The 144,179-nt window shown below is 43.1% G+C and overlaps 7 protein-coding genes and 1 non-coding gene across 11 annotated transcripts in view; 5 read left to right on the top strand and 3 right to left on the bottom strand.

The window, feature by feature from the left end:
* ildr1b (immunoglobulin-like domain containing receptor 1b) overlaps positions 1–2,315 on the top strand; it is a 10,312-nt gene extending 7,997 nt beyond the window's left edge. The window contains exon 8 of the mRNA XM_064944021.1: positions 1–2,315. This exon is cut by the window's left edge and continues 2,710 nt beyond it. The gene's annotated coding sequence lies outside the window, so the exon portion shown is untranslated.
* Positions 2,316–3,928: 1,613 nt separating this feature from the next.
* On the top strand, positions 3,929–34,389 carry LOC135518999 (NADP-dependent malic enzyme-like). Its single transcript, XM_064944020.1, has 15 exons — positions 3,929–4,068; positions 4,674–4,894; positions 23,939–24,069; positions 24,488–24,637; positions 26,010–26,085; positions 26,227–26,388; positions 26,763–26,866; positions 26,967–27,076; positions 27,542–27,639; positions 27,853–27,966; positions 28,654–28,759; positions 29,770–29,912; positions 30,069–30,242; positions 31,077–31,175; positions 31,357–34,389. Exons 2-15 carry the CDS (start codon positions 4,679–4,681, stop codon positions 31,516–31,518), a joined length of 1,845 nt encoding a protein of 614 aa, XP_064800092.1. The 5' UTR covers positions 3,929–4,068; positions 4,674–4,678; the 3' UTR covers positions 31,519–34,389.
* Positions 34,390–43,273: 8,884 nt separating this feature from the next.
* On the bottom strand, positions 43,274–57,600 carry LOC135518998 (NXPE family member 3-like). The gene is made up of 6 exons (XM_064944019.1): positions 57,356–57,600; positions 56,312–56,491; positions 49,269–50,050; positions 49,049–49,119; positions 45,388–45,609; positions 43,274–45,284 (listed from the first exon to the last, which is right to left on the bottom strand). Exons 2-6 carry the CDS (start codon positions 56,459–56,461, stop codon positions 44,734–44,736), a joined length of 1,776 nt encoding a protein of 591 aa, XP_064800091.1. The 5' UTR covers positions 56,462–56,491; positions 57,356–57,600; the 3' UTR covers positions 43,274–44,733.
* Positions 57,601–60,843: 3,243 nt separating this feature from the next.
* LOC135518993 (centrosomal protein of 97 kDa-like) lies at positions 60,844–67,913 on the bottom strand. Of its 2 annotated transcripts, none has more exons than XM_064944014.1 (11): positions 67,842–67,913; positions 66,679–66,821; positions 66,314–66,472; positions 66,121–66,222; positions 65,887–66,000; positions 65,556–65,722; positions 64,925–65,089; positions 64,454–64,623; positions 63,625–64,333; positions 62,497–62,572; positions 60,844–62,169 (listed from the first exon to the last, which is right to left on the bottom strand). In XM_064944014.1, exons 1-11 carry the CDS (start codon positions 67,897–67,899, stop codon positions 61,651–61,653), a joined length of 2,382 nt encoding a protein of 793 aa, XP_064800086.1. In that variant the 5' UTR covers positions 67,900–67,913; the 3' UTR covers positions 60,844–61,650. The 2 variants fall into 2 exon arrangements, with proteins under 2 accessions (XP_064800086.1, XP_064800087.1); XM_064944015.1 differs by lacking the exon at positions 67,842–67,913 and adding an exon at positions 67,460–67,618.
* A 148-nt stretch (positions 67,914–68,061) lies between these two features.
* LOC135518996 (large ribosomal subunit protein eL24) lies at positions 68,062–70,860 on the top strand. Its single transcript, XM_064944017.1, has 6 exons — positions 68,062–68,149; positions 68,276–68,351; positions 68,675–68,785; positions 69,303–69,439; positions 69,796–69,859; positions 70,733–70,860. Exons 1-6 carry the CDS (start codon positions 68,145–68,147, stop codon positions 70,811–70,813), a joined length of 474 nt encoding a protein of 157 aa, XP_064800089.1. The 5' UTR covers positions 68,062–68,144; the 3' UTR covers positions 70,814–70,860.
* On the top strand, positions 68,881–69,060 carry LOC135521436 (small nucleolar RNA SNORA23). Its single transcript, XR_010452571.1, has one exon. It is a non-coding gene; the product is annotated as a small nucleolar RNA SNORA23 (small nucleolar RNA).
* Positions 70,861–74,635: 3,775 nt separating the features above from the next.
* LOC135518997 (mitochondrial pyruvate carrier 2-like) lies at positions 74,636–80,533 on the bottom strand. The gene is made up of 5 exons (XM_064944018.1): positions 80,129–80,533; positions 76,301–76,341; positions 75,644–75,728; positions 75,421–75,532; positions 74,636–75,148 (listed from the first exon to the last, which is right to left on the bottom strand). Exons 1-5 carry the CDS (start codon positions 80,220–80,222, stop codon positions 75,091–75,093), a joined length of 390 nt encoding a protein of 129 aa, XP_064800090.1. The 5' UTR covers positions 80,223–80,533; the 3' UTR covers positions 74,636–75,090.
* Positions 80,534–81,017: 484 nt separating this feature from the next.
* LOC135518991 (DDB1- and CUL4-associated factor 6-like) lies at positions 81,018–141,890 on the top strand. 3 transcript variants are annotated; one of them, XM_064944011.1, is made up of 20 exons: positions 81,018–81,700; positions 99,800–99,861; positions 107,023–107,115; positions 108,254–108,439; positions 108,615–108,728; positions 109,172–109,307; positions 110,713–110,924; positions 113,805–113,898; positions 120,031–120,153; positions 120,364–120,687; positions 122,519–122,686; positions 130,973–131,032; positions 132,733–132,952; positions 133,267–133,463; positions 133,650–134,031; positions 134,983–135,121; positions 137,675–137,831; positions 138,135–138,223; positions 138,989–139,094; positions 139,664–141,890. In XM_064944011.1, the coding sequence occupies exons 1-20, from the start codon at positions 81,613–81,615 to the stop codon at positions 139,720–139,722; spliced, it is 3,009 nt and encodes a 1,002-aa protein (XP_064800083.1). In that variant the 5' UTR covers positions 81,018–81,612; the 3' UTR covers positions 139,723–141,890. The 3 variants fall into 3 exon arrangements, with proteins under 3 accessions (XP_064800083.1, XP_064800084.1, XP_064800085.1); XM_064944012.1 differs by lacking the exon at positions 122,519–122,686 and having other exon boundaries at positions 81,020–81,700; XM_064944013.1 differs by lacking the exons at positions 122,519–122,686; positions 130,973–131,032 and having other exon boundaries at positions 81,022–81,700.
* Positions 141,891–144,179: the final 2,289 nt, after the last annotated feature.

The following is a 144,179-nucleotide window of genomic DNA, read 5'->3' as shown; positions in this document are numbered from 1 at the left end:
AGATGATGAACACCATCCCAACCATGAAGCACAGGTGTGGCAGCATCATGTTGTGGGGGTGCTTTACTGCAGGAGGGACTGGTGCTCTTCACGAAATAGATGGCATCATGAAGGCAGGAAGATTATGGGGCTATAATGAAGCAATATCTCAAGACATCAGTCAGGAAGTTCAAGCTTGGTCGCAAATGGGTCTTCCAAATGGACAATGTCCCCAAGCATACTTCCAAAGTTGTGGCAAAATGGCTTAAAGACAACAAAGTCAAGGTATTGGAGTGGCCGTCACAAAGCCCTAACCTCAATCCTATAGAAACTTTGTGGGCAGAACTGAAAAGATGTGTGCGTGCAAGGAGGCCTACAAACCTGACTCAGTTACACCAGCTCTGTCAGGAGGAATGGGCCAAAATTCACCCAACTTATTGTGGGAAGCTTGTGGAAGGCTACCTGAAACATTTGACCCAAGTTAAACAATTCAAAGGCAATGCTACCAAATACTAATTGAGTGTATGTAAACTTCTGACCCACTGGGAATGTGATGAAAGAAATAAAAGCTTAAATAAATAAATCTCTACTATTATTCTGAAATTTCACATTATTAAAATAAAGTGGTGATCCTAACTGACCTATAACAGAGAATTTTGACTTGGATTAAATGTCAGGAATTGTGAAAATCTGAGTTTAAATGTATTTGGCTGATGTGTATGTAAAACTTCCGACTTCCAACTGTAAGTCTAAAATATATTGATGAGCTGTGACAGGACGGCTAAATTGTAATAGATTTTTTATTTGAACCTTTATTTAACTAGGCAAGTTATTTAAGAACATATTTTTTTTTACAATGACAGCCTAGGAACAGTGGGTTAAGTGTCTTGTTCAGGGGCAGAACAACAGATTTTTACCTTTGTCAGCTCGGGATTAAGGTCTATCAACCTTTCGGTTACTGGCCCAATACTAACCGCAAGGCCACCTGCCACCCCTAGTAAAGAGTAGATAGTAAAGGATACAGTATATACATATGAGATGAGCAATGTGATATATGTAAACATTCTTAGTGGCGTTATTAAAATGACTTGTGTTCCATTTTATTAACGTGGCCAATGATATCAAGTCTGTTGGGAGGCAGCTGCCTCACTGCTAGTGGTGGCTGTTTGAAAAACAGCTTTCTCAAGGCCATCAGATTGTTAATCTCTGTCCCAGCTTTGATGCATCTGTACTGAACTCGCCTTCTGGATGGAAGCAGGGTGAACATGTAGCGGCTCGGGTGGTTATTGACCGTGATGATCTTTTTGCCTTCCTGTGACATCGGGTGTTGTAGGTGTCCTGGAGGGCAGATAGTTTGCCCCTGGTGATGTGTTGTGTAGACCGACCGTACCACCCTCTGGAGAGCCCTGAGGATGTGGGCGGTGCAGTTGCCGTACCAGGCGGTGATGCAGCCCGAAAGGATGCTCTCGATTGTGCATCTAAAAGTTAGTGAGGGTTTTCGAGGACAAGCCACATTTATTTCATCCTCCTGAGTTTGAAGAGGCGCTGTTGCGTCTTCTTCACCACACTGTCTGTGTGCGTGGACCGTTTCAGTTTCAGTTTGTCGGTGATATGTTCACTGAAAAAAAACATAACTTTCCACCTTCTCAACTGCTGTTGTATGTCCCCTCTGAGGTTGCCCTTATCTTGATCTAGTTTCTGACCTAAGAGGCTCACTGTCTTTTCTGATCTTGTCCAGGAGGGGGTGTATTTGAGATGGGAGTATCTATAATTGACAATTGATATTGCCATTGGATGAGGTATTGTTTTGGTCCTAAGTGGTACCAAGAACGAGATAAGAACTTTGTTTAGGAGAACAAACTGAATGATAGTTTATAGCTAATGCTATCTAGCTATGGGATACTCCTCTTTCAAGTAAAAGGTTCTTTGTGAACTGTTTCTAAGATCTGTGTTTCGTCATGTGAGTTGAGATGGGTGTGTCTTGGCTATAAATTACACTAAGAACTGTTTTGTAAGCACTCTCAGAGAATTCATTTATAGACACTGAATTGATCTGAGAGTCACAGGGCTATGGTGAAGCTCATATGTAATTAAAGATGGACTTTATAATATACTCTGACTTGTGTGTGTGTGTGGTTTGCTCTCTCAATGTTTAATAATACAGGAAATTACCACGACAATGTATGAATAAAATATCACCATTTAATTCTTGAAATATATAATTTATAAATGCCTCATGAGCTTAGTTCAACCTTCATACTCTATGAGAACCCAGAATATGCTCTTGTTTTTCTCCTATGTTTGTAAACATTGTATACCCTCATAAAATGGTGAAACAATTTTGATATCATGGATGGTCAGTCCTTGCTGCATCCATACTGTAGCTCTGTGTATTAATCTGAGACTGGTTACATTTCTCCAGGCCCATCCCTTAGTTTTTTACCAAAACAGAGGCGGGGGCAACTGTTTTGTTCTTGTTTCATCTGTTGATTTGCCCTTTAAATGGCTGTATATTATCAAGATATCAAAGTTCCAACAAAGAGGTAAACGGGTCTATAGCAAATGCAGCAATGGCATACATTTTTTCACATGTAAATAGCACTTTTCAGTAGTGCTCAAAGCATGCCATTCCATGAGCGCAGCATTTATTTTTCAACTCAAATCAATGAGCCCAATCAGTCCTCAATGACAACAAAATCATAAACAACAGAGTAGGGCTGAGTAGTTTTGGGGTTATTCTCAGGTAAAACAATTTGACTAATCTATACCATATTTTTGTCTTCTAATGCCTCTTAAGGGGAAAGTCCTATTCTTGAAGATCTTAGGGGTATAACTTTTATTGGAATGACTGGCATTCTGATTGACTTTGGTTTTTAATGTAAAGATATAATTTAATTGTATTATTATATGTAGTAGAAAGCGATGGGTTAGAAGAAGCCTACATAACCAACCCATAAAGTAAAACTGAATGTCCATATATGGCCAGCTATGTCAACTTGATTTATCCTGCAATAGATGTGGTTCAATTGGTAACAAACGTTTTTGTCTTCTAATGCCTTTTAAGGGGAAAGTAATCTAAAAGTAACAATGTAATCATATTACATTACTGAGTTTGAGTAATCCAAAAGTTACATAACTAATTACAATTTTGGACCTGTAACTGTAAAGGATTACATTTAGAAAGTAACCTTCCCAACCCTTCTTGAGACATGATGTACATCAAATGCTAGTAGAGTTATTATATTTGCCCAGCAAATTCATTCTTTGTTCAGTACTTCTCTGTAGGGTGGTGCACTCCTTGGAACGTCTGCACTAATTCTCAATGTCTCTGGGTGTAACATAATTCTAAATCCGGAGGTTGTTGTTGTAAGCAACAACATCTGGCTGGTGACTCAGCATTGCAGACTGAACCAGAAACTCCCTAGTTGGGCAACAAAGTACCATTTATAAATGGGAAATATATTTTTGTCTAAGGGGGATAAAAAAATAACTTAACAGAGATGGATTTGACTGTCTTCTGTCAGTTATTCTCAACATCTGTTTTTCACTTGCACTGCAGCGGTCTGTATGACCATAATTATGACGGTAATATGTAGTGTGTTTTCACATCTATTTCACTTTTGTTTTATCTATTTCACTTGCTTTGGCAATGTAAACATACGCTTCCCATGCCAATAAATTGAATTGAATAAATAGCATCGGACATGATCAAATACACTACTCCTACGCCAGTACTCTATTTAAAAAGGAAGGGCTACAACTATGGCAATGGTAAATAAAGTACACAGAAGGGAGGAGCGTGGAGTGGGGGGGTGGAAGGGAGGGTCTAAAATATTTTTGTGGGGCTACGATCTTCCATGAGCAACATTTTGCTTAACACGATTGGTCGGCGGTGACGAAATGGGCGGTTCTACGGTCTCTGGTGAACGTGTCAACGTCAAATAAGCCTGTATCAGCTGTTTGGACCATTCTACTCACATCCACTGATAAAAACGTCAGCGACGAAGAGAGACGGTCTGCTACCTCAACCCGAAAAGGATTGAGATTTTTTCAGATTGGAACTCGAGTGCAGCGTCAAGCCGTATTCAGGTAGCGAGCGACGCAGTTTGTTTTGTAAATAAATCAATTTCTGTGTGCGATGTGCTGTTGTCTATATTTGGAGATTTAGCTATAACGTTACATTGCTCAACTATAGTAGGTCTACTTGGAACATAAACCTGCCCATTACAGGATACTGGTAAACACTGCATTTACAATGCCAGCATCGTCGTGGCACCTGCTGTTTGTGTTTAATTAAATATTTTGCCTCACCTAGCCATAAAGTGATATATTCAAGGCCTAACGTCGTTAACTATATGTGGAGGGCAACCATGCTGAACTTGATTAGGCTATGCATGTTGCATGCATGGAATTCTAGGTCGTCTGTCTTGTGATTTAGGACAACCATCAACCGCTATGTAACCATGGCAGCTCTTGACATGGACTTGAACTCACCGTTGCTGAGTACAGGCATCTCAACATTTCTACTGCTTCATCTCCTGTTCCTCTTATAGCATATTAGCTCAAAAGTATTGTGGAGCTCCTGCACCTAAATATAAACAATACCGGCACCCAAAATGAGTACCGGCACTTATACAGTCAAGCACTGTATGTAACCGGTGTCACAGCCACTCTTCCTCCCTCTCTCTTCACAGGAAATATGAATTCCCTACCGGGAAGGAGTGTGTCACTATGCAGAATCACCACAGTGGGCGCTATGAGGGTCCTCGTGGGTGCACCAGGTCACCCTGTCACGATGGCCCGTGCGACTTGCCTTGAGGCCGTCAGAGTGTGTCACTCGGTCTCGAGCTGCAAGGGCAGCGTCAACACCAAGAAGCGCGGTTATGACATTACCAGAAACCCACACCTGAACAAGGTAAAGCCCTGGATCAAGGTCCCCCAACTAGGGGCCTTGATTTTATTTGCCCCCCCCCCCCAAGTTTTCTGAGCAAAAAAAAATTCATATTTATTTTCATAAAATTATTGGACATAAGACTGTAAAAACACCAGCAGATCAGCTCCAAGTGGTTTTAATTTTGAAAATCTGTTCCAAAGTATTCCCACACATCACAGAGAGATATACACTGAGTGTACAAAACATTAAAGTGGAACTGACAGCATTTTAATTACTTTGCAGATATGAAACAAACAGACAATAATATCAGTAAAAAAATATCAAATTCCCAGTTTTATGCTACAAAATCAATTTCATCAGAGGTTTTAAAAATATGTTTCACCCAACATTCCATGACATACAGTAAGGAATTGTTGGAAAAATACAGTGCATTTGGATAGTATTCAGACCCCTTGACTTTAAAAAATGTTGTTACGTTACAGCCTTATTCTAAAATGTATTAAATTGTTTTTTCCCCTCATCAATATACACACAATACCCCATAATGACAAAGCAAAAACAGGTTTTTAGAAATGTTTGCAAATGTATTAAAAATAAATAACTAAAATATCCCATTTACATAAGTAAGTGTTCAGACTCTTTACTCAGTACTTTGTTGAAGCACCCTTGGCAGCGACTACAGCCTTAAGTCTTCTTGGGTATGATGCTACAAGCTTGGCACATCTGTATTTGGGGAGTTTCTCCCCTTCTTCTCTGCAGATCCTCTCAAGATCTGTCAGGTTGGATGGGGAGCGTCGCTGCACAGCTATTTTCAGGTCTCTCCAGAGATGTTAGATCTGGTTCAAGTCCAGGCTCTGGCTGGGCAACTCAAGGACATTCAGCTACTTGTCCCGAAGCCACTCCAGCGTCTTCTTGGCTGTGTGCTTAGGGTCGTTGACCTGTTGGAAGGTGAACCTTCGCCCCCAGTCTGAGGTCCTGAGCGCTCTGGAGCAGGTTTTCATCAATGATCTCTCTGCACTTTGTTTCGTTCATCTTTCCCTCAATCCTGACTAGTCTCCCAGTCACTGCCACTAAAAAACATCCCAACAGCGTGATGCTGCCACCACCATGCTTCACCGTAAGGATGGAGGCAGGTTTCCTCCAGACGTGACGCATGGCATTCAGGCCAAAAGGTTCATTCTTGCTTTCATCAGACCAGAAAATCTTGTTTCTCATGGTCTGAGAGTCCTTTCGGTAAACTCCAAGCAGGCTGTCATGTGCCTTTTACTGAGGAGTGGGTTCTGTGTAGCCACTCTAACATAAAGGCCGGATTTTGTCATTTTACCTTTATTTAACCAGGTAGGCCAGTTGAGAACATCTTTATTTAACCAGGTAGGCCAGTTGGGAACAAGTTCTCATTTACAACTGCGACCTGGCCAAGATAAAGCAAAGCGACACAAACAACAACACAGAGTTACACATGGAATAAACAAGCAATCACTACCCTGGGGCATTGGAATATTTTTTAGACCAGAGGAAAGAGTGCCTCCTACTGGCCCTCCAACACCACTTCCAGCAGCATCTGGTCTCCCATCCAGGGACCAACCCTGCTTAGCTTCAGAAGCAAGCCAGCAGTGGGATACAGGGTGATATGCATCAGGCATACCAAATACATTTTATTGACAACGAAGAGATAAAAAAAATAGTATATTTCACCTTTATTTAACCAGGTAGGCAAGTTGAGAACAAGTTCTCATTTACAATTGTGACCTGGCCAGGATAAAGCAAAGCAGTTCGACACGTACAACGACACAGAGTTACACATGGAGTAAAACAAACATACAGTCAATAATACAGTATAAACAAGTCTATATACGATGTGAGCAAATGAGGTGAGATAAGGGAGGTAAAGGCAAAAAAAGGCCATGGTGGCAAAGTAAATACAATATAGCATGTAAAACACTGGAAAGGTAGATTTGCAATGGAAGAATGTGCAAAGTAGAAATAAAAATAATGGGGTGCAAAGGAGCAAAATAAATAAATTGTAGAGTGCATACCCTGGCTAATTAACCTGTTCTAAGGGCAAGGGGCATGCAACTCAAAATTCGGAAGGTGTTCTTAATGTCTTGTACACTCTCAGTGTATGTAATCCAATACAAATGTAAGCAAGGTTTGAAAACGATTATGTTTTGCTCAAATATTCTATCTGTTTGCAGTCTACAAATGTTTTCTGATTATGTTCAGGCCTCCTGACAATCACTCAAGAAAAATATTGTCCCGCGTCTGAATCTCATTGATGATTCCTGCCCCTAGAACACCACAGACAGTGTAGTGCCATCAGATGAAAATTCACCGCTCTCATTCAGGACATTGAGATTATTCTATAGGCTCGGGCTGGGTGATATACTGGTATTGATGCAGGGACCTGGTTTGGGTTATTACTTTACCTTCTATACCGGTATTTGAATGTTTGGTTTGTTAAATGTGATGAACCATGTGTTATGTCAATTTTTATTGTTTACTTCGCTACTTGAGTCATCTCTCTCCGCTTTCTCTCTGCCACTTTCCACACAGACCTAGCCACGCCCCCTGTCACTCAAAGAGCGCATTTGATGTTCTCCACCACGAGACACTTGCATTCAGTCTGCATGGTCAATGCAGCACATGCAACATTGTTGATGAAAACAATATTGTTTTCACTTTGCTTCTTAATATAAATCCACTAGCGTTCTATAATGACACTATTAGTTTGTGTTTCATACATCAGCAAACAGCTAGTTTGTATTTTCTTAGCAAGTTGCCCTAAATCTTGTGAGATGCTAACTGTTAGTTGCTAATGCTAATAGCTAGCAAGCAAGCTAAAAATGTACTAAGTAAGAGCAAAAGTAGATGGCTGATACAGCCTGATAATACCAATGATTGTGTAGCCCTAAATCAGCATGTTGTTTGTGCAACAGTATGTTCTAAATCAAATAGGAATATGCAAAGCAAGCATTTGTTAGCTACATGAAGTAATTTATAGGGTCCCCTAGGAAACGCTTATCAACACTTCAGTTCCTATCCTGTCACAATAACTTCTCCCTGGCATTTTAATTTGTTGTCTTCTCAAACAACAGTCTTAAAAGTGCCCACTATATTCTATCTATATAATTAGAATAGTCATTCTATTTCCATGATTCCAACAGTTTTGCTCTAATTTGCAAATTAAATCGCAAATGCAACGTTTGGTTAAATAAGTCCTAGATTATTTGCCCATATCGTGCAGCCATATGTGGCAGTGTGGAAATTATCTCAATTGAGCTTAAGTAAAAATACTTTCACGTACTGCTTAAGTTGTTTTTTGGGTATCTTTACTATTTTTGACCATTTTTACATTTACTTCACTACATTCCTAAAGAAAATACTGTACTTTTTACTCCATACATTTTCCCTGACACCTAAAAGTACTTGTTACACATTGAATGCTTAGGAGGACAGGGAAAAAGGTCCAATTCACACACTTGTCAACAGAACAAGTACTGCCTCTGATCTGGAAGACTCACTAAACACAAATGCTTTGTTTGTAAATTATGTCTGAGTGTTGGAGTGTGCCCCTGGCTATCTGTAAATACAAAAAAAAAAACTAGAAAATGGTGCCATTTGGGTTGCTTAAAATATTTTTTTCTTTGACTTTTGATACTTAAGTATATTTAAAACCAAATCCTTTTAGACATTTACTCAAGTAGTATTTCACTGGGTGACTCACTTTTACTTGAGCAATTTTCAATTAACGTAGCTTAACTTTTTTTTTTTTTTTTTTCAAGTATGACAATTGGGTATTTTTTCCACCACTGCAATTGAGTGCAGGAAATGTGGAAATGATACAAGTGCTGAAATTTGTTTTGGTTGAAGTTGAATTGAACAGTATAAAACAATCAGAATGGAGAAAGACCCATTGACATGACTGAGAATGTATGTGTTGCCACCCTAGGATCATTCACCAATAAAGCAAATGTAGAACTTTTATTATTCAAAAACTAAAAATACTGTCATACCGTCCTATTAAAAAAAACAATACTGTGATATAATATTTTGACCATATCGCCCAGCCCTAGTGTAGGCTGCCTTATAATGAGTAAAGATGTGCTATGCACCACACAGATTATCTTCTAAGGCTGCTCAAGTGTCACTAAACAGTGTTTGTGGCAAATATTTATGCGCAAAATGTCAAATGTGCGTCAGAGAGGGTACAGTAGTGAGTATGTTTACATGCAGACTAATAATTAGATGTTAAACTGATTATGGCAATAGGCAGATTATTCAATAGTCATATAAACACCATACTCTGCTTATCTTAATCGGCCAAAGGTCCAAATCAAAGTAAACATACAACGATTAAAACACCTGGTTTTCTGAGCAATCTTTAGAATGATTAGTACATGTAAACATCTTAATCAGAGTTCCAGGGGTGTATTTGATCTGCCCATGTGCTAGCACCAGTAGAGCGATCCTCCCTCTTTTGCGCGAGTGAAGTTTGTTCCGAACATCTGAATGTATGCGCCTTGGAAATAGTTTTCATATTCAAACTTTGTCCGAACTCAGAATCAAATATGCTTCCCAAAAAAACACATGTTTGCTGTGGTCGAACGTTTATTTTGATTGGTGTTTTTCTGCATTTTTAGAGTGCCATCAGGTGGCCTGATTTCAGATGTGTCCATTTAAACAGGATGATAAAATAAATCATTCTTCTTGCAAAGCATGTAAACGTTTTAATCAAACTATTATATTAATCTGACTATCCATGTAGCCACAATCAGTATTTGTATATGTTAACCTGTTTCCAGACCATTAAACACACATGCTGTTGAGAGGTCATGGGGTTGGTGCCATCATGGATTTGTAGATTGTAAACATCAACCAGGTTTTCTATGTGCTGCTGTACCATTACAGTATGTTACACTCAATGTAATGTACAATACTGGAATGTGAATAATATGGTTTCACTTGAAATCTTTAGTGCACGTCAGAGAACATTCCACTATTCAGGGAACATACTCATTAGGAAATAATAATAATGAATGCCAACAAATGCAATAGGGTTTCTCGCAGCTTCCCTGTTTAAAGCCCAAATACCTAAAGAATGGCAAACTGAATGAATAAAAAGCACCCTAAGGAAAAGCTTAAAAGATGCACCAAAGACCTAACACACAACCAGTCCAGAAACACACCGCAGTCATTTTGTTACGTAAGACATTGGTTTCAACATGCAAATAAAAATCCCTTGAGAGTTCCCATTAATCAGTTCCCATATATAAGTGCTTTGGGTTAGGGGGTGTGTCTATGGTTGTCTGGTGTGGGAAGTCATAGTAATTAGGTTATTCAATTATTGCATCTGTGCTCCGAGTGTCCACCTCTCTTTTTCTAGTCATAGTAACAGACATGAAGGGGGATGGCAACTAGATTTAGTCGCTGGCCGATTCTTTTGGGAGCTGATGGTTGGGTGGGCCGGAACATAATTATAATAATTTAGAACACTGCAAATTGACCACAACTAAGCCTAAAAAGAGAATGTATTTAAATTATCAATTTTATACCTTGATTACATTGATACATATATTTATATATGTACAGTTGAAGTTGGAAGTTTACATACACTCAGGTTGGAGTCATTTCAACTTGTTTTTCAACCACTCCACACATTTCTTGTTAATAAACTATAGTTTTGGCAAGTCGGTTAGGACATATACTTTGTGCATGACACAATACATTTTTCCAACAATTTTTTACAGACAGATTATTTCACTGTATCACAATTCCAGTGGGTCAGAAGATTACATACACTAAGTTGACTATGCCTTTTAAAGAGCTTAGAAAATTCCAGAAAATGATGTCATGGCTTTAGAAGCATCTGATAGGCTAATTTACATCATTTAAGTCATTGGAGGTGTACCCATGGATGTGTTTCAAGACCTACCTTCAAACTCAGTGCCTCTTTGCTTGACATCATGGGAAAATCAAAAGAAATCAGCCAAGACCTCAGAACAAAAGTTGTAGACCTCCACAGGCCTGGTTCGTCCTTGGGAGAAATTTCCAAACGCCTGAAGGTACCATGTTCACCTGTACAAACAATAGTATGCAAGTATAAACACAATGGGACCACGCAGGCGTCATACCGCTCAGGAAGGAGACATGTTCTGTCTCCTAGAGATGAATGTACTTTGGTACGAAAGAGCAAAATCAATCCCAGAACAACAGCAAAGGACCTTGTGATGATGCTGGAGGAAACGGGTACAAAAGTATCTACATCCACAGTAAAACGAGTCCTTTATCAACATAACCTGAAAGGCCGCTCAGCAAGGAAGAATCCACTGCTCCAATTTTCGAGTGGCCATCACAAAAGTGGCCATCACAAAGCCCTGACCTCAATCCCATAGAAAATGTGTGGGCAGAACTGAAAAAGCGTGTGCGAGCAAGGACGCCTACAAACCCGACTCAGTTACACCAGCTCTATCAGGAGGAATGGTCCAAAATTCACCCAACTTATTGTGGGAAGCTTGTAGAAGGCTACCCAAAACATTTAACCCAAGTTAAACAATTTAAAGGCAATGCTACCAAATACTAATTGAGTGTATGTAAACTTCTGTTAGTTAAGGAAATAAAAGCTGCAATAAATCATTCTCTACTATTATTCTGACATTTCACATTTTTAAAATAAAGTGGTGATCCTAACTGACCTAAGACAGGGAATTTTTACTTGAATTAAATGTCAGGAATTTTGAAAAACTGAGTTGAAATGTATTTGGCGAAAGGTGTATGTAAACTTCCCGACTTCAACTGTATATATATTTTTTGGGGGGGAGATTGGGCTGAATTCCTGGCTATTTTCCGGGGTTGAGGGGGCAAAACAAAACTTGTGCGCTTGTTGCCGACCCCTAACAAAGGTTGAAGAATGAAATGCAAATATGTTTCTGATTCTGATCATGTTTGCCCTTGCAGATGTAAGTTCAAATGAGCCCTGGGTTCTGTATAGTCTCTCTCTCCATAGCCTCTCTATAGTCTCTCTACAGTCGTGGCCAAAAGTTTTGAGAATGACACATTAATTTTCACAAAGTCTGCTGCCTCAGTTTGTATGATGGCAATTTGCATATTCTCCAGAATGTTATGTGATCAGATAAATAGCAATTAATTGCAAAGTCCCTCTGCCATGCAAATGAACTGAATCCCCAAAAAACATTTCCACTGCATTTCAGCCCTGCCACAAAAGGACCAGCTGACATCATATGTGAGTGTTGACAAGGACAATGCTGGAGATCACTCTGTCATGCTGATTGAGTTCGAATAACAGACTGGAAGCTTCAAAAGGAGGGTGGTGCTTGGAATCATTGTTCTTCCTCTTTCAGCCATGGTTACCTGCTAGGAAACACGTGCTGTCATAATTGCTTTTGCACAAAAAGGGCTTCACAGGCAAGGATATTGCTGCCAGTAAGATTGCACCTAAATCAACCATTTATCGGATCATCAAGAACTTCAAGGGGAGCGGTTCAATTGTTGTGATGAAGGCTTCAGGGCACCCAAGAAAGTCCAGCAAGCGCCAGGACCGCCAGTACAGAGCTTGCTCAGGAATGGCAGCAGGCAGGTGTGAGTGCATCTGCACGCACAGTGAGGCGAAGACATTTGGAGGATGGCCTGGTGTCAAGACGGGCAGCCAAGAAGCCACTTCTCTCCAGGAAAAGCATCAGGGACAGTCTGATATTCTGCAAAAAGTACAGGGATTGGAATGTTGAGGACTGGGGTAAAGTCATTTTCTCTGATGAATCCCCTTTCTGATTGTTTGGGGCATCCGGAAAAAAGCTTGTCTGGAGAAGACAAGTTGAGCGCTACCATCAGTCCTGTGCCATGGCAACAGTGAAGCATCCTGAGACCATTCCTGTGTGGGGTTGCTTCTCAGCCAAGGGAGTGGTCTCACTCACAATTTTGCCTAAGAACACAGCTATGAATAAAGAATTGGGAAGGTTGACCAACACATCCTCAGAACAGCTTCTAATCCAGACCATCCAGGACCAGTTTGAGGCAGGGTGTCAAACAATGCCTTTTCCAGCATGATGGAACGGCACCTTGCCATGATGTTGGTTGAGAACGACAGGGTTGTCCAGGATCACGCCAAGGTTCTTAGCGCTCTGACAATGGAGTTGTCAACCGTGATGGCGTCATGGAACGGGCAGTCCTTCCCCGGGAGGAAAAGCAGCTCCGATTCAGCTTTTGGGTCCATCATCCACACTGATATGTCTGCCAGACATGCAGAGATGCTTCCCACCTGGTCAAAAGCATATAGAACTTGTGGTAAATGTCCTCAGGTTATGACAGAGCCAAGTGACTTGGTGGACAAACAAAAGAGCCCACACCAGTGGTGAGAGCTGACAAACTCCAAGATTGATCGCCACGCCAGAATGGCGACTGTCAGGTAGGACAGGATGTGGCCCAGAAGTTAATTGACATCATGAGGGTGGAGGGAGGATTGCATGGTCTTGAAAATCGAAGGCAGCCGACAGGTGCAAATATGACTCAGAGGATCAACTTCATGTAGTTGATCAAGAAGTACTCCATAGTCTTGAAATCTGATTTGACAAAAGGTATTCTAAAGACACAGAAGCAGCAAACATTGTGGAAATTTTGGATAAAAGTGTACTGGTCTGTAGTTGTTGACATCGGAGGGATCGAGTGTAGGTTTTTTCAGAATGCAACTCTCTGTAGCCTCTCTATAAGACGGAAGGGACTCTGTAGCTTCTCATATGAGCTCTCTGAGAAGGTCTCCGGAAATGGTCTGGAGAAGAGAGGAGGGGATCTATAGTCTCTATATTTCCTCTCTGTGAGCAGAACCAGCGGTGCCTCTTAGCAAACGGCTGTCTATCACCTGGTCCAAATTGGATCATCTGACACACACACAGGAGGGAGGAAGGTTGAGTTAGGGTAATCACAACTGGTAAAGTCTTTTAAGAGACAAGGAGGAAAATTAAATAAATGCTTAAAGTTACATTGTTTGGAGCTCTCTGTAGCTGCAATGGTCTCAGTCCGGATGTTAAAGTCACTTCCATTTAATCAAAGAATGCAGAAAGTAATTGATAGTTCTATAACTGAACTAAGGATGATAGGATGGAAGAGGAGAGAGTAGCGGGAGAGAGAGCACGGCGCGATACATCCGAGTAGGGGCATGTGGGAAGTCCGGGGATTTACAAGGTTATTGGTGGGGAGTTGCAATGAGGTTAGTGGAAGAACAGCATCTAAAAGATGAACAGGAATTGTCCTTTGTTAAAGAGGGTGATTCTGCAAAGAAGGAGGCTTTCAAAGGTAGAGGAAAAACCCCAAACACCTGGTGGCCTTTTTATAGTATGTTTTGAACAGGGAACCAGGCATTTTAATTGTTAAGCTTGAAAGGGCTGGTAACTGTACAGCATGGAATTCAAAGGAGGCGATAGACAGATGGGTTTTTAGTATGATTTTGACCACTTGGGAGAGATGAGGATCCCGGTGCCACCACCCCGCTGACCAGAAGCTCTCGGGTGTGCTCTGGAGGTCACGTGGGCGACTGAAAGTGCAGTAGGAGTGCGGTTGCTGGTCATCCATGTTTCCTTAAGGGAAGTTTAGGGACTTTAAATGTTTAAATTAAATGTTTTCCTCATCAATTCAGATCCATTTTATTTATGGGACCACCAGATGTCACCAAGTGCTATACAGAACCGCCTAAAACAGAAAGGGATAGATAGACACATAGTTGACAGGCTACAGAAGAGGCTAGCTAATGCAAAGGAGATTGGAATGACAAGTGGACTAGGAATGTTCAGAAAGTTAAGCTTACGTAGCAAGAATCTTATTGACTAAAATGATTTAAATGATACAGTACTGCTGGAGTAGGCTAGCTGTTAGTGGCTGTGATGTTGACACTACACTAATCAAGTCGTTCCGTTTGAGTGTAATAGTTTTTGCTGCTATTTAGCTGGCTAGCTAGCAGGTTATTGCGTTAATTTAAAAAAGAACGACAATAGCTGGCTTAGGCAAGTCAATTGTCTTAGAACAAATTCTTATTTACAATGACGGCAAACAAATAGGAACAGTGTACTGTAATAGTTTCTACAGTGCCTTGTTCAGCTGTCTAGCTACGTTAAAAGAACGATTTTTGGCCAGCTAACCTTGAAAATCAGCTCTAGACTGCACAATTGTCTTAGATACAAAGACTTTATTAGCTGGCTAGCTACGATCAAACAAATCAAACCGTTGTACTGTAATGAAGTGAAATGAAAATGTGATACTACCTGTGGAGCGAGCTATGGAATGTTGACCGGGTAGTTGAAGTTCAATTCGGTAGAGGTTGGCTAGCTGTTGGCTAGCTAGCTAGCAGCATCTCCTACGTTAAGGACGACAAATAGCTGGCTAGCTAACCTCGGTAAATTAAGATAATCACTCTAAGTCTACACACTCTAAACTACACAATTATCTTGGATACAAGACAGCGAAGACCACTAGGTAGCTAGCTGACACTACGCAGAGTCAAAATACAGCTTGAATAAAGAAGGTGCCAACACAGAGAGCAACTTCTCTCAACCATCCAGGACAGTTTGGGTCAAACAATGGCATGATGGAGCACCTGCCATAAGGCAAAAGTGATAACTAGGGCTCATGTCAAAACATCGATATTTTGGGTCCAGGCAGAAACTTCCCAGACCTTAAAAGCATATAGAACTTGTGGTCAGTCCTCAAGTGACGGGTGACAAACAAAAACCCACAAATTCTGACAAACTCCAAGCATTGATTATGCAAGAATGGGCTGTCATCAGTCAGGATGTGGCCCAGAAGTTAATTGACATCATGCCAGGGGAGATTGCATAGGTCTTGAAAAAGAAGGGCCAACACTGCAAATATTGACTCTTTGTATCAACTTCATGTAATTGTCAATAAAAGCCTTTGACACTTTTGAAATGCTTGTAATTATACTTCAGTACTCCATAGTAACATCTGACAAAAATATCTAAAGACACAGAAGCAGCAAACATTGTGGAAATTATATTAGTGTCTTTTTTTTCTCGTTATTTTTACGACTGTATAGCCTCTCCCTCTCAGTAGCCTCTCTATATCCTTTCTGTAGGCTGTCTATATCCTACTATATCCTCTCTGTAGCGAGAGCCTCTGTAGAACTATATCCTCTCTGTAGCCTCTCTATATCCTCTGTAGCCTCTCTATATCCTATAGGCTCTCTATATCCTCTCTTAGCCTCTCTATATCCTCATCTGTAGCCTCTCTATATCCTCCTGTAGAACTCTGATATCCTCTGTAGCCTCTCTATATCCTCTGATCCTATATCCTCTGTAGCCTCTCTATATCCATAGGACTATATCAGCCTCTCTATATCCTCCTGTGTTCTGCCTGTATCCCATATCCTCTCTGTAGCCTCTCTATATCGAGCCTTCGTAATAGGGTCTATATCCTCTCTGAGCCTCTCTATATCCTGGTAGCCTCTCTGTAGCCTCTCATATCCTCTCTGTAGCCTCCCATCCTCTCTGTAGCATTCTATATCCTCGCTCTATATCCTCTCTGTAGCCTCTCTATATCCTCTCTGTAGCCTGACATCCTCTCTGTAGCATATCCTCTCTGTGATGAGGCTCTCTATATCCTCTCTGTAGCCTCTCTATATCCTCTGTAGCCTCTCTATATCCTCTGTAGCATAGGCTGTCTATATCCTCTCTGTAGCCTCTCTATATCCTCTCTGTAGGCTGTCTATATCCTTCTGTAGCCTCTCTATATCCTCTCTAGGCTCTCTATATCCTCTCTATAGGCTCATATCCTGGTAGGCTCTCTATATCCTCTCTGTAGCCTCTCTATATCCTCTGTAGTTTCTCCACGCATCGCGCTCTGTAGCCTCAAATATCCTTTCTGGTAATCCTCTCTGAAGCCTCTCTATATCCTCTGTAGGCGTATCCCTTATGGCTATATCCTCTCTGTAGCCTCTCTATATCCTGGTGTGATCACAAATCCTCTCTATAGGCTCTCTATATCCTCTCTATAAAATTTATTTATATCCTCTCTGTAGCCTCTCTATATCCTCTGTAGCATCCTCTCTAGGCTGATATCCTCTCAAATCCTGCTGTAGCCTCTCTATAAACCTCTCTGTACCCCAAACAGCAAGCAATGCAGGTGTAGAATATCCTCTCTGTAGCCTAGGAAAATCCTCCCTGTAGAAAAGCCAAAATCCTAGGAAGAAATCCTAGTAGGCTCTCTAATCCAGGCTCTCTATATCCTCTCTGTGGCCAGTCCTATCCTCTGGCTGTGCCGGGTGTCTATATCCTCTCTGAGCCTTATAACAGAACATGGCCAAGATGTTCAAATGTTCATAAATGACCAGCATGGTCGCCTCTCTATATAATAATAAGGCAGAACAGTATCCTCTCTGTAAAGCCTCTCTGTAGCTGGCCTCTCTGTATCAGCAGCACGGCTGTCTATATCCAGGTGGACTGGGGACAGCAAGGAGTCATCATGTCAAGTAGTCCTGGGGCATGGTCCTAGGCCTTAGGGGTAGCTGGTCAGCTGTTTCCTTAAGGGGTTTAAATTAAATGTTTTCCTCATCAATCAATCCATTTTATTTATGAGCCAATGTCACCAAGTGCCAGGTGGACTGGGGACCCCAAACAGCAAGGAGTCATCATGTCAGGTAGTCCTGGGGCATGGTCACTAGGGCTCAGGTCAGCACCTTAGAGAAAGAAGGAATTATTAATAATTAAAAAAAAACAACTAGAGAACGCAAGTCAGTTAGATTCACAATGACAGGAACAGTGGGTTAACTGGACAGGAGCAGAATTACAGATTTTTACCAGATATAACAAAACTGACCCCAGCCCAAAGACTCATAAACTACTGCAGCATAAATACTGAGTTCGAGAGATAGCAGAGAAACAGCAGGTCTGGGACAAGGTAGCACGTCCAGTGAACAGGACAGGGTTCCATAACTGCAGGCAAACAGGATACTGGAGACCCCACCCAATTTGCCAAAGCACAGCCCCTGACACCACTGGAGGATATCTTCAACCACCAACTTACCATCCTAGACAAAGACTGACAATAGCCCAGATATAACAGATCTCCTAGCCCACGGCACAAACTATTGCAGCACTATTGTACTTCCGGGCCGACAGAGATGGCGCCAACCCAGAAACAGGATGACCACATCAGTGAATCAACCCAGGTCATCTTAGGTGACGCATACCCTCCAGGGACGGCATATAAGAGAGCCCCAGCAAGCCAGTGACTCAGCCCCTGTAACGGGTTAGAGGCGGATCCTGGGCCTTTCAACCAGGACAACAGAATGGATCCCAGCCGGAAAAAAACCGGCCAGGCAGGAAAGCAAGGGTGGTATTCTGTTGCTCCAGAGCCTTTCCCCACTTCACCTTCCCACTCCTGGGCCAGACTACACTCAAAATCATATGACCCACTGAAGAGATGAGTCTTCAGTAAAGACTCACTGGAAGGTTGAGACCGGTGCAGCCAGCGGGTCTCTGACATGGGACAGAAACAAACACCTTCCATAAAAATGGAGCTCTATAGGAAAGCCCTAGAAACATATAGGAACTCAAATCCTTCTGTCCACCTGATTTAGAATTCCTCACAATCAAATGTAGACTGCATTATCTACCAAGAGAATTCTCTTCAATTATAATCACAGCCGTATATATTCCCCCCCAAGCAGACACATCGATGGCTCTGAACGAACTTTATTTGACTCTTTGCAAACTGGAATCCATACATCCTGAGGCTGCATTCATTGTAGCTGGGGATTTTAACAAGGCTAATCTGGAAACAAGACTCCCTAAAATGTATCAGCATATCGATTGCGCCACCAGGGCTGGCAAAACCTTGGATCACTGTTATTCTAACTTCCGCGACGCATATAAGGCCCTGCCCCGCCCCTCTTTCGGGAAAGCTGACCACGACTCCATTTTGCTGATCCCTGCCTACAGGCAGAAACTGAAACAAGAAGCCCCAACGCTGAGGTCTGTCCAACGCTGGTCCGACCAAGCTGATTCCACACTCCAAGACTGCTTCCATCACGTGAACTGGGACATGTTTCGTATTGCGTCAGGCAACAACATTGACGAATACGCTGATATGGTGTGCGAGTTCATTAGAACGTGCGTTGAAGATGTCGTTCCCATAGCAACGATTAAAACATTCCCGAACCAGAAACCGTGGATTGATGGCAGCATTCGCGTGAAACTGAAAGCGCGAACCACTGCTTTTAATCAGGGCAAGGTGACTGGTAATATGACCGATTACAAACAGTGCAGCTATTCCCTCCGTAAGGCTATCAAACAAGCTAAGCGTCAGTATAGAGACAAAGTAGAATCTCAATTAAACGGCTCAGAAACAAGAGGTATGTGGCAGGGTCTACAGTCAATCACGGACTATAAGACGAAATCCAGCACAGTCACGGACCAGGATGACTTGCTCCCAGGCAGACTAAATAACTTTTTTGCCCGCTCTGAGGACAATACAGTGCCACTGACACGGCCTGCAACGGAAACATGCGGTCTCTCCTTCACTGCAGCCGAGGTGAGTAAAACATTTAAACGTGTTAACCCTCGCAAGGCTGCAGGCCCAGACGGCATCCCCAGCCGCGCCCTCAGAGCATGCGCAGACCAGCTGGCTGGTGTGTTTATGGACATATTCAATCAATCCCTATACCAGTCTGCTGTTCCCACATACTTCAAGAGGGCCACAGTTGTTCCTGTTCCCAAGAGAGCTAAGGTAACTGAGCTAAACGACTACCGCCCCGTAGCACTCACTTCCGTCATCATGAAGTGCTTTGAGAGACTAGTCAAGGACCATATCACCTCCACCCTACCTGACACCCTAGACCCACTCCAATTTGCTTACCGCCCAAATAGGTCCACAGACGACGCAATCTCAACCACACTGCACACTGCCCTAACCCATCTGGACAAGAGGAATACCTATGTGAGAATGCTGTTCATCGACTACAGCTCGGCATTTAACACCATAGTACCCTCCAAGCTCGTCATCAAGCTTGAGACCCTGGGTCTCGACCCTGCCCTGTGCAACTGGGTACTGGACTTCCTGACGGGCCGCCCCCAGGTGGTGAGGGTAGGCAACAACATCTCCACCCCGCTGATCCTCAACACTGGGGCCCCACAAGGGTGCGTTCTGAGCCCTCCCCTGTACTCCCTGTTCACCCACGACTGCGCGGCAACGCACGTCTCCAACTCAATCATCAAGTTTGCGGACGACACAACAGTGGTAGGCTTGATTACCAACAACGACGAGACGGCCTACAGGGAGGAGGTGAGGGCCCTCGGAGTGTGTTGTCAGGACAATAACCTCACACTCAACGTCAACAAAACTAAGGAGATGATTGTGGACTTCAGGAAACAGCAGAGGGAACACCCCCCTATCCACATCGATGGAACAGTAGTGGAGAGGGTAGTAAGTTTTACGTTCCTCGGCATACACATCACAGACAAACTGAATTGGTCCACTCACACAGACAGCATCGTGAAGAAGGCGCAGCAGCGCCTCTTCAACCTCAGGAGGCTGAAGAAATTCGGCTTGTCACCAAAAGCACTCACAAACTTCTACAGATGCACAATCGAGAGCATCCTGGCGGGCTGTATCACCGCCTGGTACGGCAACTGCTCCGACCACAACCGTAAGTCTCTCCAGAGTGTAGTGAGGTCTGCACAACGTATCACCGGGGGCGAACTACCTGCCCTCCAGGACACCTACACCACCCGATGTTACAGGAAGGCCATAAATATCATCAAGGACAACACCCACCCGAGCCACTGCCTGTTCACCCTGCTATCATCCAGAAGGCGAGGTCATTACAGGTGCATCAAAGCTGGGACCGAGAGACTGAAAAACAGCTTCTATCTCAAGGCCATCAGACTGTTAAACAGCAACCACTAACATTGAGTGGCTGCTGCCAACACACTGACTCAACTCCAGCCACTTCAATAATGGGAATTGATGGGAAGGATGTAAAATATATCACTATCCACTTTAAACAATGCTACCTAATATAATGTTTACATACCCTACATTATTCATCTCATATGTATACGTATATACTGTACTCTATATCATCTACTGTATCCTTATGTAATACATGTATCACTAGCCACTTTAACTATGCCACTTTGTTTACATACTCATCTCATATGTATATACTCTACTCGATACCATCTACTGTATCTTGTCTGTATCTTGAGTGATGCTGCTCTGCACCATCACTCATTCATATCTTTATGTACATATTCTTTATCCCCTTACACTGTGTATAAGAAATTAGTTTTGGAATTGTTAGTTAGATTACTTGTTGGTTATTACTGCATTGTCGGAACTGGAAGCTCAAGCATTTCTTACACTCGCATTAACACCTGCTAACCATGTATACTGGAGGCTGAAATAGGAGGGGTCTGGAGACACTGTGGCCCCATCCGACAATACCCCCAGACAGGGCCAACTAATCAGGATATAACCCCACCCACTTTCCCAAAGCACAGCCCCCACACCACTGGAGGGATATCCACAGTCCAACTTACTACCCTGAGAGAAGGCTGAGTATAGCCCATGAAGATCTCCCCCATGGCAAGAACCTGAGGGTTCAATCTACACACAATAGCCCATGATGACAAAGCGAAAACAGAAATACCTTATTTACATAAGTATTCAGACCCTTTGCTATGAGACTTGAAATTGAGCTCAGGTGCATCCTGTTTCCATTGATTATCCTTGATGTTTCTACAACTTGATTGGAATCCACCTGTGGTAAATTCAATTGATTGGACATGATTTGGAAAGGCACACACCTGTCTATATAAGGTCACACAGTTGACAGTGCATGTCAGAGCAAAAACCAAGCGATGAGGTCGAAGGAATTGTCTGTAGAGCTTGGAGACAGGATTGTGTTGAGTCACAGATCTGGGGAAGGGCACCAAAAAAACTCTGCCACATTGAAGGTCCTGAAGAACACAGTGGCCTCCATCATTCTTAAATGTAAGAAGTTTGGAACCACCAAGACTCTTCCTAGAGCTTACCACCCGGCCAAACTGAGCAATCGGGGGAGAAGAGTCTTGGTCAGGGAGGTGACCAAGAATCCAATGGTCACTTTGACAGAGCTCCAGAGTTCTTCTATGGAGATGGACAAACTTTCAAGAAGAACATCCATCTTTACAACACTCCACCAATCAGGCCTTTATGGTAGAGTGGCCAGATGGATACCACTCCTCAGTAAAAGGCACATGACAGCCCACTTGGAGTTTGCCAAAAGGCACCTAAAAGAGTCTCAGACAACTAGAAACAATCTCTGATCTGATGAAATCAAGATAGAACTCTTCATCCTGAATGCCAAGCGTCACGTCTGGAGGAAACCTGGCACCATCCCTACGGTGAAGCATGGTGGTGGCAACATCATGCTGTGTGGATGTTTTTCAATGGCAGGGACTGGGAGACTAGGCAGGATCGAGGAAAAGATGAACGGAGCAAATTACAGAGAGATTCTTGATGAAAACCTGCTCCAGATTGTCAGGACCTCGGACTGGGGCGTAGGTTCGCCTTCCAACAGGACAACAACCCTAAGCACACAGCCAAGACAAAGCAGGAGTGGCTTCGAGACAAGTCTCTGAAAGTCCTTGAGTGGCCCAGCCAGAGCCTGGATTTGAACCAGATTGAATATCTCTGGTGAGACCTGAAAGAGCTGTGCAGTGATGCTCAAAAACCAACCTGACGGAGGATCTGCAGAGAAGAATGGAAGAAACTCCCCAAATACAGGTGTGCCAAGCTTATAGAGTCATACCCATGAAGACTCAAGGCTGTTATCGCTGCCAAAGGTGCTTCAACAAAGTACTGAGCAAAGGGTCTAAATACTTATGTTAATGTGATATTTCTTAATTTTATTTTTATACATTTGTCAAAATTTCTTAACAATTTTTGGCTTTGTCATTATGGGATAGTGTGTGTAGATTGAGGGGGGGGGAAAACAATGTAATCACTTTTAGAATAAGGCTGTAACAAAATGTGGAAAAATTCAATGGTCTGAATACTTTCTTGAATGCAATGTATAAGTATACGAATAATGTATTTCCATTTAGTATTTTTTTTTGTGTGTTAGTTGTATGTGTTGTTGAAATAATTATATTTGTACTTGAATTTAGTTTGTGTGAAGCTCAGTTGTAGAATAATGATCATTAATCTTATCAAACTCGCGCTTCATATCAACTCTAACGCAGTCCCATTCACCTTTCAACATATTGAATGATTTGACGGTCACACCATCAAACAGTTCTTAGGTTCCTTAAACAATGCGCTCAAGTTCAGTTCAAATTCCCCACTCGTATCACACTGAAATGAGGAAGTGGATTAGGTTCCATTTGAAGGTTAACATCTCATAGTTGGAGAGTGTCACTGTGATTGACACATTAATAGGTGTTTATTATTAATGGAAACCAAACCACAGGTGCAAGTGTCACATTACACTATCACAACTTTACATAGTGACACTGGTATGTTTACTGTAGCAAGTTGGTGAACAGTTTTTATTTTGTGATTTGTTTCCATGACGGGCCTCTCTGGCTTTCAGAATAGTTCTTTCCATTGAAGAAAGAAGAGGTAGAGCCAGTGTGTGAGAAAGAGGAAAGAAGATATTCGAAGAGGGTTCACGGGGGAGGGAATTCAGGCTCCTATCCCATTGGACAGAATAAATAGATGACCTCCACTCCCCCAAATGCTGAAACACACCCCTCCAGAATGACATGACAAAGTAGAGTGGCACTAACCACAACCAGATCCCAAAGTCACGACCCAATCAGCCCGCTGAGAAACCATAAGAATTTCCCTTCATGTAATAGGCCTAATAAAGGAATGCTACAGACATGATCAGAACCACAACATAGCTAAAGCACCACAGCTTCTTTATCGAAGGACAATAATTGTCAACACCTGATAGCTGGGTGTTTATGTGAGCAACAGCTAGCTCAACCAATGCTACAACATTGGCGAGATCAATCCTAATGTTGGATATGTGGTCCTCCACCCCCCCCCCCCCCGTAGGGCATGGCCTTCACCCTGCAGGAGCGCCTGCAGCTGGGCATCCACGGCCTGCTGCCCCCAGTCTTCCTCTCCCAGGACGTCCAGGTGCTCCGCATCATGAGGAGCTACGAGGGCCGCAACCCCCTCGACAAGTGAGCACACACACACACACAGATACAAATAATACACTTGCATATACAACACACAATGGCTAAAAGTGCACATTCAGACAGAAATACAGAAACTCTCCTCCCCCTCATTATCATTAATCACTATCATCACTAGCACTATCATCACTATCACTAAAATAGCAACGCTATCAACTCTATCATCACTATCACCACTATTACTATTATCACTATTACCACTATCATATTCATCACTATTACTATAATCACTATCATCACTATTACTATCATCACTATCACGCTCATCACTATCACTTTCAGCTCTGTTTCACCTTGTCCTACATTTCCTGTTGCGCTCTCGCTCTGTCTATTTCTCTCTCTCCCTATCACTCTCTATTTCTCTCTCCCTATCACTATTTCTCTCTCTGTCTCTCTCTCTCAGGTACATCTTGCTGATGACTTTGCAGGACAGGAATGAGAAGTTGTTTTACCGCCTGCTGACGTCTGACGTAGAGGAGTTCATGCCTATCGTCTATACGCCTACAGTAGGGCTGGCCTGCCAACAGTACGGACTGGCCTTCAGGAGACCACGGTAGACATGACCCACTGACACACACGTACAGACACACACACACGTACAGACACACACAGAGAGAGACAGGGCATTGTTGTGTGATAATAGTAGCTCAGTAGTTCTGAAGTGTTAGCATGTACAGTTGAAGTCAGAAGTTTACATACACTTAGGTTGGAGTCAGTAAAACTTGTTTTTCAACCACTCTACAAATTTCTTGTTAACAAACTATAGTTTTGGCAAGTCGGTTAGGACATCTACTTTGTGCATGACACAAGTAATTTTTCCAACAATTGTTTACAGACAGATTATTCCAGTTAAAATTCACTGTATCACAATTCCAGTGGGTCAGAAGTTTACATACACTAAGTTGACTGTGGCTTTTAACAGCTTGGAAAATTCCAGAAAATTATGTTATGGCTTTAGAAGCTTCTGATAGGCTCATTTACATCATTTGAGTCAATTGGAGGTGTACCTGTGGATGTATTTCAAGGCCTACCTTCAAACTCAGTGCCTCTTTGCTTGACATCATGGGAAAATCAAGAAAAACAATTGTAGATCTCCACAAGTCTGGTTCATCCTTGGAATCAATTTCCAAATGACTGAAGGTACCACGTTCATCTGTACAAACAATACTATGCAAGTATGAACACCATGGGACCACGAAGCCGCCGAAGAACACCATCACCACCATGAAACACGGGGGTGGCAGCATCGTGTTGTGGGGTGCTTTGCTGCAGGAGGGACTGATGCACTTCACAAAATAGATGGCATCATGAGGCAGGAAAATGATGTGGATATATTGAAGCTACATCTCAAGACATCAGTCAGGAAGTTAAAGCTTGGTCGCAAATGGGTCTTCCAAATGGACAATGACCCCAAGCATATTTCCAAAGTTGTGGCAAAATGGCTTAAGGACAACAAAGTTGAGGTATTGGAGTGGCCTTCACAAAGCCCTGACCTCAATCCCACAGAAAATATGTGGGCAGAACTGAAAAGGTGTGTGCAAGCAAGGAGGCCTAGAAACCTGACTAAGTTACACCAGCTCTGTCAAGGGGATTGGTCCAAAATCCAGCAAATTTATTGTGGGAAGCTTGTGGAAGGCTACCCGAAACGTTTGACCCAAGTTAAACAATTTAAAGGCAATGCTACCAAATACTAATTGAGTGTATGTAAACTTCTAACCCACTGGGAATGTTAGTTAAGGAAATAAAAGCTGAAATAAATCATTCTCTCTACTATTATTCTGACATTTCACATTCTTAAAATAAAGTGGCGGTCCTCACTGATCTAAAACAGGGACTTTTTACTTGGATTAATTGCCAGGAAAACTGAGTTTAAATGTATTTGGCGACGATGTATGTAAACTTCGGACTTAAACTGTATCCCACAGAGGTCTCTTCATCACCATCCACGATAAAGGTCACATCGCCACCATGCTCAACTCCTGGCCTGAGGAGAACATCAAGGTGAGGAGTACCACACACACACAAGCTTTGCTTTACTGCATGGTACAGGATGTAGACATGAGGGTGTAAACATCATAAGGCTCTTAGCTGGAGACTAGAAGTTTCACCAGGTGAACCAAACCGTGTTTGTGTATTCCACAGGCCATTGTGGTGACGGACGGCGAGCGTATCCTGGGTCTGGGTGACCTGGGAAGTTACGGCATGGGCATCCCCGTGGGCAAACTGGCCCTGTACACAGCCTGCGGAGGAGTGCCACCCCAACAGTGTTTGCCAGTGCTGCTGGACGTGGGCACCGACAACCAGGTACTTCAACTGGGACACTCCATGAGGAAACACCCAGGCCTGATAGGCCTTCTTTGGCTAATATCATGGTCCTTATCATTTGACCCAGCCATATAGAAAAGGCAGTATCTTACCTTGTGAACTAAATGTGTCACTAGAAGTTGTTTGGAATTCAGGGCTCCGCTATCACTTAGTTACTTCCCTTACTTCCCTAAAGGTCGTCATTTATTGAGATTACTGATATATAGAGATATATTGAGGCAGCTCTGCAGAGTGGTCACTAGCTTGCACAGCCACACCACAAAGTCCTAAAATCTGATTTGAAACCGAACCTTAACCCAAACCCTGCTCCTTGTCGTAGAGTGTGAAGGTGATGATGTTTAATCTTTGATCAGGCGCTCCTGGAAGACCCCCTGTACATCGGTCTAAAGCACAAGAGGGTCAGAGGAAAGGAGTACGATGATCTCATCGATGAGTTCATGCAGGCAGTTACTGACAAGTGGGTAATGTGTGTGTGTGGCGTGTGTGTGTGTGTGTGTGTGTGTGTGTGGCTGTGTAATTTGACTATCTGACCAACCGTTCACTACTCTGCGCTGCAGGTACGGGATGAACTGTCTGATCCAGTTTGAGGATTTTGCCAACTCCAACGCCTTCCGCCTCCTCAACAAGTACCGCAACCACTACTGCACCTTCAATGATGACATCCAAGGTAATCGCTCTCTCCCTCACTCTTTGGCCCTATCCAAAATCTACTCCTACCCGCTAGACCGGGGTGGGCAATCATTTTTACTCAAGGGCCATATCAGGATTTCAACATTTCCTGACCGATTTGTTCGTCAAAAGCAATTTGCGGGCCAGATTGAGGGCAGTAATTTGAAAACGTAAAAGTCCATTATAATTTCGACATACTTTCTGTTTAGTTTCAGACGTGCAAGAGTGACCTGGAGTGTTTTTAACCCAAAATAATAAATACATCTTAAATAAATAAAAAATGTTAAACCTTCCCGAGACAGGTATTGGGATTTGTAGGCTGTGTGGCTCACTGATGACCTCCTGATGACGCATGATATAATGTTTTGTTTTGTTGAAAGATAGATGTGCAAAACTATTCCGATCACAACTTTTACAACCCATCCCTGGTGTTTATCACCCTCTCTAACTCGCTCTCTCCCAGGGACAGCCTCAGTAGCAGTAGCTGGAGTATTGGCTGCTCTGAAGATCACCAAGAACAAACTGTCAGACCACACCTTTGTGTTCCAGGGAGCAGGGGAGGTAAGAGGACAAACGTGCTGATCTGTGTTAATTATAAACTCTTTGTCCAAGACTTATTAACGTTTGGAAACCTCACTCTCTTGACTCAAGCCTTGTAAGGTAACAAAAGCATGCATATGAAATGGCTTTATAATCATCATGTTGTATGCCAATGATTGGTTCGATTGGTTGGCAGCACGATGCATCATGGGACGATGTGTCTTTTTTGACCAGGCTGCACTGGGCATCGCCCACCTGCTGATCATGGCCATGGCGAAGGAGGGAGTGTCCGGCACAGACGCCGCAAAAAAGATCTGGATGGTCGACTCCAGGGGCCTCATCGTCAAGGTAACTGCAATACCATAATATCATAGCTAATCAATGTTCCCTCAAAACATTTTCGGCACTGAGCAAATTTCAGTTCTGCTGAGCGCAAACTTGAACATTGGTCAAATTCTGTGCAACTTCCAGCACGTGCATACTGTGTACCAGCTTTAAGTTACAGTTTCAGACAGTGGTAAAGTAGGCTACTGTGGCTATTTGATCATAATGTAGGCTTACCAGAGGGGCCTATTATTCAGACTACAGTAGCAGCCAATGTGTGGTGTTCAATGTAGGCTTACATTCCATGAGACTTTTGAAAACGAAACACGCAGGGCAAAACATTAACCTGTTTATCCACTTGTCCTTCAGATAAGGAGGTGACTGAAAATGTTGTTTGATGCTAAATAAAATGCATTGTTATTCCCATACCATTATTACAGAGCTTAGAGGGAACATTGCTCCTAATACACTTGAATATCTTCAAAACACTGAGCTGATAAGCATTCTCCTGAGCTGTCCATATAGATATGTAGGATGCAACATCCTAGAGTTTCAGATAGAAATGTCATATGTAGAACAGTCATGCTGCACTGTCATGTAGAATAGGGAAGGTCAGTCATTTGTATCAGCAACATTCACAACATTGCTCCCTCCTGAACAGGATCCAGTAGTATGTCAGATTTACTGATGTCATCATTATGCGACCCACAGGGCAGAGGAAACCTGAACCATGAGAAGGAGGAGTTTGCCCATGACCACGCCCACATCAAGACTCTGGAGGAGGTGGTGCACACCATCAAGCCCACTGCCATCATCGGTCAGTCCCCATGATCACCTACTGGCTCAGCTGGACGCACCTGTGTATCTAGGGCTCACCTGGGTTATGTACTAGGGCCTAAATGAGAACATTTTTTTAGTGCCACCTTTGTCTCAGAAAATGTCTCCCAATTTCGTGCCCACAGAACACGTCTCTGGTTTCTCTTGACCTTACTTTTTTTTGTAGATGGTATTTTATTAGAATGCCCATTAGCTGTTGCGAAAGCAGCAGCTACTCTTCCTGGGGTCCACACAAAACATGACATAATACAGAACAGTAATAGACAAGAACAGCTCAAGGACAAAACTACATAGATTTCTTTGTAAAGGCACACACCCTACATATAATAATGCATACACACAAACTATCTAGGTCAAATAGGGGAGGGGCCTTGTGCCGCGAGGTGTTGTTTTATCTGTTTTTTGAAACCAGGTTTACTGTTTATTTGAGCAATATGAGATAGAATGGAGTTCCATGCAATAATGGCTCTATATAAGACTGTAAGCTTTCTTGAATTTGTTCGGGATTTGGGGACTGTGAAAAGACCCCTGGTGGCATGTCTGGTGGGGTAAGTGTGTGTGTCAGAGTTGTGTGAAAGTTGACTATGCAAACAATTTGGAATTTTCAACACATTGTCTATTTTTTTTAAGAAGAAGTGATGCAGTCAGTCTCTCCTCAACTCTTAGCCAAGAGAGTCTGGCAGCATAGTATTACACAACATGTTCTTCATAATGCCGCTAAGCTCAGAAGCTGAATTGAAACGAACAGATAATCAACATTGCAGAGCATCTCAGGATCATATGTATGTTTTGTTCTAATTTTTATTTAACCTTTATTTAACTAGTTAAGTCAGTTAAGAACAAATTCTTATTTACAATGACGGCCTACCAAAAGGCAAAAGGCCTCCTGCGGGGATGGGGGCTAGGATAAAGAAAGAACATTGGTGGCAAATCTGATGGCCGAATGGTAAAGAACAGTACTTGTAATCAGTGCTCGTTTCCTATATGCAGGAGTGGCAGCCATCGCAGGGGCGTTTAATGAAAACATTATCAAGGACATGGCGTCCTTCAACGAGAGGCCCATCATCTTCGCCCTGAGTAACCCCACCAGCAAGGCAGAGTGCACCGCCGAGCACTGCTACCAACTCACCGAGGTACTTTAAAACTCTGAACTCTGACCCTAACCTAGAGAATAGAGATTCACTCTCTGTTCCCTTGTTTGAGTGCCGCTGAATGTACGCTTACTAAATATTGTTGTTGTCATAGAAATAGAATGACCTGAAATGGAATGAACGCTCTCTGTCTCACAGGGGCGGGGCATCTTTGCGAGTGGCAGCCCTTTTAGTAAAGTGACCCTGGCTGATGGGCGCTCCTTCATCCCCGGCCAGGGGAACAACGCCTACGTGTTCCCTGGCGTGGCGCTTGGCGTCATCGCCTGCGGGGTACGCCAAATCTCTGACGACATCTTCCTCACCACAGCGGAGGTAACTGTTTATTTTATTTTGACATTTTCAACAAAAGACAAACTTCTGTAAAACATTTAAACGAAATACAAATCAAGTTCCCGAAAGAGGAAGAGACTTGATCAAGAGAAATACACACACACACACACACACTTTTTTCAAATTATTTTAATGTCACATCTTTTTTTATATATATATATATATATATATATATTTTTTTTTAATTAATTTTTTTTTTTTTACCCCTTTTTCTCCCCAATTTCGTGGTATCCAATTGTTGTAGTAGCTACTATCTTGTCTCATCGCTACAACTCCCGTACGGGCTCGGGAGAGACGAAGGTTGAAAGTCATGCGTCCTCCGATACACAACCCAACCAGCCGTACTGCTTCTTAACACAGCGCGCATCCAACCCGGAAGCCAGCCGCACCAATGTGTCGGAGGAAACACCGTGCACCTGGCAACCTTGGCTAGCGCGCACTGTGCCCGGCCCGCCACAGGAGTCGCTGGTGCGCGATGAGACAAGGACATCCCTACCGCCCAAGCCCTCCCTAACCCGGACAACGCTAGGCCAATTGTGCGTCGCCCCACGGACCTCCCGGTCGCAGCCGGTTACGACAGAGCCTGGGCGCGAACCCAGGGACTCTGATGGCACAGCTGGCGCTGCAGTACAGCGCCCTTAACCACTGCGCCACCCAGGAGGCCTAATGTCACATCTTAATTTCTATTTTCCATTCTCTTCTCTTTCTGTCACCCATAATCCCCTTTCTCGCCTCACTTTTCTTCTCTTGCCCAAATCCTTCCCTCCTCATTTATTCACTACTTTTTTTCATTTTCTGTTTCTCTCTCTTACTCAGGCGATAGCTGACATGGTAACAGAGGAGCACCTAGCCGAAGGGAGACTCTACCCTCCCCTCAACAGCATCAGAGAGGTGTCCTTTAAGATTGCTGTCAAGGTTGGAGACTGACACCTCCCCACAAACCATTATCAATACCAGAATTATATTCCCAGTTCCCACCTCCACGCCGATTTGTTACTGCAGAGAAAGACACTTTCTCCATATCAATACATCAGCGCTCTAACTCATTTCCCTTTCTCTCTCCCAATCTCTCTACCAATCTTTATCAATCCCTCAGGTGGTGGACTATGCGTACAGACACAACATCGCCTCCCTGTACCCGGAGCCCAAGGACAAGGAGGCGTTTGTGCTCTCCCACGTCTACAGCCCAGACTACGACTCCTTCATACAGGACACCTACAACTGGCCCCAGGACGCCATGAAAGTCCAGAACATGTGAACTCCATCTCCCGTCAGCCACCTCTATCTCTGTTGTTCGATCCCTGTCAGTACAGCAGAAGGGAGCCACATATAAGAAAACGCGCCACCGTCTCTTCTCTCCAGCACTCGCATATTTTCAACAATTATCACTCAACCCCGTTCTGAAGTTAGGTCATCAATACGAGACACTCCTTTGCCCCTAGACACTCCCCAGTGCCCATAGAAATGTACGTCGTAGTTGGAGATGACCAATGCTTAGCCAGCACAGAGATCCTTTGAGGGGTAGTTTTGAAGGTTCATTATTTTGAAGCCTCCTTTGTCTTTTGTAATTTTTTTGTTTGTCATATCGACAACAGTGTATCCATACAGTCATACTGCCAGGTTATAGTGCCACATCATTTCATGTATAAATTGAGGCAACCCTCAAACTGTTTTATACATTCTATTTCTATGTTCCTATATTCTAATCTGGAGACAGACTATTGACATCACCACAACACCATGTTATTCTATCTGTGTCCTGTGTCACCAAGGCCTTAATAACACACTCTATTGAGCTTTATAGGCCTGGTCCAGTCTGTGTGGTCTAGCTTCAATAACTAACACGCTAAACTCTAAAATAAATTCCATAGAAGTATTACAAAAGGCTAGGTCTCTCAGGCATCTATTGTAGGGTACATCTCAGGAGTCTTATCTGGCTTTCTTCCCTTGACTCCTTTACTTCACCTTTATGGCATCTGCAAAAGTGGACATTTGAAAGCAAATTCCCATTAGGCATTCACCATATCGCCTTCACCTGTCCATTGTTTTTGAATCAGTCAGGCAGGATAAAAGGAGATGGGGGACGAGGACTCCAGTTTTAGACTATTAAGATGGGTCCCTTCTCCGGACATGAACGCACAAACCCTGATAGTGCCTGCCTCTGTTTGACCTTCTGACCTCACAATGTTATATCCTGCAGAGTCTTGTCTTTGGTTGGAGGATTCTATCAGATATTAGTAAGGAATGATATGTACAAGCCAGTTCACACTGTTCAGTACCTCCTCATTCATTTTCAAGCGTAACTCCATTATATTTTTAAGTGGCATCTTGCTACCTGTCGTCACTGCATACTCTAGGCTACACTCCTGCCAAAGACTGGGTTAGGACAGGGCGAGATAGACAATCTATAGCACTTCAAGCCTTGTAAGGTAACACAAGCATGCATATGAAATGGCTTGATCATCTTGTCGCATGGCAGCGATTGGTTAGATTGCTTGGCAGCAGGATGCATCATGGGACTGTCTTTTTTACCCAGGTTGCACTGGGCGTAACCCACTTGCTGATAATGGCCATGGCACCACGAATGCAGCAAATACCAAAAAAATATAAGGTTATAAGGGATATTTTATTTTAAAAAATATATAAATTAGGACTTTTAATTTATTTTCAAAAACACTCCCTGTTCATCTTATATTTTTCCTCTAGACTTTGTCACTGATGGCCTGTTGATACGCAGGAGAGGATTAACAAGGTGCATAGCTACATGGTTTTAGCCCCGATGTCACTACCAGTAGGAACTGACTTCAGGTCTGTGAGGTGCATAATGTTTATGTGCAGAGAGGAATCTTTGGCAAGCACAGTGATTAGATATATGATTGCCTCTTTAAGTATGTTTTTTTATATATAATGGAGGGGTTGCTTATTTGAGTGTTGTTTTGTATAAAGCTTTGCCTGTTTTGGGTTTAGATGTTTTTGCCAAAGGTAATAACAGAAACGGGGTGAATCGTATCTTTCCTTTTCCCCCAGAGAATATAATGCTCTGCTTAGGAGTGATGCACTACGAAAGGAATTATATTTCAGTTTTTTAAGGAAAGACTAAATGTTTTTGAAGGGAATAAAATTCACTTTTAGGTGAATATTGTAAACAAAACTACTGTTTTATTGATGATTTAACACTGATTTTGCTTGTGTGTGTTGTGTGTGTGTTGATGTCTACTAGTATGTGCGGGTTAACTCATAACCCGCAGGTTTAGGGTCATGAAATATTGTGGATGAAGGGCAGGGGGTGGGTGGTAGGCAGGTTGAGTAGAGGGAAAACAATACTTTAAATCCAATCCATATATCATTTTTGTGCAATTTAGTGAACAAAAATATAAAGGTGTTGGGGTAGGTTCCTTGTTCCTTGTCAATCATTGGCTTATTGGTGAAATCAGCAATCAGACTATCTTTGAGTAAATCAATCAAACCTTTATTAATGCAATTGCAGACAGAAGTTGACAAGGGAAACACAGCACGCATGTTTCAGAGTAAGAATAAAAAAGGTAAAAGTTGCTTTAATATGCTTGCGGTCAACCCATAGTGATGTAACTGCCTACATTAACACCTACTACTCATGAGACCAAGCCCATGCATATACAGTTATACAAACTTGCAGGAGAGAATAATAGTTCCAGTGTTTTCTAAGGGCTCAGCAGTAATTTTCCATTCCCGTGTGGCTTACAGTGGTGTGTCTGTCTTGTCTCTTATCTATTTATTCCCCTGCAGGGGTCTGTGTCTATGTATCTCTTTTAGCTTTGAGGCACTTTCTCACAGACACCCTGTTTTGACCGCTATGGCTCACACATCTGCTCAGAACGTTTCTATAAGAGGCAGAGACCAGAAAAGAACTGTGGAACAGTATTAAACCTTATAATGCATATATTGCTAATCTGTGGTTCAGGACCCTATAAATGTAGTAGGGGAGGGTCTTATAGCCCTTCTATTAATACAACATAAGCATAATTATTATAATACATCAATCATTTGGTGCAGCCCCTCTCATGACCCCAAGGTGACCCCCATCAAAGGCAATATGTAAAGTGTTGGTCCCATGTTTCTTTAGCTGAAATAAAGGATCCTTGAAATGTTCCGTATGTACAAAAAGCTTATTTCTCTACATTTTTGTGCACATGTTTGTTTACATCCCTTTTAGTGAGCATTTCTCCTTTGCCAAGATAATCCATCCACCTGACAGGTGTGGCATGTCAATAAGTTGATTAAACAACATGGTCATTACACAGGTGCACCTTGTGCTGGGGATAATAAAAGGCCTATCTAAAATATGCAGTTTTGTCACATAACACAATGCCACAGATGTCTCAAGTTTTGAGGGAGCGTGAATACTTTCTGAAGGCACTATATGTACATCACTTAGGCTGTTTACACAGACAGCCCAATTCTGATTTTTTTTTTGCCACTAATTGGTCTTTTGACTAATTAGGTCAGATATTTGGCATAAAACTGGGCAAAAGATCAGAATGTGGCTGTCTGTGTTAACACAGAATAGAGTTTTTCCTAATCGGGTCACGTGAGCACCTGTCCACAGCTATAGTTGGGGGCAGGATCTCCAGTTCTGTGAGGCAGATTCAACTGACTTTGGCTGGCTGGATGGTCTGGCGGGTGTTGGGACACCAATAATTCTGTGTATTTGTGGCAAAAAGGTGGAGGAGTTATAATGCATTATGAAATACGGTACAACAGTGACTGCAGAATATAGATTAGCAAAGCCTTTTACTAAAGTACACTGAACAAAAATATAAACGCAATATGCAACAATTTCAAAGATTTTACTGAGTTACAGTTCATATAAGGAAATCAGTCAATTGAAATAAATTCATTAGGCCCTAATTTATGGATTTCACGACTGAGAATACAGATATGCATCTGTTTGTCACAGATACCTAAACCAAAAAAAGTAGGGGCGTGGATCAGAAAACCAGTCAGTATCTGGTGTAACCACCATGTGCCTCATGCAGCGCGACACATCTCCCTTCGCATAGAGTTGATCAGGCTGTTGATTGTAGCCTGTGGAGTGTTGTCCCACTCCTCTTCAATGGCTAAGCCAAGTTGCTGGATCTTGGCCGGAACTGTAACACGCTGTCGTACATGTCGATCCAGAGCATCCCAAACATGCTCAATGGGTGAGATGCCTGGTGAGTATGAAGGCCATGGAAGAACTGGGACATTTTCACCTTCAAGGAATACAAATCCTTGCGATATGGGGCTGTGAATTATCATGCTAAAACATGAGGTGATAGAGGTGGATGAATGGCACGACAATGGGTCACAGGATCTTGTCACGGTATCACTGTGCAATCAAATTGCCATCGATAAAATGCAATTGTATTCGTTGTCCGTAGCTTATGCCTGCCCAGACCATAACCCCACCACCACCATAAGGCACTCTGTTCACAACGTTGATATCAGCAAACTGCTCACCCACATGGCGCCATACACACTGTCTGCCATCTGCCCTGTACAGTTGACACCGGGATATATTCAAGAAGGGCATACTTTTCCAGCATGACCATCAAAGGTGAGGATTTGCCCACTGAAGTCGCTTATGATGTCGAACTGCAGTCAGGTCAAGACCCTGGTGAGGACGACGAGCACGCAGATGAGCTTCCCTGGGACGGTTTCTGACAGTTTGTGCAGAAATTCTTTGGTTGTGCAAACCCACAGTTTCATCAGCTGTCTGAGTGGCTGGTCTCAGACAATCCTGCAGGTGTAGAATCCAGATGAGGAGGTCCTGGGCTGGCTTGGTTACACGTGGTCTGCGCTTGTGAGGCCGGTTGGACGTACTGTCAAATTCCTAAAACAACTTTGTAGGCAGCTTATGGTAGAGAAATTAACATAAAATTCTCTGGCAACAGCTCTGGTGGACATTCCTGCAGTCAGCATGCCAGTTGCATGCTCCCTCAAAACTTGTCCCCAGCACAAGGTGCACCTGGGCAATGATCATGGTGTTTAATCAGTTTCTTGATATGCCACACCTGTCAGGTGGGTGGATTATCTTGGCAGAGGAGAAAGGCTCACTAACAGGTATGTAAACAAACATATGCACAAAATTTGATAGAAATATGCTTTTTGTGCATATTTCTGGGATCATTTATTTCAGCTGATGAAACATGGGACCAACACTTTGCGTTTATATTTTTGTTCATTATACAGTACCAGTCTAAATTTACAGTACCAGATTTACTGGTGCCATTCCAGGATTTTTCTTTATTTTTACAAAGTTGTTCAACACTGTAATCAAGGCAAAGGGTGGCTCATTTGAATAATCTTTATTTTGATTTGTTTAACACATTTTTGCTTACAACATGATTCCATATGTTATTTCATAGTTTCGATCTCTTCACTATTATTCTACAGTGTAGAAAATAGTCCAAATAAAGAAAAAAACGTTGAATGAGTAGGTGTGACCAAACTTTTGACTGGTACTGTATATAATACCAAAACAAATACTGTATCTACAAAGTTGTTATGCAAAAAATCAATCGCTTCAGTAACTGGTTGAAACCATTTCACAGTCCTGATTGCGGTCCCTACCGGCTTGCTCAACTCTCCTGTGCTGTCTCTGTACAGGAGCTGAGGCTGGGGGGGGGGATCTCCCATCTCCTCTGCCCCATGCTCTCATGTTCTCCTGTGGGGTTGCTAGGTAACAGGAGTGCCTGTTCTGCCTTGTGTCTCTGCAGGCTGGATATGCTGGTGGTCACCAGAGATTTACTGGTGCCAACCACACACAGATGGACACAGATCAGGACATACACATACACACACTGTTTGTATTCAATACTTTGAAAACCTTACCATACATGAGCGTTTATATTATTGCAAGAGATGTCAGAACCTATTGAGAAATGTTGTTCATCTCGACCGACCTAATATCATGACACACTCATTAGGTGATTACAGCAGTGGCGACCGTCATTCAGGGCAGGTGAGAGCCCCACCTGTTTTGAGCCCCACCTGTTTAACAAAAACAGAAATATGATATTGAATTAATAAAGATGCTTATGGTCTCTTTTTTGCTTTAAGGCAGCTCCAAAATGCAGGTGTTTCAGTCTTGCTCAGTGCCTTCTGTTGTGGTGGGGCAGCCAGCGGAAAATACAGAGCGTAGGGGTTGGTAATCTTCTCTAGTTGCGCCGTGATTGGCTCAGTAATATAGGGAGAGCTAGGAAAGTTCAAGCCCCCTTGGGTGCTGCCATAGATTTACATTAGAAGTGCTCATCCAAGAACACTCAAAGTCATAGGTCACAGATAGAATGATGTCAAATCACGTTATATCTACCATAGCTTTGATTGTACTGTTTTTTTTCACACACTCAAAAAATTTGAGGTTCAACAAGGGTTCTTCTAAGATCCTCAAAGTTCTTTGAAGAACCTTCGGGTATTTGGCACTGGAAGATGCCCCCAAAAGGTGCTTCTAATAACCCCATAGAGGGTAGGGTTCATCAAGGAACCTCCTTAGTTATTCAGGGTTCTTGCAGGAACCTAACTTTGGATTTGAATTTGAAAAAACAGCAGGTGCAGGAACTTAACGGAACATTTTAAAGATCTCCTCCATTTAAGGTAAGGTTTCTCCCTTGTATGATCTAAATGGATATTGTTTTATGATAATACCTTTTATCTTTTCATATTTGTGCAAATGGCTGTGTTGTTTGGCACTTTCTCCCTTTTAAAATTCTTTATAAAACAAAACAATTTACACAATTCAATGGATGTGAATCAACAAAGATATAAGAAGAATATGTTGAAGGCTATAGCTTCATTGGGCGCAGATGACTGAACTGCCCACTTATTTGTGTTTGTCTGTGTTTGCAGGTATACTGACGAGGAGGCACACAAAGGTATGTACAATTGGTATTGGTTTGTTGCATAATGTTATGCAGATCACATGTAGGCTATAATCAAATTTGTATTAATGGTATCTCTAAAACCTTATGAACCAAGAAAAAAAATAAACGTCCCTTTTTCAGGACCCTGTTTTTCAAAGATAATTCGTAAAAATCAAAATAACTTCACAGATCTTCATTGTAAAGGGTTTAAACACTGTTCCCCATGCTTGTTCAATGAACCATAATTAATGAACATGCACCTGTGGAACGGTCGTTAAGACACTAACAGCTTACAGACAGTAGGCAATTAAGGTCACAGTTATGAAAACTGAGGACACTAAAGATGCCTTTCTACTGATTCTGAAAAACACCAAAAGAAAGATGCCCAGGATCCCTGCTCATCTGCGTGAACATGCTTTAGGCATGCTGCAAGGGGGCATGAATGAGGACTGCAGATGTGGCCAGGGCAATAAATTGCAATGTCCATACTGTGAGACGCCTAAGACAACTCTACAGGGAGACAGGACGGACAGTAGACCACGTGTAACAACACCTGCACAGGATCGGTACATCCAAACATCACACCTGCGGTACAGGATGGCAACAACAACTGCCCGAGTTACACCAGGAAATGCACAATCCCTCCATCAGTGCTCAGGGTCCATGCTCATCTGCCTTAGGCATGCTGCAAGGGGGCATGAGGACTGCAGATGTGGCAATAGGCTGAGAGAGGCTGGACCGAGGGCTTGTAGGCCTGTTGTAAGGCAGGTCCTCAACAGACATCCCCTGCAACAACGTCGCCTATGGGCACAAACCCACCGTCGCTGGTCGGATTCACGTTTATTGTCGAAGGAATGAGCGTTACATCGAGGCCTGTACTCTGGAGTGGGATCAATTTGGAGGTGGAGGTTCATCATGGTCTGTCACAGCATCATCGGACTGAGCTTGTTGTCATTTTAGGCAATCTCAATGCTGTGCGTTACAGGGAAGACATCCCCCTCCCACATGTGGTACCCTTCCTGCAGGCTCATCCTGACATGACCCTCCAGCATGACAATGCCACCAGCCATACTGCTCGTTCTGTGCGTGATTTCCTGCAAGACAGGAATGTCAGTGTTTTGCCATGGCCAGCAAAAAGCCTGGATCTCAATCCCATTGAGCACATCCGGGACCTGTTGGATCGGAGGGTGAGGGCTAGGGCCATTCCCCCAGAAATGTCCGGGAACTTACTGACTGTTACTTTTGATTTTGACCCCCCCCTTTGTTCAGGGACACATTATTTATTTTCTGTTAGTCACATGTCTGTGGAACTTGTTCAGTTTATGTCTGTTGTTGAATCTTGTTATGTTCATGCAAATATTTACACATGTTAAGTTTGCTGAAAATAAACACAGTTGACAGTGAGAGGATTTTTCTGTTTTTGCTGAGTTTAGGACTCAATCACAGCAGCCATCTTCCTCCTCCCTGACCTCTTCAATGAAGATCCCAGAGATCTCTACATTTATGGACAAGGTATGGGTATGAAAACCATTGTCAAAGTTGAACAGTTCTTTCATTCACATTTACCACAAAAACCAAGGTTTGAAGACTGTTGTGTGCACGTTTTGTTAACCATCTGTATATTTATTATTTTGTATTCAGACTTCAGCCTCCCTACACCGCAGATGAATATAACTGGAAACCTGTTCGATCACCATGTAGTGTAAAATCCTTCTGGCTATGGATACGAAGGATATCAACACATTAACACGCCAGAGGATATACTGATTGAACTTGGAGCCTTGCTGGGAGTTTACCTCATATTTAGATTGTAGAATTGCCCTAAAATCATAATAAACATTGACAACTAAAATATTGTGTTATTCTTGTTATTGTTATGCTGATTAATAATAATAGTGGGGGTGGGGGGTTAAAAAACAAACCCCAAAAGGTTATTTGAGGAACCATTAAAGGGGGTTCTTTGAAGAACACTTATAGGCGTCATCCGGGTTTAGGGGAGGGTCGGATGGCTTTTCCTTGTCGCGTTGCGCTCTAACGACTCCTTGTGGCGGGCCAGGCCCCTGCAAGCTGACCTCAGTCGCCAGCTGTAAGGTGTTTCATCCGACACATTGGTGAGGCTGGCTTCTGGGTTAAGCTGGCTTCTGGGTTATGCGAGCAGAGTGTCAAGAAGCAGTACGGCTTGGCAGGGTCGTGTTTCGGAGGACGCATGGCTCTTGACCTTCCTCTCCCGAGTCCGTAGGGGAGTTGCAGCGATGGGACAAGACTGTAACATATCAACTGTATATCACAAAAAAGGGGTAAAAATGTCAAAATAAAAGTGAGCACAGCACAACCGTGTGTCCAAAAATGTCTTGTTTGCTGCTGCATAAATTATGTAACATGCCAGGGAGATATGTATACTGTAGCTAAGAAAGTAATACTAAGTGTATGTTGTGTAGAAAGCTGTTAGTAGCCCATGTGCCTGTTAAGGGATTTTTACGAATAATGACTAAATTATGTATACATTTCAATCAGAACTATGACTAAACTAAATACTACTATGTTACTATCTGGATGTATGAATCTTATTATAATCATAATACTGAATGTAATGTGTGTAGTTTTCGTACAGAATTAGGACTGTCTGTTCCTTGTTAGAAACTAATGGAGCTATTGTCAGACTGGCTGGATTGCTGTGTTCCTTACAGGGCATCCTGTCTCTACACAGGGAGAGGCGAGACCTTGGGGTAGTAGTAGATTGTCCACCACCTGTGAAATAAATGTGGGAAGGCTTGTGAACTATACTGGCATTGTATCGGAGTGGAGGAAGGACAGAATAAAACCTATAACGTCATTTTTAGTATATAACCTCTTGTAAATTGTACCATGATCAGTACTCTCGAGAATAAACGCTATTGATTGATTTTGAGACTGGTCTCTGTCCATTTTATGCAAATAAGTATCTTATAAATTCTTAGAAATGGGCAGAGTGTTTTAATTAGTTGATGAACATATATGAATCTAATTCCTTTAACAGTGCCTCACCCTAATAATGTGGTACCTTTCCCCCTCATAACTTAGGCTACTATTCTGAATTGGTGGTGCACATGTAGCCTATAGCCTGTTTTAGAGAAATGTAACCATTGAATATTGTAAGAGCTTTCATTTTCTGCTTATATGCCCTCTTTGTTTTTCCTGCGGTTCTGACTTATTGTATAGGGAGAATAGTCAAAAAATGGCCCATATTCTGAATTCCGGTCGCTGTACATTTCAAAAGTGTGAACCAATGTTTTTTTGACTACGTCCGTTTTAGCTCGCTCAATAATGTCTTAAACGAAATGACTGATTGCCTCTTATCCGCTCATCATTCCCTTATGCCATAGTTAGTACATCTCAATTGTCAGGAGAAACCACATTTGTTTAAGCAAGTCAGCCATATCAGCTATGTGTAAGGGACATTTTGGTTAAACATCTTTAAAATGTTTGTATAATGAAAGATCTTTCTAAGACTGTATGGTTTCTGGCATTCCAAAAAGTTAATGCGTGTCTGTGTGCGACCACACATCATCTGTGCAGACAGCAAAAAGTGCATGCTTGCTCCACTTCAAGGAACTGTTGATCTACTTCAGAGAAATGGCGTTTAGGATAGTTCCTGTTGTTTAGCACCTCACTAGAGGACGAGAATAGAGCAGCTGTTGCTACAGAACAAGACAACTAATTTCACAGTTAGTCTGTACCCTTTACCCCAATTTCGTCTCGTTCTCCACACACGTACACATACCAAGATCTCATGTTTTGCATCTGTTTGCATAAGAAAACTTGATTATATAACGCTTCCGTACTCTTGTGTCATCGAGCCCTCGACCTTCCACCTCAGAGTGGAGGGTCGACCAGCTTCATTATTGCAATTCTTATTAATAACGTGTGATTGTTTGAGGATTTAACAGTCTCTCCTTATTGTTTAGCATTTCCACTACATGTTTTTTTTTTTTAAAGGCAGTAAATTAGTCTGAATGAACTGTTTCACTGCCAGACAAGGCTCCGCTGACAACCAGGTGTAGCGTGATAAGGATTCAGTCCATGGTGCTGAAAAGAAAGCTCTGATGTTGTGACAGCTTTATCTAGGCCCCAACGATTTGTGTGCACTGTTTGTCACAGTTAAAGTGCAATTAATGTATTGTTTAGTGGCTTTGCTGGCACGCATCTAAAACTTAAATATATATATAAGATTTACATGCTAAATTCCCCACTGGATTACAGGATTGCTGTTATGATCTTTGACCGTAAAAATGTGTTTTCCCTTCGGGAAGGACATCTGCCGCTCGTTAATTGATGACACCTATGACCAAATGTTCTCGTCTGAAGTAGAGAGAGGGCACCAATGAGCAATTCATTAGATTAAATTAAGTTACATCTCTCTCCTCTGTTTGCTTACACTATTACCCCAACATTGCATTTTGTTTATTAAATCGGTCCTCACCATTTTCCGAGAGAATGGAGAGAGTTGTGAAAGCGTTCATCTTTGCTTCAGACCTGACTCAGGAGGGCATCAGTCATGTTGAAATTTAGCTAATTCTTTTCCACAACAAAATGGTAGCACACATGCTATATTACTTTACTTTATCCCATGATGAATGAATGACAGGTACATGCTTCAATTCATCAGATGTACCTTAGAATTATGTATTGTGTTTTCATGGATGATGCCATAATGATTGTTTAGGATTCAAACCAATTAATCAAACAGCCACACAATCCATCACCACGCAGCTGCAGGTAACATGCGCAGGGTACACGAGCAAGCGGTGCACACATACTTTAACTAAAAAGAGAGTTTTGAGCTTGTATCTTGTATATGAAGTATCCAATATTTGATAACAACGGCAGAAGTACAGTATGTGTCAAGTAGACATTTGCCTATATTTCCTGACTATCGAACAATTGCGATGGATTACTTGCTAAAGCTAGCTAAAGCTTAGCTAACTCCAGATGGAAGTGAAAGCTTTGGCTAACATCAAGCCAGCTAACTATCTGGATATAAGAACATTTGTTAATGTAGGGGGGGGGGGGGCAGGAACGCAAGTACTTGTTCAACGAAGACTGATCTTAAGTTCTTCTCATGGACTAGCTAGCTCGTCAGACCTTATATCTTCCTTCATAAATAAATCACCAATCACTTTATTGCAATTGTTCAATGGGAGATATATTTGAATTGTGGCAAGTTAACACTGTTATGGTAACTGGTAGAAAGTGAGGTAACACTTGGCAATAGCGAAGCTTGGCGAACGGTAACATGTTAAAGCATTCCAGCTGTGGTGTATGGCATAGGCAATAATACTGCTGTAACCGTTAGCTACAAAATGGCATCACTTTGAGACTCCCGAACAAGAGTCTTAAAAGGGTAAACAGTTACATGACAAAAGTTATTCCTAGATTTAAATAATATCACATGTTGATGTAAACTGTTGCAGAAGTACTTGAAAAATAACACTGGATAAGAAGAATAAAGCCAGTCCTGAAGGAAGGTTGTCTGCTGGTTGATGACCTAGCCGTTTCCATCAGAATCTGATTCAGGCCTGTAAACTTCTTAATGGATGACAAAAACCAGCAGACAAAGTCCTCAAGGGTTACGTTTTTGAACATCCTTGGACATGGAATACATAGGAAAGCATATGATTTGGTACAGAACTGAATTAACAAATATTAATCTGTTCGGTTGTAGGCTAAATTGTGGCGACATGCCTTGGGGCATTTCCTAGAGGCCCACACTAAACCAAACGGATTTATTTGACATGACAGAGCTGGATTCACATTGAGGTTTGTAGCCATAAACCCATTGTTTGGTATTATTTTCCTCACATTTACTTTTGTCAAAATACCTTCGAAACTTTGCTCCTGTTTCTGTATAACCAAACATATTTGATATTTAGAGAGTGAGAACATCATTAATGCAAGTCTAAAGTACAGGATTTGGCAAATGTGTCATTTTCCATGCATTTGTTACACTGCATTTCCCACTCTCAATCTCCCCTACTGCACTGCAGTAGCCTACATATACTTATTGCACTTTATGGCAGCCGATATTCCATTCAAGTTTTGCAAAAGTGTATTTAACAGAATTAGTTGAAATCTGTAGTTTTTTTTCAAACAATCTGTGGGTCACAATTCAATAACAAGGCTGTTTCCCATAAAACAAACACTGAATGTCAGAAACTATTGCATAAAACCTTTCACACACACATTTCTTAAAATAATCCTTTGAAACAAGAACCCTTTGAACTGTTGGCCATTCAACTTTAAATACAGCAGGTTGGGTCAAAGTCAGTAATCTGTTCATAGTTGACTGATTCAATCAGTCCCGTTGTTTATCTCCCCATCTCTCCTGGTTTATTTGTGACAGTGAGATGGTTGATAAAAACACTAGGTCACTTCACAACAGCGGATCCCATATACAGGAAGCAGGTACACAGCAGATAGGGCTTAGGCTACATCAGGCCATGCTTGCAGTAAACAGGTGAGATTTGTGATTACACTATAAGTAACTGTTGTAAACATAACCACACTCCCCATCTCACACAAATTTGTAATCTTCCATACTCTTTTCCTTTCTCGGGCTAGCTCTTCTCTGGGCATACGTAAGAGAGGATAGTGTCAATCATGTTCTTGACAATGACTGGAGGCGGGTGGAGAGCATGGGGGAGGTGGTGAGCAAGGGTCATCTGCCAGGCATCCACCAGCAAGACATCCAGACCCCTGAACATGGCCCTGAGTACAGCGTCCAGCTGTACTGAAAACCAGTCACTATTGTACAGGCTCACCTCTGGGTCCAGGGCTTGGAGGTTAGCTGAACGCACCACTATCAGGGTCCCCGGAGCCCGGTCCAGAAGCCGCACCACCGCCCGTCGAATGTGGCGTAGCCTGCGTATGTAGACCTCTACAGGGAAGGTGCTAAAATGGGCCCAAACGCTGAGGACCACCACGGTATCTGGGCCTCCCGACAGGCCGTCCAGCTCGTTAGCTACATAGCGCATCTCACTGGCAATGACAGTGGAGAAGCGTATTGGAGGACCGTGACAGCGGTATCTCAGCAGGATGTTGTGGGTGCTGTCCACTGCCATGAAAGGCCCCACATTCCTAGGACTGTGAAGGTTGAACTCCTTCAGCTCTGTGATAAAGAGGAAGTTGGACAAAACAGAACAGAGAGTTAGAAAGCACACGAGACAGTGCACAGTGATTGATGTCATTGGACTTTAGCAGACCGCACTCACCTGGGACAAAGGCATTGAGGTACTCAAACCACTGTCTAGCAGTGGAATCTCCATACATGTACACCACCTTGCCCTTCAGACACTGAGTAATGGCAGAAGAGTCGTTAAACTGATGCATTGCGACACCACCCAGCGCTCGCCATGACCCTTGGAAGTAATACCCAGATGGAGTGACCCTGATAGGCTCCGCTCTCACACTGCTGCTCTCCATCTGTGGTTTGTCTGAAAGAGGAGCCAGCATGATGCGCTAGCTAACATAACCTTACAAGTACAGTGCCTTCAAAGTATTCATACCACTAAACTTATTCCACATTTTGTTACGTTACAGCCGGAATTCAAAATGGATTACATTGGGGGGGGGGGTCTCACCCATTTACACGGGCGGCAGGTAGCCCAGTGGTTAGAGCAGGTAGCCCAGTGGTTAGAACAGGTAGCCCAGTGGTTAGAGCGTTGGACTTGTAACCGAAATGTTGCAAGAACCCCGAGCTGACAAGGTAAAAATCTGTTGTTCGGCCACCATTGAAAATAAGAATTTGTTCTTAACTGACTTGCCTAGTTAAATAAAAGGTAAAATAAAAAACACAATACCTAATAACGACAAAGTGAAAACATGTTTTTAGAAGTGCTTGCAGAAACATCTCATATAACATAAGTATTCACACCTTTTGTCAATAAATGTTAGAATCACCTTTGGCAGTGATTATAGCTGTGAGTCTTTCTCGGTAAGTCTCTAAGAGCTTTGCACACCTGGATTGTATAATATTTGCAGATTATTCTTTAAACAATGTGATTGGTTGTTGATCATTGCTAGTCAACCATTTACAGGTCTTGCCATAGATTTCCAAGTAGATTTAAGTCAAAACTGTAACTCGGCCACTTGTGAACATTCATTGTCTTTTTGATAAGCAACTCCAGGGTAGATCTCGCCTTGTTTTAGGTTATTGTCCTACTGAAAGGTGAATTAAGCTCCCAGTGTCTGGTGGAAAGAAGACTGAACCAGGTTTTCCTCTAGGATTTTGCCTGTGTTTAGCTCCATTCAGTTATTTTTTTTAAAATCCTGTAACTCCCCAATTACAAGCATACCCATAACATGAAGCAGCCACCACTATGCTTGAAAATATGAAGAGTGGTAGTCAGTAATTTGTTGTAGTGGATTTGCCCCAAATATAACACCTTTTTATTCAGGACAAAAAGTGTATTGCTTTGCCATGTTTTTTTGCAGTATTACTTTAGTGCCTTGTTGCAAACAGGATGTATGTGCATGCTTCCTTCTTCTCACTCAGTCATCTTCAGTTCTCTCCTGTCACACCCATTAAACTCTGTAACTGTTTTCAATTTACCATTGGCCTCAGGGTGAAATACTCAAGTGGTTTCCTTCCTCTCTGGACAACTGAGTTAGGAAGGACGTCTGTATCTTTGTAGTGACTGGGTGTATTGATATACCATCCAAAGTGTAACCTCTTCAAGGAATACCTAGGATAGGATAAAGTAATCCTTCTCCCCCCCCTTAAATGATTTAGATGCACTATTGTAAAGTGGCTGTTCCACTGGATGTCAGAAGGTGAATTCACAATTTGTAAGTCTCAAAGGGATTTTAAATAATGTAAATGATGTAATTAACACCATGCTCAAAGGGATTTTGAATGTCTGCTTTTTTCCCCCTCCTTTGTTTTTTTAACCCATCTACCAATAGGTGCCCTTCTTTATGCAAGGAATTAGAAAACCTCCCTGGACTTTGTGTTTGAAATTCAGAGTGAGTCCATGTAACGTGTGACTTGTTAAGCACATTTTTACTCCTGAACTTACTTAACAAATGAGTTGAATACTTATTGACTGAAGATATTTCAGCTTTTGATTTATTCATTTATAGACATTTATAAAAAAACGAATTCCACTTCGACATTATAGTCTGCACCCGCACACCCGACTGCCTGCACCCACACGCCCGACTAGCATCACCACCCTGGATGGTTCCGACCTATAATATGTGGACATCTATAAGTACCTAGGTGACTGGCTAGACTGTAAACTCTCCTTCCAGACTCATATCAAACATCTCCAATCTAAAATCAAATCTACAGTCGGCTTTCTATTTCGCAACAAAGCCTCCTTCACTCACGCCGCCAAACTTACACTAGTAAAACGGACTATCCTACCGATCCTCGACTTCGGCGATGTCATCTTCAAAATAGCTTCCAATACTCTACTCAGCAAACTGGATGCAGTTTATCACAGTGCCATCTGTTTTGTTACTAAAGCACCTTATACCACCCACCACTGTGACCTGTATGCTCTAGTCAGCTGGCCCTCGCTACATATTCGTCGCCAGACCCACTGGCTCCAGGTCATCTACAAGTCCATGCTAGGTAAAGCGCCACCTTATCTCAGTTCACTGGTCACGATGGCAACACCCACCCGTAGCACGCGCTCCAGCAAGTGTATCTCACTGATCATCCCTAAAGCCAAAACCTCATTTGGCTGTCTTTCCTTCCAGTTCTCTGCTGTTTGCAACGAATTGCAAAAATAGCTGAAGTTGGAGAATTTTATTTCCCTCACCAACTTCAAACATCTGCTATCTGAACAGCTAACCGATCACTGCAGCAGTACATAGTCCATCGGTAAATAGCCCACCCAATTTACCTACCTCATCCCTATACTGTTTTTATTTATTTACTTTTCTGCTCTTTTGCACACCAGTATCTCTACCTGCACATGACCATCTGATCATTTATCACTCCAGTGTTAATCTGCAAAGTTTTAATTATTTGCCTACCTCCTCATGCCTTTTGCACACAATGTATATAGACAATTTTTTTTCTACTGTGTTATTGACTTGTTTATTGTTTACTCCATGTGTAACTCTGTGTTGTTGTCTGTTCACACTGCAATGCTTTATCTTGGCCAGGTCGCAGTTGTAAATGAGAACTTGTTCTCAACTAGCCTACCTGGTTAAATAAAGGTGAAATAAAAAAATAAAAAAATCATGCGTAGGCCAGTGACAAAAAAAGCTAAATTGTATTCATTTTAAATTCAGGCTGTAACACAACAAAATGTGTGAGAAGTCAAGGGGTGTGAACACTTTCTGAAGGCACTCTTATTGCTTAAGCATACCATGCAATAGCATGCAGATCAAAAACAACAGTGTCCCAAAACATAGCCCTGGGGTACCCCTTGTCTGTCGATAGTCAGCTTGGATAGTCACACAAGGGGTTCCCAGGGCTCTGTGCTGGTGTAGCTCTTTTTCCTCATTTGCATGCACTCACTTGGTATGCTGGCTTTTCATTACACTTTCCAACAAATCCTAAACCTCCCACCTAGCCAACAGATCTGACCCGCTTTCTTACAGCTGCACTAGGATTGGACAGCATTCCTGTGTATATTAAGACACTGCAGAGGCGCAAGATATGGCTCAGAAAATGTACCAAGCAGTCATTCAATCTTCTTGGTGTAACAGTTGGGATAATGGGACAGTTCAGTGTACAATGCATTTCTCATCCCTGGATTGAGCGCCGGCTCCGCAGTGTCTTAACATACACAAGAATGCTGTCCGACCCTAGTGCAGCTGTAAGAAAGCGGGTCAGATCTGCTGGCTACCTCCCACGCTACAAACAAGCACACGGATGCACACTAGCATGCGTGCAGCATCCCCTTGCTGTCTTACCTTTCTTCTCAGGCTGCACAATGACACTGTCAGACCCGGAAGCATGGACACGGACTTTGATGTTTACACCACTGAGGAAAATCAAACAGACTTATTTTGTTAAAAAAAAAATCATACACCCGAAACAAACCTTGTAATGGTACATGTTACTAGCTAAGGCACAACTACTACATAGGTCTAACATACAGTCCTCACATACTCTCATCTACCACTCACTAACCTCTGGAAGAGCAGTGACTCTTTGTTGGTGAGCAGGTGTTTTTGGTATCCTCCTTTGGCGTGGTTGATCCGCGTGTCACAGCTGAGCAGTTTGGGCTTGTAGCAGTACCATGGTTCACCTGTGTGAGGGTCCGTGTAATTGCACAGCGGCTGCCGGGTGGTTGGCAGGCACAGGTTGCACACGGTGGTCTCAGACAGGAATCCAGAGCGGAACAGACTCTTGAAGAAGACACGGTCGGGATGTTCCTCTCGTAACCGACGCAGCACAGCAACTGCCTCACTAGGATGGACCAGTGTCACCTCTACACGTGCAGACCCCTCCCATAGTAAAGGGAACACGGCTGAGTAGAGCCCATTCCGGTGGTCCAGCACCTGTCCTGCAACACCCGCCCCCAACTCTGGGGAATGCAGCCGGGCCAGCAGGAAGTCCCCACCGTGACGCTTGGGACGCCCCTGGAAGTCATGCATATGGACTAGCGCCTCTAGCTGATCCCCCACATGCCACTCTCTCCCGCTCCCTCCTGGCAGGATTGCAAACAGGCTGTGTGCAGGGTCGCTGGTCTGCCGCAGGGGTCTAGGCGTCAGCCGAGGCTGAGGCTCTGGCCACGCGATGGACTCCAGGAGGTAACGCTGCTCCAGAGCCTCCTCGGCTGAGGGCTCCAGGCCCAGGTGGCCACAGTAGCTCCGGTTGTGATCCACAGGAGGATGTTCCTCTGGGGTGAAGGCTGAATGAATGCTGCTCTGGAACTGGTAGAGTGTCGACACTGTTTGGCAGTTGAGCTTCTGCAGAGGAGAAGAGGAAAGGTCACCAAGAGGGAGGGTAGTAATGGAGGATGGTGATTAAAAGACACACCCTCCTCAGAGAGAAACACAGCTGCATGTGAGCTCTCACATTTTTCAACATGTGTTTTTTACAAAAGGATAGATTTCAAGTTAGATAAACTTGGATTTTTCAGCAGGTACATATGCAGGATGCTACCCTCCAAAGCATGGCCTTCGCTCCAGATCAAAACTCCAAACCAATTTTGACCAAAATTAACCAGAGATATTACTGCTTCCAAGTTATTTTTCCAAGCTATACTGAGAGTGCTCTAGCAAACAAACAGCAGAGACCTGAGGACACCATCCAACCTGGAACTGAATGACTAGTGTTTGGTCTGCTATTTTGAAAGCCAAGAAGAAAAAGGATAAATAAAGTACATTACAATTATATATTTTAATGGGACTGAATGCTGAGTCGAGGCTCCCAAGCTTGGACAGACCAGATATAAATTCAATTAGCACTGAGGTGTGAAGTAAAAGGTGTCGAGGCCTTTGGGACCAACAAGTGTCAGGAGTCTTTGAAGCATCCTCTGAAGTCCCCTCCTGCTGGTCAAAGACCAGTCACTGGCATTTTCTACAAGAAATCTGCCTCCAGAAATAAAAGCTTCTCCCAAGTGGGTGTGACACCTACTCCTGTTGCCTGCTGCTTGGGTTCCACCTGGCGATCTGTTCACCGTCTGCCCTGGCCTGTCTCCGTCTGATACAGGTACCCCCACTACACTCACCCCTCTCTCCCGAGCTTTCGCTCGCCACCAGCACTCACGCACTGTTGGTGCAAGTGACTCTGAACTTACAATGGCTAGCCCCAAGTTGTTATATATTGAATATTTTTCTTGTGCACTTTGCCTCATGACTCCTGCATACTTTGTTGACTACAAACTTTCTTTTCCCATCTGTGGGAGAGACTGTTCCCACACTCGGGACTTTGACTCTATTGGTTACACTGACTTTTGGCCTCCCCATCCTATTCTAACCACCTCTCGTCGGCATTGTATTCATGTTACCTGATGAAATTGCTGTACAATATGATCTTTTTGCCATGTGATGCACATTCAGATTAGAGGTTGACCGATTAATAGGGCCGATTTCAAGTTTTCATAACAGTCTGAAATCGGTATGACAGATTTTCACCTTGTCAGCTCGGGGGATTCAATCTTGCAACCTTACAGTTAACGAGTCCATCGCAATAACGACCTGCCTCTCTCTCATTGCACTCCACAAGGAGTCAAGGTAAGGAGTCACAAGGAGTCAAAGTAAGCCAAGGTAAGTTGCTTGCTAGCATTAAACTTATCTTATAAAAAACAATCAATCATAATCACTAGTTAACTACACATGGTTGATGATATTATTAACACATATTACTAGATATTATCTAGCGTGTCCTGCGTGGCATATAATCTGACTGAGCATACAAGCATACAAGTATCTAAGTATCTGACTGAGTGGTGGTAGGCAGAAGCAGGCGTGCAAACATTCATTCAAACAGCACTTTCGTGCGTTTTGCCAGCAGCTCTTTGTTGTGCGTCAAGCATTGCGCTGTTCGTGACTTCAAGCTTATCAACTCCCGAGATGAGGCTCGTGTAACCGAAGTGAAATGGCTAGCTAGTTAGCGCGCACTACTTGTCGTTGTGTTGCTAGTTCGAGCCCAGGGAGGAGCGAGGAGATGGACAGAAGCTATACTGTTACACTGGCAATACTAAAGTGCCTATAAGAACATCCAATAGTCAAAGGTTAATGAAATACAAATGGTATAGGGGGAAATAGTCCTATAATTCCTATAACCTAAAACTTCTTACCTGGGAATATTGAAGACTCATGTTAAAAAAGGAACCACCAGCTTTCATATGTTCTCATGTTCTGAGCAAGGAACTGAAACGTTAGCTTTCTTACATAGCACATAATGCACTTTTACTTTCTTCTCCAACACTTTGTTTTTGCATTATTTAAACCAAATTGAACATGTTTAATTATTTACTTGAGGCTAAATTGATTTAATTGATGTATTATATTAGGTTAAAATAAGTGTTCATTCAGTATTGTTGTAATTGTCATTATTAGAAGTACATTTTTAAATTGGCCGATTAATCGGTATCGGAGTGGAAAAATCATAATCGGTCGACCTCTAATTCAGATGTCATAAATCAACACTGCAGAGCTCTCCCTGTCCTATGCAGTGCTTTGATTGTATTACTGTTGATGATATCTGGAAATGTGCATGTACACCGTGGCCCATCTACTGTTGCTAGGCCCAATTCTGCCTTGTGCTCTATCTGCTTCACTGATTTCTGCTCTCGTAAAAGCCTGGGTTTTATGCACGTTAACACTAGAAGATGATTACCGAAAATGGATCCATTGAAAGTGTGGGTTCACAGCTCCAATCCAGATGTGGTGGTCATTACTGAGACGTGTTTTTTATTTAACCAGGCAAGTCAGTTAAGAACAAATTCTTATTCACAATGACGGCCTAGGAACGGTGGGTTAACTGCCTTGTTTAGGGGCAGAACAACAGATTTTTACCTTGTCAGCTCGGGGATTCGATCTAGCAACCTTTTGGTTACTGGCCCAACACTCTAACTACTAACCAAGGAAGGAAGAGTGTTTTGAATACTGATGTGAACCTTTCTGGTTATAACCTTTTTTGGCAAGACAGATCTTCCAAAGGTGGGGGAGTGGAAATCTTTACCAAGGATCACCTTCAGTGCTCTGTTGTCTCCACCAAGTCTGTCCCCAAACAATGTGATATGCTGGTTTAAAGAATTAAACTTTCAAATAGCTCTTTATTGACTGTTGCTGGGTGCTATCGTCCTCCATCATCACCGGCCTGTACCCTACCTGCCCTAAGCACTCTCCTGGCCCCTTACACTAAGTCTGAATTTGTTCTGCTTGGTAACCTAAACTATGACCTGCTTAAACCACCAGACCAAGTCCTAAAGCAATGGGACTCCCTAAAATCTTTCTCAGATAATTACCAATTCCACAAGGTATGACTCCAAACACAGCTACTCTCCTTGATATTATCCTCACATAATCCTCATAGGTCATTACAGAAAACACCAGACTGCTACCTTAGTGATCACTCTTTTACAGCCTGTGTTCGTAATGGCTGCTCAGTGAAACGACCTGTCGTGATTTGTCATAGACGCTTGTTAAAAAAACTTTCATGACCAAGTCTTCCTTTATGAACTGGCCTCTGTAAAATGGTATAGAATCAATTGTCGAAGACGCTTGAACCTTTTATTTTTTTTATTTTCAGTGGATTGTTAATAAACACGCCCGATAATGAAAATAAGAACGAAAAAGGTTCAGCCCCTGGTTCGACCGTGATTTTGCAGAGTTACTCCACCTCAAGAATTGCATTTGGCGAAAGGCTGGGCACACGCATACTCAGACTGACTGGCTATTGTTCAGGCAAATGAGAAATAAGCTCACTCAGGCTATCCGGAAGGCCAAAGTTAGTTACTTTAAGGAGCGCTTCTCTCTCTCTCTAGGTCTAACCCAGGAAGTTCTGGAAAACAGATAAAGACCTGGAGAATAAACCCTCCTCCTCACAGCTGCCCATGTCCCTTAATGCTGATGATGGGGTTGTTACTGACAAGAAACACATGGCTGAGCTCTTTAAATCACCACTTCGTTAAGTCAGGATTCCTATTTGACTCAGCCATGCCTCCTTGCCCATCCAACATTTCCTCATCTCTCACCCCTTCTAATGCGACAATCCCTGATGCTTCTCCCTCTTTTCCCCTGCCCCGCTACAAAGTTTCTCCCTGCAGGCAGTCACTGAGTCCGAAGTGCAAAAGGAGCTCCTTAAACTTGACCCACAAAAAACATCTGGGTCAGATGGTTTAGACCTTTTCTTCTTTAAGGTTGCTGCCCCCATCATCGCCAAGCCTGTCTCTCCGGTGTCCTCTCCTGTCTCTCGCCAAGCCTGTCTGGAGAGGTTCCCATTGCTTGGAAGGCAGCCACAGTTCATCCTTTATTTAAAAGGGGAGATCAAGCTGATCCTAACTGTTATAGGCCTAATTCTATTATGCCCTGTTATTCAAAAGTGTTGGGAAAACTTGTCAATAATCAACTGACTGGATTCCTTGATGTCTATAATATTCTCTTGGGTATGCAATCTGGTTTCCACTCAGGTTATGGATGTGTCACTGCAACCTTAAAAGGTCCTCAATGATGTCACCATTGCCCTTGATTCAAAGCAATATTGTGCTGCTATTTTTATTGACTTGGCCAAAGCTTTTGATACGGTAGACCATTCCATTCTTGTGGGCCGGCTAAGGAGTGTTGGTGTCTCTGAGGGGTCTTTGGGCTGGTTTGCTAACTACCTCTCTCAAAGAGTGCAGTGTATAAAGTCAGAAAATCTGCTGTCTCAGCCACTGCCTGTCACCAAGGGAGTACCCCAAGGCTCGATCCTAGGTAGAGGTCGACCGATTAATTGGAATGGCCGATTAATTAGGGCCGATTTCAAGTTTTCATAACAATCGGAAATCTGTATTTTTTGACACCGATTTGGCCGATTTTAAATTTTTTGTTTTTTTACAGCTTTATTTAACAAGGCAAGTCAGTTAAGAACACATTCTTATTTTCAATGACGGCCTAGGAACGATGGGTTAACTGCCTTGTCAGCTTGGGGGATTCAGCTAGAATTAAATTTCTTATAAAAAAAATCAATCATAATCACTAGTTAACTACACATGGTTGATGATATTACTAGATATTATCTAGCGTGTCCTGCGTTGCATATAATCGATGCGGTGCTTATCGTTGTTCCAATGTGTACCTAAACCATAAACATCAATGCCTTTCTTAAAATCAATACACAGAAGTATATATTTTTAAACCTGCATATTTAGCTAAAATAAATCCAGGTAAGCAGGCAATATTAACCAGGTGAACTTGTGTCACTTCTCTTGCGTTCATTGCACGCAGAGTCAGGGTATATGCAACAGTTTGGGCTGCCTGGCTCATTGCGAACTAATTTGCCGGAATTTTACGCAATTATGACATAACATTGAAGGTTGTGCAATGTAACAGGAATATTTAGACTGATGGATGCCACCCCTTAGATAAAATACAGAACGGTTCCGTATTTCACTGAAAGAATAAACGTCTTGTTTTGATACAGTCTTATACTCAGCTGTCCCCTCCCTTTTTTAGTGTCCTACAAGCTTTCTCTACCCTTAACCTTGTTCTGAACACCTCAAAAACAAAGATAATGTGGTTTGGTAAGAAAAATGTCCCTCTACCCATAGGTGTCATTACTACCTCTGAGGGTTTAGAGCTTGAGGTGGTCACCTCATACAAGTACTTGGGAGTATGGCTAGATGGTGCACTGTCCTTCTCTCAGCACATATCAAAGTTGCAGGCTAAAGTTAAATCTAGACTTGATTTCCTCGATTGTAATCGCTACTCTTTCACCCCAGCTGCCAAACCAACCCTGATTCAGATGACCATCCTACCCATGCAAGATTATGGAGACATAATTTACAGATCAGAACGGTAAGGGTGCTCGAGCGGCTAGATGTTCTTTACCATTCGGCCATCAGATTTGCCACCAATGCTCCTTATAGGACACATCACTGCACTCTATACTCCTCTGTAAACTGGTCATCTCCCACTGGTTGATGCTTATTTATAAAACACTCTTAGGCCTCACTCCCCCCTATCTGGGATATCTACTGCAGTCCTCATCCTCCACCCGTTTTGCCAGTCACATTCTGTTAAAGGTCCCCAAAGCACACACATCCCTGGGTCGCTCCTCTTTTCAGTTCGCTGCAGCTAGCGACTGGAACGAGCTGCAACAAACACTCAAACTGGACAGTTTTATCTCAATCACTTAATTCAAAGACTCAATTATGGACACGCTTACTGACAGTTGTGGCTGCTTGTGTGATGTATTGTTGTCTCTACCTTCGTGCCCTTTGTGCTGTTGTCTGTGCCCAATAATGTTTGTACCATGTTTTTGTGTTGCTACCATGCTGTGTCGTCATGTTGTTTTGCTACCATGCTGTGTTGTCATGTGTTGCTGCCTTGCTATATTGTTGTCTTAGGTCTCTATTTATGTAGCTGAAAAAACGAACTGAGCCCCTCCGCACTTAGAAATAGGGAAGACAGAGTAGTGGTGATCCTTCAGAATGATTTGTCCAACCCCCACTCCCTCCAATCAAAACGCTTACTAGAGCAACTCCAACAAACATACCTTTCTCCCATTCCCCTCCTCACCTCAAGAGTGTGAATGTTGCGCAACAGGAAGATGATTCCAGACAGGGCCAGAAAAAAGAAGATCGGGGTATATTTGGACAAGTTCTTCCAAACAGTTCCTCCTTTCTGCCTCCCATGATCAGGCCCAGTCTCACGGTCTGATGTCACCATGGCAACGGTGTCATGCCACTACCAGTCCCCCTGATATAAGCAAAGTCAGAAAGGAGTCAGAAGCCAACAGTGGGGAAGTGTTTGCATTTACATTGAGCATGGACCCCTAGGTTAACAATTCAGATTTCCTGTTTTATGAAGCACTTACTTTGACCTCACTTTTCATTATAATCAATCTACAGTCAGAAAGGAAAAGCACTTGCAGAGTCATACATAAATGAAACGTTAGCTCTGGGGTGGAGAATCCAGGTTCATTTGAGGTAATATCTTGCTATTCCAACATTCAGTACACTACTCAAACCTACTCGCCAGCAGTATAGTTCACAATGAACGTTACAGTTACTACTGCTGCAGCAATGTCCAGCCAGTAAATTAATGGTTTGTTCAGGCAATAGAAATATCTGTATCACGAGTGTGCTGCTCTGTTTTAAGATTTGTAATCCACTTATTCTGGAACAGCCAGCCATATGACTGCTAACTATGTCTATACCGGGCAGACCATGCAATGATTTGCCTTTATTAGTCGATGCTACCTGCAGTTGGCTACATACTCTAGCATTGGTACTAACCTACCACCACGGTCCGTGGATCGTTTTTCCCAGACACATTTATCAGTAACAAAAAATAGACAGTGATGTCAACAGATGGAGGGCAGAACGGACTGTCCACTTTAGATGCAGTGTTTGCTCTGCTGCACATAGGTATAGCTGTATAGAGGAACGAATATAAATATATGTTTTTGTTAAACATCAAGCTAACAACTGTAGTATTCTTAGCAGCTAGCGTTAGCCAATACGATTTCTGTGTTGACTCTTCTAGCTAGCCAGCTCGCAAGCTTGCTACTTGTACATGCACATATCGGACGTGAGATAGCGAAATATGGCAAATGCTTACTTAGTTTAAACAGAAAGTTGCGTTGCTCGAGATGATCTCACTGTCACACGATGTGCCTTTGTGCAGCTCTGCCAAACATACCATCTGCTGTGATTGTACCAATCATATTCATGTTCACCACTGCGCGTATCAGCTCATTGTGTCGTTTTACGAATCTGTCAGATTTCCGAACGAGATTCATCCGTTTACATTTTTGAAGAAAGACAACATCGCCTTCCGGAAAGATGCAGTTACCGCAAGCAGTGCTGTAGATATGATAGAACGTCACCGTAATAAGATCATATCAGTACAAAGCCCTCCCCTTTCTGGCTCGGCTTAAAGCACATATACTGGAAATCAAGTGTAGCATGTTATTTTTATACCTTAGTGGTGGAGACCACATGTTTTTTGTTCTGCGAGTTTATTTGGCCCAGCATGCCGCTATTTTGGTTGTTAGAATATACAAATTATGCCGTTGCTTTTATCCATGTAAACTGAACTGTAGATGGGCTGGCCTTCAATTATGTATAATATTACTGACTGCTGATCTGGGTTATACTGTCACCATGGGGCATCAGTGAAAAGGAAGAATTAGTGCTTTCACAGACGGACCCAGAAAGTGATCCCGTATAACGGTCCCGTTATATTTATTTAATTGTCGCACAGAAAAGGCAACGAGGCACATCGGGTGATGGTTTAGGTGGAGTTGGGGTAATATACGTTTGGTGTTTAAGGGGTTTGGAATTGGCCTGAGGAGGGTTGTGGTCTGTGAAAGGGAGATACAAGAAGAAAAGGGACAGATAACATACACACAGTCAAGGAAGAGTCAGGTGACCAAAGATGGAAGGTAAAAAACATGCGTATGTAACAGGGTTATATTGGTGATTCCCCTTGCCACTTTATTGTTAAGCCAATGGGTTTTTGGTTTGAGTTCGTCTTGCCTTCACCTACTCAACATGGCATCTTATTGGTTGGTTTGCGTGGCATGCTTTACGAGGGGGGATGTTCCAGTTAGAATCGTCTCAGTGAACAAGCACCAAACCAGCGGTACGTTGTTGGTTGCAAAGCACTGTACATCAAAAGTGATTTTTATACTCTCAAGTGATGATTTAAATGTACAATTTATATCAAATTGTTTGTAAATGTTATTCGAACATCACACATAAGACGCAGCGGTTTTTGGAGCATATTTGTTGTGCATTTTGTTGTAAAGAATTGCCGCCAGTACTAGCTAGCAACTTACTGTGTCTAGTGACGGGGTGGTTCATATATTTTGTACAGTGCGTGAGTGCAGAGTTGGATGGTGAGATGTGCATTGCATGACGTGCAATTTTGTGCCGTTCCTATCAGGTACATTGTTAAAGATATTATATTGTATATTGTAATTGTATTATTTTGGTAACTAGCCCAGTGAACAAGCACCAAACCAGCGTGCGTGAGTGCAGAGTTGGATGGTGAGATGTGCATTGCATGACGTGCAATTTTGTGTCGTTCCTATCAGAATAAATCTACATGACTGGTGCTACATGTTGGAGTTCCGTGTCGATGACTGATTGTACACAACGCAAGAAGAGTACTGTTACACGTAGACATAGGGCTCGAAATAAATTAAGGTTAAAGTTAGATTAACGCCTCGATCTCACCGAGAGTGATATGCATTTCGGTACACCAAAACTACATTTCCAGTGGAACGCTGCGTTTTGTCTTGCAGCATTGCGTTGCGGAGGCAGTGCGTTCTGTGTGGCGCAAATGTTGGGATTTATCGAACGTATTCGTCAAACTGTATGTGTAGACGGCTTGACAGGAATGGTAGCAGAAGGTGAATGTTGAACCTTTGCTGCACACATGTCCAGATTATGCTACTGTAGGCACCGTACCATTTTGCCCCAAAACAATGTCGGTGTGAATGAGACTTGTTAGGTTTCAGTATAAATGTGACTTAAAAAAATATTCACACCCCTTGACTTTTCACACATTTTGTTGTGTTACAGCCTGAATTTAAAATGGATTAAATTGAGATTTTGTGTCAATGGCCTACACACAATACCCCATAATGTCAAAGTGGAATTGTTTGTAGAAATGTTTACAAAATGAAAAGCTGAAATGTCTTGAGTCAATAAGTATTCCACACCTTTGTTATGGCAAGCCTAAATAAGTTCAGGAGTAAAAATGTGCTTAACAAGTCACATATATTGCATGGACTCATTCTGAGTGAAATAAGTGCTTAACATGATTTTTGAATGACAACCTCATCTCTGTACCCCACACATACAATTATCTGTAAGGTTCCTCAGTTATGCGGTGAATTGCAAACAGATTCAACCACAAAGACCAGGGAGATTTTCCAATGCTTTGCAAAGATGGGCCCGGCGGTATTGGTATGTTGCAGATATTGAATATCCCTTTGAGCATGGTGACGTTATTAATACACTTTGGATGGTGTATCAATTCACCCAGTCACTACAAAGATACAGGCGTCCTTCCTAACTCAGTTGCTGGAGAGGAAGGAATTTCACCATGAGGCCAATAGTGACTTTAAAACAGTTACAAAGTGTAAGGAATATGACAGGAGAAACCTTATGAGGGATCAACAACATTGTAGTTACTCCACAATACTAACCTAAATGACAAAGTGAAAAGAAGGAAGCTTGTAAAGAATAAAAAATACTCCAAAATATGCATCTTGTTTGCAACAAGGCACTAAAGTAATACTGCAAAAAATGTGGCAAAGCAATTCACTTTATGTCCTGAATACAAAGCATTATGTTCGGGGCAAATCCAACACATCACTGAGTACTGCTCTTCAAATTTTCAAGCATGGTGGTGGATGCATCATGTTATGGGTATGCTTGTCATAGGCAAGGACTACAGAGGTTTTCAGGATAAAAATAAATGAAATAGAACCTAGCACAAGCAAAATCTAGAGGGAAACCTGGTTCAGTCAGCTTTCCAACAGACACTGGGAGATTAATTCACCTTTCAGCAGGACAATAACCTAAAGCACAAGGCCAAATATTGCTAACCAAGACAACATTGAATGTTCCTGAGTGGCCTAATAAAAGTTGACTTAAACGGTTTGAAAATCTATGGCCAGACTTAAAAATGTCTGTCTAGCAATGATCAATAGCCAACTTGACAGAGATTGAAGAGGTTTAAAAAGAATAATGGGAAAATACTGTACAATCCAGGTGTGTGAAACTCTAAGACTTATCCAGAAAGACTTACAAGCTATAATCGCTGCCAAAGGTGATTCTAACGTGAATTGACTCAGGGGTGTGAAAACTTGAGATATTTCTGTATTTCATTTTCAAAACATTTGCTAAAAAAATAAATCTAAAAACATGTTTTCACTTTGTCATTATGCAGTATTGTGTGTAGATGTGAGAATTTTTTTAATTTAATCCATTTTGAATTCAGGCTGTAACAAAATGTGAACTAAGTCAAGGGAGAGGAATAGTTTCTGAAGGAACTGTAGTTTCAGTGAGTTTAGGGAAAAGCCATTCTCAATTTAACAAACCAATGTTAAAGATTTGTTTTTATTGTGTAAACATAGAGCACCAGATTTTTACAAATCTTTTTTTTTTACAATTTGCATTTAACCATTCTCAGCAACTAAACTACCTTCTCAGCACGCTGTGATATTTACATTCACGCCAAATCATCTAGTCCAGACCTGGTCCTCTCACTCACCTGCAGGAATACAAGGATAGATTGAGGCATTTAAATACAGAAGAAATTGGAATTACATTTAGAGCCGAGCTGTCTAGCCTGAACTGTAGCCAATCGGTTTCTACTTAAAGGTAGATTGACATTGAGGAGATTTGGGACGACCAAGTAGCGGCACTTATATATGTGAATTGTAGTTCCATCTGATACTCTTGGAGAATCTTGTCTTCTGCCGTGCAATCCCTTAACATCGGGACACGCCGCGGATGACCATTAAATCGCAGCAATATAAGATTGCGTGTTGGCCGCGTGGGGAAAAACCAGGGGTGCCAGGAGTTGGAACTGCCGTTACCGCGTCTCCCCAACGTAAGTGAAGGAAGCATTAGCCAAACTGACTGACAGATCATGACAATGAATAATGTAGCATTGTCCAAGAGAATTAAAGGGAGAAAAATCATCCGGGCTATACAAACATATCCACATCCTTGAGTCCATATACCACTCGTTATATGGATGTGAGTCAGTAAATTCTTAGAGGCGCTGTTAGAGCCATCAATAACATTCATCAGCACAGGTGGACTGAGTTTATGGGCAGTCTCTTAGCTAATCCCAGAAGACCAGGAGAAAAGACCAGGAGAGGGACAGGCACATCAGATTGGACCTCCCAGTGTGTGTTGCTGCTCTGTGTCTTCACTCTGGGCAGTGTTCTGAGTGTTGGAGTCAGGCTGTTCCATTTCGGCCAGTGAGAGGGGTGAGGGGGGCTGTGGTGTACCTGTTCTGTCGCTGGCACCCCCCTCCTCCGCCTCTCTCTGTTGCACAGAGGACAGGTACTGCTCCAGCAGACTGCAGTCCTGACTGTCCCTCCCAACGCCAGGATCCATGGACCTCCCCAAGGCCAGCGCCCGCACAGTCTCCAGAGAGTCGCCCGTCCCACAGCTCAGGAAGGTGTCTTCCTGCCCCGCCTGCTGTTCACCTGTAAACTGGAAGCCTGAGTCCGGGAAGGAGAGGTCTGTGCAAGCCGGGTCTGCAGTGCTGAAGGCCACAGGCAGGGGGAGCCGAAGAGCTGGAGGGAGCCCGGGGGTCAGGGCTGGAGCAGGAGATGACCCAGCCTGAGCCACACTGGCCAGCTGCCCCTCCACAGTACGCTGCCACTGCTGCATGGACTGAAGCTGCAGCCAGATGGGGAGAAGGAGTGAGAAAGGGTGTGTGAGCGTGAATCTGAATCCGATTGATCCATGACCTTGTTTATCACTAATCTCAGTTAACCCAGAACTAAATACTTGCATAATTGGTCAGATGCTTGATTTAGTTCTGGTTCAAGCCATACGTGTTAAGAGATGAGATGAAGAGCTCCACCCCCTCTCTTTGCAAGTTGATTGGTCCAAAGCACCATAACTAATGCTGCTCGTGATCTCACGCATCCCGTTGTATCGTGACACCTCTACAGTACCATTTATGTTTACGTCATCAGTCCACGAGAGATGTGTATTACTGACCTGACTCCATAGAAAGTTCACAGCCTCCTCCTGTACCAGTCTCTGTAACCGCTCCTCTTCGTGGTGCTGGCGCACCCTGTACACAAACGACAAGGTATTAGTTGGAAGTACTTAACATATGCATTTTCCTGATATACAACATAAAAGGCTAGATACCTTCACCCTTCAGAACTATCTGGCTGTTACATTAGAAGTGTTGAAAGACTGTGAAGTTACCTGTTCCAGGGACATCATATCCCTCCCAAGGCATCCAATGTTTTTATAGCTATATTCTGATGCAATGGCACACTCCCTTAAAACTTGAGACATCTGTGGCATTGTGTTGTGTGACAAAACTGCACATTTTAGAGTGGCCTTTTATTGTCCCCAGCATAAGGGGGACCCGTGTAATAATAACTCTGTTTAATCAGCTTCTTGATATGCCACACCTATCAGGTGGATGGATTATCTTTGCAAAGGAGAAATGCTCATTAACAGGGAAGTAAACAAACTTGTGCACAACATTTGAGAGAAATAAGCTTTTTGTGCTTATGAAAAATGACTGGGATCTTTTATTTCAGCTCATGAAACCAACACTTTACATGTTGCCTTTAAGCGTGGCTAAAGACACGGCTCTTTGTGCACTGCTTACAAAAGGCTAAATGTCTGCTCTTTCTAGCGACAATGGTTTTGTATGGATATTATCTTGCCAGTTTCTCTAGAAATGTCAGGAGGTTGGGGAGGACCGGCTTGTGGTAATGGCTGGAGAGGAATTAGTGGAATAGTATCAAATACATGGTTTCCATGCGTTTGATGCCATTCCATTTGCTCCGTTCCAGCCATTATTATGAGCCGTCCTCTCCTCGGCAGCCTCCACTGCTAGAAACCTACTTCTCTAGCCTGACGTGGTGGTCCGTGTCTACATTCCAATTCTCTACCCTTCTAAGAGAAGTGTGCACTCGTACACTCCCCCTCATGTATTTAAAAGGAAAGGACTGGTGTGAGGAATATTGTGGAAACTCCCTCCAGCCATAAAGCAACCAATCCAATGCTTTAAAATGCATGAGGGGGAGTGAACAAGTACACACTTCTGGAGAAGGGCAGAGAATCAGAAAGCAGCCCTTGGATTGATTGGGGCCTCTTCCGTACCTCTCCAACTCTCCAGACAGGAAGATTATGTGCTCCTGCATCCTGCGCAGGCGGATCTCACACCGGACCTCTTTGGCCAGAGGGTGGCTACGCCGAGCCCACATTCCCCTCCACCATGCCTGGATCCTGACGGCTGCCTTGTCCGCCTCACAGCGGCCCAGCCTGTCACATCTCACCACCGCTTCCTCTTCCTGCTTAGGTCCCACCCTCACCTCTGCAGCAACGCAGTTTGAGTATGCTCCCTGGAGCGGATCGCTGTCATTGGTCTGTGATTGGTCACCTGCCATCACAGGTGGACTGACGGTTGAGGTACAGGTGAGGTGGCTGTCAGCCGACACCCTTTCTCCCTTTGCCTCCTTCACTCTATTATCCACCTCGCTCTCCATTTCCATCTCCCTTTCCAAGGGTGCGTGTTGGCTCTTTTCAGGAGAGGTCTTTTTGGGACGGATGGGGTGTTCAGGCGCCAGCGAGTCAGGCTCAAACGTCTCAGTTTCGTCCTCGCTGTCAGAGTGGGCGGGGTCAGAGGTGACAGGTAGAAAGGTGGACTCAGAGGAGAGCAGACTACCGGTGAGTTTATCTTCGTCCGTCTGGCTCTGAACGTCCTCCAGGTAGAGGCTGTCCTCCATACCCCTGGGGCCACGGAGAGGAGGTGCGCCCGCCTGGGAGGCTTCGCAGCCCAGCCAGGTGTTTATCTGCAGGATCGCTGGCTCTGGACACACACACACGAGAGAGGAAAATTTGAGATTTACACACCAGACACACACTGAGAGTTACAGAATTTACAGAAAAAAAAAAAAATACAAAACAGGTAGAGTTCATCATCTGCTACCTGTCTGTCTGGCTGGTGGGGCAGTCACAGGCGTGGCTCTGTCTGCCTCTCTGGCTCCCCCTAGTGGAGGCACATGACAGGGGCTGTGAGTCTCCACATCCAGCTGGGTGGGGCGGGGAGGGCTAGGGGAACCCCCTTGGGTCTGCTGCTGGAGCTGCCTCTGGTGGAACCTGGAGATATACACAGGACCCCTCGTCAAAGTAATGGGATTGAAAGGAGAGAGTATCCCTTAAAAGATACATTGCAGTACCTCCTTTTTTTTAAAGTTAAATGACTAAAACTAAGCAGAAAAGACACAGAGGCACATTGATCCAGTTTAGGGTCAGCTGGTTTGTAACAATGGGTTGGATTTATAGCTAGAGCTTTTTCCAAGTGATCACAAGGAGGAGAACATATCCACTGCCAGTGTGATAGTTGACCTCATCGAACAGCTGTTGGCTTCACAGCCCAGTTGTGGATGTATTGTCCTACCTCTGCTTGCTGAGGATCTTCTCCAGCTTGGCATCCTCGGCCGTCTCCAGGGTTGACGTGGAGGTCAAAGGGCACACGGTGGCAAGGTACTGGACCAGTTGCACGTGCTGACCTGGCCGGTACGAGCGACCTTTGCCCTGGCTGTACAGCCACTCCGCCTTCAACCTGAGATCGCAAACAATAGAGACATTATTGACTAGCAATGATAGTGATCATTACTCAACACTTTGATGTTATAACTACATAGTACGACACAGCAACCTTGCAGTCACCAGCCCATTTCTCTACCCAGGGATTGACATTATGGTCTGAAAGGCACTTGCCCTTTGGGCAAGTCAGGAGTAGATTTTAGTTGCCTGAAGATTATGATCACTTGCCTGAAAATGTAACAAGCTATTTTCACCTACACAAGGGAGGAACCAAAAAGGCCAGACTACTTGCGTTTTGTTTGTTACCAGTAAAATAAAATCACCCGCCCAATGCGGCAACCTCAGAGCTGGCTCAACATGCACGACTGCTCAGATCACTTGCACCAGGCAATAGGGAAAACCTTAATGTCAATCAATGCTACCCTGCTTCCCCTGCATAGTTAGCATTTTTAACTTCACTGGAGTTCTGGACCTGGTCTCACCCTTCTTTCTGTGACACCAAGTATCCGTCCAGGATCTTCAGGTTCAGGCACCAGCTCATGATGTACGGCCGGCTGTCGTATCCAGGCAACGAGGGGGTTGCCATGATGCAGGGGTTACTCATAATGGAGAGCTGTTCCAGGTCATGGAGGGGTGCCAGGTAGGAGACCTGTGGGAGGCAGAGAGAGAGAGAGAAAGAAATAGAGACAAGCAAGTGAGAGAGAAGTAGGAAAGAGATTGTTGTTAAAAGCAGAGCAGGTGAGAGTGAAAAGACAAAACGAGAGCAAAGAGAGAAAGTAGAGAGTGCAAAGGGACAAAAAACAGGGTCTTTACCTCGTTGAGGTCTCTGATCTCATTCTCTGCCAGGGAGAGGATGGACAGATGGGCGGGCAAATGAGTGGGGACAGTCCGTAGCGTCGTAATGCTGTTACCATGAAGGAGAAGGGTCTGCAAGAGAAATAGCAGCCTGTCAATCAACACCACAGAAAAACTGCCCTGCTTAATTCTCCAGAATTCTATCTGCATCCCCATAACTCTGAAAAGTCATGAGGCAAGACTTGTTCTCACCTTTAAGGCTAACAGCTTGGTAAGATCACCAATGTTGGAGATGTTGTTGTCAGACACGTCCAAGTGTTGGAGAGCCACACAGCCGTTGAGCTGCTCAATGACCTGAGTGAAAAGTGGATATCCAAATTCCTTGATCAGGAGACAAAATGAACACATTATGGAGGGAGTACATTGTCCACTTTCTTCCCCTCACCTTGATGTTGTTGCCTGACAGGTTGAGCCACTCCAGGTGTGGCAGGTCTCTCAGCCCTTCAATATAGCCAATACTGTTATTGGGCAGGTTCAGAACTCTCAGCTCGGTTAGACGACACACACCCATCATCCGCACCAGGCGGTTACCAGCAACTGACAGCTGCCCAGCACAGAACAGAGAGAGGCAGAATAAGACAGCAAGACAATATAGAGGGAACTAATACAACCATATTTGGTGAATTACAAGTTTGCAACAACTCGTAAATGCCCATTTACAAATAATCTGAGGAATTCAACAATGTTCAACAATTAAGTTGACCAGATTCCATCAAATGTGCTTGGATAGAAAGTGCTTGGATAGTCTACCTGTTGGAGGCCTCGGCTCCTCTCCAGATGGTCCAGTTTCATGATGTGGTTCCTGTCCAGAATGAGTGTGTGTGTTTCATCAGAGCAGGTGAAACTGGGCTCCAGTTTCTGCAGACCCTGTGCTGACAGGTCCACCACTGGACCTAAAGGGGAAACAGAGAGAAACATAAAAACATGGGCGTGGGCAGATGTATAATCTATTATGCACATGTTGGTAGTATCACCATGAACACGAACAATACATAGAAACAGTATAAGCCATACAGCGGAGGACAACAGCAACTAGGGAGGCAAGCTTATAAATCTACTATGTACATACTGTAGACACAGCCTCAAGCAAGATACAGAAAAGGATCCCACTGAAACATGGAGGCCATCTTGGAGAACTGCTGTTGATCACTATCATACAGTTTATTCATACTAGGCAGACTATAAGTCTGAGAGATGTTGATTCATTCACCTTCACTCTGTTGATTGAGTAGCTGATATAACAGTACATAAAGAAATTCTGGGTGTGAAAATCCAGCATGGTATTGGGATTGTTGGTCAGACAGTGAAAACAATTTCACATATGCAATGAAGCATAGCTCTACTAAAAACACTCCAGTCCTGAACGCATGACTCTGGACTTTTAGATAATGAAAGGATGGGTAGCTAGCTACAGTCAGTAGTTCGAGATAGCTAACGTAGGACAGAACCAATCATTGAAACATACTTATGTTCACTAAATCGTTGCCCTACAAAGTCAAACGTCACACAAAGGGAGCTGTCATGCACTCACCAGTTGTGTCAAAAGTCAAATCTGATACTCCCATTTCGCGCAGAATATACGAGGCTGCACCAAACTCCCTACGCTAGCGTGCTTGCCAAAGCACAACTGTCTGGTTTAGAGACCTCCATCGAAAACAACAGAAAGAACGCTTCGAATTGATTGGAATATGTAGTTCAAAAATGTCCGTTTGTCATTAAAGGACCACTATGCTTGGTTTAAAAAAAACTACAATAAGCTTTACTGCAGTGCAGGGCGCTGTTGATAATCAGGTGGGAAAGAGATCTCAATAGATTTACACTTGATAGAAATCCCAATATGAAACGGAAAAAAGCATGATGGTACTTTGAAACGTGTACACTGATCAAACATATCTATAAAAAAAGAAAAATACCTTCATTTTGTTCAATTTGTTGATCGGGTCCTTTGGCTTGCCTTTCAATCATCGCCATACTTCCCGCTTGTGTCAACACCAAGCAACCGATCTAGTTACTGATTGGTCAAATACTTTTTTATAAACAAAATTCATATTTGAAAATCAAAATACTGATCCTGACTGGATGTAATGAAAAAAATACATGATGTGTAGATAAAAATCCGTAGATTTTTTTAAAATAAATAATTATGAAATCTCACCTATAACCTCGTTTCCGTTTCCGCCATCTTTCTTTCCGGTTTTGTGTCCTCCTCAGCCATCATGAAGTGAGTTTACGGAATAATATCTATTGCCATCAAATGTTTAAATTAAAACTTTTACCAATAAAAATGACATATTTTACACAAGTACACGTTGATCATCCATTCATGATTTATCTTAATCCGCTACAGGGTCGAGCTGTGCAGTTTCAGCGGGTATAAAATATACCCCGGCCATGGCGTCCGATACGCCAGGATAGACGGAAAGGTACGGCGATATGGTTGCTCTTCCTTCCTCTAATGCGGTTTAGTAATGTTTGGTTTCTCACGGTTGACCGCAATAAGCCGTGGCCGACATTGTGTTAATTCTAACAATAGAACTTTTCATGTCGTGTTTGTACTCTGTTCTTGATCTGTCCCGTGGACACCGACTATGCTAGATCTCCAGCTAGCTAGCTAACGTTAGAATCCAAGTTCTTGATCCACGTCAGGTTTAACATTACAACTAGCTAGACATGTAAGTTACATATCAACGTTGCCAAATATGCTACATATCACTGTGTAGTTTAACACCCCCTCTGACTTTCCCAGGTTTTCCAGTTCCTGAATGCTAAGTGTGAGTCTGCCTTCCTGGCTAAGAGGAACCCCAGACAGATCAACTGGACTGTGCTGTACAGGCGCAAACACAAGAAGGGCCAATCTGTAAGTACCTATCTAGTTATTGTCTATCATTTTCCCCGAACGCAGATTATACAATCTTAGTTCAGACATAGTGTGCCTTTTTGTTGTTGGCTGCGGGTGTGATGTGTGCGTGGTTGCCATCTGCGTTATGTACCGTCGCCAGGCTGTGTCTTACAGCTTGTCGGCAGTGCTCACTCCACACACCTGTGGCCATAAAGCCACTGGAGATCATAGTACTGGCTCTGTGAAGTCTTTGACTCCTTACCACTGGTCAGCCTCCATACTCTCCTACAAACCTTTATATGTTAGAAAGATGTTAGGGGTTATGTGAATACATCTGTGATTGTTACTGTTCATTTAGCAAGAACGGTACTGTCAATGAGTATTCATATAGGTCGAGTTCAGCTACATGAGTGACACTTAAATGTCTCTATTCTCCTGTGTTGTGCCTATTGATACTCATCAACACTACCAAACTGCCCGTATCTGATCCAGAATGTGTTCCCGACTGCATGTTGTCTATTTCCTGTGCTAACAGGAAGAGGTGACAAAGAAGCGCACACGTCGTGCTGTGAAGTTCCAGAGGGCCATCACCGGCGCCTCCCTGGCTGAGATCATGGCCAAGAGGAACCAGAAGCCTGAGGTCCGCAAGGCCCAGCGTGAGCAGGCCATCAGGTGAGGACCCGACTCAACCCCACCAAAACTAAGCTTCACCAGAAACTTTTCTTTAGATGTAAAATGGCAATAGCTGGCATGTTGGTGCCAAATAAATTAACTGTCTACTCCTGTGGGGCACTTAATGTGTGGTGTTCAAAAAGTAAGTTTCTGTCAAGTTTGACATGTGAAGCACATGTAGCTGCTGTTCACACTGTGACACTGACACTTGCTGTGATACTGTTTTAAGTGTAAGATGGAATGGTGAATTGTCAGTCAGGTTTTATTCTCTCATCACTTGTTATTTCTGCAGTCTGGACTCGTGTCTTGTTTTGCTTGTGTGGAATGGGCCTAATTTTTATCATTCTGGTCTCCAGAGCTGCCAAGGAGGCCAAGAAGGCAAAGCAGACAACCAAGAAGCCCTCTGCCGCTGGTGCTAAGGTAAGATGGCAATATAGATATGTGTTTATATGACGGTGTGAATCTGATTGTTCAGAAGCCTATAAGAAACCTTTATGATCTGCATTTATAAAACACAGCAAGGTTTCTCTGTATTTTAATTTGTCTGTGAAATTCAGATTCAGATAGATAGTTCAACTGTCGTACGTAATCAGAAGCCAAAATGTAAAATTTTACTCCAATTTTGGTAAACAAAGTGTATATAAAACACTACAGCCTCAACATGGGTTAAACTATAATTGTGATATCGTGGATGGTCAGTCCTTGCATCCATAGGTCTGTCTATGAATTTGAGTTGTTGCGTTTTTTCAGCCCATCCCTCAGCTTTTTACTGAAACGGGCAGGGTGTATAAGTGTTTCTCCTGCTTGTTGCCCCTTTAAAGGTACACTCAGGCTTACAAAGTAAAACATTGGCAGTATTGGGTCGACTTCCGCAACCGAACGATGCTGCACGTTCTCCTCAGCAGTTGTCATGTTGCAGAAAAGGGAAGGGGAAATGGCTCTTTAGGAACTCAGTTGCATCCTCTTGCATCGCTCTCTGCTCCCGAGTGGCGCAGCAGTCTAAGGCACTGCATCTGTGCTAGAGGCATCACTACGACCCTGGTTCGATCCCGGGCTGTATCACAAGTTGCTGTGATCGGGAGTCCCATAGGGCGGTGCACACTTGGTCCAGCGTCGTTCGGGGAAGGGTTGGCACCTATGGTTTTATTTTATGCTTGGAGTTCTAATGGTACCAAGTGGTTTATCAAGAGCTGCGATGAACTGCATAACCCTAGCACTGTGGTCAGGTACTGAATTGGATTCCAAAGGTGGTTAGGACTTTGTCTAATCTGAGTACTTTGTCTCCCTCTGTAGGCCCCTGCCAAGGCAGCACCCAAACCCAAGGTGGCAAAGCAAATGAAAGTCAATGCACCTCGCGTTGGAGGAAAACGCTAAACCTTTTTGCTTTGTTGGTTGTGAAATAAACTTTATTGGTAAACAAAGATGTTTGGTTGGGCTGTGTGATCTCATGTTTGTCGGTGCTTTTCTTTTCTATATTTGTGTAATTGACAGTTGTCTGACCTGGTAAGGTCATACACCCTGAACTGTCTTTCCTTACTCGTGTTATGTTTCAATGTCACATACACAAGTATAGTGAAAAGCCTTTCTTGCAAGCTCTAAACCCAACAATGCAGTCATCAATAACAATGTAATACTAAAAATAAGGTAGAACAAAAACAAACAAGCTATAAAAATAGGAACACAGAGTAAGCATACTAAATACAGGGTCGGTTCGAGTACGATTTATAATGTGCAGGGATACTGGATCGACGAGTGACTTCAGAAAGTATTTATACCGCTTGACTTATTCCACATTTTGTTACTTTTACATTTTGAATTCAGGATGTATCACCCATCTACACACTGACAAAGTGAAAACATGTTTTCATAAACGTCTATAAGCTCTTCACGCGCAGTAAAATTGGTGGTTGATTGTTGCTAGACAGCCATTGTCCGGTCTTGTAGATTTAAGTCAGAACTGTAACTCGGCCACTTGAACATTCACTGTGTTCTTGGTAAGCAACACCTGTGTAGGTTTGGCCTTGTGTTTTAGGTTATCATACTGAAAGGTGAATTCTTCTCCCAGTGTCTGGACAGAAGACAACCAGGTTCTCATCAAGGATTTTGCCTGTGCTTTGCTCCATTCAGTTATCTTTTTCATCTTAACTCCCCAGTCCTTAACAACTTATAAGTATACCTATAACAGGATGCATGTTTTGGAATATATTTTTTTATTCTGTTCATGTTTCCTTCTCACCCTGTCAATTAGGTTAGTATTGTGGATTAACAACAATGTTGCGCCACTATCAGTTTTCTCCTATCACAGCCAATCAACTCAAACGGTTTTAAATTCGCCATTGGCCTTATGGTGAAATCCGTGAACGGTTTCTTTCTCCATCTGAGTTCGGAAGGACGCCTGTATCTTTGTAGTGACTGGGTGTATTGATGCACCTTCCAAAGTGTAATTACTTCACCATGCTCAAATGGATATTCAGTGTCAGGTAAAAAATACTATACCAATGGGTGCACTTTTTCACGAGACATTGGATAACCTCCCTGGTATTTGGTTAAATCTGTTTGACATGCACTGCTCAACTGAAGACCTTACAGTTCATGTGTGGGGTAGTTGTTCAAAAATCATGTTAAACACTTGTTCTACACCGAATCCATGCAACATGTGACTGAAGTGTTTTTTATTTAAACATTTTTACTCCTGAACGTTAGGCTTGCCATTAAATGGATTGAATATTTATTGACTCAAGACATTTCATCTTTTCATTTTTATTTATTTGTAAAAAAAATAAATACTCCACTTTGACATTATGGGGTATTGTGTGTAGGCCAGTGACACATCTCTATTTAATCCATTTTAAATTCAGGCTGTAAAACAAACTAGGAACATTCTAGGACTGTGAACTGTATGTATAGGGGAAGGTGACTAGGCCGCAGCATGTAGGTGTGTGTAGAGTCAGTATACATTTATGTGCATAGGAGTATTAGTGTGTGTAAAGAATGCAAATATAAGAATACAATAGAACGGTCAACTCAGTCCATGTAGCCATTTTGTTAGCTTTTTACCTGGGGTCGGCCCATCAGGGAGTCCAGTTGTAGAGGGAGTTTCTTTCCCTGGGTCCTAAGCATGGTGATGAGCTTGGAGGGGACAATGGTGTTGAATGCTGAGCTGTAGTCAATGAACAGCATTTTCACATAGGTATTCCTCTTATCTAGGTGGGTGAGTGCAATTGAGATTGCGTCGTCTATGGATCTGTTGGGGCGCTATGCAAATTGGAGTGGGTCTCGTGTCAACTGTGACTAAGTTGGTGTTGAGACAACTTCCACCTAGTACAGCCAGGGGAGTCTGGGTCTCTTTGGTTCTTCCTTCTTTTGAGTTTTTCCGTAACACTGCTTATACAGGCACTTTAGTTGTCTAGGTTACCGCAAAGCACAGGCTGCATTTACACAAGCAGCCCAATTCTTAACTTTTTATAAATCAGATCAGCACTGAAAAAGATCGGTTAGAAGACCAATTAGTGAAAAGAAATATCAGAATTGGGCTGCCTGTGTAAACGCAGCCTTAGTGACATGTTGAAAAGGTTTTGCATATACAAAGGTGGACCAATAAATTGGTAACTTATTTTTGATCCCATCTTTAGCATGTGAAACTGTTTTTCACAGTATAATGTGAAAAACCCCCCACTGCAAATGATGTAGAGGCATGAATGTTTCAGTTGGTCCCCACCCTTGTGCCAAGTTACATATGCCTCAATTTGCAATTCAGGTCCAAACACATACTCGCTCTCCCTGTCCAAACAATCTATCATACACTTTCTGCTCAGGAATGAAACTGATCATAGACATTAAAGATACAACCTCGACATAAGTGCCTGTTCATGTTTCAGTGCATTGTGGACCAATGTATTTTGCCAGTTATTGTTATAGAATTTCAGAGATCAATGAACAAAATGACTTTCTAAATTCTCATCTAGTTACACTAACAGATTATGCGTCTCCCAACTACTGAGAACCAACCAATAGGAGACGAGGACCTTAACTACAGGGCCAATACATGTTGTCCTTCTTGGGTCCAAGTACCATGCCAGAGTCAGCCTCCAAGACTGCAACACATATGACAAATTACCAAAAGGTTCCTCCTAATGATCAGGGGGAAAAGGTGATTTCCTACTGGCATTTGAAACCATTGTCACCAAAAGCAACCACAAACTTCTACAGATGCACAATCGAGAGCATCCTGGCGGGCTGTATCACCTCCTGGTACGGCAACTGCTCCGCCCACAACCGTAAGGCTCTCCAGAGGGTATTGAGGTCTGCACAACGCATCACCGGGAGCAAACTACCTGCCCTCCAGGACACCTACACCACCCGATGTTACAGGAAGGCCATAAAGATCATCAAGGACAACACCCACCCGAGCCACTGCCTGTTCACCCCGCTATCATCCAGAAGGCGAGGTCAGTACAGGTGCATCAAAGCTGGGACCGAGAGACTGAAAAACAGCTTCTATCTCAAGGCCATCAGACTGTTAAACAGCCACCACTAACATTGAGTGGCTGCTGCCAACACACTGACTCAACTCCAGCCACTTTAATAATGGGAAATTATGTAAAATATATCACTAGCCACTTTAAACAATGCTACCTAATATAATGTTTACACACCCTTCATTATTCATCTCATATGTATACGTATATACTGTACTCTATCATCTACTGCATCCTTATGTAATACATGTATCACTAGCCACTTTAACTATGCCACTTTGTTTACATACTCATCTCATATGTATATACTGTAGTCAATACCATCTACTGTATCTTGCCTATGCTGCTCTGTACCATCACTCATTCATTTATCTTTATGTACATATTCTTTATCCCCTTACACTGTGTATAAGAAATTTGTTTTGGAATTGTTAGATTACTTGTTGGTTATTACTGCATTGTCGGAACTAGAAGCACAAGCATTTCGCTACACTCGCATTAACATCTGCTAACCATGTGTATGTGACAAATAAAATTTGATTTGAACAAAAGTCTACAGTTAAAAGCTATATGAAATGTTTTTTTTTACCTGATTTATTGGTTAAAGCATTTACTACACGTGGAAGGAACAGTCACATGGTATGCATGTACGGTTGAATCATCCTACTGATATAGTTAAAATTTATGAAAATAGTAGAATAAGCATATGGGATGAAAGTGACTTTAAAAACTTTTTTAATTTTGGGGAGACATTCTTTTTAACCACAATCAACACAGATCCAAGACCTTCCTTGTTTGGAAACCACTGCATGAGGAATGACGACTACTCAAAGAAATAATGGAAAAAAATGCAACACTTCCCAAAAAGTGCATGCTAAACATTAATCATGAACAAATTAAAAAGAGTCATGCCATTTGTTGTATGAAGTAAAACTTAAATACTACAGCTTGTGCGTAGATGACAAACATTTGAGTGTTTGGTAAGGGTTAATATGCCATTATAAACCCTGAAGAAATCCAGGCAAATTACATGATCTACAGCAAGGAAACATTGTTTTTTTTCTACTGTAAAATCGAGTGAGGATGGAAAAGTGATGGAGGGGCTTAGAGGGACTGGGTTTGTGCCGGTGATAAGCTCCCTTACAGTCCATGGAGATGGACTGGTGACATAATTCAAGACTCTGCTGAGGCAGCTTCCTCCTTTGCTAGTGCCTTTTTCCCTTGTTCATACCTGTAGTGTGAAAGGGGATAACGGAAGAGAGGAAAATAAACTTGAGGTTTATGTACATTTATTAAAATACATTTTCCCTTATATGTCAAGGAAATAAAAGCTAAACATTAAAAAAATAAAAAAGTAAAACAATTGTTTTTTTATGAGCCTCCGGGTTGATTCCTAAAGAACTTACAAAGGACAGAAAAATGTAATGTGGCTGTTTATGGAGAAGCCAAATGTATAGGTCAGGTCTTCATTCTATTTCTGCACTCTAAGAGAGATTCACTTACTGGAAGATCCTGTAGAGCTGGGATATTCCAGCACTACCCACAAATAAATTGACAGCAAAGAGGTTCCAGTTCTTTGGAATGATGACCAAAGAGTATCTGGACCAGGTCAGACCTGAGAAAGTGGGAAAAGTGATTAGTTAATGAGTGAAGTTGTTTATTTGACTGAAGGATTAATTTACACTATACCTGTCACTCACTGAATAATATAGGTACTCCACTATACCTGTGGCTGTCAGTACAGCAGACTGGGAAAAGCTCAGTTTCTCAGCTGGTCGACTCATATCTGCCAGACCAGCCCCGACCAGACCCTATAGAGATGAGGAGAGGCATGGGACTTGAAATTTGTTTCATTAGACAATACAGTGCCTTGCGAAAGTATTCGGCCCCTTGAACTTTGCAACCTTTTGCCACATTTCAGGCTTCAAACATAAACTGCTGTTCACAAATGCTCTCCATCCAACCTCACTGAGCTCGAGCTGTTTTGCAAGGAGGAATGGGAAAAAATTTCAGTCTCTCGATGTGCAAAACTGATAGAGACATACCCCAAGCGACTTACAGCTGTAATCGCAGCAAAAGGTGGCGCTACAAAGTATTAACTTAAGGGGGCTGAATAATTTTGCACGCCCAATTTTTCAGTTTTTGATTTGTTAAAAAAGTTTGAAATATCCAATAAATGTCGTTCCACTTCATGACTGTGTCCCACTTGTTGTTGATTCTTCACAAAAAAAATACAGTTTTATATCTTTATGTTTAAAGCCTGAAATGTGGCAAAAGGTTGCAAAGTTCAAGGGGGCCGAATACTTTCGCAAGGCACTGTACCTTCAAACATGTTTACATTTAGATAAGGCAATAGCTCAAGCTTAGCAAATCCAGCCCTTACCCATTTGAACATCGGGGCCCAGAAGAAAATAGTCTTTGGACCTGGAATTAGAGAAGACACAATCCATGAGAAAATTGATTACAGAACATAGAATAGACAATTCTCAGCAAATTCTCAGTTCAGGGCAGGGAAATCTTAAACACTTAACTTGAGTGATGCTTGTGGATGGGTATGCCTAAACTATTTTCATTGTTCTGCTATCTATCCCATTGGTAACCAAATATGGCTAAATGACCTCTGAGTAACATCTCACACTCCATGAATAAGATGATACTCAGAGATTTTTTTTAACACCTGTAATCTAGAGCTAAAAATGGCCTTAAATGATAACATTTTTTTTTTTTTAAATAAGCTTTTTTTACATAGTGGTGCAGCCAGTCCACACAGTGCCCTTCTTTGGGGAGAACCTTGGCATGGACAAAAAGCTTCCACATGCAATATGCTAACACCATCATTGTCTGCTCTGAATCTAATCTACCATCTCCATCAGAAAACACTTGGCTCCAGCTGCACAATGAAGAGGAGGGAAGAGAACTCTGTTTTAACCAATCATCTTGCAGGGAGTTGGGCCCCACCCCTCATGTGGTCAAAACTTTCTTCCCTGGTCGCTGTGTTCTGTTCTCCAATAGCAATGATAGAGTGCTGACAACTTTAGTCTGAACTTTAGTCTGCATTGAAAGATAAACATTGACTATACAAGAAGAGTTCATGCAGTGATAAGTCAACAATAATCAAATCAGGGCATTAGTCCTCCTAACCAGCAGTCTTATACCAATTTAAGTTACAATTCAAGCATTAGGCTAATTATTTTTTCTCCAAATATTTTGACCAACAAGAAAAGATGTAAAAACAAGGGTTGGCTGTGTCAGCTTGTGCCCCAATCTAATGCTACGTTCACATTAGCAGTTTGAAGTGACTCAAGTCCTATTTTTTTGCATATCCAATTATAAATCGGTCCTTTTTCCTGCAGTCTGAACAGCTGAAAAGCACACGGAATCAGAAACTTCAACACACATTTCAAACCACCTCCGTAGGCGGTTTGAAGTCAGATACAAACCTGATTCCTGTCCATGTGACTTGTCTGAACGGTCAAATCCAATGGTTTCTAGACTTTTGGCATATCGTGTTGCTTGCTAGTTCTGTTGACAGTTTTTTTTTTTTTACCTTTATTTTACTAGGCAAGTCAGTTAAGAACAAATTCTTATTTTCAATGACGGCCTAGGAACAGTGGGTTAACTGCCTGTTCAGGGGCAGAACGACAGATTTGTACCTTTTCAGCTCGGGGATTTGAACTTGCAACCTTTCGGTTACTAGTCCAATGCTCTAACCACTAGGCTACACTGCCGACAAGAATGTGGTAGCTAAATAGCTTGTTAATTGTTCACAAACAAATGAGTGAATGTGCTAGGAAGAAACAGCTACCTTCGGAGCTAGAAACAGAGCTGCCATGTCTATTGTTGCCATTTTCTACCTTGCTAGCTAGTTGACTGCTGTGGCTAGCTAAAACGTTCTTGTTTTGAAAGTTGGATTATCTTATCATTTGAGGCTATAAAAAGTGTTTTTACAGTATGGTTTTAACAATTCAAAGTAACTGGGAAATGTACACGACAGGCATTGTGGTCACCTCAGCTTGCTATATAACTTCTGAGGGATAGGAAGCACGAGCACCACCACCGATCAGCCTCCACCACTGCACACACACCCATCATTATTATGACAACTAGATTAGCCATGTCAGCAAATGACTGCTGTCTGAACACACACATCTGATTTGGTCACTTTCTGTTTGGACAGTCAGTATTCCAAAATGCATAACACACACACACACACACACTATTTGAGCATTAAGGCCTGCAATGCGACGGCATTCAAAAAATGCCATCATTTGTTTTTTTGTTGATTGTGGTGCAAAAAGATGTCTCATGCACCGCTCCAGAATCTCTCAAAAGTGTTCAATTGGGTTGAGATCTGGTGACAGGCAGACCGACACACTTTAAACCCCCTATGCTCCTTTGGCTGCGTTTACACAGGCAGCCCATTTCTGAAATGTGTTCCACTAATTGCTCTTTTGACCAATTACATCAGATCCTTTTCAGAGCAGATTTGATGGGTCAAAATACCAATTAGTGAAAAATATCCGAATTGGGCTGGCTGCCTGTCTAAACGGAGCCAAGGTAATGCCCATCAGGGCATTATTATACATGACACTAAGCATGATGGGATGTTAATGGCTTAATTAACTCAGGAACTACACCTGTGTGGAAGCACTTGCTTTCAATATACTTTGTAGCCCTTATTTACCCAAGTGTTTACTTTATTTTGGCAATTACCTGTAGGCCTACATAGGCTGCTATGCAACAGGTTTGACCAGTGTTACAGGTTTGGCCAATCACATATTTTTTCTGCCAAAGGCACATACATGTAACTGCCAAAATAAAGGAAACACAAACTAAGTGTCTTAATAGGGGCCCCGAGCCGCTTCAATGCACCTTGGCATAGATTGTCTGGAACTCTATCGGGAGGAATGCAACACCATTCTTCCACAAGAAATTCCATAATTTGGTATTTTGTTGATGGTGGTGCTGTCTCAGGCACCGCTCCAGAATCTCCCATAAGTGTTCAATTGGATTGAGATCTGGTGACTGACACACACACTTCAAACCCCCTATGCTCCTCTGAGACTCCTCTTTCAAAGTCGCTGAGATCTGTTCTTCTAGCCATGGTAGCAACTGGGCATTTTTATACATGACCCTAAGCATGATGGAATATTTTATTTGCTTAAATATCTCAGGAACCACACCTGCTTACTTTGGATCCCTAAATTACCAAGATGTCCTTTATTTGGTCAGTTATCTGTAGTACACTGCATTATATAGTGATTGTTGGCATCATTAATAAAACACTGCTAAGGACAAATGTATGGGACTTATAATAACACATCCTATCACCTGTGCAGAATTGAGTCTGTCCTCTCACAAGATATATACAGGTTATAGAAAGGAAAACAGATTTTGTAAGGACAAAGGTTAGTTAACAGCCGTAGCTAAATTTACTGGTTTAGTAGTGTTCAAAGACAGCAAATTTTTACAAGCAGTTCGCTCTCCGCATTGATTTTCTAAAAACATACAACTACTTATTCTGTAAGGAACCATGCAAATGCTGAAAATCTAATTGCTATACTTAGCTTCCATTCGCTTTGGTACTGCATTCCAGACAATCCTATCACTCACACAAAGCTCCACGCGACCCCCTGCAACCCCCTGAGGTCTATGCCTGCAACCACGCTCATGTAGCCAGCTCTGTGTACCATTGACTGCACAGTACTCAATGGGATAACTAATCTGCAAAACTATTGTGGCATCTATTGAGACACCTGAAACCCCACCTCTTCAAGGAATACCTAGGATAGGATAAAGCAATCCTTCTCACCCCCCCCCCCCCCTTAAATGATTTAGATGCACTATTGTAAAGTGGCTGTTCCACTGATGTCAGAAGGTGAATTCACCAATTTGTAAGTCGCTCTGGATAAGAGCGTCTGCTAAATGACTTAAATGTAAATGTAATGTAATGCATCTCTTTGCAGATTGAGGCGCCGCCATGACACATTTGTTTGGGATAAAAACACAGAGCAGCGACATTAGATAAAATATTGCTTGCACACATCATCAAAATATGTAGGAAGAGATTGACATCATTCATGAACTAGACCAAGGCCACTTCAGCAACAACAGCGGTCATCAATGTGTACCGTCCTCAATTTGGTCTAGACGCACGCCAGTTGCTGATAAGCTAACGCTAGCTGTCACAGTCAAATAGCATTTACATTACCTGCAGGGTGATTGTAGAGAGGTCTCAGTTTTGCTGGCAACATTAGTCCGATCTTATCCAGCAGTTTGTGATAGGAAACTCTCATCGCAGCCATGTTTGCAAAAGGCTAATGTTGCTGTCTAACGTTTGCTACACCTGACCTAGCAAGCTAGCTAGCTTGCTAAATACGTAGCCACAAAGGTAAATTCGTTCGACTTTGACACTTGAGTATTGGTATTGCCCTATATCTAATATTCGCAGCAATGTAGTCATAAAACGGTTCGGGAAAAATGTCAAAGGCGTTGTAATACTTTCGACCTTCTAATGCAAACCTATTGGCATGTAGCTAGCAGTGCTCATTCCCGGTGGCCTTGATTTGAGAGCTTTTACAAGGTGGTGACTTTTCTTCACAGCGCAACCTATCTAGCACAGTACCACAACAAGACGCTCCTAATTCCTATTGGTGTGTTTGGGCCAATCCTCCGAACGTGATTGGTGTACCACAGTCCAGTGCCATCCATTTAGCGACAGCAGATAGAGACGGGCGGCACGTTCGACCAGACTCTACCATTTGTTCATCTGGCTACACAATCCTGTATTAATATGATGCCACTTTACTACAGTATCGCGCAATTATAACTATATTATATATAATAGACTCAACTGGATTTTCAACTAATTGTTAGAGAGACTGTAGCTTCTAAACCCAGAGGCGCATCATCGCGAGACTTCCGGGAACGCTTGTGAAACAGACCAGAAAGACCAGGTCGGGGTTTGAGAAGTGACAAATATTCCATTTTCTCGAAATCAAAGGGCAAAACCTAGATTCGAGCCGGTGTCTTCAGTAGTTAAACATGGTATTACTCCAACCTCGTGATAGTGACAAACTGATACGTTTTAATGTGTCAGAAACAATTTTATATCGAATGAGTGCCTTTGAATTGACGTCCGGTACATGCGCAGTTCGGCGAGAGACGACTGTTATACCATATGTTGTTTATAACTGAACCTTGTTCTATATGTGGTAAATACGTACTTCTGCTCATGTGCTTAACTAGGCAACGTCGCCATGACATCACCTACAAGTGTAAACGGCGATTTCAATTGGAGAGCAGTTTCTGTCAATCATACTGTACTGACTTTGTCTACTCCTTGCGGGCTGCGTCATACTGCTGCAATGTTGACGGTCTCGATTAATATTATCGAGCATAGAAATAGAACGCATAGAACGCCCCGCACACCATCGTTGTTTCAACCAGGGAGTTCGACACAACAAGAGAGAGAAGTAGAGCCACCCAAATAACATCAGAGGAATAAAGCGACCGAAGAGAGGCTGCGATAAACATAGCCGTATATAGCTTAGCACGCATGCTAACGTTGGCTTCTAGTTAGCTAGCTACGTCGCAACGGCCACGCAGAGAACAACATCAGAAGGCGATAGTTAGAAGACAGTGTTTACAACTGTATTTCAATGGTATTTTTACATAAAAGCAGGTTCGAGCATTATGTCCTGCTCTGGTAACCTGGTTTGGGATGTTAACAAGCGTTCCATTGGATATAATGACCCGAATGCTGTCAGGATCAACTACTTAGGTAAGAGCGCCTGCCTGTGTCCAAAATAATTTGCAATAACACACACAGCTACAGTGAACGTCGACCAGTTAGTTAGCTATGTTTTCGATTAGATTACTAACATGTGAAATACAAGCTGACAACAATGCAGCGAACTTGTTTCCCCACTTCAGACACCAATGGCGTTGATTGGTTTAATTGCAATGATCGCTTGCCTTTCCGCGTGGGCAGCTTGCTATTCTGTAACAATACCCCTCTTGCCACAGCAAGCTAGCAATGCCTTTTTAGGTAGCTATAGCTAACTAGCACAATTGCTGATTTTGTGCCAGTTCCCTTTGGTGAAAGTGGAGGTTATTAAAATAACTGTGGTTACATTTCATTTGTGAATTTAAATATCCGAATTGGATGTTTGATTGACCAATTCTTTCCTCGCATAGGTTACAAGTTGTAGCTGGAGGAAATGTCTATATGCACCTGCTGTCTAGTCTACCCTTTGTCCTTACAAAATCAAGAATAATGGCTGGTTATTTTAAGACGACGTTTCTGCAGAATATAGAGAACGAGTTTCAGGCCTAGTCATCCGGAGTTTTGATTATTGCAATTTGCCCACTTGCTAATGAAATTAGTAGAGCTGCCAAATCTCACGCAGTAGCCTAGAGACACACGTATTTGAGCCTTTTATCACGCTCACTCGATACATCTTATCTCACACATCGAAAAGTAGTGGTTTTATTTTTCTAATTAATCCAGTATATTCAATGCGTTAACTGTGCTGCAAATTGTTTAGAAATCGGAGCATCGACACTTCCAATTTAATAACATCACGAGCGGAACCTTTATTATTATTATTATTATTGGCCTGTCTTGCAACAGCATTGTGAACCGCGGCACATTAAAGCATATGATTGGTCTAGTTATGTAATGAATCAAGGTGATTGGATGCGCGTTTTAAAGAAAAAGCCCCTCAAGATTAGAAGAGTTGAATGGAGAGATTTTGTCAACGACATTATTTTGCTGTTACTCCCTATTGCAAAATGCAGCCTTTTGACAGCATGTACTGAAGTCGATTTAATCCATATTTGTTTAGTCCCCTCGTTTGGTGATTGACATTTAGGCTGTGACAACGAAAAGGCAGCAGACAGACCTACAGTATGTTTTAGCAGGGAAGTTTGGTGGGGTCATTGGTATTAATACGTGTCACATACCAGTTTGCAAACAATGTAGTAAAAAAAATAATAATAATAGAGTTAATAAAGCATTATACAAACATGGTCTCTTTTTTTTTCTTCTCGAGTAAGGCCGTTCCAAAATGCAGGTGTTCAGCCTAGCTCAGTATTCTGTCACTCATTTTTTAATATAACTTTTATTTATTTAACTAGGCAAGTCAGTTAAGAACAAATTCTTATTTACACTGACGGCCTAACCCGGACAACGCTGGGCCAATTGTGCACCGCCCTATGGGACTCCCGATCACGGACGGTTGTGAAACAGCCTAGATCTGAAGTGATGCAGTGACTTAGGAGCCACTCATGGGGACACTGTCACCGCAAAATCGAGGGGATAGCTTGAAAATTCAAGCCCCTTGGGTGCTGCCATAGAGTTACAATTGAAGTGCCCATCCAAGAAGGCTCAAGGTCATTGGCCACAGATAAGTTGACACCAAATCATGTTATCTTCCATTGCTTTGATTGGACTGATCATGTCAACATCATCATTTCAAAATCTTAGCTAGCAGTCATCATCATGAATCAAGCTGACAATCTACTCGCAAATACTTTTCAATCCTTGTCATATCAAGAGAAATTATAGATACAGTGTATCGGTGCTCATCGGCCATTGGACATAAACATTACACAACAAATTCAACAATGAGCTGTTTTGGAAGGAATCATTGGCTATATCTAATAATCACTCGCCTGATATACAGTGGAGTGGGGATGTGGTCCAAGTCTGGGTTTACGGGTCTATTTTCTAAGCTTAAAAGGATACACATTCAACATGGGTGCACCTCAGCCACGCTCAAGGTCCTAAACGATATCTTAACCGCCATCGATAAGAAACATTTCTGTGCAGCCGTATTCATTGATCTGGCCAGGGCTTTCGTCAATCACCACATCCTCATCGGCAGACTCGACAGCCTTGGTTTCTCTAATGATTGCCTCGCCTGGTTCACCAACTACTTCCCTGATACAGTTCAGTGTGTCAAATCAGAGGGTCTGCTGTCCGGACCTCTGGCAGTCTCTATGGGGGTGCCACAGGGTTCAATTCTTGGACCGACTCTTCTCTGTATACATCAATGATGTTGCTCTTGCTGCTGGTGAGTCTCTGATCCACCTTTACACAAACGACACCATTCTGTATACTTCTGGCCCTTCTTTGGACATTGTGTTAACAACCCTCCAGGCAAGCTTCAATGCCATACAACTCTCCTTCCGTGGCCTCCAATTGCTCTTAAATACAAGTAAAACTAAATGCATGCTCTTCAACCGATCGCTGCCTGCACCTGCCCGCCTGTCCAACTTCACTACTCTGGACGGCTCTGACTTAGAATACGTGGACAACTACAAATACCTAGGTGTCTGGTTAGACTGTAAACTCTCCTTCCAGACCCACATCAAACATCTCCAATCCAAAGTTAAATCTAGAATTGGCTTCCTATTTCGCAACAAAGCATCCTTCACTCATGCTGCCAAACATACCCTTGTAAAACTAACCATCCTACCAATCCTCGACTTCGGCGAAGTCATTTACAAAATAGCCTCCAATACCTTACTCAACAAATTGGATGCAGTCTATCACAGTGCAATCCGTTTTGTCACCAAAGCCCCATATACTACCCACCATTGCGACCTGTACGCTCTCGTTGGCTGGCCCTCGCTTCATACTCGTCGCCAAACCCACTGGCTCCATGTCATCTACAAGACCCTGCTAGGTAAAGTCCCCCCTTATCTCAGCTCGCTGGTCACCATAGCATCTCCCACCTGTAGCACACGCTCCAGCAGGTATATCTCTCTGGTCACCCCCAAAACCAATTCTTTCTTTGGCCGCCTCTCCTTCCAGTTCTCTGCTGCCAATGACTGGAACGAACTACAAAAATCTCTGAAACTGGAAACACTTATCTCCCTCACGAGCTTTAAGCACCAACTGTCAGAGCAGCTCACAGATTACTGCACCTGTACATAGCCCACCTATAATTTAGCCCAAACAACTACCTCTTTCCCTACTGTATTTATTTTACTTATTTATTTATTTTGCTCCTTTGCACCCCATTATTTTTATTTCTACTTTGCACATTCTTCCACTGCAAATCTACCATTCCAGTGTTTTACATGCTATATTGTATTTACTTTGCCACCATGGCCTTTTTTTGCCTTTACCTCCCTTATCTCACCTCATTTGCTCACATCGTATAGAGACTTGTTTATACTGTATAATTGACTGTATGTTTGTTTTACTCCATGTGTAACTCTGTGTCGTTGTATGTGTCGAAGTGCTTTGCTTTATCTTGGCCAGGTCGCAATTGTAAATAAGAACTTGTTCTCAACTTGCCTACCTGGTTAAATAAAGGTGAAATAAATAAAAAACAATAGCCATACTGTCAATCCAGCATGACTTCTGTTGCGTTCAAAACAACTAGGAAATCTCAGACTTCTGTTGCGTTCAAAACAACTAGGAAATCTCAGACTTCAGTGCGTTCAAAACAACTAGGAAATCTCAGACTTCTGTTGCGTTCAAAACAACTAGGAAATCTCAGACTTCAGTGCGTTCAAAACAACTAGGAAATCTCAGACTTCAGTGCGTTCAAAACAACTAGGAAATCTCAGACTTCAGTGCGTTCAAAACAACTAGGAAATCTCAGACTTCAGTGCGTTCAAAACAACTAGGAAATCTCAGACTTCAGTGCGTTCAAAACAACTAGGAAATCTCAGACTTCAGTGCGTTCAAAACAACTAGGAAATCTCAGACTTCAGTGCGTTCAAGACAACTAGGAAATCTCAGACTTCAGTTCGTTCAAGACAACTAGGAAATCTCAGACTTCAGTGCGTTCAAAACAACTAGGAAATCTCAGACTTCAGTGCGTTCAAGACAACTGGGAAATCTCAGACTTCAGTGCGTTCAAGACAACTGGGAACCCGGGGAAAAAAGAAAGAAGCTCTGACTGAGAAAATACGTTTTGAATGGTCATCACACTCGGAATCGAAGTCAGGGAAACCTGAAGATCACTGACCTCATGATTCAACGCTGTTTTTTTCCTCGAGTTCCCAGTTGTCTTGAAAGTACCATAAATCCAGAGAATGCCAGACTTTGATGACAAAATTTGCCCACGAAGGACAGCCTCCTCTACCTTCCTGCACAATGAGTCCAAAAATGTATTGCATAAATGAGGTAATATGCCAGGGAGATACTGTAGCTAAGAAAGTAATACTAAGTCTATTAGAGGTCGACCGGTTATGATTTTTCAGAGTTTAAATAATGCATATCAAAGTGTTGGAGAAGAAAGTAAAAGTGCAATATGTGCCATGTAAGAAAGCTAACGTTTAAGTTCCTTGCTCAGAACATGAAAACATATGAAAGCTGGTGGTTCCTTTTAACATGAGTTTTCAATATTCCCAGGTAAGAAGTTTTAGGTTGTAGTTATTACAGGAATTATAGGACTATTTCCCTCTATACCATTTGTATTTCATATACCTTTGACTATTGGATGTTCTTATAGGCACTTTAGTATTGCCAGTGTAACAGTATAGCTTCCGTCCCTCTCCTCGCCCCTACCTGGGCTCGAACCAGGAACACATCGACAACAGCCATCCTCGAAGCAGCGTTACCCATGCAGAGCAAGGGAAACAACCACAGGCTCAGAGCGAGTGACGTTTAAAACGCTATTAGCGCACGCGAACTAGCTAGCCATTTCACTTCGGTTACACAAGCCTCATCTTGGGAGTTGATAGGCTTGGAGTCATAAACAGTGCAATGCTTGACGCACAACGAAGAGCTGCTGGTCAACACACGAAAGTGCTATTTAAATGAATGTTTACACGCCTGCTTCTGCCTACCACCGCTCAGTCAGATACTTAGATACTTGTATGCTCAGTCAGATTATATGCAACGCAGGACACGCTAGAGTAATACAGTAATATCATCAACCATGTGGAGTTAACTACCTATTGATTGTTTTTATAAGATAAGTTTAATGCTAGCTTGAAACTTACCTTGGCTTACTGCATTCGTGTAACAGGCAGTCTCCTTGTGGAGTGCACAAGGACTAGTTATCTGTAAGGTTGCAAGATTGCATCCCCCGAGCTGACAAGGTGAAAATCTGTCATTCTGCCCCTGAAGGAGGCAGTTTACCCACCATTCCTAGACCGTCATTGAAAATAAGAATGTGTTCTTAACTGACTTGCCTAGTTAAATAAAGATTAAATAAAGGTGTAAAAATAAATACATCTGTGTCCAAAAATTCAGATTGTTATGAAAACCTTAAATCGGCCCTAATTAATCGGCCATTCCGATTAATTGGTCGACCTCTAAAGTGTATGTTCTGTAGTAAGCTGTTAGTAGCCCATGTGCCTCACCCTCATAATTTAGCCTACTGTTCTGACTTGGTGGTGCACATAGCCTATAGCCTGTTTTAAAGAAATGTCATAATCGAATACTGTAAGAGCTTTCATTTTCTGATTTTTATCTGACCCTTTTATTTATCCTACGGTTTTGATTTGTGGTACAGAGGTCGTTCTTACAGTATTGTCTATGTTCTGAATTCTGTCGCTGTACATTTTAAAAGTGCTGAAGAAATATTCATATTTACGCCGTCCATCAGAGCTTGCTCATGAATGTCTTAATCTAAATGCTGGATTGCCTTTTATGAGCTCGTCGTCCCTTTATACCATATTTGAGGTTGAGTGAACTGTTTAGCTGGCAGACAAGGCTCCGCTGATGGCCAGGTGTAGCAGTGGTAATGTGTTGGGACTGCGGTTGGGCCTCTGCAGTTGGGACATCTTTATGTAGGCCCTAACAGTTTGTGGGCACTGTTTGTCACTGTTTTAGTGCAATTCATGTATTGTTTAGTGTTGCATGCCAGCAAAGCTACTACCCATCAACATTTTTTTTTTTTTTTTAGTTTAGTGTGTAATTTCTCATGCGGTCATGGCTGAAGACGGTGCAAATTCCTACTATTTGTGTCCAGGTTAAACGTGGGAAGTCCCTCATTATAAACAAACATTCTGTTAAATTCATGGTTATTGCAACATTTTCAAATCTATTAGAAGCGATTTAATAGACGAAACAACCATGTAATTTAACCAATTGACTGGCCAGAGATCAGGGCATTCATCAGCAAAGACGCCGTGCATGCTGATAGTATTTTGGACAACCAAATTGAAGTCAAAATGATTAATGAAGTGTGTCAGCTGTATGGTGATATGCGATTCATAACTAACTTACATTTTACTGGTACAACCAGTAGTAATAGGCCAACCAATAACACCACGACGGAATGCGTTTGAAGTGATGATGCCTTAACACTGCCTTAACCCTCTTGGGCATGGAGTTCACCAGAGCTTCACAGGTTGCCACTGGAGTCCTCTTCCACTCCTCCATCACGGAGCTGGTGGATGTTAGAGACCTTGCACTCCTCCACCTTCCATTTGAGGATGCCCTACAGATGCTCAATAGGGTTCAGGTCTGGAGACATGCTTGGCCTGTCCATCACCTTTTTCCTTAGCTTCTTTAGCAAGGCAGTGGTCGTCTTGGAGGTGTGTTTGGGATTGTTATCATGTTGGAATACTGCCCTTCGGCCCAGCTCTGCTTCAGTATGAAACAGTACATGTTGACATTCATGGTTCCCTCAATGAACTGTAGCTCCCCAGTGCCGGCAGCACTCATGCAGCCCCAGACCGTGACACTCCCACCCCCATGCTTGACTGTAGGCAAGACACACTTGTCTTTGTACTCCTCACCTGGTTGCCGCCACAAACGCTTGACACCATCTGAACCAAATACGTTTATCTTGGTCTCATCAGACCACAGGACATGGTTCCAGTAATCCACAACAGCCATACAGACAAATTTGATGCAGTGTACCGCGTATGGTCTGAGCACTGACAGGCTGACCCCCACCCCTTCAACCTTTGCAGCAATGCTGGCAGCACTCATTTGTCTATTTCCCAAAGACAACCTCTGGATATGACGCTGAGCACGCGCACTCAACTTCTTTGGTCGACCATGGCGAGGCCTGTTCTGAGTGGCACCTGTCCTGGAGTGGCCTAGCCAGTCTCCAGATCTCAACCCCAAAGAAAATCTTTGGAGGGAGTTGAAAGTCCGTGTTGCCCAGCAACAGCCCCAAAACATCACTGCTCTAGAGGAGATCTGCATGGAGGAATGGGCCAAAATACCAGCAACAGTGTGTGAAAACCTTGTGAAGACTTAAAGAAAACGTTTGACCTCTGTCATTGCCAACAAAGGGTATATAACTAAGTATTGAGATCAACTTTTGTTATTGACGAAAATACTTATTTTCCACCATAATTTGCAAATTCATTCATTAAAAATCCTACAATGTGATTTTCTGGATTTTTTTTTCTCATTTTGTCTGTCATAGTTGAAGTGTGCCTATGATGAAAATTACAGGCCTCATCTTTTTAAGTGGGAGAACTTGCACAATTGGTGGCTGACTAAATACTTTTTTGCCCCACTGTATGTACATATTCTCATTCACCCCTTTTTAGATTTGTGTGTATTAAGTAGTTAGATCACTTGTTAGATATTACTGTGCTGTCGAAACCAGAAGTACAAGCATTTTACTACACTCACATTAATATCTGCTAACCATATGTATTTGACCAATACAATTTGATTTTGTTATTGTGAAATTGGAAAGGAAATGAGCTTTAAACAGTAAAATCTTCCTGGGAAGCCAAACTCAGTCCCCTCTCTAGGGGTTATGAAATTAACAGAGCAAATCTCACTCCTATCTGCTTTTTTTTCTTCTTTTTTTTTAAGTTGGCAGCCCTGAATTAGTAAATATGATTGAAGACATTCTTCTGTCTGTCTATCAAACCTTGGCATTTGATGGCAAGAAACAATGTAAACATTTAACATAAAACCATTGCTGAACTTGAACTATGTGCAATCACTAACATCCAGACAGGTCAAATGCTCTCTTTCGCCGTCTCTCTTTTCATTTCTTAGACAATTTTCCAATGTTTATCTCCCACTGGGTTCTGGCATCTGTTAGAGGATGGGCGATACTAAAGAATTTATGCTCATGTTTAAAATCAGTTTGAAGTAACTGAAAAAAATCAGTCCTATCCTAAATGAATGAGGAAGAACCCATACAGCAGCTAATTGGGATCCATAATAAAACAACAAATCGGGGCCATGGTGTCTTGTGTATTTTCAAACCCATTCTTTTTCCCCCCCGTATCAAATGTTATTAGTCACATGCACCGTATACAACAGTTGTAGACCTTACAATGATGCTTTCTTACGAGCCCCTAACCAACAATGCAGCGCTCAGTCTAGTGTTGATATGTACAGATAGAACATTCAACACATGCAGTAGACCCCATACACATTAGCTCTCCCTCCTACCCATCCAGTTCTCCACTCTGCGTGTGTGTGTGTGTGTGTGTGTGTGTGTGTGTGTGTGTGTGTGTGAGTGAGACGGGGCCATGAATTTAATAATTGATCATAATCTTTGACACCCTGTTGGATTTCACAGAACTACAGCACAAACATCATCATTGCTTCCTTCCGCCCAGACACGGCTCTCCATTAATCTCAGTTACGTTTCATGTGTGACAGATTTAATTGAGACACAACATGAGCACATGTTGGAGGATTCCGTAAGAAAAACCCACAGCCAAAGCTTTAAAATCAGAGTGAGTGTTCAAAGGCACTGCAATGCTGTTTGTTTTTCTTTGACTCACAGGAAAATAATCCATTGATTCGAGGCGAATGGGCTACTCAAAGAGAGAGAGACTCTGAAATGAATCTGCTTCAGTGGGAATTGTACTGGCAGGAGACCACTTTTGTGATAGCAAATTCATCAGGGACCCCCTCAATATCATAACACAACTCAGACTTTTAGAGTGCGATTAAAAATGGTCACCGATTTAGGTACAGGCGACATGGGCAGCCACCCAGGGCGGCATCTTGCCTGGGGCAGTACGGGGCACCAGCACACAAAAAAATCGGAATGGTGACATTTTCACGATCGGTTTTCTAGCGCTCATTTGCACGTCACGTCAATGATATCATGTCACCGTGTGGGACTGTGGGTCAATTAACCTTGTCGGAGTGGGCGCCCTGATTCTAGTTTGTGAGCTAGGCAGGCTACTGTCTGGGAAGGTCTCCCACTCAGGTGGGGGTAGGTTGACCTCAGGTCTCCCCATTGGAAGCCCAAGGTAGGGGGAGTGGGGGATTCTATCAAAAAGCACACCTCTAACTTTGTACAGTACTAATGCAATTGGTTAAATCAATCACACTATGAAATGATACCAAATAAACCACAATTCATTCATAATACTGTGAATATATAGTTTCAGACAAATTGTTGAATTTTTTTCTGGTTTGTATGAAATCTTTTAAGAATAATATTAAACCAGTCTGCACACCACCAAGGTGAATTGGTTTAATCTTGACTCTTGGTTGACAGCATTGGGGGATGGGTAATGTATTTTTGATCATTTATTTGTGTTGTTCCAAATGTCTGAATAAAAATTAGTCAGTGCAGAATGGTGTTTTTTTTCTTCTTCTTCTTTTAAAATCTTTTTTTTGTTTGCGCTGAAGGGGGGGGGGGGTTGCCCAGGGAGCCATACAAGCTAGAACCGCCACTGAGTGGCGTACAAGGAGTTTAAAAATGACTGCTGCAACGCATGGCTGGACTACCAAGTCTTGGGCCCTGGGAAATAACATTTTCAAGACCCCCTCTTTGTATCGGAGAAGAAATGTTAGTGTCAAAGGTCATTTCCTGTAATTCTACACATTTAGTCACATTTATTTCACCCTCTAAACTTGTTCCACAAACTCCTTGGCGAAAATAGTTGAATCTGTTGTTACTAGCACATCTATCTATTTATAATTAAATACATTATTTACATTACACACATTATATTATTACCCTGCAGTACCCCATTTTGGGAACCACTGGTCTAGAGAATGATAACCTAGTCTCTTTCAACAGCTGCAGTGCCTGCAAGGAACAGAGTCCTATGAGTATGGAACACCAGACTACATGATCTTAAGAGTAAACAGTAGGCATATGACAGAGGCTACGGTTCAGTTATGGGATCATAAAAATGACCATAACGGTCCACTGTTACTATAATGACAACATGTATTGGGTTACTTTATCCCTTTTCCCTCTGATATTTCTTCATTGCCTGCAGCAGCGTAGTGGTTGTTTACAAACCTTCAGCTGTCTTCTCCTACACGCCACTCTTCCTGGGGTTGGCTCTCCATTACACTGACTGGCATCCCAAGTGTGTGGGCCAGGACTAGACTGGTGTTTCGCTGGTAGTTTGGGTACTGGTTATGTGCACTTAACTCAGAGGACACTGACTTGAAACTGCTCAAGGCTTTTACTTTTTCCATCACAAAAAGCTATGATGCCGAGATCAAACATGACGTTGTTGTTATATGCCTCGGCTGTACATAGAAAATGTAATTCAATGTTTTCAATGTTCTGTGCTTATGGTAGGCTATGTGATTTCCCCCTTCCATCTGTTGTGTTGCCCTCAGTTGAAATCCATGTCCATTGTGATCTTTTATTGTGTTTCATTGTGTGATGTCACACTTGCTGGTGGAGAATAGTAATCAAGCTCCATAGAATCTTACTGCCATTTTTGTTATTCACCCTTCAAGAGGATTATGAAATACTATGCACATGATCCTTGGTATTTGTTTGCTATAAAAACACGTACCAAGCTCTACTAGGCTGACTGACATGTTGAATCAGGGCGTTGTCCCTGTGAGGACTGAGGAGTGCACTGCCTCCTTCCAATTACTAATGCCTGCAGATTTGGTTATGTTGACATTTCCTATTGAGACATAGCTTTTAGGCTGATCTAGTATGTTAAGCTTTATGATGAATCTGATCTCTGTGAGTCAGTAGGAGAGGTCGACGATTATGATTTTTACAACACCGATACCGATTTATTGGAGGACCAAAAAAAAGCCGATACCGATTAATCGGCCTTTTTTTTTTTTTTTTACAAATTGTATTTTTATTTGTAATAAATAATGAAACATGTTCAATTTGGTTGAAATAATGCAACAACAAAGTGTTGGAGAAGAAAGTAAAAGTGCAATATGTGCCATGTAAGAAAGCTAACGTTTAAGTTCCTTGCTCAGAACATGAGAACATATGAAAGCTGGTGGTTCCTTTTACCATGAGTCTTCAATATTCCCAGGTAAAAAGTTTTAGGTTGTAGTTATAATAGGTATTGAAGGACTATTTCTCTCTATACGATTTGTATTTCATATAGCTTTGACTATTGGATGTTCTTATAGGCACTTTAGTATTTCCAGTGTATTAGTATAGCTTCCGTCCCTCTCCTTGCTCCTACCTGGGCTCGAACCAGGAACACATCGACAACAGCCACCCTCGAAGCAGCGTTACCCATCGCTCCTCAAAAGCCGCGGGGAACAACTACTCCAAGTCTCAGAGCGAGTGACGTTTGAAACGCTATTAGCGCACACCCCACTAACTAGCTAGTCATTTCACATCGGTTATACCAGCCTAATCTCAGGAGTTGATAGGCTTGAAGTCATAAACAGTGCAATGCTTGAAGCATTGCGAAGAGATGCTGTCAAAACACACAAAAGTGCTGTTTGAATGAATGCTTACGAGCCTGCTGGTGTCAACCATCGCTCAGACTGCTCTATCAAATCATAGACTTAATTATAACATAATAACACACAGAAATACAAGCCTTAGGTCATTAATATGGTCGAATACGGAAAATCCGAATCTCGAAAACAAAACGTTTATTCTTTCAGTGAAATACGGAACCGTTCGGTATTTTATCTAACGGGTGGCATCCATCAGTCTAAATATTCCTGTTACATTGCACAACCTTCAATGTTATGTCATAATTATGTAAAATTCTGGCAAATTAGTTCGCAACGAGCCAGGCGGCCCAAACTGTTACATATACCCTGACTCTGCGAGCAATGAACCCAAGAGAAGTGACACAATTTCACCTGGTTAATATTGCCTGCTAACCTGGATTTCCTTTAGCTAAATATGCAGGTTTAAAAATATATACTTCTGTGTATTGATTTTAAGAAAGACATTGATGTTTATGGTTAGGTACGAGTGTGCTTTTTTCGCAAATGCGCTTTTGTTAAATCATCCCCCGTTTGGCGAAGTTGTCTGCCTTTGTTAGGAAGAAATAGTCTTCACACAGTTCTCAACGAGCCAGGCGGACCAAACTGCTGCATATACCCTGACTCTGTTGCAAGAGAAGTGACACATTGTTCCTAGTTAAAATATATTCATGTTAGCAGGCAATATTAATTAAATATGCAGGTTTAAAAATATATACTTGTGTATTGATTTTAAGAAATGCATTGATGTTTATGGTTAGGTACACGTTGGAACAATGACAGTCCTTTTTCACGAATGCGCACTGCATCGATTATATGCAACGCAGGACACGCTAGATAAACTAGTAATATCATCAACCTTGTGTAGTTAACTAGTGATTATGATTGATTGATGGATTGTTTTTTTTATAAGATAAGTTGCTAGCTAGCGTTAAAAACGTATCTTGGCTTCTTACTGCATTCGCGTAACAGGCAGGCTCCTCGAGGAGTTCAATGTAAGGCAGGTGGTTAGAGCGTTGGACTAGTTAACCGTAAGATTGCAAGATTGAATCCCGGAGCTGACAAGGTAAAAATCTGTCTTTCTGCCCTGAACAAGGCAGTTAACCCACCGTTCCTAGGCCATCATTGAAAATAAAAATGTGTTCTTAACTGACTTGCCTAGTTAAATAAAGGTGTAATAAAAAAAGTAAAAAATCGGTGTCCAAAAATACCGATTTCCGATTGTTATGAAAACAACTTGAAATCGTCCCTAATTAATCGGCCATTCCAATTAATCGGTCGACCTCTAGTCAGTAGTGAGGAAGTTGCTTTAAGAGACATCTAGAGGTGTGATCTTCTGCAGATCTTCTCCTCTGTTCTCCAAAGATAAATAACAATTCGGCCTACAACATGCTTGAAAAGCTACAGTATCAACCACCGTGCAGTGTATAGCAACAAGCTATGTTCATTGTATCCTTTGTGATATTGACTCAAAGATGCCTCTGCTCTCATAAACATAATGGAAATGACAGACACTAAGTGCTGACCAGGCCATTCAGGATATCAGCCATCTTCAAACCGTCCCAGACAGTCTCAGTTACTGATAGGATGCAAATATTAGCAGACATCTCCATCCACACCAGTGGTTTAAGCAGAGACAGTAGAGAAAGCGAGACATTCCACTCCCTGATTTTTTTTTTTTCTGATCGGGGTGGGACCAACCTAGTCTACTTTTTGCCCCTGCCCTGCGGAGGGGTTCCCCAGGGCAAGACTTCTTACTGGCAGTTTTTTTCTGGTCGCAGTGGGGACAATAAGTAGACCAGAGCCAGCTGTTCCGTCTCTCGCATGAGCATGCCAGATAATATGGAGGAACCGTTGGCGCATGTGGGAAAAGCACGCTCACACGAGAGGAAACGCCAGGTGGGAGGCTACTTTGTAGTTAATTGCGCTCACCTGGTGTCCGATGTCTGAATCAGTCACTGATTTAGAAGGAGAGGATGACCAACATAAGTGTTTTTACCTCCAGGACAGTCATTTAACAGCCCTGCTATAGGATATATACCGTGCTTGCTATCTGGGGCTACTGGTATGCTGAATTAGCCTTTTCTATCTGTGGCCAAGTTAACCTAACTTGAATGAGGATTAGCAGGCCCAGGTGTGGGGCAGGTGGTTTATGGATTGGACTAGCATAGCACTGCATTTAGCTTAGCGCTACATTTAGCTTGACTAGGCTGGGTGGGTTGGTAGAGCTGTCATTGTCAAATGACCGGAGAGACCCTAGCATGTAATCATACCAGTAAGAGGCTAAATTTAGCACTGTGGAAGGAGGGCTAGTATTCCATTTGTGGAATATAAATCTCAACAAAGGCCAGAAATATACTTCAAGGGAGAGTTAGGCATCATCATAGAACATTTAAGGCTATTTTGCACAGTCCTCTTCACCCATGAGATTTAGTGAGATCAATTTACATGGTTTCAGCTAAATATGCTAATTCAATCATCATCATAATCATCATGTTACTTTTCTCATGACCAAGGCCTATCAGCAAAGGAATGAGGGGGAAGTGACATTTTGCTCTGTTGTCTTGCTCTTTTTGGATGTTTGACTTTAAATATCGGAAGGTTGAAAGGCAAAGGAGGGAATACGGATACAATGGAGACCTCTGCCTATTGTGTTGAATAGCTGTTTTGAGCCGTCTTCTCAAGTCTTCAATATTCCACTTCTCCAATGTTGAAAAAGCATTATATTGCTGCATCCGAAGCTGTTACTTCGAGAAAGTGTTACAGTCGAATGGCAAGCTTTCAGCCTTGTTTTTGAGGACGTCACTGACCTGGGAAGAGCTCTGTTGATTGAACCTATTCCTCAACACTCAATTTATTGCTGTGAAAATAATATGTCAGAGGGGTGTGGGTGTGTATGGCAACTTGGAATATTGATATAGTCAGGCACTTTGTTTTGATTTGAACAGCAATGCACTAGAACCCAGCTGTAGAACAAAACCTGATATTGTGCCTTGAAATCACTTACTAACTTGGAGCTCAGACTTCAATACGATTACAGAGCATTGGCTTGTTTTGTTTATTTATTTATCATCTTGCCTATTTATTTACCACTGTCTCTCTGTTATTGAACGGGACAGTCCAATTTAATCTGGCCAGGCGGCCCCATACACATAGTCTCATTGTTTTATATGAGGGCAATTCCATGATAACGGAATTACGTTGAGACTCCAGATTTTTCACTTGAAAATGTATACTAAACAAAAAACATTGATTTCAAAGTGTAACAAACGATACAACTATATGCACTAGGACTACTTTTAACAATTTCCACGGAATATTTATAAAAACATATTTACGGGAAGAACTGTGCAGATACAACGTTTGGTCAAATAATAATGAGGGAGATTTTACTGTAATTCTGTTACCAAACTTTGCATCTGCACAGTTTTTCCAGGAAATGTTTTATATATTTTATTTTTATACTGTGTAAATTGTTCCAAATAATCATTGTGCGTAGAGTTGTATGGTTTTTAAAATGAAATCTTTTTTTTGTTTGTTTGGCATTCAGCGTAATTTCGTTAGCATTTCAGGACCAGCACCGAGGCACGATAGGTTACAGAGGCAGGCCATAGTGTTAATGACGTTCTACTTTGCCTTTTGACAATGGCCTTGTACTGTCAATGCACAGTAGTCTGTCATAGTGGATGATGGAACTAAGGCCTTCCTTTCCATGCCCTCTACATTCATGCCGTATACCTGGAATGCTTATTAGATTCTAGACTGTCATCTCTTTACCTGACAGGGTCAAATGGCATGAATTCTCTCGCAATGTCTTTTTTTTTTGTCGAACAATTGTGAAGCAAGTTTAATACTTTAAGGTAAGGTGATGTATTTTAGAACCTGGATCTAGCCAAGCCTAATACAGTACATTGTAGGCTTGGGAACAAGTTTACTCATAAAATAGCCGACTGCCAAACCTTTTTTAATGACAGTCTATTTGACGACAGGGTAGCCAGTGTAGGCAGCCTGCTCATTTGATCCCCTATCCCTGTGACGGTGACAGCAGATGCAAGGGATGCTTCCTCAAGATGAGTAATACATTATAAGCTATGGAAAGATTGACTACAACGATTCTAACGTAACGTTTTAGTTCTTTCACCACTCCCTCATTTAATACTAATAGCAGAACCAGGAAAACAAACTATTTACATTTACATTTAAGTCATTTAGCAGACGCTCTTATCCAGAGCGACTTACAAATTGGTGAATTCACCACTTTACAATAGTGCATCTAAATCATTTAAGGGGGGGGGGGTGAGAAGGATTGCTTTATCCTATCCTAGGTATTCCTTGAAGAGGTGGGGTTTCAGGTGTTGCAAAACGAAATAGAGGTCGACTGATTATGATTTTTCAACACCAATACCGATTTATTGGAGGACCCAAAAAGCCTATAACGATTAATCGGACGATTTTTATTTAATTTAAAAAAACGTATTTATTTATTTGTAATAATCACAATTACAACAATACTGAATGAACACTTATTTTAACTTAATATAATACATCAATAAAAATCCATTTAGCCATGAATAAATAATGAAACCTGTTCAATTTGGTTTATATAATGCAAAAACAAAGTGTTGGAGAAGAAAGTAAAAGTGCAATATGTGCCATGTAAAAAAGCTAAGCTCAGAACATGAGAACATCTGAAAGCTGGTGGTTCCTTTTAACATGAGACTTCAATATTCCAAGGTAAGAGGTTTTTAGGTTGTAGTTAATATAGTATTTATAGGACTATTTCTCTCTATACCAGACTCTGCGTGCAAAGAATGCAAGAGAAGTGACACAATTTCACCTGGTTAATATCGCCTGCTAACCTGTATTTCTTTTCACTAAATATGCAGGTTTAAAAATATATACTTCTGTGTATTGATTTTAAGAAAGGCATTGATGTCTATGGTTCGGTAAAGTCGTGCAACGACTGTGCTTTTTTTTCTCGCAAATGCACTTTTGTTAAATCATCCTCCTGCGTTGCATAGATTATATGCAACGCAGGACACGCTAGATAAACTAGTAATATCATCAACCATGTGTAGTTAACTAGTGATTTATATTTGATTGTTTTTTATAAGATAAGTTTAATGCTAGCTAGCAACTTACCTTGGCTACTTAATGCATTCGCGTAACAGGCAGGCTCCTGGTGGAGTGCAATGAGAGGCAAGTGGTTAGCGCGTTGGACTGGTTAAGTGTAAGGTTGCAAGATTGAACCCTGGAGTTGACAAGGTAAAAATCTGTCATTCTGCCCCTGAACAAGGCAGAACAGACCTCTACTTATAAATGGTTCCAAAATTTCTGCTCTAGGGTATTGCCCATATAATTATGAATCAGAGTACTAGAATGGAAATTAACCTTCCTTATGATGGTCCAACGGTCAGCCATGTTGGTCAGGGAGTTTGCCAACCATGGTTTGCCTGCCAATGTTGTAATAAGATATTGTGTAAAATAATGAATGTGAAGAATTTATCTGCACTGTGTGTTCGCTAGCTAGGCAGACAGTTTTAGAGGAATGATTCCATATATTTTTCAAATTAACTGCCAACATTCCACAGCCATACACTGGCTCAAATCAGTTGATAGGACTAAGACAAGTTGTAAATGCAACAAGTAATGATATTGTATCATATAATATCACTCGCAGCTTTATAAGAAAACACATTGAGTCATTTATGGTCCATTTACATATATTCTTCAGGCTATTTATTCAGAATTTATATAAAACCTGTATAAACTGTATTATATTACAATATTTTAAGTTGACTATAGTTCCATTACACAATTGCTGATACATCACATGCCCTACTTTATGTTTCCTGCATAAGTAAAAGCAGGAAATGCATCAACTTTGCCTCTACTGCCATTCATTCCAATTAGACTGATTTTGCATTTCTCCCTGACCAAGATGGCTGCCAATTTCGCCTCATTACTGAACTTTGAGGGTTAATGACATGACCCCTCTATCAATTTAATTAGGAACTCCATGGTATGTTTGGCCATTTCTATGTAATTTACCCTAGTTGATGATGCCCTTGTTGTTAACTTGAATTTCATCAATACGTTTGAATGCTGACTGAAGTAGTCCAATGCAGGTGCTTCTACACCTGCATTGCTTGCTGTTTGGGGTTTTAGGCTGGGTTTCTGTACAGCACTTTGAGATATCAGCTGATGTACGAAGGGCTATATAAATACATTTGATTTGATATCGTGGTAACAATTGTGACTTGCTAATAAGGTATTTCTTCTGTTTCTGCACAGGGAGAAGAGAATTTGTCCAGCGGCTGAAACTCGAAGCGACACTCAATGTTCACGATGGCTGTGTGAGTATGCGTTACCCACCGTGTGTGGCTGTGGTGTACTCTGTGCACATAACTGTCCCTCCTTGCATCTTTAGAGCACGTCACCCTCCCCACTCTGTCAGTCAGTGTGTGAAACAGACAGAAAGCAGAGCTCAGTGTGAGTGTTGAGCTCTGGCCAGACTGCTCATTCTCTGTGAAACCCGAGGCAGCCATACGGCCAGTCACACGCCCTGTCAAGACTGTCACACCCTGCCAGTCACTCCTTTTACCACTGCACAACAACTTTAAACTGCCTGATGCTAGCTTGGGTCAAGGATTCTGTCCTTCTCGTCCTGTCTGTTCAGTTGGTTGGAGGAAAATAAAGAGAGACATGATAAAAGACACACAACAGAAAACAACTACCCACATCCATAGTGGGAAAACAGGCTGCCTAAGTATGGTTCTCAATCAGAGACAACAATAACCAGCTGCCTCTGATTGGGAACCATACCAGGCCTAAACATAGAAACACAACACCTAGACATAAAACATAGAATACCCACCCGCATCACACCCTGACCAAACGAAAAATAGAAACATACAAGGCAATCTAGGGTCAGGGCGTGACAGTACACCCCCCCCCCCCCCCCAAGGTGTGGACTCCGGCCGCAAAATCTGAACATATAGGGGAGGGTCTGGGTGGGCATCTGTCCGCGGTGGAGGCTCTGGCGCGGGACGTGGACCCCACTCCACCATAGTCATGGCCCACTTAAGTGGCGCCTTTGGAGCGGTGACCCTCGCCGCCGACCTCGGACTGGGGACCCTTGCAGCGGGCCCCAAATAGACGGGAGACTGGACAGGAGGGAGCACCTGGAGGGAGGAGACGGAGAGACAGCCTGGTGCGTGGGGCTGCCACAGGAGGCAGCGCCTGACTGACGGGCGGTTCTGGAAGCGCTGGACAGGAGGGAGCACCTGGAGGGAGGAGACGGAGAGACAGCCTGGTGCGTGGGGCTGCCACAGGAGGCCTGGTGCGTGGAGGAGGCACCGGATGGACCTGACCGTGGAGGCGCACTGGAGGTCTCACGGCATAACATGGTGCCTGCCCGGTCAACCTATCGGGGAGTTGGCTCAGGTCTCCCCCCAATACATTTTTGGGGCTGCCTCTCGGGCTTCCTTGCCAGCCGTGTTCCCTCAAAGCGCTGGCTCCCTTTACCTGCTGCCTCCACTCTCCTGGCTTCCTCCACCTGTTCCCAAGGGAGGCGATCCCTTCCAGCCAGGATCTCCTCCCATGTGTAGGACCCCTTCCCGTCCAGAATGTCCTCCGATGTCCATGAGTCCATTCCACGCTGCTCCTGGTTACCACGCTGCTTGGTCCTTTTTTGGTGGGTAGTTCTGTAACGGCTGTTGGAAGGAGAGGACCAAGGTGCAGTGTGGTATGTGTCCATATTTATTTAATGAACACTGAAATCACAAAAATAACAAAGCGAACGACCGGAACAGTTCTGGCTGGTGCAGACACAACAGAAAACAACTACCCACAACCCATAGTGGGAAAACAGGCTGCCTAAGTATGGTTCTCAATCAGAGACAACTATAACCAGCTGCCTCTGATTGGGAACCATACCAGGCCTAAACATAGAAACACAAAACCTAGACATACAACATAGAATACCCACCCACATCACACCCTGACCAAACGAAAAATAGAAACATACAAAGCAATCTAGGGTCAGGGGGTGACATGTATAGTACAAACTAAATGTATTCCTTATGGAATCCCCTCGTACAACTTCTTGCCACATTCCCTGCTTGTAGGCTACATTCAGATAATCGTCCGAGCGAGTTCTGTCAAATTGCGTATTCCCTCAGACCAGTAGCTTGGAAGAGTTTGTCATCGCTCCCACCTACCAAGTCCTTATCAGTGCATATGAAGGATGCAAAGGAGACGGAAGGAAGCCAATTTCTTTTTAAAATGTTTTTTTTTAATGTCTATCCGCTTACTGAATCACCATCCGCTCTCTGTCTCAGTGGAGGACCTGTCTGTCTCATCTTGGATACCTGAAGAAACTTGAGTTGTCAACCCCTGTCTTCCATCAACAGGAAGTGATCGAGGAAGAATTGCCCTCCAACATGTGTTACTTGTGCCATTCTGACTCACAACGCCTATTAGGCTATTACGAGTGACATGATGTTGCGTTAATGTTGGTGGCCATCACTTTTCAGTTCCCCAAATCCCAGCATGACCTTTATTGCAGGAGATGTTGGAAGAGATTACGTGTAGGCTTGATCTACTCTGTAGATAATATTACTGTACAGTACTGGATCAAAGTAGTAGCATAATGCATCATGTATTGTCATTTAGGTTGTTATTACACTTGACTAAAAGACCCAGTTCTTAAACAGCCCCTTACTCCTTGTTCCTACTCCTTGCTGTAGGCATATTCAGACCTGAATTTCTAAAGTGGATTTAGGGGAAGCTTGTGACATCTTGCTGCGCACTTCTATCCACTTTCTATAGATCTGCATCACAAGTCCAGAGGCTTAGGGCTAAGGGAAAAAGCTACTGTAGAGTTTGGTTTCAGACTTATTCAGAATGAGGCTAGTCTGACTCTGTAGGGCCAGGTTGTGTCGGGTTGAGTTGAGGCTGGGGAGGGGAGGACCTGTTCAGCCAGGGGCACACTGAGTGGTCTGGGTGGCATAAGGACTCTGACCTAGACACACAGTATTCCTACAGAGTGCTGTCAAGTAGGATCAGTATACAACACAACGGGCTGAATAATGAGTGCTGCAGGTGATGGGATAGGTCAGTATTCGGGTCAAGCTACAGTCTGCTTGAACAGAAAAGATGGTGGTTGTGGTCATAGTGATGATAATGATCTCCCCTCCCCATGATGACTCCTTGCTGTCCCCAGTCCACCTGGCCGTGCTGCTGCTCCAGTTTCAACTGTTCTGCCTTATTATTATTCGACCATGCTGGTCATTTATGAACATTTGAACATCTTGGCCATGTTCTGTTATAATCTCTACCCGGCACAGCCAGAAGAGGACTGGCCACCCCACATAGCCTGGTTCCTCTCTAGGTTTCTTCCTAGGTTTTGGCTTTTCTAGGGAGTTTTTCCTAGCCACCGTGCTTCTACACCTGCATTGCTTGCTGTTTGGGGTTTTAGGCTGGGTTTCTGTACAGCACTTTGAGATATCAGCTGATGTACGAAGGGCTATATAAATAAATTTGATTTGATTTTGATTTGATTTGATCTCCTCAGTTTCATGTTAGCAACAACCTCCACTTACCACAAGGCCTAAAGAAATTGAATATGCAAGATAAAAATATGATACTACCAATGATATGAACGCGACAGGTTACAATACTTTTCTGAAACATGAAATGTTGTCCTTTTATAAGGGGATATAGGTGAACAGCAGTATAGCCTTTCCTAGCATGCCTGTGTTGTCCTGGCAACTACTGAAACACAGTGTTAGCAGAGGGGTGACTACAGGAAAACATGCTCTCTGTCTTCTTACCCCCGTGGGAGAGACTTCAGCGTTCTTTATCAGTAACCTACAGTGCCTTGCGAAAGTATTCGGCCCCCTTGAACTTTGCGACCTTTTGCCACATTTCAGGCTTCAAACATAAAGATATAAAACTGTATTTTTTTGTGAAGAATCAACAACAAGTGGGACACAATCATGAAGTGGAACGACATTTATTGGATATTTCAAACTTTTTTTAACAAATCAAAAACTGAAAAATTGGGTGTGCAAAATTATTCAGCCCCCTTAAGTTAATACTTTGTAGCGCCACCTTTTGCTGCGATTACAGCTGTAAGTCGCTTGGGGTATGTCTCTATCAGTTTTGCACATCGAGAGACTGAATTTTTTCCCATTCCTCCTTGCAAAACAGCTCGAGCTCAGTGAGGTTGGATGGAGAGCATTTGTGAACAGCAGTTTTCAGTTCTTTCCACAGATTCTCGATTGGATTCAGGTCTGGACTTTGACTTGGCCATTCTAACACCTGGATATGTTTATTTTTGAACCATTCCATTGTAGATTTTGCTTTATGTTTTGGATCATTGTCTTGTTGGAAGACAAATCTCCGTCCCAGTCTCAGGTCTTTTGCAGACTCCATCAGGTATTCTTCCAGAATGGTCCTGTATTTGGCTCCATCCCATCTTCCCATCAATTTTAACCATCTTCCCTGTCCCTGCTGAAGAAAAGCAGGCCCAAACCATGATGCTGCCACCACCATGTTTGACAGTGGGTATGGTGTGTTCAGGGTGAGGAGCTGTGTTGCTTTTACGCCAAACATAACGTTTTGCATTGTTGCCAAAAAGTTCAATTTTGGTTTCATCTGACCAGAGCACCTTCTTCCACATGTTTGGTGTGTCTCCCAGGTGGCTTGTGGCAAACTTTAAACGACACCTTTTATGGATATCTTTAAGAAATGGCTTTCTTCTTGCCACTCTTCCATAAAGGCCAGATTTGTGCAATATACAACTGATTGTTGTCCTATGGACAGATTCTCCCACCTCAGCTGTAGATCTCTGCAGTTCATCCAGAGTGATCATGGGCCTCTTGGCTGCATCTCTGATCAGTCTTCTCCTTGTATGAGCTGAAAGTTTAGCGGGACGGCCAGGTCTTGGTAGATTTGCAGTGGTCTGATACTCCTTCCATTTCAATATTATCGCTTGCACAGTGCTCCTTGGGATGCTTAAAGCTTGGGAAATATTTATGTATCCAAATCCGGCTTTAAACTTCTTCACAACAGTATCTCGGACCTGCCTGGTGTGTTCCTTGTTCTTCATGATGCTCTCTGCGCTTTTAACGGACCTCTGAGACTATCACAGTGCAGGTGCATTTATACAGAGACTTGATTACACACAGGTGGATTGTATTTATCATCATTAGTCATTTAGGTCAACATTGGATCATTCAGAGATCCTCACTGAACTTCTGGAGAGAGTTTGCTGCACTGAATGTAAAGGGGCTGAATAATTTTGCACGCCCAATTTTTCAGTTTTTGATTTGTTAAAAAAGTTTGAAATATCCAATAAATATCGTTCCACTTCATGATTGTGTCCCACTTGTTGTTGATTCTTCACAAAAAAATACAGTTTTATATCTTTATGTTTGAAGCCTGAAATGTGGCAAAAGGTCGCAAAGTTCAAGGGGGCCGAATACTTTTGCAAGGCACTGTATAATAGTTTCCAATGCATGCATGACATCATGCCCCATATATAGTGACTTCCCCTTTTGTGTCTGTCTGTCTATTTCTAATATAAGCCAGCCAGCATGGCTCTAATTACAGCATGTGTGTTCTTTTTAGCATGTAACAGACCACTCTTATTAAGCTAATGTATTTTCTCAGACAGTGATGCGAGCAGTTTCTCTGAAATGACAGCCGTTCTGTGAAAAATGCAATAACATTTACAGTGTTTTTTTTAAAGCTGCTCGACAAGGGAAGGACAGTAAATCATGACCGGGGATCACATGGAGATTAAATCACCCACAAAGACTATTTGGGAATGGTTAGGTGGGGGGTGTGGAGGGGGTGGAGGGGGAGGAGGGGTCCAGTTGGGTTTGGCAATGAAGAGGGATTGTGTGACCAACCTTGTTGCACGCTGATCGGACTCTCGCCCTAGAAATAGAGGGAGGAGAGTGTATTAAACTCTGCTGGGGAACTTAATGTATTATTGATCTACGGTCGCAAAGACACGGCGCCTAGAGAAGGCACGAAATGTGTGCTCTGTGTTGCAGATATAGAATGTTCCATTATACACGAAACAAAAATATAAACGCAACATGCAACAATTTCAAAGATTTTTCTGAGTTACAGTTCATATAGGGAAATCGGTCCACTGAAATCAATTCACTAGACCCGACTTGTATGGATTGCACATGACTGGTCACAGATACCTTCAAAAAGGTAGGGGCGTGGATCAGAAAAGCAGTCACTATCTGGTGTGACTACCATTTTCCTCATGCAGCGCGTCACATCTCCTTCACATAGAGCTGATCAGGCTGTTGATTGTGGCCTGTAGAATGTTTTCCTACACCTCTTTAATGGCTGTGCGAAGTTGCTGGCTATTTGGTGGGAACTGGAACGCGCTGTCGTACACGTTGATCCAGAGCATCCCAAACATGCTCAATTGGTGTCATGTCTGGTCAGTATGCAGGCTTCCAGGAATCGTGTTCAGATCCTTGCGACATGCATTATGCAAGGCCATGCATTATCATGCTGAAACATGAGGTTATGGCGGTGGATGAATGGCACGACAGTGGGCCTCAGGATCTCGTCACAGTATCTCTGTGCATTCAAATTGCCATGATTAAAATGCCATTGTGTTCATTATCCGTAGATTTTGCTTGCCCATACCATAAACGCACCGCCACCTTGGGGCTCTCTGTTCACAACGTTGATATCAGCACACCGCTCGTCCACATCTGCCATCTGCCCTGTACAGTTGAAACCGGGATTCATCTGTGACGAGCACACTTTTCCAATATGGCAATGGCCATCAAAGGTGAGCATTTTCCCACTGAAGTTGGTTACGATGCCGAACTGCAGTCAGGTCAAGACCCTGTTGAGGACGCCGAGCACACAGATGAGCTTCCCTGAGAAGTTTTCTGACAGTTTGTGGAGAAATTCTTCGGTTGTGCAAACCCACAGTTTCATCAGCTGTCCGGGTGGCTGGTCTCAGATGATCCCGCAGGTGAAGAAGCCGAAAATTGAGGTCCTGGGCTGGCGTGGTTACACGGCGTTTGTGGTTGTGAGGAAAGTTTGGGCGTACTGTCAAATTCTCTAAAACGACGTTGGAGGCGGCTTATGGTACAGAAATTAATATTCCGTTCTCTGGCAACAGCTCTGGGGGACATTCTTGCAGTCAGCATGCCAATTCCACACTTTCTCAACTTGAGACATCGGGGGGCATTGTTGTTTGACAAAACTTCACATTTTAAAGTGGCCTTTTGTCCCCATGATCAAGCTTCTTGATATGCCACACCTGTCAGGTGGGTGGATTATCTTGGCAAAGGAGAAATGCTCACTAACAGGGATTTAAACAAATTTGACCGAGGGACGCTTTGATGTTACACCTTAGATTGGGTTAGGAATTCCACAGTTGTAGACAAAACGCTGTTTTCAGTATTATTATTATTATGTGCTGAGGCCAAGAGTGAACTCACACTGTATTTTGTCCCAATCAGGTCAATACTATATCCTGGAACGATACCGGAGAGTACATCTTGTCAGGGTCGGACGATACCAACCTGGTCATCACAAACCCATACAACAGAAAGGTAAGGTGTTAGTCAGATTTTAGTTTAAAAAAAATATGATTTTAGTTTAAAAAAAGATGTGATAATAAAACAGTGCAGGTAAAATAAAAAGTGTGCAGGTTAGGTTGGAAACACAAAACAGATTATTCATTCAAACATATGACCTTACATCACCAACATCCTGTTTTTATTACACAGTTGCATGGTCGACCTGGGGTGAAATTATAATGGATTGGATGTGTAGATAGTGCTCATTATATGGAGGAGAACTTACCTACTGAAAGATATTTATCGCCGATAAAGACGGACAGAGATAAAACTGACAGTGACGTCTATAAACCTCCCATCAGCTTAATCAACAGTCAAAGAAATTGGCTGTTGAGAGATTCTGAAAATGAACAATTGCTGATCCAACCTCTCGGTCTCTGGTGTTGATGTGGAACATGACCTTGGTCAATTGGGTGCTTTGGATTATCGTAGGATTTTTTTTCAGTGCCCGGCTATACATCATGTATACCCTCTTCTATTTTACAATCTTGTCCAAGAATTTACATTTGATAAGCATGGTTGGTCCTAGATGGAAGACCAGATGCTGCTGTAAGTGGTGCTGGAGGGCCAGCAGGAGACACTATTTCAAGGCAGTGATTTCGGACATTGCCCTGTATAGGGTGCAGTCTTTCGGGTGGGACGTTAAACAGATCTCCTGACTCTCTGTGGTCAGTAAAGATCCCATGATACATCGTAAGAGTAGGGGTGTTAACCCTGGTGTCTTGGTGAAATTCCTAATCTGGCCCTGATACCATCACGGCCCCCTCATCATCCCCAGCTTCTAATTGGCTCATTGATCTCCTATCCCCTGTAACTATTCCCCAGGTCATTGCCATAAATGAGAATGTTCTCTGTCAACTTACCTGGTAAAAAAGGATGGACACAGTTCAACTGACCAGAATGTTTTTTGGTGATTTGAGTTGACGTAATTTGAGAGTAGGGAGAGTAGAACCAAGGTTTCCCTTTTAGTCAGAAGAGGGAGCAACTCATCCCAGGAGTCTTCAATGCAGATGTAGAGGATACCAATGGAGGGAGATGCACCGATAGAACCGAACACATACATACACACCTGCAACTCGCTACACACACTCCTCTCTGGAACTCTCCTCAGGTCAAGGCAACCATACGGTCGGGTCACCGGGCGAACATCTTCAGTGCTAAGTTCATGCCTCAGACCAGTGACCAGCAGATCATCTCGTGCTCTGGGGATGGTATCATCTACTACACCCACACAGAGAAGAGCCCCGACATCAACCGGCAGTGTCAGTTCACCTGCCACTACGGAACAGCCTACGAGGTACTGTACACAAGCGTTTCTCAACTTGTTTGTACCAGGTTGTTTTGTGTGTGTGGCTGTTTTGAAAATAGGTTTAGGGAGCTACCCAAATGTTTATTTTTTTTCTTTACATTTTCCTTCCTCCCTCTTTCCCTTCACCTCTTGCTGCACTCTCCTCCTCCTGTTCTCCTTTTAGATTATGACGGTACCCAACGACCCCTATACGTTCCTGTCGTGTGGGGAGGACGGCACCGTGCGCTGGTTTGACCTGCGCACAAAGACCAGCTGTACTAAAGAGGACTGCAAAGATGTAAGGAAGGAGGGAAATAAATCTATGTTTATTTTTCTAAATCTAAATTTGTATTGATTTTGAACATAAAACCATCAAACAAAGAACACCAAGACTTTTCTCTAACTTTTGATCTATTATTTGACCTGTGTTGTAAAGTCGGCATATTCTGTATAACAACCGTCCGTGATTGGGAGTCCCATAGGCCCGCGCACAATAGGCCCGCGCACAATTGGCCCAGCGTCAGTCGGGTTAGGCCGTGGTAGGCCGTCATTGTAAATAAGAATTTGTTCTTAACTGACTTGCCTAGTTAAATCAAGATGAAATAAAAAAAAATCTGCTTATTTTATATTGTTTTTAAATAATATATCACACCTTTTTCCAGTTTTCCAGATTTTTAGCCCACGGTGTTGGTGTTGTTGTTGTTGATGTTGTTGTTGTTTACTGTCTCTTCCTCTCACCAGGACATCCTGATCAACTGTCGGCGGGCGGCGACGTCGATCTCCATCAGTCCGCTGGTGCCCTATTACCTGGCGGTGGGCTGCTCTGACAGCTCCGTACGCATCTATGACAGACGCATGCTGGGAACCAGGGCTACGGGTAACAACCATCTCTGTCCTCTCATGTAGCTCTGTCTGTCTGTCTTTGTTGTCTGAATTTCGATCAGTAGATACAGTGAGCTCAATAAGTATTGGGACACTGACACATTTTTTTTGTTTGTTTTGGCTCTGTACTCCAGCACTTTGGATTTGAAATGATACAATGACTATGAGGTTAAAGTGCTTTCTTTTGAGGGTATTTTCATCCATATCGGGTGAACGTTTAGAAATGTTGAACATAGCCCCTACATTTTAGGGGAACAAAGGTAGTGCCCAATAGAAATGAATGGTAAATAATGTACTGTCATTTTGGAGTCACTTTTATTGTAAATAAAAATAGAATATGTTTTCAAACACTTCAACATATAATGTGGATGCTACCATGATTATAGATAGTCCTGAATGTAGCGTCAATAATGATGAGTGAGAAAGTTAGACGCATAATTATCATCCCCCCCAGAAATGCTAACCTCCTCTGTTATTGTAATGTTGAGAGGTTAGCATGTCATGGGGGTATGATATAAAATGCTAACCTCCTCTGTTATTGTAATGTTGAGAGGTTAGCATGTCATGGGGGTATGATATGAAATGCTAACCTCCTCTGTTATTGTAATGTTGAGAGGTTAGCATGTCATGGGGGTATGATATAAAATGCTAACCTCCTCTGTTATTGTAATGTTGAGAGGTTAGCATGTCATGGGGGTATGATATAAAATGCTAACCTCCTCTGTTATTGTAATGTTGAGAGGTTAGCATGTCATGGGGGTATGATATGAAATGCTAACCTCCTCTGTTATTGTAATGTTGAGAGGTTAGCATGTCATGGGGGTATGATATAAAATGCTAACCTCATTTAACATTTACATTTAAGTCATTTAGCAGACGCTCTTATCCAGAGCGACTTACAAATTGGACCTCCTCTGTTATTGTAATGTTGAGAGGTTAGCTTGTCATGGGGGTATGATATAAAATGCTAACCTCCTCTGTTATTGTAATGTTGAGAGGTTAGCTTGTTATGGGGGTATGATATAAAATGCTAACCTCCTCTGTTATTGTAATGTTGAGAGGTTAGCATGTCATGGGGGTATGATTTTTGTGCGTCTCGAACTTTCTCACTCATCACTATTGACGATTAATTCAGGACTATCCGTAATCATGGTAGCATCCACATTAATGTGTTTAGAAACACATTCTAGGATCAGTTCGTCCTACCAAAGCCTTAACCCTTCGGGAAGAGAAATGCAAAACTGACCTTGGATCAGAGTCTGGAGCTAACTTGATCAAACAAGTGAATTTTGAGTTACGCTATTAATGACTTACTACTACTACTCACTCAATTCTGCCCTATGTCATTCCCCATTGCTTGCCTTTGACTGTCTCACTAACCCCCCCCCCCCCCCTCACAGGGAACTACATGGGCCGTGGAACGACTGGCATGTGTGTGCGCTTCGTTCCGGCCCACCTGTCCAACAAGTCGTGTCGTGTGACTTCACTCTGCTACAGCGGGGACGGACAGGAGGTGTTGGTCAGCTACTCTTCAGACTACGTCTACCTGTTTGACCCCAATAATGACCAGGCCCGAGAGCTGAAGGGTCCGTCCGAGGAGAGGAGGGAGGAGGTGAGAGGGCGGCAGAGGCGCCGCCATTGTGATTTGAGATAAATATGAGGTGTATGTTTCTCTATGCAAACGGAATTGAGGAATTTGGTTTGGACAGTTCTCCATAAACAAAATATTTATCTTGTATAACCACACTTTTGTGTGCATATCATAAATTGTCATTGTGCATACTTGCAGTGTCGGGGGTGAGTATAGCTGGTTGAGTGTGTTACTGTTGGGTACCATCTGTGAATGCGGTACAATGAAACGGCAGGCAGGGTGAGTGCTGGTCACTGAGAGCCACACAGAGATCCACACTGTGCTGCAGTGAGAACAGGCCTCAGGGGAGCACAGGGAAAAGACTACTGCACACACAGTCAGGCTAGGATACGTGTGTGTGTGCACTGTGTATGCCCCTCTGTGAAAGTCTGTGTATACCAAGCGAGAATGACTGCCCCCACTCATTGAAGCCACAGAGGTTCAAAGGTCAACTGCGGTACTCAGGCATGTTTTTGCAGAAAACAGGACCTCCCCATTTATAGTGAATGTCAGTCTTCGTGGTCAATCTTGGCGTAAATGAAACCATGTTTCGAAGACAATCATGGTACTAATAATTGCTTCTAATACACCAGATGTATGTATTTGAACTGATTTATCACACACAATAAGTTATAAAGATCATTTAGTTGATTGTGGCAGCCTGCAATATTCCGGTCGACCTTCAAATTAGTTCCTCAATGAGAAGGGGCAGCACTGATCTATCCTGCGACTTCACTTCCTGGAGTAGATCAAATTATATCTCTCTGTGAGCTCAAACTGCGCATGTTGTATCCATGAGAGGCCCTCTTAACCGACTTAATTTGGCTTAAGTGAGCTATTGAGTCTTCATAGGAATGAATGGTGTCACGTGAGCAATAACTTTTTCCATGACATATATACAGTCATTGGTGTACTTCAGTGTTTTTTTTCCATACACTCTCTGTATTAAAAATATTAATGGTCCATTACATGAGTTATTGTGGGATTTAATCACGGTACCATGTTTGTTGTCCATATGGGACTTTGCTGGGAGCAGAAACAAACACATGGCTCGACAGACATACTGCAGGTCTCTAATGTAAGCTACTCCTGCACTCTCAAGCCAAGGGGATGTTGATTGTAAACAGACAGAGCTGGCTTTGTGTGGAGCAGCTCTCACAACTAAAGTGCTCTCAGGGCATCTCCTGTTAATGTGTTGTGTGGTGGAAGTGCTCTCAGGGCATCTCCTGTCAATGTGTTGTGTGGTGGAAGTGCTCTCAGGGCATCTCCTGTTAATGTGTTGTGTGGTGGAAGTGCTCTCAGGGCATCTCCTGTCAATGTGTTGTGTGGTGGAAGTGCACTCCGTGCATCTCCTGTTAATGTGTTGTGTGGTGGAAGTGCTCTCAGGGCATCTCCTGTTAATGTGTTGTGTGGTGGAAGTGCTCTCAGGGCATCTCCTGTTAATGTGTTGTGTGGTGGAAGTGCTCTCAGGGCATCTCCTGTTAATGTGTTGTGTGGTGGAAGTGCACTCCGTGCATCTCCTGTTAATGTGTTGTGTGGTGGAAGTGCTCTCAGGGCATCTCCTGTCAATGTGTTGTGTGGTGGAAGTGCTCTCAGGGCATCTCCTGTCAATGTGTTGTGTGGTGGAAGTGCTCTCAGGGCATCTCCTGTCAATGTGTTGTGTGGTGGAAGTGCTCTCAGGGCATCTCCTGTCAATGTGTTGTGTGGTGGAAGTGCTCTCAGGGCATCTCCTGTCAATGTGTTGTGTGGTGGAAGTGCTCTCAGGGCATCTCCTGTCAATGTGTTGTGTGGTGGAAGTGCTCTCAGGGCATCTCCTGTTAATGTGTTGTGTGGTGGAAGTGCTCTCAGGGCATCTCCTGTCAATGTGTTGTGTGGTGGAAGTGCTCTCAGGGCATCTCCTGTCAATGTGTTGTGTGGTGGAAGTGCTCTCAGGGCATCTCCTGTTAATGTGTTGTGTGGTGGCTCGTGGTGCACTGAGGTGACCCTGAGAGGTCAGGGGGAGGAGAGAGGAAGAGGAGGAGGAAGAAAGTTTGAGCGGGATAATTCAATTTAGTGGAGAGAAGGGGGTGGGGGGACACTAAATGCCAGCAGAGTAGAAGGTGTGGGAGTGTGTAAGAAATGTGCTGGATCACGGTCGAATAGTGTGTTCAGCTGTGTCTGGTTTCACCCAGCTCTGCTCCCACATACCTTTCCAAATACAGTGCCTGGTGCAAGCAATATTCCGCCAACCACCCCACCAAAATAGACCAGGACGGAGACTGTAGGGCCTGCCAAGGAGTTTGCCTTTCCTCTTTCTCTCTCTCTTCTGGGCCCTCCATCGCTCTCACCCCGTTCTCTTCCTCCTTTACCCATCATCTTGTTACTCCTGCGACCCTACATGAGCTTTCTCCTCCCTTCAGCCCTCTCACCATCTCACCTTTCTTGTTCTCTCCCTCTCCTTAGCTGCCCCGTCTCTATCTCTCTATGCAGTTGTCATTCTCTATCTCTGGTCTCAGTGGAAGTTGTTCTCATTCTCTTCCATGTTCTAAATCTCTCTCTCTCCACTGAAGCTAGCTGTCCCCCTCTCGTTCTGTGCCCAGGGGAGGAGCAGAGGCACCTGTGTTGGGTGACCAGTTCCCTGGCTCTAAGCCTGTTGTCCTGTGTGTTGGAGACGGCCAGAGGAAAGTGTGTAGTGCAGAGGGAGAGGTGTGTGTGTGTACTAAATAGGACAGTAACAGGGACTGTAGTGCAGAGAGCGGAGTGTGTGTGTGTGTGTGGGGGGGGTACTAAATAGGACAGGGACTGAGCCATGTTTTGCATGCTATTTTTAACTCTGCTTAGACTTGACAGCATGTTTTTTATGTTTTGTGTGTGTGTCCACAGCTGCGACAACCCCCAGTGAAGCGTCTTCGTTTACGAGGTGACTGGTCTGACACCGGTCCACGAGCTCGTCCTGAGAGCGAGAGAGAGCGGGACGGTAAGAGTCCACAGAATCTTACACACACACACACACACACACACATTTTCTCTCTTATTCCCTTTCTTCTCTATTGCCTCCTGTCTCTCTCCCTCTCCTTCCAAATTTCAATTCCATTAGGCTCTATTGGTAAAGAAAAACAAAAATACCTCTCTCACGCTTTCTCTCTCACACTCACGCTTTGTCTTATTCACACACACCTATGTATCATATCAAATTGATTTATATAGCCCTTCTTACATCAGCTGATATCTCAAAGTTCTGTACAGAAACTCAGCCTAAAACCCCAAACAGCAAGCAATGCAGGTGTAGAAGCACAGTGGCTAGGAAAAACTCCCTAGAAAGGCCAAAACCTTGGAAGAAACCTTTTTTTAATCTATTTTATTTTTTACCTTTATTTAACTAGGCAAGTCAGTTAAGAATTAAGAACAAATTCTTATTTTAAATGATGGCCTAGGAACAGCTATGAGGGGTGGTCAATCCTCTTCTGGCTGTGCCGGGTGGAGATTATAACAGAACACGGCCAAGATGTTCAAATATTCATAAATGACCAGCATGGTCAAATAATAATAATCACAGTAGTTGTCAAGGGTGCAACAGGTCAGCACCTCAGGAGTAAATGTCAGTTGGCTTTTCATAGCCGATCATTGAGAGTATCTCTACCTCTCCTGCTGTCTCTAGAGAGTTGAAAACAGCAGGTCTGGGACAGGTAGCACGTCCGGTGAACAGTTCAGGATTCCATAGCCGCAGGCAGAACAGTTGAAACTGGAGCACAGCACGGCCAGGTGGACTGGGGACAGCAAGGAGTCATCATGCCAGGTAGTCCTGAGGCATGGTCCTAGGTCTCAGGTCCTCCAAGAGAGAGAAAGAGAGAATTAGAGAGAGCATACTTAAATTCACACAGGACACCTGATAAGACAGGAGAAATACTCCAGATATAACAGACTGACCCTAGCCCCCCGACATAAACTACTGCAGCATAAGTACTGGAGGCTGAGACCGAAGGGGTCAGGAGACACTGTGGCCCCATCCGATGATACCCCCGGACAGGGCCAAACAGGCAGAAAATAACCCCACCCACTTTGCCAAAGCACAGCCCCCACACCACTAGAGGGATATCTTCAACCACCAACTTACCATCCTGAGACCAGGCCAAGTATAGCCCACAAAGATCTCTACCACGGCACAACCCAAAGGGGGTGCCAACCCAGACAGGAAGACCACGTCAGTGACTCAACCCACTCAAGTGACTCACCCCTCCTAGGGAAAGCAAGAAAGAGCAGTGACTCAGCCCCTGTAATAGGGTTAGAGGCAGAGAATCCCATTAGAGAGAAGTGAACTGGCCAGACAGAGACAGCAAGGGCGGTTCGTTGCTCCAGTGCCTTTCCGTTCACCTTCACACTCCTGGGCCAGACTACACTCAATCATATGACCCACTGAAGAGATGAGTCTTCAATAAAGACTTAAAGGTTGAGACCGAGTCTGAGTCTCTCACATAGGTAGGCAGACCATTGCATAAATTGGAGCTCTATAGGAGAAAGCCCTGCCTCCAGCTGTTTGCTTAGAAATTCTAGAGACAATTAGGAGGCCTGCATCTTGTGACCGTAGCGTACATTTACCAGGTCATTTACCACCTTCACAAGTGCAGTCTTAGTGCTATGATGGAGTCTAAAACCAGACTGAAGCATTTTGTATACATTGTTTGTCTTCAGGAAGGCAGTGAGTTGCTGCGCAACAGCTTTTTCATTTTTTTTTGAGTGGAATGGGAGATTCGATATAGGCCAATAGTTTTTTATATTTTCTGGGTCAAGTTTTGGCTTTTTCAAGAGAGGCTTTTATTACTGCTAGTTTTAGTGAGTTTGATACACATCCGATGGATACAGAGCCATTTATTATGTTCAACATAGGAGGGCCAAGCACAGGAAGCAGCTCTTTCAGCAGTTTAGTTGGAATAGGGTCCAGTATGCAGCTTGAAGGTTTAGAGGCCATGATTATTTTCATCATTGGGTCAAGAGATACAGTACTAAAACACTTGAGTGTCTCCCTTGATCCTAGGTCCTGGCAGAGTTGTGCAAACTCAGGACAACTGAGCTTTGGAGGAATATGTAGATTTAAAGAGGAGTCCGTAATTTGCTTTCTAATGATCATGATCTTTTCCTCAAAGAAGTTGATGAATTTATTACTGCTGAAGTGAAAGCCAGCCTCTCTTGGGGAATGGTACTTTTTAGTTAGCTTTGCGACAGTATCAAAAATTCATTTTGGATTGTTCTTATTTTCCTCAATTAAGTTAGAAAAGTTGGATCGAGCAGCAGTGAGGGCTCTTCGATACTGCACTGTACTGTCTTTCCAAGCTAGTAGGAAGACTTCCAGTTTGGTGTGGCGCCATTTCCGTTCCAATTTTCTGGAAGCGTCCTTCAGAGCTCGGGTATTTTCTGTATACCAGTGAGCTAGTTTCTTATGACAAATGTTTTTAGTTTTTAGGGGTGTGACTGCATCTCGGGTATTGCGCAAGGTTAAATTGAGTTAGGTGGTTAACTGATTTTTGTCCTCTGACGTCCTTGGGTAGACAGAGGGAGTCTGGAAGGGCATCATGGAATCTTTGAGTTGTCTGAGAATTTATAGCACGATTTTTGATGATCCTTGGTTGGGGTCTGAGCAAATTATTTGTTGCAATAGTCCAGGATTATGAGGAAAAACATTAAGATCCACAACATTTATTCCATGGGACAAAACTAGGTCCAGAGTATGACTGTGGCAGTGAGTAGGTTCCAGAGACATGTTGGAAAAAACCCACTGTCGATGATGCTCTGAAAGCCTTTTCCATGTGAATATTAAAGTCACCAAAAATTTGAATATCTGCTATGACTATAAGGTCTGATAGAAATTCAGGGAACTCAGTGAGGAATGCTGTATATGGCCCAGGAGGCCTGTAAACAGTAGCTATAAAAAGTGATCGAGTAGGCTGCATAGATTTCACGAATAGAAGTCTTTTTTTGTAAATTGAAATTTTCTATCGTAAATGTTAGCAACACCTCCATCCCGCCTTTGTGGGATGCGCGGGGGATGTGGTAACGAGGAGGTGAGGCCTCATTTAACACAGTAAATTCATCAGGCTTAAGCCATGTTTCAGTCAGGCCAATCACATCAAGATTATGATCAGTGATTTAGATAATTGACTATAACTGCCTTGGAAGTGAGGGATCTAACATATACACACACACCCGGATAACTCTCTACATCTTCTCCATCTCCTCCAGCTCAAATCTCTCCCACAGAGACCACTGCCACTGCCTCTCATTGCTAACAGGGCCTATCTCTGTCCATGGGGATCTCGTTAGCTTTAGCTCCCACTGATGCACAGCTTATACCGGGCCCAGTTGAGACTATGATGAAGCTGCCTCTTGCTATCACAGACCTTTATCGATGTTAGGGTATTGTAGAATAAGGAGAAGGGAACTTTTTCCCCACCAGGTCAGCAGTTATAACGTCTGGATGATGCAGTGGATTGGTAGTCCGCTGTTGACTATTGAGGGACTTATATGGCAAGCAATACCCTGATATCATTAACTCATTCTGGCCCAGGCAGCACTGTTCATACAATCAGGGGTGTGACACAAAGATTCTCTAGACCGGGAGTCTCCAACATTTTTCTAGCATGAGGGCTACTTTAAAAGAATGAACAGCTGCGAGCGACTTAAGCATATTCTTCTCTTCTTCTCTCCCCTGCAACTCTTCCCGGGCTCCTTAGTGTACAAGAGAAAGTAGTGTAGGTTTCTGTCAATATACCTGGTAAAATAATGGTTATTGAACTACTAAGGGGGTTCCTTAACTATTTTTTTGTCTTCCAAATTGTTACAATTTTTTTCTCTTTATTTTTTTTGGTTTTAGATTTATTTTGCTTTTCACACTCAAAATTACAATTGTTCATAGAAAAACAATGAAATTGGATGTTCTGAGTCCATGTCAAGGCATAAAATGGAGAATGGAAACGCTTTAGGAAGTCAATCTAAGCAAAGAGATGTAGTCAATCCACTAATACTAAACATGTGCATTTAACATAAAAACATCTCTATATTTAGTATTTTGATTGCCGATAAGGTTTATTTGAGCTATGGGGACACCATTTTAAATGACCATAGTAACGACTGACGCCAGTGTGGCACTGGCCAGAATCATCTAATTGTCTGTGGTATTGACTTTGCTTCTAATACTCCATGTATGTACGTGAAGTGTGACTCGAAGAGCGTGTTAGGTGCGGACAACGAAGATGGCAACAAAAAGTAGTAATTCAAACATGAACTGTATAGCGCCAGGCTGTATGACTTGGCTCCCAAAAAAGGTCCCTCGGTAAACTACCGTCGGCTTCCCAAGGACAACACAACTTTTGAAGAAGTGGCTCCATGTCCGGAAGAGGAATGATGTCCCAGCTCGAGCTAGCAGGACCTGCAGACAGCACTTCGGAGGCAGACTTCTCAACGAAGGGCACTTTTGATGCGGCAACCGGGAGTTTCTGAATGGAAAGGAGTCATAAGCCGATGTTGAAGCCCTCTGCTTGCACCTCCATTTGAAATTGAGGGTTCTGGTGTAGGGGTTTCCGGCCGTCCATCACCAACATCGGCGACTATGGAGTCAAGCAAAAGCGACTGAACGGAGGAGGCAATGGAGCCAGGGGTAACGTTAACCAGGCATGTCTGTTGTTGACGAGGCTAGCGTTAGACGTCACTGGACAACTTTGTTGCAACTCTAGTTGATGATAACTAGCTAACGTTAATTGCGTCTCAAGTGTTTTGTGTAACACCCTCACGGCAAATAACATTTGCAAGCAACTAACGTTAAACTGCAACTAAAATTAGAACACAGTTTATCAGTGTACCGCTGTTATTAGATAACGTTAGTTACTGTAGCTAGCTTCCACCTCAGATAGTCAAGTACTGTAATACATTTTGTTGACAGATTTGTTTTTGTAATGTTTTTTTAGCTCCACCTCATTTAGCTAGACTGAAGTTGACATAGCTAATGTTTGCTGAAAAATAAATAAATGTCCCTGTATTTGCTGTGTGTGTGTTGACAATATACAAGACAGGTAGCTAGCAAATGGCTACCCAGACTATTTGCAAATGTTTTCATCCTGGAGGAAATGCAGGAGGCAGAGGAGGTACATGCAAATTCTAGTTTATGCAGTGATTCTTGAATTATAACTATAGCCTAATTGTTTTCTACCAACAGCTTTCTACCTTATTTGTTTTCTAACAACAGGAAAGAACAGTTAGTACAGCATACAAACCTCACCCCTGGGTGCCAGTGTTCCTGTGCTGTGGTGGAGAACAGGTCTTCGGGGCCCAGCTAAATTGCGCTCACGATCATCAGTATACAACCGAGTCCTGCCCCTAAATGCCACAGATGGAGCTGATGGAGAGTGAGATCAGTGAAGACCATAACGTTGTATGGACCTGAGAGCTCAGGATCACAGTGCGAGCCGAGATATACTATTGATCACTTTGGGGGAGCGGGCTGGTGTTCCAAAAATGGAGAAGGAGCAGGCCACTCAAAAGCGAATTCAAAGATACAACCATCCGTAAAGGGAATCTGAGTGGAATTGTTTTTCCACTGATTTTTAATAAAATAAAATAAAAACAATTTCATTGGATGTGGACCTTGTCCCGGTCCTGCTGTTTCGACTCTCTCAACCTATAAATGCTTAGCTATGAAAAGCCAACTGACATTTACTCTGAGTTGTTGAACTGCTGCACCCTCTATAACCACTGTGGTAATTATTTTGATGTTTTTAAAGGGGCTTTTGTAAATATATTTGATTGTTTGCTGGATGTCTGAGTGTTTGGTTATTTTTATAGTATCTGTAACATATTTGGGTGTGTGTTTTAATCTGCATCTTAACTTCTTAAAGTGGCAATCAGCAGTAGAAACAAAGTCTCCCTGCTTCTCTTTCGGTAAAAGCTGAGGGATGGGGCTGGAGAAATGTTTCCACTCTCAAAAGCAGAATTATTTCTGTTAACCAACATGATTAGCTGGCTAAACACAGAGTGATGGAAATAATTAGCAGAATGTTGTGCTGAGAAATGCCAGCCAGTCGTGTAATTCATGCTAACTCAGTCTCTGACCCCCCCCCCCCAGGAGAGCAGAGTCCCAACGTGTCGCTGATGCAGAGAATGTCGGACATGTTGTCCCGCTGGTTTGAGGAGGCCAGCGAGGCCCAGGGCAGCCGGGGGACCACGCGCCCTCAGACACGCCCTACAGGTGAGACACTGGGACAGGGTTGTGGTTGGCCCGTTGCCACAGATCTATGATTAAGACCTTATTTATTTATTTGGGCTGCTATTTCTGGAGCCGAGTTTGCACCAGTGTTTTGTTTATGAAAGGCAAAAAATACAATTCAAAACAACAGATTAGAACTTTATAAAAAGACTTCAGAAAAGAAAATAAACATATTTCCTGCATCTCCTCCAGGCACTCTTCCTCGCATAGAGGGCCCCCCCACCATCCCAACACTCCCTACCATACCCCCCCCACAAGCTGCCAGAGCCCTAGAGGGCTCTGTGGAAGTGGAGGCCTCCGCCGTCAACCCTGTACCTGTACCCATCTCCAAGTCCACCTCCTCCTCAGGGTCATCGTCAACGGTTACAGCACATCCTCCATCAACCTCCTCATCCATGGAAAGCTCGGTGCTTCTCTCATGCGCCCTCACCTCCTCCCCAGATTCAGAGCAGAGGAGTCAGGCAGACACTGCGGTGGGTGTGGGCGTGGAGGTCACAGCCGAGGCCACACTGTCTGGTAAGGGTCACGTAGAGAGAACACACACATACGCTGAGGACTGAAATCAAAACCGATATTTTATCTCTCCAGTCCACTAAGATGCCATTTTTCCCATAAGAGGGCCGAGTAATTGTCATCGTATTTGATTTGAGGAGAGCCCACAGGTGATTCACAGTTAGAGTTCTGAAGGGAGTGTTTAAACGTTTACCAGTAAACTACCAGAATGTTCAAGTATAAATGACCAAAGTTAGATTAGATTGTCAAAGATATTCTGTTAATTACCTAAATTCCTGACGATTCCTCTGGATTTTGTAAATTACCGGTTGCTCAGACTGTGCGCAGACTATGGGAGTGTGTGTGGAAGCTGTACCACTCAAGCAGCTGCCTTACCCTCTCCTTCTACTGTTTCCTTTATTTTCCTTTATTGCCTCTCCTCCTCATCCTCCTTGTCTCTCTCGTCTATCCACCTCTCTGTCCCTGTCGTCTCTCTGTCCCTGTCGTCTCCGTCTCTCTGTCGTCTCTCTGTAAATGTCCCTGTCGTCTCTGTCCCTCTCGTCTATCCACCTCTGTCCCTGTCGTCTCTCTGTCCCTGTCGTCTCCCTGTCTCTCTGTCCCTGTCGTCTCTGTCGTCTCTCTGTAAATGTCCCTCCACCCCTCTGTCCCTCTCGTCCCTCCACCCCTCTGTCCCTCTCGTCCCTCCACCCCTCTGTCCCTCTCGTCCCTCCACCCCTCTGTCCCTCTCGTCCCTCCACCCCTCTGTCCCTCTCGTCCCTCCACCCCTCTGTCCCTCTCGTCCCTCCACCCCTCTGTCCCTCTCGTCCCTCCACCCCGCTGTCCCTCTGTCCCTCCACCCCTTCGTCCCTCTCGTCCCTCTGTCCCTCTCGTCCCTCCACCCCTCTGTCCCTCCACCCTCTGTCCCTCTCGTCCCTCCACCCTCTGTCCCTCTCGTCCCTCCACCCCTCCGTCCCTCCACCCCTCCGTCCCTCCACCCCTCCGTCCCTCCACCCCTCCGTCCCTCTCGTCCCTCTGTCCCTCTCGTCCCTCCACCCCTCTGTCCCTCCACCCCTCTGTCCCTCGTCCCTCTGTCCCCCTCTGTCCCTCTCGTCCCTCCACCCCTCTGTCCCTCTCGTCCCTCTGTCCCTCTCCGTCCCTCTGTCCCTCTCGTCCCTCCACCCCTCTGTCCCTCTCGTCCCTCTCGTCCCTCCACCCCTCTGTCCCTCTCGTCCCTCTGTCCCTCTCCGTCCCTCTGTCCCTCCGCCCCTCTGTCCCTCTCGTCTCTCCACCCCTCTGTCCCTCTCGTCCCTCTGTCCCTCTGTCCCTCTGTCCCTCTGTCCCTCTCGTCCCTCTGTCCCTCTCGTCCCTCTGTCCCTCTCGTCCCTCTGTCCCTCTCGTCTCTCCACCCCTCTGTCCCTCTCGTCCCTCTGTCCCTCGTCCCTCTGTCCCTCCGTCCCTCCACCCCTCTCGTCCTCTCGACCCTCTCGTCCCTCTGTCCCTCCGTCCCTCTCGTCCCTCTCGTCCCTCCGTCCCTCTCGTCCCTCTCGTCCCTCTCGTCCCTCTCGTCCCTCTGTCCCTCTCGTCCCTCTCGTCCCTCTGTCCCTCTCGTCCCTCTGTCCCTCTCGTCCCTCTGTCCCTCTCGTCCCTCTCGTCCCTCTGTCCCTCTCGTCCCTCTGTCCCTCTCGTCCCTCTGTCCCTCTCGTCCCTCTGTCCCTCTCGTCCCTCCGCCCCTCTCGTCCCTCCGCCCCTCTCGTCCCTCCGCCCCTCTCGTCCCTCCACCCCTCTCGTCTCTACACCCCTCTGTCCCTCTCGTCCCTCCACCCCTCTGTCCCTCTCGTCTATCTACCTCTGTCAGAGTACGGCCCTCATCAGCTGCCAGTAAGTTTAGTGTGTAGGCGCTTGCAGCGGCTGCTCCTGTTGGCCGACCCCCCAGGACAGAGTCAATCCTCTTCCTCCACCGCAGGCACTGAGAGCCAATCACAGGGGGCTGTTGCTGCTGCCACCAAGATGCCCCCCCCTACAGGTTGCAGTCACTACCCCATTGCTGACTACAAATGATCTATAACTGGGCTAATAACTCACTAACTAGCAAAGGATATGTACAAATGTGCACACGTGTTTACATGCAGCTCTTGCTTTGATCTCAAAACAAGGGCATTTACTCACAACCGCTCATGCTGTAAAAGCAGTCCAGTTCAAAGTGAATGGCACAGATCCATATATGGCAATTGTCTATTTGCATATTGGCCTACTGCAGCTCTGATTGGCTATGGCGCACCGGTTTGTGTAGAGTACTGGCTGAATCGTGCGTGTCAATGTAATAGAATCATACTTCGATTCGTTCTGCATTGGGGCGGCAGGGTAGCCTAGTGGTTAGAGCGTTGGACTAGTAACCGAAAGGTTGCAAGTTCAAACCCCCGAGCTGACAAGGTACAAATCTGTCGTTCTGCCCCTGAACAGGCAGTTAACCCACTGTTCCTAGGCCGTCATTGAAAATAAGAATTTGTTCTTAACTGACTTGCCTAGTAAAATAAAGGTAAAATTTAAAAAATAAAAAAAATACAACAAAATATCTTGCATACTAAGTCTTGCATAGTTAGTTTTGTTTCGGTATGTTGCATTGAAAATTACTAATATTGCATTGATTCGATCACAATCCCCACAGTAAAGGAAAATGTTGATAGTGTTCTGTTGAAGGAATTTAATTCCTCTGTTTTAATTCCCAATCAAAATTAAACACTGTCAATTCATAAGAATTTGTATGACCCTTACTTTATAAGAATAGACAGAGCCCCGGTCTTAAAAGTCAAGTAACAGCCTTTAATCAAGAGAGTACTGAGTTCATACACATTTTACCACAGGTTATAAACTGAAAATGACGTCAGCGTTTTCTAAATATTCTGTCTCTTCTTGACACTGGTAGAAAGGCCCTATAGTTCTCAAGCCTTCCCTCCTCGCCTATAGCCAAGGCCAGTCAGTGTAGATAAGCATTCTAGACAGTCTGGAGATAGTTCATTCATTTGTACCAAGGAACAGACCGTCATTGTTCTAAACTCTTGACTACATTATATTCAATACTGGGAGCAAGAGAGAAAATTCATACATGTACAGTAACATAATAGCATTCGGATTAGTCAGTCCTGATTGAAATGTATACATAATTAGTCATCATTGATAAAAATTCCCTTAACATGTTCACTCAACTTTCTAGAGTTTACCCTGTTAAGTTCTTCTCTGCGCCAGCTGATATTTCTTCTGCGTGGCAGTCATGGGGAAGCTGCGCTCCCACTCATCCACGCAGCTTAGAGGGGACATTGCTCCTGTCCCCACACCATACTCTCTTTTACCTCTTCTACCCAACAAAGCACTGCCTCTAGCCAAATTCCATATGCCCCTCAGACTTTTAAAATGTACTACAAGCTCCACTCTATTGAGCTACCGTCACTCCCATATCAGCTAAGAATAGAATGTCATCATGTTTTAGTAATGGATAATAAGCACAGATCTCGCAGCTGTTGTTACCAGTAGCCTGGAATCACTAGTTATTACTTCTAAACATATTAAATTGTGGGAAGGATTCTAATAGGGATACAATGGTTGGTTTATTGTTTGAACAGTCACTGAGATTATATTAGTTTATTAATGCAAAATAGGCTATTTTGATGCATAGCCTATACAATTGAAGTCGGAAGTTCAGGTCCAGGTTACAAAGTGGCTCGGTGACTCGTGTTTGCATCTCAATGTGGAAAAAAATTATTCACAAAGAGGGCAACAGATGCTACTGAGCCAGATGTCTATGTGTCAGGGGAGAAGCTCCAGGTGGTATCTGATTTTAAGTACCTTGGCGTCATACTTGATTCCAACCTCTCTTTTAAAAAGTGAAAAAGGTTATTCAAATAACCAAGTTCAACCTAGCTAATTTCCGATTTATACGAAATTGTTTGACTACAGAGGTAGCAAAACTGGACTTCAAATCTATGATACTCTCCCACTTAACATACTGCTTGACTAGTTGGGCCCAAGCTTGCTGTACAACATTAAAACCTATTCAGTCTGTCTACAAACAGGCTCTCAAAGTGCTTGATAGGAAGCCCAATAGCCATCATCACTGTTACATCCTCAGAAAGCATGAGCTCCTGAGTTGGGAAAATCTGGTGCAATACACCAACGCATGTCTTGTATTCAAGATCCTTAATGGCCTGGCTCCCCCCCACTCAGTATTTTTGTTAAACAGAAAACCCAAACATATGGCAGCAGATCCACAAGGTCTGCCATGAGAGGTGACTGTATAGTTCCCTTAAGGAAAAGCACCTTTAGTAAATCCGTTTTCTCTGTGAGAGCTTCCCATGTCTGGAATACACTGCCATCAGACACACATAACTGCACCACATATCACACTTTCACAAAATGCATGAAGACATAGCTGATGGTCAATCAGATTTGTGAACATAATCCCTAGCTATGTATTCCTGCTTTCCATGTTGTCTGTTGGTTGTGCGGTGTGGAAACACTTTGCTTTTATGAATTTTGTCTTGCTGCTTTTTGTCCTATGTTGCTCTGTCTGTATGCTATGTCTTACTTGTCCTATGTTGCTCTGCGTGTGCTCACTGCTCAATGATTGTCTATATTGTAATTGTTTTTAATAACCTGCCCAGGGACTGCTGTTGAAAATTAGCCAGCTGGCTAAAACTGGCACTTTTACTGAAACGTTGATTAATGCTTGTCCCTGTAAAAATAAAATCAACAAGTTTAAATACACCTTAGCCAAATACATTTAAACTCAGTTTTTCACAATACCTGACATTTAATCCTAGTTAAAATCCCCTGTTTTAGTTCAGTTCAGATCATCACCACTTTTATTTTAAGAATGTGACATGTCAGAATAATAGTAGAGAGAACGATTTATTTCAGCTTGTATTTCTTTCATCACATTCCCAGTTGGTCAGAAGTTTGCATACACTCAATTAGTACTTGGTAGCATTGCCTTTAAATTGTTTCACTTGGGTCAAATGTTTTGGGTAGCCTTCCACAAGCTTCCCACAATACGTTGGGTGAATTTTGGCCCATTCCTTCTGACAGAGCTGGTGTAACTGTCAGCTTTGTAGGCCTCCTTGCTCACACACACTTTTTCAGTTCTGCCTGCTAATATTCTATGGGATTGAGGTCAGGCCTTTGTGATGGCCACTCCAATACCTTCACTTTGTTGTCCTTAAACCATTTTGCCACAACTTTGGAAGTATGCTTTGGGTCACTGTCCATTTGGAAGACCAATTTGTGACCAAGCTTTAACTTCCTGACTGATGTCTTGAGATGTTGCTTCAATATGTCCACATAATTTTCCGTCCACATAATTTTCCTTCCTCTATTTTGTGAAGAGCACCAGTCCCTCCTGCAGCAAAGCACCCCCACAACATGATGCTGCCACCCCCATGCTTCACGGTTGGGATGGTGTTCTTCAGCTTGCAAGCATCCCCCTTTTTCCTCCAAACATAACAATGGCCATTATGGCCAAACAGTTCTATTTTTGTTTCATCAGGCCAGAGGACATTTCTTGGTGAGCGGCCTTTCAGGTTATGTCGATATAGGACTTGTTTTACTGTGGATATAGTTACTTTTGTACCTGTTTCCTCCAGCATCTTCACAAGGTCTATTGCTGTTCTTGGAATGATTTGCTCTTTTTGCACCAAAGTATGTTCATCTCTAGGAGACAGAACGCGTCTCCTTCCTGAGTGGTATGACGGCTGCGTGGTCCCATGGTGTTTATACTTGCGTACTATTGTTTGTACAGAAGAACGTGGTACCTTCAGACGTTTGGAAATTGCTCCCAAGAATGAACCAGACTTGTGGAGGTCTACAACTTTTGTTCTGAGATCTTGGCTGATTTCTTTTGATTTTCGCATGATGTGAAGCAAAGAGAGAGGCACTGAGTTTGAAGGTAGGCCTTGAAATACATCCACAGGTACACCTCCAATTGACTCAAATGATGTCAATTAGCCCATCAGAAGCTTCTAAAGCCATGACATCATTTTCTGGAATTGTTTAAAGGCACAGTCAACTTAGTGTTTGTAAACTTCTGACCCACTGGAATTGTGATACAGTGAATTATAAGTGAAATAATCTGTCTGTAAACAATTTTTGGAAAAATGACTTGTCATTGGCAAAGTAGATGTCCTAACCGACTTGCCAAAACTATAGTTTGTTAACAAGAAATGTGTGGAGTGGTTGAAAAACGAGTTTTAATGACTCCAACCTAAGTGTATGTAAACTTCTGACAACTGTAGATCAGGTCAAGGAACCAAGCAAGGTTAATTTCCTACACAAACCTCCACGGCTACGGAAGGATGATACGGCATGTTACAGTTTTCACGTTGCACGGGGGTACGTCGAATGTCGGAGCACACAAAAAGGAGCCGCCCCTTTTGTGACGAAAAACAACACTGCACTACGCTCCGTCGGCTCCGTTTTGCATATTCTGTTTCCGCCTCTTTACCTGTCTCACACACACACACACACACACACACAAACCCCCTTCCGCCAAACATACACATCCCCACCACCCCCCTCCTCTTTCGGCTTGGGTAGTCCTGCCTGTAGCTCCCCTGTATGGTGTGGCAGTGAGGTAGTGGGCTGTGCAACACTGCTTCTGCAGCCCCTTGGCATCAGCAGCAGTATGAAGGGGTTGTCTATGTAATATATTGAAGACTATGGATGGTTATGACTATGGTTAAGATTATATGTAAAATGGCGCCGGAAGTAATGTCAGCAGTTTTACGGGCGCCCAACCAATTGTGCCGTTGTGGGTTTTTTTTCATGTAATTTGTAACTTATTTTGTACATAATGTTTCTGGAACCGTATCTTACGGCAAAAAAAAGAGCTTCTGGATATCAGGCCAGCGATCACTCACCTCGGATTAGACAAAGACGCACAGGACATTCTCCGAACACCCGACAAGGCCAACATCCCAGTTATTTGGAAGAGACGCAGGTACAGAGGACACAGAGTGGGGTGCCTTGTTAGGATCCGCAGAAGGCGAGTGGGAAAGCTGCCGTTACCGTCAATACTACTCGCCAACATGCAATCATTGGACAATAAATTAGACGAGGTACGATCACGAATATCCTACCAACGGGACATCAAAAACTGTAATATTTTATGTTTCACGGAATTGTGGCATGGATATTCAGCTAGTGGGATATACACTGCACTGGCAGGATAGAACAGCACACTCCGAGGGGGGCGGTCATATTTGTAAACAACAGCTAGTGCACGAAATTTAAGGAAGTCTCTAGATTTTGCTCGCCTGAAGTAGAGTATCTTGTGATAAATTGCAGACCACACTACTTGCCTAGAGAGTTTTCAGCTATACTTTTTGTGGCTGTTTATTTACCACCATAGATGGATGCTGGGACTAAGACCGCACTCAGTCCGCTGTATAAGGAAATAAGCAAATAGGAAACCGCTCACCCGGAGACTTTAATGCAGGGAAACTTAAATCAGTCCTACCTCATTTCTATCAACATGTTAAATGTGCAACCAGAGAGGGAGAAATTCTAGATCACTTTTACTCCACACACAGAACTCTCCCTCGCCGTCCATTTGGTAAATCCGACCACAATTCTATCCTCCTGATTCCTGTTTACAAGCAAAAACTAAAGCAGGAAGCACCGGTGACTCGGTCTATAAGAAAGTGGTCAGATGAAGCAGATGCTAAACTACAGGATTGTTTTGCAATCACAGACTGGATCATGTTCCGGGATTCTTCCGATGGCACTGAGGAGTACTGGCTTTATCAATAAGTGCATCGAGGATGTCATCCCCACAGGGACTGTACGTACATACCCCAACCAGAAGCCATGGATTACAGGCAACATTCGTACTGAGCTAAAAGGTAGAGCTTCCGCTTTCAAGGTGCGGGACTCTAACCCGGAAGCTTATAAGAAATCCTGCTATGCCCTCCGACGAACCATCACACAGGCAAAGCGTCAATACAGGACAACGATCGAATTGTACTACACCGGCTCTGATGCTCGTCTTATGTGGCAGGGATTGCAAACTGTTACAGACAACAAAGGGATGCACAGCCGCGAGCTTCCCAGTGACACGAGCCTACCGGACGAGCTAAATCACTTCTATGCTCGCTTCGAGGCAAGCAACACTGAGGCATGCGTGAGAGCTTCAGCTGTTCCAGGCGACTGTGTTATCATGCTCTTCGTAGCCGACGTGAGTAAGACCTGTTAAACAGGTCAACATTCACAAGGCTGCGGGGCCAAACGGATTACCAGGACATGTGCTCTGGGAATTTGCTGACCAACTGGCAGGTGTCTTCACTGACATTTTCAACCTGTCCCTGATTTGAGTCTGCAATACCAACATGTTTCAAGCAGACCACCATAATCCCTGTACCCAAGAACATGAAGGCAACCTGCCTGAATGACTACAGATGCATAGCATTCACGTCCGTAGCCATGAAGTGTTTTGAAAGGCTGGTAAGGGCTCACATCAACACCATTATCCCAGAAACCCTAGGCCCACTCCAATTTGCATACTGCCCAAACAGATCCACAGATGATGCAATCTCTATTGCACCCCACACTGCCCTTTCCCACCTGGACAAATAGAACACTTATGTGAGAATGCTATTCATTGACTACAGCTCAGCGTTCAACACTATAGTACCCTCAAAGCTCATCACTAAGCTTAGGATCCTGGGACTAAACATCTCCCTCTGCAACTGGATCCTGGACTTCCTGACGGGCCGCCCCAGGTGGTGAGGGTAGGTAGCAACACATCTGCCATGCTGATCCTCAACACTGGAGCCCCCCAGGGGTGCGTGCTCAGTCCCCTCCTGTACTCCCTTTTCACTAATGACTGCATGGCCAGGCATGACTCCAACACCATTATTAAGTTTGCAGACGACAGAACAGTGGTAGGCTTGATCACCGACAATGACGAGACAGCCTACAGGGAGGAGGTCAGAGACCTGGCCCCTTGGTGCCAGAATAACAACCTATCCCTTAACGTAACCAAGACAAAGGAGATGATTGTGGACGACAGGAAAAGGACGACTGAGCATGCCCCCATTCTCTTCGACGCAGCAGGTTGAGTTACATAACTTTATGAAATACATGACATAAGTATGCAATTGTCGTGTTATTTGTTCACTCAGGTTCCCTTTATCTAATTTTAGGTTTTGGTTGAAGATTTGATAACACATTCGGTATCAAAAATGTGCAAAAGTAGAGAAATTTTGAAAGGAGGCAAATATTTTTTCACAGCACTGTACAGACAGATATAATGTAAGTGGCTACAATGAGTCAGTTTTGTATGTTGTCTCCCATTTTTCATATGTATTGTTTGTACCTGAACATGTAAGCTTCAGTATTGGCGTGAAGCCTCGTCAGGGCTGTGACATCTGTCTTTTCTGTAGAGACTGATGAAGCTACTATGAACACACCAATTGGTATTTCATATACATGGGAAATAATGATATTCAATCTCAATCCTTTACGATTCGCTTCACGAAACACTCGTAATGTCGACGTATGTAGCTTGAGTTGCAGTGAAATGCACTGGCATCAGACCATGTGACATTGTGGGAGGAATCAATTCATATATCAATCTATCTCTCAGTAACAACTTTTTTTGGAAGTCTATTCCTCTAGTTTGAGGTGGAGTGAAAGGTTTGCCAATGATGAATTTCTGCATGATGCCCTTTTTTTGGTCGCTGGTTACTGGTCACACAAGGTGACAGATGTTTGTGCATTACACAGGCCCTTGGTCAGTGTGGTTGGCCACTGGCACTACCCCATGGTCAACATAGTTGGTATCAGCTCAACAGACAGTGAGTGGGTGTTCGTATTACTATGAGGTCCATCCTTGTTCCATGACTTCCTTTCAAAAGGCTGAGTGAGACAACTTGAGATGCCTGAAAAAGTTGAACTGCTGTGTAAGTCTTCTGTTGTTATCGAACTATGAATTGCGCGTGTGATATCTTTTGTGTTTTAGCACTGTACGTGTGGCGCTAAGTCCAGTATGTGTTCCATCTCCCACAAGCTTTTTGTAGTGAAATTGCTGTTCTATTTCCATATCAATATCAACCTTGAGATGTTCTTCCCAGTGTTACAACAAACAACACTGTCTGTTCATTTAGCTGTGTTTAACTCTTTTTCCTGCTTGGCCTTGGTCCACTTTAAGCTGCGTTTTGACTTGATCTTTGATCTTTGACCTCTGTGTGACCTGAGCATGATCGTATGAACCCTGGTGTGACCCTCTGTGCCCGTTGTTTAGTGAGTCTTATTTGTGTTCCAGATTCTCCCTCGTCTGTGGTTAACAAACAGCTGGGATCCATGACTCTGGATGAGCAGCAGGGTGCGTCTCCTCCCTTTCCCTCCCTCCCTTCTCTCTCTTCCTCTCTCTCTCTCATTCTATCCCTATAGTCTCTTATCTCTCTTTCTCTCCTTTTTCTTTCTGTTCTTTTGTATCTCTGTCTTCCTCTGGCCTTTCTCTCTGTCGTCTGTGTGGCATAAAAAAAATGATATAATAATTTGCATGAGACTTCTGGTGTGCCTTCTTGTCCCGCCACCATCTTTACCATGAGACTTCTGGTGTGCCCCTTGCCACTCCACCAGCTTTACCTGAGTGCATGTTTACTAGGCATGCATTCCAGTCCCTTTTGGCCAACCGAGTCCCCAGGTGCGGAGACTCGTGTCAGCTATTTCCTCCAAGGCTCTCTTGTTGCGACTGTAGCTTGAGATGAGGGCTGAGGAATTACCTAACTTTAAGTATTGATTTTATTTTGGACCGGTAGCATAATCCAGGGCCGTATTTATGAACGGACACACAGGGCACGTGCCCCATCGTCTCCTGTATTGCCTTTTTTTTTTTTACAGAACAACGCAATAGGCCCTAGGATGACAGTGACATTCCAAACTGCTTTGTGATGAACTTGTTGCGTGTGGTGGTAGTTCGAGAGGCTTGCATTTAACCCCTGTATCTTTGTGGTGTTCCCCTCTCACCTGTGTGACGTTTTGGTTCGAATCTGGGTCAAATACTGGCAAATATTAAAGGGGTGCGCTTGGTTTAACTTTGATTTAGCTTCACGCTCCCATTTCTTCTATTGTCACCATTGTGATGGGCAACTTAAATCTAACCAAGTGCACCTCACACTTTTTGAAAGTATATGAATCACTGTATGTATTGCTGCTGTGGATTGATGGATAGCATTCCTCTCTTCCTCTGTATGGAATGAAACTTGAAAACTTTCACAGAAACTTTCTTGTGTAACACAGTTAGTAGGAGGTGAGTGTACAATGGAGTACAGCCTTTTTTTGCATTGCCATTGACCGACCTAAAACAACAATGAATCATGTTACCATCACATTAGATTGTCCTGTATATTAAAAAACAAGACTGTGTACCTTTCTTCTAAAATATAATCTATTTGACATGTTTTTAGCTAACATAACTACAGACTACATTATGCAAAGTGCTAACACTGAAATGGAATACAAAGTGTTTTTATCTATTTGCAAAATTAGTATTAGTCTCTACACACTATTTCAAAAGAAACTAATCTATATTGTTTTGTCCCCAATTCTGAAATGTACTGTAACACCTAACATGGAAACACAACGATGAATAACTCTGTTGAAAATGTATAGTCGCGAGTAGGGTTGCAAAAGTCCACACGATGTTCAATAAATTCCCTAGTTTTCCAGAAATTCTGGTTAGAGGATTCTGTATTTCCTGCTTATTGCCTCCTAATTCTGGGAATCTTCCAACCAGGATTTCGGGAAAAACAACTGAAAGTTGTTGAAAGTTCCTGGAATTTTTGCAACCCTAATCACTATAGTGGTTTTTATTTTGGTAACCAGGCAACACTATTGTCATATACTCTATATTATGCAATAATCTCTCTTTCTCCTTCCATTTATTCCTTTCATTCTCTCTCTATCTGTCTGTGTGTGTGTGTGTGTGTGTGTGTTTGTGTGTGTTTGTGTGTTTGTGTGTGTCTGTGTGTCTGTGTGTCTGTGTGTCTGTGTGTGTGTGTGTGTGTGTGTTCCTCTCAGGAGCATCAGAAGCTGTGAGTGCTGGAGCGAGTTCGGTCAAAGTGAAAACTCTGTCTGCGTCTGCCAGTGTAACTGGCACCTCGTCTGGGTCCGGGGCGCCCAGCAGCAGTACTGGACCTGGAGGTAGCCGAGCCAGCACGGCAGAACCCGTCCTGAGTCTACACTACAGCACTGAGGGAACCACCACCAGCACCATCAAACTGGACTTCACCGACGAGTGGTGAGCGTGCGAGTCCGACTACACTACTTAGAAAGCCAGAAAGCACAATTTCACACAATTCAACCTTTAGAAGGTGATTTTTACAGACCCAGGTTAAGCCTGCTGCTGGACTAAAAGGCACGCTCAATGGAGATTCTTAATGGAGAGCAGAATACTGAACATCGAGGGAAACCGACCCTTGATGTTCCCAGATTTTTACTCATCAAATGAATATTCACAAATTGAAATCAAGTGTCTCATCTTGGTGATGGAATGTTGTTCTTTGAGACCGACTCTTACCCTCTCTCCTTTGCCCCACCCCCTGTTCTCTACAGGAGCCGCAGAGCTCCTAGTTCCAGGGGCAGCGGAGCCTCCAGTTCCAGGGGCAGCGGAGCCTCCAGTTCCAGGGGCAGCGGAGCCTCCAGTTCCAGGGGCAGCGGAGTCTCCAGTGGAGAGTCCAAACCGTCAGAGGCAGCAGGGGCCGCCCAGACCAGGGAAGGGCCCTTGGCAGAGAGCTCTGCCTCAGAACAGGGTGAGGACTGGAGTGGCCTAATGGCCATGATTGTTAGCGTTACTGTCCTCTATGGGATTCCATGTGTAGCACTGATCAGGAAAGCGGCATTAGTTCCACTAGTTCTGCCGTATTGCCGACACCTAGACAACTGAGCCTCATACTGACATCATCTCTCTTCCTTCCTCTCCCCTCCTTCAATACCAGTGGCTGTGTCGGAGCCCTCCGGCCAGAGCAGGTCTGCTGCTTCCCACACAGACCCACTGTGTGAGGCTGGGGGTGTCTCCTTCTCCAGCACCCAGGGCTCCACGCAGGCCCAGGCCACAGCACAAGCCTCCTCTGTGGGGGATTGTGTGACTACCACACCCCTGGAGAGGAACCAGGGTGTGGGTGCGGAGGACACCACTGGGGGGTGCAGGAGAGAGGAGCCTGTGGGGGAGGAGGGGCATGGAGGTCCAGGGGGACAGGGGGTTCCGACGGGACCGGGAGGACAGGGTCAACCCTCCCGTAGCCACCAGGACTCAGACGACAGTGATGACGACCCAATTCTTATCCCCTCTGCGAGGTACAGAGGAGGACAGGGACAGAGGTACGGACTGCAGCACGACAACACACACAGTATTTTGATATGTTGTTGTTGAGTATCCCATTTAATGTCACATCCTCTGTATATTGCTTTGAGAGAACCTTTTTTCTTGTTCTTTGTGGTCATGTACGTTTAATGATTCTGCTATAAACATAGATCTAATTTCAGAGGATCAGCGGTAGGAGATAGGATGATCAGGTAACGTCTGTGTGTCCACAACTATAATATCTAACCTGCAAGCAGTTGAAGAGCTTTAACTTCCAAAACTACTGCTCCCATGAGTCCAAGCAACCCCCACCTGAGACTCTACTGTAGTCTACAAGATGTGGTGTTTGTAGTTTTCACCAGCAGGATTAAGCCTTGTGGGCGTGATGGGCACTGTTGTGAAACACTATTCATGTGAGCATGTATATGCATGTGTGTGCCACCACCATTTACTAAGTGGAAAGCTATTAGCTACATTATCCCTGGTAGGTACGTACTGATGTCACAAGGGTAACAGGCAACACCAAAGATGCAACAACCAAAGAATGAATGAAACCCTTTCAAACCCATCAGTAAAATGTAGATTATACCCATTGGTTATATAGCCAGCTTTAGACTAAGCTTAGTACCTGACCTACTCATTGTTTACTCACAACACGAGAGAGATAAGAGGAGAGAGAGGCGATCGATATTATCTACAGGGTGAAGTTAAATAAGGACATTGTCTTCTCTACAGTATGTGTAGGGTTGTTGAGGTTGTAGAGGACTGGTGACGGTCAGTTAGCGCGGCATGCGAATAGTATTTGCAGCTTTGTTGCTGATTTATTTTCCCAAGTGCTGTTTTGGTTGCTTCAGCATCATCGAGGGGTGAACCAGCATGACGCTCAGAATTCAATTTCCTCTCTGCAGGTATAGTGAAAGATTTTTATTGTCAATACTGTGTATAACGTGTGCTTGTGTGTGTCACAGACGCTCAGCTGCGGCCCGTATCCAGGAACTGTTTCGTCGGAGGAAGGAGAGGAGAGAGATGGAGGAGAGTGAGACCCAAAATATCAGGAGACCCTCAGTCAAAATGGTCTACAAGGGCCACCGCAACTCCAGGACTATGGTACACTAATCTTCACTTCTCGACTTCGGTTACTTCTGGTCGCACGTTTCCAGCTGACTCTAGATCAGCTTCCCCCTACGCCAACCCCTACTGAAAACATAATGTGAAGAGCAACAACTGATCCTGGGCCAGATGTAGAGAGGGATTCCAGCTGCTGAGCGAACTATCCTCCCGGTTTAATAGAATTAGATAAATATATACACACACACACAGTGGAAGTTCAAGCTTGTGAACATAGATCTAATTTCAGAGGATCAGCGGTAGGAGGTAGGCTGATCAGTTAAAGTCTGTGTGTCCACAATTATAACATCTAACCTGCAAGCAGTGCAGTGCTCATTGAAAAACGTTAACTTCCAAAACTACAGCACCCATGAGTCCAAAAGACTACTGTAGTCTACAGGATGTGGTGTTTGTAGTTTTCACCAGCAGGATTAAGCCTTGTAGGTGTTTTGGGCACTTGTGAAACACTATTCATGTGAGCATGTATATGCATGTGTGTGCCACCACCATTTACTAAGTGGAAAGCTATTAGCTACATTATCCCTGGTAGGTACGTACTGATGTCACGAGGGTAACAGGCAACACCAAAGATGCAACAACAAATGAATGAATGAAACCCTACAAACCCTGGAGAAAAATGTTGATTATACCCATTGGTTATATAGCCAGCTTAGACTAAGCTTAGTACCTGACCGTCTCATTGTTTACACACAACAAGAGACTGATAAGAGTAGGAGAGAGAGGAGATCGAGTAGCCACATTTTGCAGACATAACAACAGAACACACTCGTAGCATTTTTTCTACAATGGAAATCAAATATTGTTCGTAAAGTTCTTCCCAACACTTTTGTAGAAGTTCCCACAAATGTGTTGCACTTGTAGGTTTGATTTGCTTTCACCCTTCTGTCCAGTTCCTCCCAAACCAGCTCCACTGGGTTTAAGTCCGGAGACTGTGCTGGCCATTCCATGATTTGAAGCCTACAGTCTTGTTCTTTTCTTCCAAGGTAGTTGTGACATAGCCTGGAGGTATGTTTTGGGTCATTATCTTGCTGTAGGTTGAACCCCTGACCAACTAAGCATACACCAGAGGGTATTGCATGGCACTGCAAAATGCTGTGGTAGCCATTTTGGTTCAGGGTGCCACTCACTCTCTGCAAGTCGCTGACTCTGGATCCAGCAAAAGAGCCCCAGACCATCACGCTTCCTCCTCCATGTTTGACAGTTGGTGTCACACACTGAGGAACCATCCTTTAGCCTACTCGATGGCATACAAAAACCCTGCGTGATGAACCGAAGATTTCAAGTCTTCAGTAGTCCACTGGCTGTGGTTCTTGTCCCAGACAAGTCTCTTTTTCTTATTTTGCTTTCTTACTGCCACTCGACCTGTCAAGTCTGCAGCTCAAAGTCTTCTCTTCACAGTTGAAACTGAGACTTGCTTTCAGTGTTAAGCTGTGCTTGAGGTTGTTGTCCTGTGAGCCAAGCTGTTGACTCTCAGAAACGTGTCTTCTGATTCTGTTGTGGCTTTGGGTCTGCCAGACCTCTTCCTGTCAAGAGTTTCCTCCAGTTTCCAAGTGCCTTTTGATGGTGTAGGAAGCTGTACCGACACCTTGGCTTTCCTTGAAATTTTTCTAAAGAAAAGGCCTATGCTTTTAAGGGTTATAATGGTCTGTGTCTTCCTTTGTTAATTGCCTTTTTCTCGCCATGATGATAGCAATATACTACTTTCTGCAGTACAATACTGCCTAAATAATGCTTAAGAGTGTGTAGTAACACAGTCTGTTCCGACACTGCTTTTATACAGACAGGGTTTGTGAGTAATCAACAAAAGTTTGGATACCTGTAGGAATTGTTAGCATTTACTTTCAAGGCTTAATTTACCTCCATTGCTGCAGAGCAGCTGTACGTTGTTAACCCATTACTTGTTCCCTAAATCAAAAATCAAATCAAATTTATTTATATAGCCCTTTGTACATCAGCTGATATCTCAAAGTGCTGTACAGAAACCCAGCCTAAAACCCAAAACAGCAAGCAATGCAGGTGTAGAAGCACGGTGGCTAGGAAAAACTCGCTAGAAAGGCCAAAACCTAGGAAGAAACCTAGAGAGGAACCAGGCTATGTGGGGTGGCCAGTCCTCTTCTGGCTGTGCCGGGTGGAGATTATAACAGAACATGGCCAAGATGTTCAAATGTTCATAAATTAACAGCATGGTCGAATAATAATAAGGCAGAACAGTTGAAAAAGGCATTTATTTTATTTTTTTACTCTGAAATGTACTTTTGTTTTTCAGTTTTTGTTTTTTTGGTAACCAAAACTTTTTTTAATCTATATTTTTTAACCTCTGGCAGTTTACCGCTTACCTTTTGTACCATTTCAGGGTACTCACTGCACTTGGAACTGGGGGTGTTGTAAAACTTTTGACCGGTAACGTAAACTAACTCACATTTGTACAGAATGGGGTTAGTGTACGTTAGTGTGTATATAAATACGTTCCAAGATGCTTTGAAAGCATTTATAGTTCCTTTGTCTCCAGTTATTTCTGTGTGCTGTCTGTAGATCAAGGAGTCGTGTTTCTGGGGGAACAACTTTGTGATGAGTGGTTCAGACTGTGGCCACATCTTCATCTGGGACAGACACACGGGTGAGCACCTGATGCTGCTGGAGGCCGACAATCACGTAGTCAACTGTCTCCAGCCGCACCCCTACGACCCCAGTGAGTTACTGTACAACTCCATACACCTTCAACCACACCCCTAACCGCTTACAGCCGCACCTCTATGACCCCAGTGAGTTACACTTCTATATCTAGAGCCACACCTACAGTGTATACACCCACACCTCTGGAACCCCAATGATTAACACACACCTACCCTAGTCTCACCTCTACACCTCAACCACACCCCGGTGAGTTTCTTAGCTACATTTTCAGCCTTGAATAAAGAGCCAATGATGTCACACCTCCTACCCCTTTATTGTCATACCCTATTGCCAACAGTTTGTCTCCTGTCTGTTCCAGTTCTTGCCTCGTCAGGGATCGACTACGACATTAAGATCTGGTCACCTCTGGAGGCGTCACCGTCCTTTAACAGAGTCCTAGCTGATGAGGTATGTTTGCTAAACAATTGATTCAACGTTAGTGGCAGACAGCGGGTAGTCTGGGGTTCACTTCTCTGTCTCAACAGTTGAGGGGATTGGATTCCCCACTGTGTGAGACTTCCGCACAGTCTCTGGTCCTCTACAAGAACACTCACAACAGCTGACTGGAGACACCTTGCCCCAGGAGACCGACCTATCCCTCCCTGCCCTCCTCCCTGTACCCTCCCTCATCACCCTCTCTTCTCCCTTTTTTCACCCTATTACCTTTTCTATTCCCGCTTCCACGTTACCCCTTACCGTCCTCCCTTACCCTTCAACCGCTCTCACCAGTCTCACTCCCAACTTCCGACTATGATAGGAATCACATTCTCTTTGATCGTTCTGATTTACTGGTATCATTTGATGCTTCTGATTTACTGGTATCATTTAATGCTTCTGATTTACTGGTGTCATTTGATGCTTCTGATTTACTGGTATCATTTAATGCTTCTGATTTACTGGTATCATTTGATGCTTCTGATTTACTGGTGTCATTTGATGCTTTTAATTTACTGGTGTCATTTGATGCTTCTGATTTACTGGTGTCATTTGATGCTTCTGATTTACTGGTGTCATTTGATGCTTCTGATTTACTGGTGTCATTTGATGCTTCTGATTTACTGGTATCATTTGATGCTTCTGATTTACTGGTGTCATTTGATGCTTCTGATTTACTGGTGTCATTTGCTTTCTTTTACCTTCCTCTCTATCTCCCTCTTTCCCTTTCTCTCTCAGGTGATCACGCGTAATGAGTTGATGCTTGAGGAGACCAGGAACACCATCACAGTCCCTGCCTCCTTCATGCTGCGAATGCTGGCCTCCCTTAATCACATAAGAACGGGTACACACACACACACACACACACTCTCAGTTACATTTTGCTAGTAGTTTTGTGATATTAACTTTCTCTTTCGTGAGTTATTTTTATGGTGTTTTGGAAAGGCAGTTGACTAATGAACCAATAGAAAGTGCATGTGGAAGTATTTCTGTTCTTCTTGATGTACTTTGGGACCCTTGAGCCTGCTCTGAGTAAGCCTCTTACCACTTTGAGATTTACTGGTTCACCCACTCAATTTCTAGCCTGGTTGAGTGGGTGTGGGTCTCTGTTCAGCTACGACATTCCACTCCTTGTACTCTGTAATTCGCACAAAATCCAGCTGTATATTAAATGTTGAGATTAACGAAAGGCCAGTCCCTTTGACAATTGGCGGAGTACAAGGAGTGAAATGTTAGACTGGTACCCAAACTACTCAATTTACCAGCAACCAGTTATGAAACTTACACTGTAGGAAATGGGTTTAGGGTTGCATTCATCAGGCACAAAATGAAAAAATGACTGAAATAGGGGCTTGTCAAATAAGAAATGATGATTTTGGGGTTTTTTCACACACTCACTTTGTTTGTCCTCAGATCGCTTGGAGGGTGACCGCTCAGAAGGTTCTGGACAGGAGAACGAGGATGACCAGTAGCTGCCCGAACACCATTTTATTGGAAAAAGAAAACACCATTTTTCTTTTGCTCTAAAAAGCACTTGAAGATCTTGAGATTTGTACAAGTAGAATATTTCTTTATCTGAGCATTAGTTACATTTTTAGCTCTTCTTTTTTAAGATGACTTTCTTACTGGTGTGTCTGTATGAGAACTGCATTTGAGGAAAAAATTGTGTGAATACAAGCGCAAAGCCAGGTGTGTGTGTGTGTGTGTGTGTGTGTGTATACAGTTAAAGTCGCAAGTTTACATACACCTTAGCCAAATGCATTTAAACTCAGTTTCACAATTCCTGACATTTAATCCTTGTAAAAATTCCCTGTCTTAGGTCAGTCACCACTTTATTTTAAGAATGTGAAATGTCAGAATGATAGTGGAGTGATTTATTTCAGCTTTTATTTCTTTCATCACATTCCCAGTGGGTCAGAAGTTTACATACACTGAATTAGTATTTGGTATCATTGCCTTTAAATTGTTTAACTTGGGTCAAATATTTTGGGTAGCCTTCCACAAGCTTCCCACAATAAGTTGGGTGAATTTTGGCCCATTCCTCCTGACAGAGCTGGTGTAACTGAGTCAGGTTTGTAGGCCTCCTTGCTCGCACACACTTTTTCAGTTCTGCCCATTTTCTATGGGATTGAGGTCAGGACTCCAATACCTTGACTTTGTTGTCGTTAAGCCATTTTGCCACAACTTTGGAAGTATGCTTGGGGTCATTGTCCATTTGGAAGACCCATTTGTGACCAAGCTTTAGCTTCCTGACTGAGGTCTTGAGATGTTGATTCAATATATCCACATAATTGTCTTTCCTCATGATGCCATCTATTTTGTGAAGTTCACCAGTCCCTCCTGCAGCAAAGCACCCCCACAACATGATGCTGCCACCCCCGTGTTTCAGGGTTGGGATGGTGTTCTTCGGCTTGCAAGCCTCCCCCTTTTTCCTCCAAACATAACGATAGTCATTATGGCCAAACAGTTCTATTTTTGTTTCATCAGACCAGAGGACATTTCTCCAAAAAGTATGATCTTTGACCCCATGTGCAGTTGCAAACCTTAGTCTGGCTTTTTTATGGTTTTGGAGCAGTTTTGGAGCAGTGGCTTCCTTGCTGAGCGGCCTTTCAGGTTATGTCGATATAGGACTCGTTTTACTGTGGATATAGATACTTTTGTACCTGTTTCCTCCAGCATCTTCACAAGGTACTCTGCTGTTCTGGGATTGATTTGCACTTTTCGCACCAAAGTACGTTCATCTCTAGGAGACAGAACGCGTCTCCTTCCTGAGTGGTATGACGGCTGCGTGGTCCCATGGTGTTTATACTTGCATACTACTGTTTGTACAGATGAATGTGGTACCTTCAGGCGTTTGGAGATTGCTCTCAAGGATGAACCAGACTTGTGGAGGTCTACGGAAAAAAATTCTGAGGTTCTTGGCTGACTTCTTTTGTTTTTCCCATGATGTCAAGCAACAAGGCACTGAGTTTGAAGGTAGGCCTTGAAATACATCCACAGGTACACCTCCAACTGACTCAAATTATGTCAATTAACCTAAATCAGAAGCCTCTAAAGCCATGACATCATTTCCAAGCTGTTTAAAGGCACAGTCAACTTAGTGTATGTAAACTTCTGACCCACTGGAATTGTTATACAGTGAATTATAAGTGAAATAATCTGTCAACAATTGTTGTAAAAATTACTTGTGTCATGCACAAAGTAGATGTCCTAACCGACTTGCCAAAACTACAGTTTGTTAACAAGAAATTTGTGGTCGTTGAAAAACAAGTTTTAATGACTTCAACCTAAGTGTATGTAAACTTCCGACTTCAACTGTATATACGTGTGTGTGTGTGTGTGTGTGTGTGTGTGTGTGTGTGTGTGTGTGTGTGTGTGTGTATATATATATATATATATATATATATATAATATACACACACACATACAATAAGTGAATATTATTTAGATTACTTGTGTGTGAGGACGTTTAAAAGTGCAATATTATTTTTGTCAGGAGCAAATGAGCTTTGATCAGTGTTAAGGTGTGATTTCTTGTTTGTAGCGCAAGGCTGAGAACTCAAATGTTTATACTGTACTTGCAGTTATGCATGTAAACATAATTATGCTTTAAGTAAACCATTTTGTTGTTGAAAAGGTAGTTCCTCTTTTTGCTGGGTTTGTAAGTATGTTTCAAAGGTATACGTAGAACTCTCATCTTGGCACTGTTGAAGGATCCATCCAACAGTTTAGGGATCCTGAATGTCGCCCAGGTCACAGGACAGATGGCTTGTTTTGGTAGCTGTTGGCTGAAGCTTTAACATGGTATGGCCCCTGTTTACTCTATAATGCGACCCTTCCTTCTATACACTCACACATACTGACACCAAGTCCTTACCATGGCATTCTAAGACATTTAATTGTTTGCGGAGGATTGCAAGACATGGACATGATTCAACTGAATTTGGGAGGCATGTCAAACATTGTTTCCCAGCAAACTAAAACACAGAAGGCTTCTAGTGTGTATAACAAAAAACTTTAATACAACAGTAGAAAAAAGTCAGTGGAAATTAAAAGTTGACAATACCTCAAATTCTGGAGTATTGCTTTGCTCTTACAATGTAGTACCATACTCGGACAGTGACACAGACAAACACAGATATAAATAACTCTGGAGGTAAACCATATTAATACACACATTTACATTTACATTTAAGTCATTTAGCAGACGCTCTTATCCAGAGCGACTTACAAGTTAATTTTTTTTTTTTTTTTTTTTTTTTTTTTTTTTTACCTTTTATTTAACCAGGCAAGTCAGTTAAGAACACATTCTTATTTTCAATGACGGCCTGGGAACAGTGGGTTAACTGCCTGTTCAGGGGCAGAACGACAGATTTGTACCTTGTCGGCTCGGGGGTTTGAACTCACAACCTTCCGGTTACTAGTCCAACGCTCTAACCACTAGGCTACCCTGCCGCACCCACATTAGCTAACAGGATCCACAGTTATTCTCTCAGGGTGAGAACTGGTGCTCTAATGAAGTGATTCAGAATGTGTAACGTGTTCGATATGTGATAACCACAGGGTTTGAATATGGGACGGTAACCATAGCCTGGTCTCTGATCAGTATGTGCTTGAACGCACACAGAGAAGTGAACTAAAGCAGCACATTCAGATTTTGGAACAGGCTAGGTGTACCTCTACAGGGATGTAGAGAGCCCACATGTATTTTTTTTATTTGTGTTTATTACCTATTATCTGTTGCCAAGGCAGCAGCTACTCTTCCTGGGGTCTAGCAAAATTAAGGCAGTTTAGACCATTTAAAAAAATATATAATACATTCACAGATTTCACAACACTGTGTGCCCTCAGGCCCCTACACCACCACTACCTCATATCTACAATACAAAAGATGTGTGTGTATAGTGCGTATGTTATTGTATGTGTCCGACTATGTTTGTGTTGCTTCACAGTCCCCGCTGTTCCATAAGGTGTATTTTTATATTGTTTTTAAATTTAATTTTACTGCTTGCATCAGATACTTAATGTGGAATAGAGTTCCATGTAGTTATGGCTCTAATGTTGTACTGTGCACCTCCCATAGTGTGTTCTGGACTTGGGGACTGTGAAGAGACCTCTGGTGGCATGTCTTGTGGGGTATGCATGGGTGTTCTAGCTGTGCTCCAGTTGTTCAAACAGACAGCTTGGCGCATTCAACATGTCAATACCTCTCATAAATACAGGTAGTGATGAAGTCTCTCTCCTCCACTTTGAGCCAGGAGAGATTGACATGCATATGATTAATGTTAGCTCTCTGTGTACATCCAAGGGCCAGCTGTGCTGCCCTGTTCTGAGCCAATTGCAAGTTTCCTAAGTCCCTTTTTGTGGCACCTGACCACACGACAACAGTAGTCCAGGTGCGACAAAACTAGGGCCTGTAGGACCTGCATTGTTGATAGTGTTGTTAAGAAGGTAGAGCAGCGCTTTATTATGGACAGACTTTTCATCATCTTAGATACTGGTATAGATACTGGTATACTTCCGGCGCCAACGGAGATGGCCGCCTCGCTTCGCATTCCTAGGAAACTATGCAGTTTTTAGTTTTTTTACGTGTTATTTCTTACATTAGTTCCCCAGGTCATCTTAGGTTTCATTACATGAATATAAGAGCAGCGTCAACTCACCATCAGTACAACCAAGAATATGACTTTCGCGAAGCGGATCCTGTGTTCTGCCTTTCAACCAGGACAACGGAATGTACCCCAGCCGGCGACCCCAAAAAACGACTCCGTAAAAGAGGGAAACGAGGCGGTCTTCTGGTCAGACTCCGGAGACGGGCACATCGTGCACCACTCCCGAGAATTGTTCTCGCCAATGTCCAGTCTCTTGACAACAAGGTTGATGAAATCCGAGCAAGGGTAGCATTCCAGAGGGACATCAGAGACTGTAA

Source organism: Oncorhynchus masou, chromosome 29, assembly GCF_036934945.1.
Source record: "Oncorhynchus masou masou isolate Uvic2021 chromosome 29, UVic_Omas_1.1, whole genome shotgun sequence".
Taxonomy (NCBI): domain Eukaryota; kingdom Metazoa; phylum Chordata; class Actinopteri; order Salmoniformes; family Salmonidae; genus Oncorhynchus; species Oncorhynchus masou.
The sequence above is the reverse complement of the archived record's forward strand: the minus strand, read 5'-3'. Positions and strand labels throughout refer to the sequence as shown.

Bases quoted from the DNA above. Each gene is read 5' to 3' on its own strand.
- LOC135518996 (XM_064944017.1), top strand. The intron at 69,440-69,795 runs GTGAGGACCCGA...TCTGGTCTCCAG, and splicing joins CAGCGTGAGCAGGCCATCAG to AGCTGCCAAGGAGGCCAAGA. The intron at 69,860-70,732 runs GTAAGATGGCAA...CTCCCTCTGTAG, and splicing joins CCTCTGCCGCTGGTGCTAAG to GCCCCTGCCAAGGCAGCACC.
- LOC135518997 (XM_064944018.1), bottom strand. From the start codon at position 80,222: ATGGCTGCGATGAGAGTTTCCTATCACAAACTGCTGGATAAGATCGGA. The intron at 75,533-75,643 runs GTATAGTGGAGT...CCACTTTCTCAG, and splicing joins TGCTGTACTGACAGCCACAG to GTCTGACCTGGTCCAGATAC. The intron at 75,149-75,420 runs GTAAGTGAATCT...TTCACACTACAG, and splicing joins CAGCTCTACAGGATCTTCCA to GTATGAACAAGGGAAAAAGG.
- LOC135518999 (XM_064944020.1), top strand. From the start codon at position 4,679: ATGAATTCCCTACCGGGAAGGAGTGTGTCACTATGCAGAATCACCACA. The intron at 4,895-23,938 runs GTAAAGCCCTGG...CCCCCCCCGTAG, and splicing joins GAAACCCACACCTGAACAAG to GGCATGGCCTTCACCCTGCA. The intron at 31,176-31,356 runs GTTGGAGACTGA...TCAATCCCTCAG, and splicing joins CCTTTAAGATTGCTGTCAAG to GTGGTGGACTATGCGTACAG.
- LOC135518991 (XM_064944011.1), top strand. From the start codon at position 81,613: ATGTCCTGCTCTGGTAACCTGGTTTGGGATGTTAACAAGCGTTCCATT. The intron at 99,862-107,022 runs GTGAGTATGCGT...TGTCCCAATCAG, and splicing joins TCAATGTTCACGATGGCTGT to GTCAATACTATATCCTGGAA. The intron at 107,116-108,253 runs GTAAGGTGTTAG...AACTCTCCTCAG, and splicing joins CAAACCCATACAACAGAAAG to GTCAAGGCAACCATACGGTC.
- LOC135518993 (XM_064944014.1), bottom strand. From the start codon at position 67,899: ATGGCGATGATTGAAAGGCAAGCCAAAGGACCCGATCAACAAATTGAA. The intron at 66,822-67,841 runs GTATTTTTCTTT...TTTCCCCTTTAG, and splicing joins ACAAATTGAACAAAATGAAG to GTCCAGTGGTGGACCTGTCA. The intron at 62,573-63,624 runs GTACGGAAGAGG...GTTTGTGTACAG, and splicing joins CTGTCTGGAGAGTTGGAGAG to GGTGCGCCAGCACCACGAAG.
- LOC135518998 (XM_064944019.1), bottom strand. From the start codon at position 56,461: ATGGTGACATCAGACCGTGAGACTGGGCCTGATCATGGGAGGCAGAAA. The intron at 50,051-56,311 runs GTGAGGAGGGGA...TCTCCTCTGCAG, and splicing joins GCAACATTCACACTCTTGAG to AAGCTCAACTGCCAAACAGT. The intron at 45,285-45,387 runs GTGAGTGCGGTC...TCTTTATCACAG, and splicing joins CCTCAATGCCTTTGTCCCAG to AGCTGAAGGAGTTCAACCTT.